Source organism: Parasteatoda tepidariorum, chromosome 10, assembly GCF_982258835.1.
Source record: "Parasteatoda tepidariorum strain Cologne lab strain chromosome 10, Ptep-v5.0, whole genome shotgun sequence".
In the NCBI taxonomy this organism is placed as follows: Eukaryota; Metazoa; Arthropoda; class Arachnida; order Araneae; family Theridiidae; genus Parasteatoda; species Parasteatoda tepidariorum.
The window spans coordinates 25,617,946-25,762,124 of NC_141764.1; the positions used below are offsets into that span (position 1 = coordinate 25,617,946).

General features: G+C 29.4%; 5 protein-coding genes and 2 long non-coding RNA genes across 8 annotated transcripts; 3 read left to right on the forward strand and 4 right to left on the reverse strand.

Annotated features, from left to right (window-relative positions):
* Window positions 1–4,015: 4,015 nt before the first annotated feature.
* On the forward strand, window positions 4,016–32,097 carry LOC107449252 (protein Wnt-11). Of its 2 annotated transcripts, none has more exons than XM_043046640.3 (5): window positions 4,016–4,230; window positions 18,069–18,313; window positions 19,653–19,930; window positions 24,866–25,149; window positions 30,750–32,097. In XM_043046640.3, the coding sequence occupies exons 1-5, from the start codon at window positions 4,145–4,147 to the stop codon at window positions 30,922–30,924; spliced, it is 1,068 nt and encodes a 355-aa protein (XP_042902574.2). In that variant the 5' UTR covers window positions 4,016–4,144; the 3' UTR covers window positions 30,925–32,097. The 2 variants fall into 2 exon arrangements, with proteins under 2 accessions (XP_042902574.2, XP_087009626.1); XM_087153500.1 differs by having other exon boundaries at window positions 4,099–4,230; window positions 18,047–18,313.
* A 5,415-nt stretch (window positions 32,098–37,512) lies between these two features.
* On the reverse strand, window positions 37,513–54,097 carry LOC107449260 (E3 ubiquitin ligase Rnf121). The gene is made up of 8 exons (XM_043046633.3): window positions 53,950–54,097; window positions 52,263–52,303; window positions 50,916–51,057; window positions 48,106–48,260; window positions 46,893–47,121; window positions 45,376–45,509; window positions 42,434–42,535; window positions 37,513–38,575 (listed from the first exon to the last, which is right to left on the reverse strand). Exons 1-8 carry the CDS (start codon window positions 53,989–53,991, stop codon window positions 38,455–38,457), a joined length of 966 nt encoding a protein of 321 aa, XP_042902567.1. The 5' UTR covers window positions 53,992–54,097; the 3' UTR covers window positions 37,513–38,454.
* Window positions 54,098–54,325: 228 nt separating this feature from the next.
* Window positions 54,326–80,654, forward strand: Ufsp2 (UFM1 specific peptidase 2). The gene is made up of 13 exons (XM_021148653.4): window positions 54,326–54,478; window positions 56,462–56,665; window positions 59,023–59,218; window positions 61,932–62,149; window positions 63,472–63,562; window positions 65,118–65,269; window positions 66,529–66,631; window positions 66,711–66,854; window positions 69,133–69,311; window positions 72,266–72,364; window positions 73,813–73,915; window positions 76,516–76,640; window positions 80,479–80,654. Exons 1-13 carry the CDS (start codon window positions 54,437–54,439, stop codon window positions 80,563–80,565), a joined length of 1,743 nt encoding a protein of 580 aa, XP_021004312.3. The 5' UTR covers window positions 54,326–54,436; the 3' UTR covers window positions 80,566–80,654.
* Ubc6 (ubiquitin conjugating enzyme 6) lies at window positions 80,651–104,823 on the reverse strand. Its single transcript, XM_043046634.3, has 5 exons — window positions 104,333–104,823; window positions 96,809–96,889; window positions 84,996–85,111; window positions 83,290–83,378; window positions 80,651–82,539 (listed from the first exon to the last, which is right to left on the reverse strand). The coding sequence occupies exons 1-5, from the start codon at window positions 104,374–104,376 to the stop codon at window positions 82,375–82,377; spliced, it is 495 nt and encodes a 164-aa protein (XP_042902568.1). The 5' UTR covers window positions 104,377–104,823; the 3' UTR covers window positions 80,651–82,374.
* A 2,886-nt stretch (window positions 104,824–107,709) lies between these two features.
* Window positions 107,710–117,012, reverse strand: LOC147802454 (uncharacterized). The gene is made up of 4 exons (XM_087152703.1): window positions 116,887–117,012; window positions 115,073–116,107; window positions 111,874–112,989; window positions 107,710–111,753 (listed from the first exon to the last, which is right to left on the reverse strand). Exons 1-4 carry the CDS (start codon window positions 117,010–117,012, stop codon window positions 107,710–107,712), a joined length of 6,321 nt encoding a protein of 2,106 aa, XP_087008829.1.
* Window positions 117,013–122,082: 5,070 nt separating this feature from the next.
* Window positions 122,083–123,241, reverse strand: LOC147802455 (uncharacterized). Its single transcript, XR_015429879.1, has 2 exons — window positions 122,998–123,241; window positions 122,083–122,206 (listed from the first exon to the last, which is right to left on the reverse strand). It is a non-coding gene; the product is annotated as an uncharacterized LOC147802455 (long non-coding RNA).
* A 13,981-nt stretch (window positions 123,242–137,222) lies between these two features.
* On the forward strand, window positions 137,223–138,429 carry LOC147802456 (uncharacterized). The gene is made up of 2 exons (XR_015429740.1): window positions 137,223–137,513; window positions 138,306–138,429. It is a non-coding gene; the product is annotated as an uncharacterized LOC147802456 (long non-coding RNA).
* The last annotated feature ends 5,750 nt before the right edge of the window (window positions 138,430–144,179 follow it).

The window sequence follows — 144,179 nt, forward strand, 5'->3', positions numbered from 1 at the left end:
ACAGCTGTAATCATGATTACAATTTTGATTACAGTAATCAATTACTTGTAATCATGATTCCAAGTAATTGCGATTACAAGTAATCACAACAAAAACGATTACGAGTAATTATGATTACAAGTAATCAAAATATATGATTACATGTAATCATGATTACATGTAATTTGATTACATGTAATTCTGATTACTTGTAATCAAACTATACGATTACAAGTTATTACGATTGTATACTATAGTCAAATTTTTTATGTAAGTATTCATGTGTTTACATATTTTTATGTACATAGAATGTACGCACGCATGAACGTACAATTTGCGATTCCTATAAATACAACGTATGCACAAACGTTGTTTGTGCGTACAATATGCATAATTATATTGTAATATACTTAATGCAATGCGCATATACTTAGCACATATAATTATGCATTTATGATACATGTACGAATGTATGTTAGTTTGTACAAAAAGGCAATGTTTTGTATCTTTGTATACATAGACAATGTATGTATGAACGTATATGAAAATAATGTTTATGCGTTTGCATGCTTTTATGTACTTAAGTACATATATTGTATAAATTTACGATAATAGCACGTACATACAATGTACGTATGTATATAAAATTGTACGTATGTACGTACAATATGTAAGAATGTTACTTAAAGGTGCAATATATGCACATAGTTGCGTAAATAAAATGCGTACATGTATACATGCATATTTATATGTACATCGATATATGTGCACGCAAAGTATGTACTTATGTACAACTTACGTATGTACTTGTATAACTACATACTTTGTTAATACTTAATGCGCATGTATTGCATGGATGTACAAAAAAAATAGTTATATGCACAATGTACGCATGTACATACAACGCATACATGTACATAATTACAAGTAATGTACAAATACATGCGCACATTTAAATATATGTAATTACAATATACACATACATTGTGCATACATTAAAAAAATTATATGAGTAAAGTTATTAAAATTTGTTTTAAAATTTATTCTAAGGCATATGAAACTCGACCTCATATTTTTTAGAAAGCAAACGATAATTTTATTTTGAATTTCTAAATATTAATTCCACACATAAAATTTACCGTTTTTCTTACCATTTAAAAATTTCTATGAATCATGCATTATTTTATGAAAAAAATAAATCTGTATTATCAAACATTTCATGAAAATACCTGAAAATAATTTTTTATTCAGAGAGTTTCAAAATGATATAGAACAATTAAAGCTGAAAACTAAATTTAAATATCGTTTGATTTCGTCATTTAACTTGCTTGAGTCATTAAAAGTTAACTTACATGCATTTTATTTATTGCATTGTACACATATTTAGACATAAATGTAATGTACATATGTATATGTGTAATGTATGTACGCATGTACAATGTATGTACATGTATTATATGTACAATGTATGTATGTACAATGTATGTACATATTCATGTATTGTACGTGCATTATGCATACATGGAACATACGTGTATTGTACATGTGTGGATACATTCATTGGACATATATACATTGCACCATATGCATAGATAGGGATAGCATGCATGTACACATGTAAAATTTGTACGAAAGAATTATGCCCAATATATTTATGCACATATGTACTGTATATGTACACACATATGTACATTATATGAACATTATATGTTCATTTCATCATATGTACATTATATGAATATACATCTGTACGCTATATGTATATACATCTGTACAATATATGCATCTCAAATGTGTGTATGTACGTACGTTATGCATGTCGAATGTATGTATGAATATATGTAAAATATAAATACGCCCAATGTACGTACAATCGTACACAAATGCATTATGCATATTTGGATACATACATTGAGCATAAAAATATTATGTATGTGTACATAAATACACTGGACATGCATATCATGTACATGTATACATACATATATTGTACATCCTACAGATATACCTATATTGTACATGCATACATATATTATACTGTTCATAAATAAATTGCACATGCATGCATGGGACATACATTGTGCAGACAATGTATGTATTTTCGTACAAACATAAGTACTTGTATATACATGCGTACATGAACATAGATATACATTTTACATACACAAATATTTGCATAAAATGCATATATTCATTGTGTATAAATGTACATGTCTATTGTTTGCACATACATACGTAATTATTATCTATATACATACGTACATATATTTTATACCTACAATATAAGTGTATGTACATGTGTGTGAAACTAAAATGTCTGAACATATGCACTAGATAAAATCATATGTACATACATTTTAGTTACATTCATTTGTACGTATACAAATACGTACAAAATGCAGTACATATTAATACGTGCAAAATGTATCATTATAAAATACATTCTACTATCTACTGTAAAATATAATCATTTATAAGAATACAATAGTCTTGTAATCGTGTATTTAGATTACATGTAATCATAATTACATGTAATCAAATTACATGTAATCATGATTACATATAATCATATATTTTGATTACTTGTAATCATAATTACTCGTAATCGTTTTTGTTGTGATTACTTGTAATCGCAATTACTTGGAATCATGATTACAAGTAATTGATTACTGTAATCAAAATTGTAATCATGATTACAGCTGTACTCAAAATTTCTGAAAATTGTAATCATGATTACAAGTAATTGATTACTGTAATCAAGAAATGTAATCGATTACATTTTTGGCCAACTCTGCTTTATTCTACTTGGCGTTTCTTGAAATTCAAAACACGCCAACATTGGTGTTTTCAAAAGTATAAATAATACTTGTAAGGTGTAAAAGCATGAGAGTTTGGTGTAAGATTATTCAATTATAAGTGTTTAGATTTGAATTACATCCTTCAAATCATATATGAATACTCGATTTGGTGTTAAACCGGAATGAAGTGCTCCTTCACATCATTTTTTTGGGTTGTTCAACATCAGATTCAGAGAGATATTACACCAGTCTTTACAGTGTACGCTGTTCTGTTACTATTATTTTTAATTTATTAATACTATATATTTAACTTAATAGATTTCTTAACGGACATCCTTTTATTGTAAGTAATTTTATATTTATTTTCGATGTATCTTTGTTATTAATTTTTAAGTTATGTTAACAATAAGCATAACTAAATAAATGTATTACTTAATTAGCCCAACCAAAAAATATTGCTTTTATTGATAAACATAAATTATTAAAGGAAAAGTTTATATTAAATAATGAATAAAATATGAACATTAATTAATAAATAAAATATAATCATTTGTTAATTAATGGAATATATGCATTAATTAATTAATAAAATATAAACATTGATTAATTAATAAAATATAAACACTAGTTAATAAATAAAATATAAACATTAATTAATAAATAAAATATAAACATTAATTAATAAATAAATTTTAAACACTTGCAAATAATTCATCTATGGTTATTTTTCTTCAATTTTAACAATAAATTTATGCCATATTTAAATAATAATAATAATTTTTTTTTTTTGCGTAACCCCATATCGTAAGTGCCCTCTATGACTCTATTTGTCGAATAATAAATATTTTATTAATAAAAAGAATAAAAAATCAAAATCATCACTGAAACATAATTCAAGTTGAAAGCGCAATAATGAAAATAATAAGTTAATCTTCATTTTTACAAATCTGTAATTAACGCGCATAAATCAAGAACTTCCGCACGCGATTATCAATAAATAATGAGGTCCATCATAACAAATTCTCCCACACGCTAAAAGAAAACGAATGCAAAATAAATACTCACAGCAGAAAAAAAGGAGAAAAAAAAAACCAACAAGGCATTCATTGGCGGGATTAATTTCTCATTCATGTTTATTTGATGCCGCTATCCATTAATCCGAAATCTTCCTCCACGCAATTCTTAAAAAACGCGCGTCAGCTCATCGGAGGCGCGGACCACTGACGAAATGATTTCGGCCCAGCAGGTGTTTAAAGCCTGCCTACGGAGGAACTGTCACGTATACCATTGGAATACTATAAAGAGCGCCGGCGCGCCTTTGGCAATCGTTTGGCTGATACCTGACGATCCGGAAGTGACGAGTCGGAATGCGAGGATTGTATCTTCATCTTCTGCTGTTCTTTTTCTCATGCAGCATGGCATCTAGAACGCCGGTATCTCCTCTTGGTTGGTTGTAAGTACTTCACATTTACTATTGTAGTATTATGCAATTATTATTTATGTATCTTCATATATTTTTTTTTATCTAGTGTTGAATTTCGTTTGCACTATTATTTGTGTTTTATCATATTTAATCATAATTTTTCTTAATCGGTTTCATTTTTACTATCGCTATTTATTTATTATCGCTTGCTTTTTTGATATTATCATTTATTTTCGATAAGTGATGTTCTTATTATCAGGTAATGCATTTAAATGTTATCAATGAATAATTAATTAAAAACTATTTGTACTTTAAAAAATTGCAAAATATTATTTCTCAAATTAATGTGCTTTTCTTAGGTATTTAAATACGAATTTGTATAAATTAAATTTTAATTAAAAAAAACTTCACAATTTAATTAAATTTTAGTCATTCAAAAAGAGAAAGTTATTCTTATTACATTTGAACTTAATGTTTGTTTTCATTTATACTTTTATAAATTCAACCTTATTTGTTATTATATTTTATTTAATTGAATTTGATTAGTTTAAAGAGTGGAATGGAAGTTAGTCAAACTTCAATGGTCAAATTAATATATATATATATATATATATATATATATATATATATATATATATATATATATATATATATATATATATATATATATATATATATATATATATATATATATATATTGAATTCTGGAATTTATATGCGTATTTTCTTAAGATGTATTCTTATAAATCAAATTTCATTGATTAAGCATAATTATACGTACTTTCAGTTAAATTAAATTCGAGCAATTCAAATAATTGAAGCTAGTTGAATTGAAATTATTATTTAGAATCATAATGTGGTTGTTTTGAAAGTATTCCAATTCCATTTTGGAAATTATGATTAAAATTAATATTTTTTAAAAAAAATTTATGTAAGATTCATAACTTAATCAGTTAATAAATTTTAGATAAAAATAAATCGTTACAATGCAGGTTAAGTAATTAATATCAGTTTAATCGATTTTAGGTTAAAGTTTAAACGCACTTTAATTTAAAAAAAAGAAAAAGAATTGTTAGGTGATTAGAACATAAGGAGATTCAGTTTTAATTTAATATTAGTTTGCCAATGCGTTAAAAATTGTGTTAAATAATAACTGCCATTAATCATTTTAAGTTCAAATATTTGTTTTAAAACTTTTTTTGCTGCGATATTTATTAAATTAATAAATTGCCTGTCAGAATAATTTTTGCAACCAACTTTTTACTTATACAAACATTGCGTTTAGGAGTTTTAATTAATATTACCTATGAAACTATTTTATCAAGTAAAATTTAATTAAAAGCAAAACATTATTTGCATTGGAAACATTAGTTTAATTATATTATTTGCACGTATAAGGGAAAAAAACTTTTTTAACTAGAAAAGTTTCATTCTTAAATAAACTAGTTTTAAATTATTTTTCAGTGAACATTTTTTAAATTATTTTTAAGTGAAAACTAGTTTTAATACCTTCCTTGTTCTTATTGACTTAATAAGTGATTGGTTACAGTTCAAAACGTTTTTTTTTCTTTAAATATTAAAAAGTGTTAAAGCAGTTGATTAGCAATTTGTGGCATTTTACGTATTGTTAATTTTTTTAAAATTTTTATGAAGACTCAGAAAGCACTGATTCAAAATATTATAATTAATTGAAAAATTATTCGAATTAAAAAAATCTCTTATTTCATTTGTTTGTTTTTTACTTACTTAAATTAATTTATAAGTTTAACTAGTCAAATTTATATATTTCACAGTATTTTTAAACTTAAAAAATAAAGAACAAATTAATTCTGAAAAATTTATTTCTGACGTAATTTATAAACGCAATTTGTATCTGGGAAAAAAAGCAAAAATATTAGAATAAAATTTTATGTGATCCAAAATATTATAATATCCAATTATGAATACTGAAAATAAATTATAAATGGCGAAAAAAAAGTTACTTAACATTTTATAGCATCGCCTTTATCATTGATCATGGCAAATAAGCGCTATTGGCGGTCTTTTTTGTCCGCATAAGCTCAAGAAGACTTAAATTCTCTCCACTTATCTCAGTTTTGTTTGCAAGAGTAACTTCTTTCAGTTCTTTCCTTACTATATCTCCATAAATTTTGAATGGGATTAAAAGCTGGTGAATTAGTTTGCCACATCTAGTATTGTAATTTTAATGCCACTCCAGTCAGATTTTAGTTAATTTTGATGCAATTAAGTGAATCTAAATTGTGTTGGAAGATAAAGTCATCCTTAAACGAGACTTCTAGCCATGGAATCATATAGTTCTTGAGAATATCTTCATAAATATCTGAATTAACTTTTTCTTTAAGAATGCATACCTTTCCAGGTCCGTGTGTGTTCCTGCAATTCCACATTATTACACTAACAGCAAATTTTACTAAACATTTCAGGCACTCTTTATTAAATGCTTTTTGTTTTATTCTCTAAACTTGAACTCGATTGCCAAACGAGACATAGAAAATACTTTCGTCTCTAAATATATAGTTTTCAAATCGCCCAAGTTCCATAGCAATCTTGATGTGTACCATATAATTCTTACAAGCTTTTGTTTTACAGTCATAAGTGGCTTTATTGCTTGGACATAAGATTAAAACTTACATTTATGAAAATGATTTAAAAATATTAATTCCTTCTTTCCATTTCCCATGCAAATATCATACACTCCTGAATCGATTATTTTTTTATTATAGTCTTCAGCTTTTTTGTCGCCTCTGACCGAATTCACCATTGCCACAATTATTTCTAAACTTTTCATTCTTCCAATACTGTTGTAAGATTCTGCATACGCTTGGAGTTTAGTTAAGTTAAAATGTATTGTTGATTTTTACCTTGTAAATCTAAGTTACTAACTTGTTTTATTTATTCTGTAATATCGCGTAAACATCCTATTTAAAAACAAATTTCAAGCATTAAACAAAGAAAAGAAGTCTTCTGCAAATTGTCGTCTGCACTAAATTTAAAATTCTCCTAATATACTCGTAAAATTATTAAAAACAAAGATTATTGTAAATATTTTAATAATTTAGACCAATTAAATAAAAAAATTTAATAATTTGAAGTTTATTTATTTATTTTATTTATTTTTGCTTGAAAATAGATTCCTCACAAAAATATCGCTTGCAAATATGCATAATGTGATATTTAAAAATAAAGTATTTTATTTTTATTGGATGAGAAAAGTGAATATTCTAATGCTTTGAATCAAAGTCGTATATATATTATTAGTATCGGAGTTCTCTGTATTTCGGTGGAAAATGGAGTCAAGCTATTTATATTCAAATGAAATTTTAATCAAAATTATTTGAATTCATGAACAAATCATTGCTTAATGTCCAAACTTTCAGAAATCAGGTAAGAAAAAGAAGAGTTTTTTTCTTCTTCGAAAACTAAAGACTGATATTATCTTAATATTCAGCATTTAAAGTAAAGTTTCTTTTATTACCAAAACCACTTTAGAATGTTGAAAGCTAATGCAATCGTGGTACTTTACTTCAGAAATAATAACATTCCTTACGCAATATGAGGTAAAGTAAGTTTGTAGATGTTTTGACGTAACAAAAAAAAAAAAAAATACTAGCTCCAATAAAGTTAAATTTAGATGAGAAGTAACATGAATTTACCTCTTTTGTCTATAAAGTATTATCTTTTTTATACTTAAACTATTATTAGTTATAGTTTTATACTTAAACTATTTACACTGAACTTGCGCAATAAAAATAGAACTTTAACCACTTCCTACAATAGTAAAATCTTAAATATATTCTCAATAAACAATGATAATAAAAAAGGAAATAAATCTTGTGTTCAAACTTCTTTGCTCGTTAGATTTGGTTAGTTTTAAGACGAGGACTGGTATTTGAATGTATGGGGCTTGCTCTACAATTCGCTGCCCCCTGAACGAAGAGTAAAGTGTCGAAAATATTTATTCTGCAGATTATCTAGCGAATGAGCAGATTCACTAAGATAATCCGTTAAAGTGCCAGAAATTGTTTTTTTTTTCTCAAATTACCTAAGTAGTCTGAAAACTTCAGATATAATTTGCTCATTAAAGTGAAAATAAGATATTTATTGAAAAAACAGAAATGTTTCGATATGTGAAGAATAATTATTTATTTTTTACTATCTAAAAAAGCAGGTTACTTCAATAAAATAATCAACACATTAGTTAATAGAATCAATCATTTTAAAACCTATAATTACAAGTATCATAAGGTTTGAAATATTATTATAATTAAGGAATTTTACATAATTCAAAATAATCAACAAATTAGTAGATAGAATTATAGAAACAAAATATAACTATACGAAAGTCGTTAATGTGCCAAAAATATTATTTCATTTCAAAAAATTACGTAAGCAGTCTGCAAACTACCTAGATAATCCGCACATAACCTACTCGTGAAAGTGAAAGTAAGGTCTTTGCTGAAACAACAGAAACATTTCAAAACGTTATTTATTTATTGAATGTTAGAAAAGTCGTGCAATTAAAATTTGATTTTGTTCAAATTTTGTATTTTGCCTTGTAAAATTAGATACTTTAAAATGATGTAAAAAATTGTACACCTTACAATTCGAATTTTTTTTTAATATTGTTAAAAATAAAACATAACAAATATTTATTGAAATTTATCTTTTGCGTTGCGTGGTATTATCTTTAGACAAACGAATTTTATAGTTGTTCGCAGAATTTTTTCAATTCACTTCAAAAGTTCTGGAATTACGGCAAAATACGCAAAATGTAAAATTTATATTAAGGGGACCAAAGTTTGGATCACTTTCCTAACCAAACTATGGGGACCATATTTTTGAGATTGGGACTACCCTCTATTGACTGTGACTACCTATTGGGGATTAGAAATCCGAATCCTTTGGAAAGAAGTATGTTTATCCAGAGAAATTGCATTTTTGTGTCCGATTTCTTACTTTAAAATATCGTCCACACTCATTAATTAGCATATTTGAGGTCACCCCCTCGAACCATTACGATTGAGCCCTAGAACGTGAAGATCCGATATCAGATCAAAAGTTATTCAGGGTGGTCCTTTTTTTTGCTCACTGTACATTTATGAAAATTTAAATCGGTATTTTACTCATGTAAATATATGTGAGAACTTTTTTATAGTAAAAAATGCATTATTTCCGTTGAAGTCTTTAACTCCTTTTTAAAAGTAAAGATCTTTACGCGATTAATTTTATTTTTATTTAAATTCTACGTAACCATAAATTATCAAAAAAATTTTTTTCATTACATTTTAATTAAATTAAATTTTAAAAATGGGACGAATTATGGTTTGCTTCAAAATAAAAACTTAACAGAATCTCTATAAAGGTTGAAAATGAATGTTAAGGAAACATTTCTTCATTAGAAAATTTAGCTATTTCTCTTTGATTTGAAAAGCACAATAAGAAATACTAATGCAATATTTTATAAATGCTTTTTCTTTTCATAATTTGTTCTAATATATTGTTGTTAGAAATATTGTATTTTCTTTTTAAAAAAAATAACATTTCTACTTCATTTGCATTTTACTTGAAATAATTTCTCAACGGCAACTGAAATATTAAATGAATCATGAATTATAGGTTGGATCTAAATAGAATTGGAGGTTTCAAAACTCGTTACTGGTTATAAAAAATATTAACTCGCGGAAGGCCTTTAACTCTTCATCAATACACCATTCTGGAACAGCTGACTTATTCTACCAGGCTCAAAACAAATTTAGTTCTAATCAAAATTAATCAGTTAACGAAGGTTATAGCCTGAAATTTGCTGTAATATTCACATATTATACTCATTTCACATTTTATAACCGTCGTTGAACAACCGATCCGACCTATTGAGTTTACAACTATTAATATTCAACTCTGTAGCCTTGTAATTTCGAACCCAATCCAGAAGACAAGAAAACTCCTGGGTCAAGTATTGGGAGAAATTTGCCTTCGTGGAGGCCTATTTGATGAATCTAACCCGCATTTGCGTTACATGGAGTGGAAAACCTCCGACGGTTATCCTGGTGGCAAAGGGACTCTAACCCATGATCCGTCTACCATTGCGGATAGTTTTTGTCAGCACTGTGGTCGGTGAAAGCCAGATGCGGAATTCGTGTTGACCAGTCATCGCTGGGACTAGAACTCGGCCACCTCATTGGAAAGCGGACGCTCTATCCCCTGTACCATCATAGCTCATATTAGACTTATTACCTTATTTTTTTCTAATAAATTTATATTTTATGTGAATTTTTAATAAAAAAGAGGTGCCGCTGTTACCATGTTTGGATAGAAATACCTTTACTACCATTCCTGGCTATCTTATCTAATGCGTGTATATTTTTATATATAAGTAAAAAAATAACAACAATCAGGCAACGAAGACAAATATAGCCTTAGAAAAAAAACGAATACAATAACGCAGAAATTGTATAAGATGAGATAGGACAACGCCTTCTAATGTAAAAAAACCCTTTATATTGGTCGTTTACTCGTTGGGAGGTAAGGCTCCCGTTTCGGAAACAAACGTGTCCTTTTTTTACAAAAAGATAAAGACTGGTAACACGATTGTTTAATTCGTAAAATTTATTTTGAAGAAACTAGAAATTTGTATCCACTATGATATATCATGATAGATTATTCTTCGCAAAATTCTTTTAAATGTAATTTTTAAAAAAAAATTAGCTGTGTGTGTAAAAGTCAGGGGAGCAAATCTCAATAGCATGAAGAGCTTTAGATCGATGGGTACGAGCTTACTTGTCTATGAAGTAAAGGCGGCTTTTACGCAATGATGATCACATTACAACAATCAATATCAATACCATTGGTCTCGAAATTGTAGAGTCTTCACCTCAAACCCCCCTACTTTTGATCTACAGCGGGCCCATGCTAAAGGTTTTATAAGTGGTAGCTAACACTAAATATATCTAATTATACTAAGCGTATCTGACCACTTTTTTCATTGAGCTATTTTTCCGACCAGTACAAAATAGTGCCTCGATAGGTAACTGAACCTTCTTTAGAAAATCTTTTGTTTTTATTCATTAATTTCTTAAATTTAGGTGGAAACATTTTTTCTGATGGTACATTTTTTCCCGCTAGGTAAAGTTTTTTCTTGCTAAAATTATCCTAGCAGCAAAATTACTTGGGCTCTCATTGGATCAATATTCACTAATCTTAATTCAATAAGGGTTCGTTATTTTCCGATATTGGCTCTATATAGATCCGATATTGGCCCGATTCACCCGATATTTCACAGCCACTTTACAACCTATATTGGCCTTATATAGAGTCGTCTGATTTACCCGATATTTTACAATTTTACAACCTATATTTTCCCTATATAGAATTGTCAGATTCACCCGATATTTTATATTTATTATTCAGCCAATATAAGCCTTATACTGGCCCTATATAAGCTATTCTGTTGTTGTTGTCTCTAATGCAACTTGCCCATGTCAACAAGCATACTTGGTGAAAGCAAGCGAATTTAAGGTAGAGGGTGCGTTTCTTGTTTTTCAGTGGCGCCATCTATGGCCAAGAATACGACTTCAACTACACACACGTCACAGTCTGTTTATAGTGCGAACCCATTCATACATTTATTCATTCATTCATATACAGATCGTAGTTTCGAACCGAACCAGAGAACGGTCGATATCCAATTCAGTGAGGTATGATTTATTGTGAGAACATGGAGGACTTTGTGATCCGACAAATTTAATGTGCACCAGTCACCATTTACTACACGGGGAGTGCTTAGCCGGTGGAGATTGAACATAGGCTACTCTGGGACCTATATTGAAAAATCCAGACATCCCAATATTGGTCCCTTGGTGCATGTTCCGGGAAAAAAGCCTGATAGAAAAAGGTCTAAAATACTTCGTAAAAAAGCACCTCACTAAGAATTTTATATACATATATAACGTCCGATTCGATTCGGAATGTTGTTTAATTTTTTCTAGTGTTTTTATCCTCTTGTTTTAGCGCACTTTTCTCTGTCCACCTATAATCATTAAAAGAAGGAGCCATGTTGGCTCAAAGGATAGAGCACTTGCCTCCCATTGAAGTGACCCGGATTCGAATATTAAGGACGAATTCCGCACCCAGCCCGTACCTACCACAGCGCTGGTGTGAAGTATCTGCAGTGGTAGTCGGAACATGTATTACAGTCTCCTTGCCGTTAGGTTAAGTGTGGGAGGTTTTCGGGATTTTTTTCTCTCCGTGCAACGCAAATGCATCTTAGTTCCATCAAAAAGTTCTCCAAGAAGGCAAATTTCTCCTAATACTTGATCCAGGAGTTCCTTTGTCTTCTGGATAGTGTTCAAAATTACAAGGCTACGGAACACCAGTAGTCGCAAGCTCTAAATTGGGTCGGTTGTTCAACGAAGGTTATAAAATAAAATAAAATAAAACCGCTAAAAGGTATTACAGTCGAACCTCTATTTAACGAAGTCGCTAAATCCCGATAAGTTCGTTATATGGAAAATTCGTTATATGGAAAATTCGTTAAATAGAAAATCACCTTTTGAAATATTTAAACAATACAAAACAGGTTTTAAGTTCATAAACATAATTAAAATAGCAATTGATACACCTTTATCTTGTAAACTAATATCTACTATTTATTTTATAAATCTTAACCATCAAAGACATCTGCTTGGAAAGCATGAATAGAGCAAAGCATTATCCAGTGTTACACTATCATGCTACATACATTTTCAACTAAAAAAGAGCTAAATTTATGCATAAAATTGTAGCTGCATTTATTATAAAAATAATTTTAAGCATACATTACCACATGCGTTCTTAAGTTTAATTTCTACTGATAAAATCCGTTAATTTTGTCAAAGTTTTTCGTTTGAAAGACAAACAAAAAGGGAAAGGGATTTTAATGCTTTCCCTAAAAGTTAAGTAGCTTCGAAAATCAATTTAAAGTCATTTCCCCCATAAAATGCATTAACAAGTTTACACCCTTGTGCAAATTAATTGAAACAAACTCAATAAATTCAGAAAACTAAGAGAAAATGCTATTTTATTTAAATTTATACAAACTCAAAAATTTTTAGTACATAATATGATCTCCACGACATTTTATTAACATTTGGACACGATTCGGCATGGATTCCACTAATTTTTTACAGTCATTTATAATATTTGTGTCCTTGTACCACACATGAATTAACGCCGTGATTAGCTTCTCCATAGTTGTACAGTCCATATTTAATAGGCGATTCTTGCATATGGCCCAGAGATTCTCAATTGGGTTGATATCCGGAGAGTTCCCTGGCCATTCCAATGTCTCAATTTGATTCTCAGACATGAATATGTTGACAATTTTGGACGTCTGGCAAGGAGCTAAATCCTGTTGGTATCCTGTTGATCCTGGAGGTATCGTTTCTTCAACTCTGGAACAACTTTTTTTACCCAGAATAGTAATGTACTGCTCAGAACGCATCATACCGTCAATAGGCTGCAAAGGTCCAACCAAAAGTTTGTTTCAATTAATTTGCACAAGGGTGTAAAATATTCAGAAATAATTTGGGAAATAAGGAAAGTGGATCTCAAAGAAAAGTTCGTTAAATCGAAAATTCACTCACTATTTGAAGGTTGTTTTACGAAGAAATTTCCAAGATGTTCTTGGTTCCTCGAAAAAATTCGCAAAATAGAGAAATTCGCAAAATGGAAGTTCGTTAAATAGAAGTCCGACTGTATTTAATGAGACAAATGAAACAGTCCTAAGCATACATTAGAACTTGAGTGAATGTCCCATTACCGGGAAAAAATCTATTAAGTTAGGGCTTTACTTCAATTCAAAAGAAATATATTTAAAAAGAAAAATTTCAGATTACAATTTACAATTATTTTAGTTACAACGTCAATTTTTGTTTACACATAAATCAAAATTCAAAATGATTCCATGTAATAATTTTTTGTTTTTAAATCGTGCATTACTACAACCAGTCAATGAATGATGAAATATTTTATATAAATTTCAATGCTGTTTACTTTTTGATTACGTTCCTATTCCACAGTTGAGTAAACAGTTAGTAGTAAATGTACGTAAATATGTAGTAAATTTATTTACGTAACTACAGTTTACTTTTAGTTTTTGTCATTTTGTCTATTGATTTAAGATGTCGCTCGCTCAATGCAATACTTAACTAATATTCAATTTCTGAGGAACTATAGAACCAATGTCACTCAAATTTTGTATTTTGCCTCACAAAATTATATTCTGTAGAATGACGTACAAATTTGTATACCTTGAAATTCAAGATTTTTTTCGATTATTATTAAATAAAATAATAAAAAATAATAAATAATTATTAAAAAGTATTCTTTTTTTAATTATCCTTGGATAAACGAATTTTATAATTGTGTGCAACAATTTTTCGATTCACTTAAAAAATTCTTGAGAAATAGCGAAATTAACAAAAATTTAAATAAACATTAAAGGATGTAAACTTTGGACGGCTCTCCTGACCTACTATAGGGACCATATTTTCCAGATTGTTGATACCTCCATATTTTAAGGGTCATAAATCCAAATCAGTCAGGAAAAAAAGGTATGTTTATTCAGAGAAAGTAAATTTTTGTGTCTGATTTCGTAACTTAAAATATCATTTCCACAAATTAATTAGAATGTTTAAGGTCCCACCCTTGATCCATTACGATTGAGTACGTGGAAATCCAATCATTAAATCATAAATTATTCAGGATGTTTATTTTTTGTTTGTGTTTATTTTTATAACTGTTGTTGAACAGACAACCCAATTTTGAGTTTACAGCAACCAATGTGCAACTCCGTAGCCTTGTAATTTCGAACCCGATCCAGAAGACAAGAGAACTTCTGGATCAAGCATTGAGACAAACTTTGACCTTTGTGGAGAACTTTTTGATGCGATTAAACCGCACTTGCGTTACATGGAGAGGAAAACCACGTAAACCTCTCACGATTAGCCTGATGGCAAGGGGATTCTAATTCATGATCCGTCTACTGTTCTAGTTATTTTCTGTGTGGAATTCTCTTTGGATAAACCAATCTTAAAATTGTATGTAAAAATTTTTCAACTTGTTTAAAAATTCTCGAGACATGGCGAAATACGCAAAAAGTAAAATAAACATTAATGGGTCCAAACTCTGTTGACCAAACTATTAGGACCATAGTTCCCAGATTACGGTTACCGCTTATACTTTGGAGGTCAGAAATTTGAATTCATCGAAAAAAAGATGTGTTTATTCAGAGAAAGTACGTTTTTGTAATATCTTAAAATATCGTCTGCACTGTCTAATTAGAATATTTGATGTCAGCCCCTCGAACTAAACGTGAGGAACTGATCATTAGATCAAAAGTGATTCAGGGTAGTCCGTTCTTTATTATTTATTTATTTTTTGGAGCACTCTACATTTATATAAAAACTTATAAAAATGAAGATTCATGTCAAAATACTACCAAACTAAATGGCTCTTACAAACCAGTCTTGACGTGATAGCCTTAAAGAAACAGTTTTGCTTAGTGGTCATCAGACTTGACAGGATGGGAGAATACAGCCGGGTAGCGTTTTTCCAATCCAGCTGCTTTTAACAACCCGCTCTTCAAAAACCTTCAAATCAGCTATGAGGAGAGTAAAATCTCAAAAAGAGAACGAGTCGTTAAAAGTAGCTGGATTATAAATTAGCCTATCACATAAAGTGGGGCCCTCTCAACTTTTTGAAATCTAATGGAATATCGTTTTAACTAGAAAGTAGTTTTGATGCCTCTTACACTCGGGGGTCCCGGGCCACTACCCTGTTTTCTCCAGTTGTGGCTACACCCCTGCTCGTCTAAATTTAAAGCCTATAATCACCTTCTAATTTGCTGAAACTGAGCCCGTTAAAGGTGTTGGATTGTAAATTAGCCTATCACATAAAGTGGAGCCCTCTCAAACTTTTGAAATCTTATACTTTCGAAATGTAATGAAATATCGTTTGAACTAGAAAGTATTTTTGATGCCTCTTACACTCGGGGGTCCCGGAACACTGCCTTGTTTGCTCCAGTTGTAGCTACACCCCTGTTCGTCTATATTTAAAGCTTATAGTCACCTTCGAATTTGCAGAGAAAATGAGCTCAGATTGAAAGGAAAAAAAATAGAAAAGTTGTAACAACTGTTAATATGTCAATACCCAGTGCCGGGAACACAAAAAACAATTTTTCTTCTCCAGATTGAACATGACCTTTTAATTAACTGATGATGTGCTGATGGATCGATGTCAGCACATCTCTCTCACTTTTTTTTCTTCTCACATCACACATCCAATCACACCCAATTGAAGACGTGAGCATCCTTCCATTCCATTTTTCATTAACACTGTGTCAGTTTACTCTCGGATCGAACGTTTCGAGGACGTTGACTTTCCCTATATTTGACACGTATACACAGCCATTGTGCCGCAGCTGTCAACAGGATGATTTGATCTAAGACGAATTTCATACATTTTAATACATTTGCTTAGAACAGTTGGTTACTGAGTGTATTTATCTATGATTTAAGAACTCCCTTATGTATTACATTCGATAATAATAACGCGTTAGCGCTATTTTTTCATTAAATAATATTAAACCTTGAAAATGTTTGATCAAAGTGATTTCATCAACCTAATCGCGCCATTTACTCGTTAGTTAGAATTTTTTCATACTTGTTAGTAATATTTATACTCGGAACTCTTTATATACGCTAAGTTTTAATGAATTAAATAAAAAATCCAATGCTTTACAAATGTCTTCAGTATTTTCTATGCAGTCTGGTATTTTTTAAGGCTTATTACAATTTGCTCGTAGGTTAATTGATTAATGCACAAAGCGAACTGGGGAAGGAGCCTTTTAACTGTTTTAGTTTGATGTTTTTGTTTGCCTCACATCGACGATCTCTGATGCAAAGAAAGAGGCTCAACCTCAACCGGTTCTATTGTGTAACGAGTTTTGTTTTCTGTATTTATGAGGAAGGCAAAACCTCTTTGCACGTTTCAGAATCGGTTTTTATTTAAATTCGGAGAAAGGAAGTGGATTTTATGAGGCAAATATTTACGTTTTGGTTTTAAGATCGATTAGCAGCTAACTGCGTAACAAAATGAAAATTTGACTAGTTGTCTAAGCAAAAATTGCTCAATCAGCCTGACACGGCCTTAGGTTTATTGCAATGAGTCTTGTAGGTTCATAGCAGCAACAACTTGAAGTGAATCAGGAAAATTGAGTAATTTTTCGCATATTTTATGATTATCCTAAAGTTAATGGAATCATTGTAATAAGCTTGATTTAGGGTAATTAGATAATACTGGAGATTTTTTCACCCATACTTGGCTCACATATCGAAATATCGTTGAAGAAGTTGGATTTATCAATTAGCCTACGAAATATTTATAACTTTAAAATGTAAATATGGGTAAGTAATAATATCAAGCACTTTTACATTGCATCATGCTTGTTCACGCAGGCATCTATGGAAAAAGGAGAATGCTCTGAAGTTACTGTACTTTGCACAACATGAGTACAGGATGCAATGTTAAAGAATTAAATTTACATTGATAAACTTAAAATGTAACTATGTGACCGTATTCATCAGGGATACGTAGAAATGCTAATATTCTCTAGCAATGAGATCAAGCACTTTTATGTTGCATCATGCTTCTTCACGCATATGGAGAATGGCGAATGCTCTTTTTTCAGAACATGCATGCAGGATGCAACATGAAAGTTCTAAATCCCTTTAATATGTTGTGCATGCATCAAACTTCTGTATTTTAAAGTTCATAAAATTATTTACAGAATTGTGGATTGTAAATTTTAGGGGACTTCATCGGCATAACAAAGTCTATTCTTGGCTAACTCCATCGGTCTGTGTGAAAGCTTATAAACAGCAACTTATAGCCCCAGTACAGAAAGCAGCTTGCAAAAGGAACTTGGCCCTTATGCCTGTTATGGTGACCGCATCTCGACACGTTTCTGAAACCTGTCAGGAAACTTTTCGCCATAACAGATGGAACTGTTCGACTGTTGATCTGGCTCCTCGATTTGAACAAGATATTCTCAGAGGTAGGCTTTGGTATGAACTTATAGTTATAAAACATATTTAAAATCTGAATTTTAGAAAAGTATTTCGATTATGACTGTTTTCGATTGAAGGTTTAGTAATCAGCAGCAATCGTCTTAAGAAGCTGCTCTGCTTATCGAAGTTTCGTGCATACTTTAGCTGAGAGATGGCTATTCCTTGCTGTGACGACATGCTGCTCAACTTTCCAACGTTATCACTACACATTTATTTCGACCTCATTTAGTGAATGCGGTGTGGACTATACGAACGTGCAACTTTCCCAAATAAGGGAATTTCCCTCTCAATTTTAGAAATAGAATTCGCTAACTTTATGAGACAAGAAAATGAAACAATTAAGTTTTTCAAGTTGCAATACAAAGTTATTATTAAATTCGCAAACTTTTGGAAATATTTAAAAATTATGAAACAAGAGATTGTTAAACAGGAGTATTTGTACAAATACTCTAATTTTAACGAATCCAAAAGTAATTTAATCTCATTGCAGCAGATTGTTTTGTGAATCGCTGTTTACTTAACCTCCTTATTGTTTCAGTAAATTTTTTAAAAAAAATAAGAACTTTTTTTGTAGGTTTGTAACAAAATTTGACAATAAAATACACATCATTTCCTGACTTTAATTTTTCCAAAAAAATCAAGTTTCTTGACAATCCCGGTGTCCTTGATCTCGAAAAAGTCCTTACAAAATGGATGATTTCACCACGCAGCTCATTACGTAATTCATTGCTAATCAAGCAGCAAACACGTAAAGCCAAATAGCTTATCGGAACCAGGTGAATATATTAGTCGAGATGGCTAGGTCGTCGCTGCATATTTTATCACTTCTCAAACATTTTCATGTATTTGAGAAAATGAATATTAGGTAGTTAAGAAACGATAGGAATATTATCATATATTATTGCATATTGAATATAAGAGTTAGAGGAAGAGTGGAAAATTTTTTAAATTCAAAAATTGCAATTCAAAATGTCTATAAACATCAAGAAGTTGTTTACAAAATATATCTTTCAATTAAAAATATCTATTTTAAAAGATGGAAGTTATTGATGGGCTATTATTGATTCAGCTTTTCTAAACTAATAAGCTGGTGGTCCTCCAATTGCTCCAACTAATGAGTTTAGCCTGTAACGTTGAATTGGCAGACATTTTTCATGCAAGTTTTTAAATTGTTGGAGATCATCTACAACATATCCATTTTACTGAGACATCCAATTCTTTATATGCTTTTAAAGTCCTCAGAATCATTTTTAACATGTGCTTCTACTGAAACATTTGCAATTAGTTTCTTGACCACTGAGTTAATATTCCACCTTTTATTTTTAGGAACTCGTGAACAGGCATTTGTAAGTAGTTTGGCAGCAGCAGGAATAGCCATTTACGTAGCAAGATCTTGTGCAGAAGGTAGGATAAAAACTTGCGGTTGCGGAAAGCAATCCAGAGAACCACCTTCATCGGACTTCAATTGGGGAGGATGTGCTGATAATGTGGGATATGGTGTCAAAGCTGCAAAGGCCTTCTCGTCTGAACCATTTGACAGGCGGAAGTTCAAAGCTAACGTCGACATTCGTTTGCATCGACATAACAGCAGGGTCGGATGGCGAGTAAGTTAATTTCTTTCTCTTTAAACTTCTTAACCTGCATTAAGGTATTGCAGAAGCTTACTCTGGCTAAATCTATGGAGTCAGCAAAAGTTACTTCTCTGGGATTACCTTGGCATTTTTTGCAATTGTAATTGTAGTCTTGTACAATTGTGAATACTTTTCTACAGCAAACAACAATACCAGCACATGACCCCGCACCTATGTTCCCGAACCAATGTAAACAAATCAGTCGCTCAGACGCCTGTTTGGCTTACTCGAAGCCTGTTTGAAGTTCCTGTTTGACTTACTCGAATTTCTTTCATAACAGCTTGAGTAAAAGCATAGCATGATCTCGGAAAAGCCCTGTTCGCATAACATGGCACAATCCCCGATCGACTAATTCGGCCGACGATTGTTACCGAAGTGAACTGGACATCTTTTATGCGTGTGTTTTAAAACAAATCAGTATAAGTATCAAAACAAGGATAAACGAGCAAGATTTTTTTTCCGAGCAATTCATTTGATTAGGTTATCATGATTACCCATATTTACAATTTCAAAAGAAGCGCCAAGATGGCTCAGGCAGGATAAATAGCGTTCGCATCTGATTCAGGTTTAATCCTAATCATGGTTGATTGAGTCATATACTGTTCCCAGACATGGGCTAGAATTTGACTCGCCATCGGACTCTCGACGATAGGTTTTTCTCTTAATATGGTTATAGTTTTAGTGAATAATCCCTTGTCAGTGCGACCTTGGCTATATCAGGCAAACAAAACGCGCTTTGAAATTCAGACGTAAGGAACACAATGGATATGTCCGTTATCAAGAACACGAGAAATCAATTGCTTCACATTGTTGGAATCTTGGGTATAAATTCAATTTCGACAATGTTTGAATATTTCCACCCCAGCTATGTTGGCTCCTCTTGATACGCTGGAATTTTATTTAATTCATTTGAATGCTGATTCCCTTTTTAACGACATTAGTTCCACCCCACCTCTCCATAACGTGTGGAAACGCATTTTTACCCAGAATTGCCTCTCGGTCACTGTAGTGGTTATTTTCATTCAAAACGTCATTTATTGAAGTTAGTTATTTCTATTTTTAACACATAAGGTTATTTCATTAATCGCGGTTGGCGCTTTTTTTAAATTTTTTTAAAATTTTTTTTTTCACGCATAATATGTTGCTTTCATAACTATTGTGCGTTTGCAACAGTTCCTCATTACTGTTAAGTTTAACTTATCTTTAGTCAACGTCCCTTATGCTAATTCTGAAAATGAGGAAAAACATCAACATGGAAAAAAACCACAGTTTTATGAAAATGAAAAACGTTTTTTGTGATTTAATTTATTAATATTTAAAAAGTCGCTGCATTATCCGAGCTCATAAAAGTTTGCAAAATGGAGACTTATTCATCGATTTTAATAATTTTCATTGAAGTGGAAAAATATCGCCTAATTGTGGATTTTTAAAAAAGCTTAATGAATTTTAAAATATTTAAGCTACTCATCCGCTCTAAAGCCCAGCAAATTCTTTACAGCAAAATCAATGTTTAAAATTATAGCTTTGCCTCAGGTGTAAGGCTCATAAAATGTAGTGGCTTTCTTTTATTTACCCTAGCTAAAAAATTCTGACAGTGCTGAAACTTGCTATTTATCGAACCTGTTATTATTATCTTGGCAACTATTCACTCGGTATCCTTTTAACTTTTGAGTTTTTACTTAGCCATCTCATTTCCTAATATAAGAATGTTTATATGTTTGATTTTAATGAAACTATAATCTTCATAAAATCAATCTAAATAAAAATTTCCTTTAGTCGATATCTGAAAATTCTTCATTAAATGATATTAATCGTAGTATGAAATCATTCTTCATTAAAATTTATTTTTATATCTGAATTCATTTGTCATTACAACTGATTTCAAGCCAGGTATGAAATCATTCTTATTAAAATTCATTTCAATCGATTTAAAAAATTATTCTTCGTTAAAATCGATTTCAATATCGATTTATTAAATCATTTTTCATTAAAGTCGATTTTAATCTATTTATAAAATCATTCTTCGTTAAAATTGATTCTAATAGATTCATAATATAATGATTCTGTATTAAAATTGATTTCAATCCCTTTATAAAATCCTTTTTCCTTAAAATTAATTTTAATGGATTTATAGAACCCTTCTTCATTAAAATTGATTTTAATCGATTTATAAAATCATTCTTCATTAAAATTAATTTTAATGGATTTATAAAATCATTCATTGAAATTGATTTCAATCGATTTATAAAACCTTTCTTCGTTGAAATTGATTTAAATCGATTTGTAAAATCTTACTTCGTTAAAATTGGTTTTCATCGATTTTTAAAATCATTCTTCATTAAAATTGATTTTAATCGAATTATAAAATCATTTTTCCTTAAAATTAATTTTAATGAATTTATAAAACCATTCTTCATTAAAATTAATTTTAATGGATTTATAAAACTATTCATTAAAATTAATGTCAATCCATTTATAAAATCATTCTTCATTAAAATTGATTTTAATCGATATGTAAAATCCTTCTTCATTCAAATTTATTTCAGTCGATTTATAAAGTTTTTATGCGTAAAAATTGGTTTCCATCGATTTATAGAATCATTCTTCATTAAAATTGATTTTAATGGATTTATGAAACTATTCATTAAAATTTATTTCAATGGATTCGAAATATATAAAGAATTATTATAATATATGAAGAAGGATTATAATGATTATAATATTTGAAGAATGATTATAAAATCATTCTTCATTGAAAGTGATTTCAACCGATTTCTAAAATCCTTCTTCATTCAAATTGATTTCAATCGGTTTATAAAATCATTCTTCATTACAATTGACTTTAATAGATTTATTAAATGATTCTTCATTAAAATTTCATTTTAATCGAGGTATAGAATCATGCATAATTGTTTATCTTTACTGAAGATTTATTCACTCTGGAAAAAAAATACACTTTTTCTTTCAATACAAAAATATAAACTAATATTTTACATATTTCAAAAGATAATGATATAAAAAGAAAGAAAAAATAGTTGATAGAATTTTTTTCTGATTTAGATCTCTACCAATAAAAAAAAATCAAACAGCGAAAACATTATACCATCTTCAACACCGCGGAAAAAAGACAATGACAAAAAAAATAATAATAATTTCCCAGATGATTGTTTTTCTTGCGCGGTGTTAAGTTTCCTAATCAAAAACCGATAACCGATAGTCCGATGAAATATGTATTGACCACAAGAGCGAGGTTCGGAGAAAAAGTGTGGACAGCACAAGCTGTCGACGGCCCAGATAGTCTTCCAACTTCACAAACGTTGTTCTGTGAGTCAGTGTTCCCTGTTCACACTGATAATATCGCTGATTTAAAGGCCACCGACACTTATGATCTGTTACTCTGGCAAATCATCATTATCTTGTACTGATTGGTGAAAACAAGATCATGATTTGTTTGGGGAAAACTGCGAGAAAGATGAGGGAAAAAGGTCTCCATTAATCTAGATTCGAAAGAAAAAAAATTGCTTGAATTGTTGTTTATAGTCGGTTTGCAAACCATGATCTTTTAAGCTATTCGACTGGTTTCGACACAATTTTTCTTTCTAAAAAAGGCTTAATTAAAATTTTAATTTTACGTTTGATCAGCAGGAGCGGTAAATTTATAATTCTAAAGTGAAATTTAAAAATTTATAGAATATTTTTTTAAAATAAACTAATTAAAAACTCAAATTTAAGTCACGCTAACAGCTCTACAACAAATTGTGATGTATGCATTTTAAAATAATTGTTTTCCTGGATTAATAATGTGATTACCTTTGCTTTGAATAAAATCCTAAAAACATTTCAAAAATACGATGAAATAGAACTAAATGTATTGTTTAATATTGAATTTTTAAAGAAAAACTCGAAATATTCTTCTTGCTTAAAGCTTGAAAAAATAACAAGTTCGTACATAGACTTCAGCTTTTACTTAAAAACATAGCTAACATTATACAAAATTTACATAAAAAATTTCAAAGTAAAAAAAAATTTTTTTTTGTAATGTGCGCTAGCTTTAAGAAATTTTCTGTTCTTCAGAATATGCATTGAAAATAATGCAAGAAAATTCAGAAACGTAAGAAAATTTTGAGAAAAAAAATTATTAATTCGAAAATTAATAATTTTTAAAAAAGTCTTAAAAAAGAATTCATTTTGGTAATAAATTTTGGTTAAACCACTCAAAGCTATAGCATTTTTGAGTAGGAACTATAACAGAAACTATAACTAGGAACTATAACATTTTTAAATACCGATTCTTTTGAGACTGGATATACTCTGCTCGGTGAACTCTTAGACGCAGAATTTTTCATTCCTTTTTCACTATTTTGCATTAATTTAGGTCGAAAGCCTGGTTGCCACGTAGCTGGACTCACCTCAGTGAGAACGGGAGTTCGAATCCATCCAGCTGTCCGAAAACTTCTCGTGAAGTAAATGGTGACTGGTGCAGGTTAAATCTGTCGGGTCACAAAGCCATCCATGTCCCCATAACAAATCAATACCTCTGGGGTACTAATTTGGAGATTGATCATTCTCTGGTTCAGGTTAAAATTACGATCTGTGGATGAATGAATGTATATATGAATGGGTCCGCCCTATAAACGGGTGTGACGAATGCGTGTGGCACAAGTCGAATTCTTAGCCATAGATGGCGCCACCGTAAAACAAGAGCAATCGCACCCCCTCCGCCTTATTGACCACGACAACAAAAATACCAGAACATATTTTTACTTGTAATTAGAGGGTCAGAAAAAAATCAAAATCTTGCGTCAAAGGGCTAAAAACATTGCTCGCAATCATGATACTCGTTTATACAAAGATTATACAAAGTTTATACTACGCAGCCAGTTTTCTTTATGATTATTTATATTCTAGGCTGTACGATCATCTGGGCGCCTTCAGTGTAAGTGTCATGGTGTATCTGGGTCCTGTGAGCTGAAGACCTGCTGGAAGGCGGCTCCCACTCTCATGGAGGTCTCTCAAAAGCTCAAACTGAAACACAGGGATGCTGAAGAGGTTCATTCGGTGCCTGTGGGGAGGAGAAACAAGCTCCTGCCCATCACAGCCAGATTCAACAAAGACGATCTCGTTTACACAGTTCAGTCACCAGATTATTGTGTTTATGACCCGAAAACAGGATCAAGGGGAACAAAAGGAAGGTAAGAATATTCGTGATACCTACTTTCAAATGTGCATTCATTCAGGGTGTTCCATAATCACCACCCTTAGCACATACGCTTAGAATTCTTGTCGAAACGGATTCCACACTTAGAGGCTGAACATTGTATTCAATTAAGGGAGAAACAAAAATACTGTCGAAATCAATCAATTGCGAGGCAAGGGGAATTGAAAACAAAACATTGAAACCAGTTTGAATGAAACTTGGTAAATTTCTATTTTTTTTTTCGACAATCAAACAGGTTTCGATGTTTTCAGTTCCCGACTTTCTCTGTAATGGTTCGGCAGAATCTGATAATGTTATATTGTTCTTGTGTTGTTTTGTCTTTCCTTTTTTATACATTAATTTGTGACTCCTTGCGCGCATACTTTTGACTTATTTATGACAAGGATTATAAAAGCATAGAGTGAGGGCGGTCATACCTGAACACCCTGTATATACTGGTTCTATCCAAATTAAAAAGTCTGGGATAGCCTGGTCAGTAGGGCGCTGGGCCCATGTCCGACAGTTCGTGGGTTCGAACCCCGCCTGCCGAAGACTCCCCCTGTAGTAAAGTGACTGATGCACGTTAAATCTGTCGAGTCGCAAAAGTCCTCCATGTTCCTATAACAAATCAATACCTCTGCGGGTACTGGATTGGAGATCGATCGTTCTCTGATTCAGGTCAAAATTACGATCTGTGGATGAATGAATGGGTCCGCCCTATAAACGGGTGTGACGTATAGTGTGGTAGAAGTCGAATTCTTGGCCATAGATGGCGCCACTGGAAAACAAGAACAATCGCACCTCCTCTGCCTAAACAGGCATACGTCAACAACAACATCCAAATTAAAAAATGGTTCGGTAAAAACCTATTTTCTGAACATTTTAGCCTTCCAATGAGGTGAACCGAGTTCGAATCCCAGCGATTGCTGGTCGATACGTATTCTGCATCCGGCTTGCACCGACCACATTGCTGACGAGAAATATGCTCAGTGGTAGACGGATCATGGGCTAGAGTCGCCTGTCCGTCGGACTTAGTAGTATCAAAAAGTCTTACACAAAGGCAAATTTCTTCAACTACTTGATCCAGGAGTTTCCTTTGTCTTCTGGGTTTGGTTCGAAATTACAAGGCTACGGAGTTGAACATAAGTAGTCGTGAACCCGAAAATTGGGTCGACTGTTATAAAAAGTAAATACTTAATAGAGCAATGGTTTAGGGAATAGAACATTTGCCTTCCAATAAGTTGACCCAAGTTCGAATCTCAGCGATGGCTGACTGATACGAATTTTACTTCCAGCTTTTCCTGATCGCAGTGCTGACATAAAATGTACCCAGTAGTAGACGCATTGTGGCCTAATCGGGGGAAGTTTTTCTAGCCATGTAACGCAAAACTTAACTTCTTCAATCCAGTTTGCGTGATTCAGGAATTTTCTTGTTTTCGGGTCTAGGCTTAAAACTAAAAGGTTACGGAGTTGAACATCGATAGCCACAAAACCTAAAATGAGTCGGCTGCTCAACGTTGGTCATAAAAAATGAAGTATGATTAACAGTTTTCAAATAGGCTCGAGTACCCTGTTCTCTTACTGTTTGAAACACTTTTTAAAGTTTTCTGAAATTTCCTTTAAGGATTCGCTTAAATATCAATAACGGATATAAAACATTGACTTTTCAAAGCTAAAAGGATTCCAGTGGTGGCAGATTAAAGCTGTATGGCAGTTATGCATATTTTTCTTTCCTCTCTATCTTAAATAGCGACGCGACACAGAAACTATCCCTAGTTCCTGCTCCAGTTCTATTCCTTTTCGGATTAACATCTAATATATATAATTCTCTTACGTGGCTCCCAAATTTTGGCTGTATTTCTTTTCCGCCGGTGGCAACGTTTGCTTTGTTTTGCTTACGTTAATATTTCTCTTACACGGTGAATCGACCAATGATTGCAGCTAAAAATGTCACATGCCAAATCTAGCTGAGGTGGCTCGACATATAGCGCTTTTAAAAACGGAAACTGAAATAACCAGAGAGCATCAGCTGCGGCAATCTCAAACTATTAAGCTAGGCAGAAGTGAGTAGTCTTTGTCGATAGATCTCTATTTTAGTATTTTGTCGAAAGCGCTTTTTTTTCACGAATTTATATATTACGAATATATTTGACGATTTTTGATTTAGATCACGAATTATACTATAGCACATTTCTAATAGGTTTAACGAATTACATGTCATTTATTTGAATTCAAATTCATTTTAATGACTTAGTATTTACTAAAAAGATGTAATTTTTTTATATGGATTTGAATGATTGTTTTGAATTCTTAGAATTTTGTGCATTTGCAATGTACCTAAGTGAGTAGCGAGTGAAGCGAGCTTGGTTTGCGAAGCAAACCATATAAGATTGCGTAGCAATTTTCGGGGGTAGGCGAGCGTCAGCGAGCAGGGGGCGCAGCCCACTAGTTAGCTTGAAAATCTATGACATAATTTTAATTGTTATTTTTTTTATATTTCCCAACAATCAAACCGTGGGATGTTTTCTTGGAAGTTGTTGTAAACGTTTCTCCAAATCCTCAACAAGAATTGTTGTCGATTTGCTGACACACAATTTTTTTTAACATTAATTTTTTTGTGACATATTGTAGAAAAAGTATAGATATTTCTGAAGAAAAAAAACTTTTAATAATTTTTTGGATCTTTCTTTTAAAAATAATTATGTGCATAGCTCTTTTTCAACTGGTTTTGCAATAATGAATCCCAGTGCAAATATGATTTTATGAAGAAAAAAAAGACACTAGGGAAGAAGTCATTTTTTCCTTGTGAACAACGTGCACGCTTCTATCTTAAAAAAGTTTTATAAGAAATTATAACCTTTAAGGAATATTAAAAACAAATCAACAATTAAAAAAAAAAACTTGGTTAGTAAAATGAGTATAAATAAATAAAATATATTTGAATCATGTCATAAAATTATTTTGACCCCAAGACATTTCTGTATACCTTAATCGGTCACTTATATCATGAATCCTAAAAGGTTCAACTTTATATTTTTTATTACCGGAAGGTTAGGACTTATTTTTAGAAAATGTTTATTTAGAAATTTTATGTGAGACGCGAGGCTATAAATCATTTCTTTATTAGTTTTGATGCCAAGTCAATTTATTTGTATAGAGTATCATTTAAAATCTAGTAAGTTTCTAAACATTAGTCCTTTATCGAAGTCGTATTTTTAAATGGATAAATTGTATACATTAGTTTGCAGCAAAACATATTATAAATCACAAAACATGTGATTTAAGATAACGCGGAAGTTTTGTGAGTTATAAATAAATTACAAAACTTCTTGCAAAATGTATGCACTGAAATTTGTCCCCTGCTATTTTAGGATTTTATCGTGCCGACAATAAATTTATACCAAAACAGCTATCCATAGTCCATACATGCACAAAGAATCTCTATTTTATTTTATTTTATAACCGTCGTTGAACAGTCGACCTAATTTCATGGGTTTACGACTACTAATATTCAACTCCGTAGCCTTGTAATTTTGAACCAATCTAGAAGACAAGGAAACTCCTGGATCAGTACCCCCAGAGGTATTGATTTGTTATGAGAACATGTAAGTCTTTGAAACTCGACAGATTTAACGTGTATCAGTCATGAGGAGTCTTTTGCCGGCGAGGATCGAACCCACGACCTATTGGACATGGGCCCAGAGCCCTACCGAGCAGGCTATCCCTGCCCTTGAAGAATCTCTATGAATAGAATATTTTTGTCTACGATTTTTTGCTCTCATTTATTATATATATATTTTTTAAATGCATTTAGTCACTCAGATGGTATGCCATGTAGAGTGGTCGCCAACCACGTTGTGTTTCGGCCAATAAGGAAAGGAGTGCGATTGCTCTTGTTTTCCAGTGGCGCCATCTTTGGCCAAGAATTCGACTCCTGTCACACCCGTTTATAGGGCGAGCCAGTCCATACATTCATACACAGATCGTAATTTTGACCTGAACCAGAGAACGATCAATCTTTAATTCAGTACCTCCAGAGGTTTCGATTTATTATGGGAACGTGGAGGACTTGGTGACCCGACAGATTTAATGGGCACCAGTCACCATTAACTATCGGGGAATCTTCGGCTGGCGAGGATCAAACCCTAGACTTGGCCCCAATACCCTACCAATCAGGCTATCCCGGCCATAAGCTACACTAATGGGGGTTTATTTCAAACATAATATTGACGCACACAGTGGCAGATGGTAGTAGCAATTAGCCGACCTCCACACCAGACTCCCCAACCATTTGTGACTTTTCCGGCTATGAAACCGCCGGGAAATTATATTAAAGTGGATTACGAGCCTCTGAAACACGATGAATGAAAGAGCAATTCGATCAGACACCAAGCCTTAAGAATAATACATTGAACCCCGGTCGAAGCCGTGGCAGGTGAAGACTAAATAGACCACCCTGACTGTGTCACCTCATTTGAATAAAAACACTTTTTTTATATGTAAAACATATTATATATTTTTATATATCTTCTATTGCGAAATGTATCCACTAATTATTTAGCTTGTACATCTTCAAAGTTGGTCTCCCCCTTCATCTTTAAGAATTTACATAACTGGTATTAACTTCACAGCCATGATAGATGTGAAAAAGCTATTTTCCTTTAATTAAATAGAAAATATCCACGAAATAAGAAAATATTCAGCAGATACCTGCTATCATCAGAATATTTCTAAATATTACATGAAATGGTTTAGGTTATATTTTAATTATTATTAATATTATAATGACTGATAATTTCGTCTTTTATTTATATAGCTAGAGGGTAGAGAGCACATAACAATAGAGAATCGTAAAGCAACCCATGACCGAAAATGTTTTTGTACGACACCAGGGGTGAGCCCATCCTTGCGCATTTGAACAGGCACTAATATTTGTCGAAATTATTTTAATTTAATGTCTTCTAATGATTATTGGCAGAAATTCCATTCAAATAGACTATTTAATGATGTGGCGACCTATTTTCCGAATCTCCTCAAGTCATTATATTTCCGAGCCTATTTAAATGCAAGTTTCGAATGTAACTATTAGAAAAAATAAAATTGAGATAATTTAAATAAATAAAAGCACCGGTTCAAAAGCGTAAAGACACAGTTCCCAGTAGAGCACCGAAGTCAGGCATTATTGACTGCGGCCAGTAAGCGGGTGGGTGATTTTGATCAGCCTGCGTAGGGACCGAAGGTGCGCGGTATCTGTCCTTGTTAAACTGTTCGACCGTAAAGTGCTTGACTTCGCGCAGGTAGTCGGGCTACCAAAGCAGGGGAGCCATCCTCTCTGCAGAGGATCAAAATTGCGATGGCATGTCTTCGGATCATCCGCAGGGATGTTTCCCAGACCGTCGTCAATAGCCCATTGTGCAGCTCTAGTTAAGACGCAAATTAAATACCTACCTGAAACGCTAACAGACAGCCAGTCAAAGAAAGGAAACCGGCGTACGATAACATTTTCGGTCATGGGTTACTATACACCCTCAAAGTTTATAAGCGTCGTACTAAATTATCTTTCATTGGATTACCATAATTCTTTTTGTTTTGTAGGGAATGCAATGCGACCGGAGAGGATTCATTTGGATGCAAGGAGATGTGCTGTTCAAGGGGTTACCTCACATCGTGGGATGAGGTCGAAGAACGATGCGGTTGCAAGTTCCAACGATGCTGTTACGTCACTTGCAATACATGCAAAAAGAGAACACACGTCAACCTCTGTCTGTGAAGACGTTAATGGAATGCGTTACAATTTAAATTAAACCACGCATCAACCGAATATTGATGCGAGCAAATATTCTCGAGCTTGTTATCCCAGGAGCTGGGATGAAGTAAGCTTGGAAAGCTTATTGAAGTGCATCATGGCTGCAATGTTGAACACTTCTTGTTGAAATATTAAACTTGTTGAAATATCAACCGAGGTTTAATGATGCTCTCGAGCTTTCTGTTTCAAACGAAGAAATGGTGTAAACTTGGAAAGCTTTTGTTGAAGTAAGCATCACCTTATCTGTTGACGCAGATTTTCTCAAGTTTTCAGTTTCAAACGAAGGAATGAAATAAGCTGGAAAAACTTTTGTTGAAGTATGCATCAACTTAGTATTGATGCAAATGTTCGCAAGCTTTCCCAAATTTATTAGGAGATACTTGAACAAGCAAAGGAATGAAGTTAACTTGGAAAGCTTTTCTTGAAGCATTTATCAACTTAGTATTGATGCAAAATGTTCTCAAGTTTTGTTTCAGAAGAAATGATAAGAAAACTTCTTTTGTTCCACGTCTATGGTTGAACTGTTGAAAAAAATCTTCGTGCTAGTGATAAATTTCTGGTTGAATTATGAATCCTGAAAAATATGCTTATTATGTACAGATAGACCTCCGGCATTATTTTTAAGAAAACAGCTACTGATTCAGTTTCCGCTAGTTATGGAACGACATTCACTAGTAAGAAACAATTATCAGAACAGTTGTTGTTTGCCAATTTTTACAGTTCAGAAAAAACTAGGAAGAGTTATGTTTCGTAACTTGTTTTCGTTTAAAAAAAAATGCTTGTTTATGAAAATTATTTTTTATCTATTGGAAAATATTTCATGAAAGGTGTGGCTCAAATAAAAAGAGGAAAATTATATTCAATCGTGAGCACTGGTGCAAAATTGAATACAAAAAGGACGAAAATTTTTTTTTTATGCTGATTCAATTTGACTACCAGTGTTTTTTTTCACCATATGATTTGAAATGATATATTTCCTTATAAGTCCTCATATTCGCTAGTTGGAGATATTTAGGAGATTTGCATGAAACAAGATCAATAAGTACTAAGTGCTTACAATTGTGATAAGTTTGGAAGAGATTGAATACTATTTTCTTCAAAAATGTATTGCTTACAATAAATTATTTTTTGACTTAACTCATTTTTTTAAAAACTTTCACAATGGTTAATGTATTTGTACTTTAAATCATAAAAAAAACTTGAGTTATAAATTTGGCATAAATAATAAATAGCTTTAGCACATGGAAATTTAACTTGAATAGTTTGCACACATAATCTGATAATTTAGGGCAACATGTGTTCTGAGCCTTCCTCAGCATTTCTTTGCTGGGTGCGTATAACATTCTTATACAATGAAAGTCTTGGATCATTATTTTGTAACTGTACCACAAAATAATCATTGGCCACAATGCGACACAGACGCACACACATACATACTGTCCGGCCATCACGAGAACTCTTTCAGACACTCGTGCTAATTCACTTTGAATAGGGGTGTGGGATGAGTCGTATCGTATTTTTGTAGGTTGGGAGAGTCATGTCATTTTTCAAGCCTTCAACACCAGAATTTTTTTTAACTCATGGCAGCAGACAACTTCATACTTTTATTCGAGTGTTCTCGAAATCGCTGAATAGTACATAAATATTCTTTACTACAGAATCGTCCAGAGTTTTATCCAAGTGCTTTCGCAGCAGTTTTTTCCCAGATTTTCTGTGATTTTAAACCAATTTTAATTTTCCTAAAGCGTAAAAACTTAATGAGCTATCCACACCACCTGAGGTTTTAGGCAAAATTTTTTTTTAAATTTTCGTTATTTTTTCTCTCAATAAACTTTTGGTGATTCGGAAGCGCTATATTTTTCAAAAATGATCGAAAACAAAAGTGTCGCTTTATCAGATAAGGAGAAATAACGCTTGACAATTTTTAAATCTTTGATTTTTCACAAAAATGGAAAGCAATTAAATTATGTTGTAAGTCACTTAGAAAAGATAATTTCCCACAGTACAATTGCGTGAATTTTAAGATTTCCTAAACGTACTATTATTATTGTTGAAGCTGATGGAAATTGTTTTGGATAATGTTGAAAAATTGTCTTAATAAAAATTACACTAAAATAAAGATAATGACAAAATCTCTATAAGCAAATATTCTACAATCAATAATTTTTTTAAAAAGGTAGCAAAATACTACGCAACTTTTAAAAAATGTTGATTGTTAGAATAATTTTGTTAGCAAAAAATTAATAGAAAAATACTGCACGCTATTTTTCACAAAATCAGATAGGGGAAAGCCCCCCCCCCTCTTTTTTTACATAATTTGATAGGCACTATGGAATAAAGTACAAATTCAGCATCTGTTTATTTATGAAAATGAAATAAAGATTATTAAAAGCATAGTTAAAATTTCTCAAACAGTATTTTTTCCCCCAAAAATATCACACACACGTTGATATCAGCAAAATATCATTTCTGGACTTTATAACATCCTAATCAAAATACTCTAACAATTTCAATAAAAAACAGCTGCTAAAATTAAATAAATTTTTTATTAACAATGAAAGTTTGAACAGTCGAACGAAAAATTACACATGCAAAACAATACAAACAATATTTGCATAAAAAGAGCTTTGGTTCCATCACGATAAACTAGTAAGAAATTAAAACAAGTTACAAATTTCAGACTACAGATGAAATTTAAATGTTTACAGTTTCAGTCTTTTTTAAAAATTATAACATTGCACACAGTGTTCCACATTAAACACTCTTAATATATATTTTTAGAATACAAATTAAAAAAATGAATACAAAATACAATTTATTCATTAGGATTGTAAATGCTTATGAATAATTAAAAAATTACCATAAATAATTAAGTGGGGGAAAAAAACAGAACGTTTCTCAAACTAACCAATCATCATTTAGTCCAACAAGAGCAAGGGAGGGATTAAACAATCAAAAACCAGTTTATTTGATGATGATACTTATAGGCAGTAGCTAAAAAAAGCCAACATATTACACTTCCCAACCTGTTAAAGCACAAAAACTTTTAAACTCTATTCGTAATTAAATATCAGTTTCTACAATGTATAGTTTTTTTATTTAATTTTTACAAAGATTCTAAAAATACATATTACAAGCAGTTATTACAGAACACCCTATATATTCCAGTACAAAAATAATCCTGCATTTATATTACAGTATCAAATTAGTGTAATCCTTGAATAACAAGTGGACTATAACTAACTGAACTAAAAAAAAGTCAACATTTAGTTAAAACTCGAAATAAGCCGTTAATTCTCACACAGTGAGCTAATAATTTTTTTTATAAATAAAAGTAAATAAATATTCACAAGTTATGAATTAAGATAATATATAGTAATTCATGCATATAACTATATGTAAATATATATTCTTTATATGATAAAAAATTGGAAAACATACATAGTATAGGAAATAGGTGAGCTTTATGAACAATTAATTGGAAGATGAGGATATTGAAATATTCCCTGTAAGTATTGAAAATGCAACACCCAAAGGGGTAATCGGAAGTGTCAAAACAGTTTAAAATAAAAGTGAAAACAATCAATCAACGCACCCTAACATTAATACATAGTTCATGAATTCATTAAATTAAAGACCAAAACTATTTAAAATTAAGAAGGTGTTTTAAAATGGCACAGCAGAAAAGAAAGTACACATAAAAATTAAATTATGACAAAGAATTATTTGTTAACATCTTTGATATCTTGTATATCCATGTAATATGTTCTTTAATGCTTTTGCATGTAATACATTTCAGTTCTATATTTATCTGAAGTCAAATATTCTTCATTATATAAATGCTATGTAACAATGATAATCTTTAATGTTTTTGCACATTTTGAGTTTTAGTTTGAAAACAAATAATGCTTAAAATTTTTTTCCTCGTTAAACACCATGTAACAATTAGTACTCCTTTAATGTTCTTGCATACAAGAAATTTGAGTTCTAAATGAAATATTTTTTCTTATTAAATGCAATGTAACAATCAGCACATCTTTTAATGTCCCTGCATACTAGAAATGTGAGTACTAAATCAAAAATTTTCATTTTATTTTATTAAACACAATGTAACAATCAGCACATCTTTAAATGTTCTTACGTACTAGAAATTTGAGCTCTATTACTAGAAATATTTTTCTCTCTCATTAAATACCATAAAAGAGTGAGCATGTCATGTACATAAGAATTTTGAGTTCTAAACTAGCGTAAAACCAAATATTTTTGTTATGTTATTAAACTGGAAAACAGCATCCCTCATAATAAATATTTTCTTCCAAGAACTGGCATGGTATTTTATAGTTATGCTATTGACACTTGTTTGGCAATTTTAAAAAAATAATAAAACTTGTGATTGAACCTATCTGATTTACTGATAGTGCAGGAATTTTGAATTAAAAAAAAAACAACATATTTTAGTAAATTTCCGAACTATTTTTATTGCACACAAATATTTTAGCAGACTTACTTGCAATTAAAATGTTAACAAAATTCTTTATCAGTGGCATTTCCTTGCTTAGCGTTAACAAGCAAACAGTCATAGATGTGAGTAACTTATGTCTTGATTTTGAAACTGATTGAAGAATTTTTAGTTTGGGAACTAGATGAAATTCAAAATAAAACATTCTGCCAAAAGTAAGCAATGCAGAAATTTTAAAACATATTTTAAATAATCCAAAAGTATGAAGTATTTGTGAAAATAACATAATGTATTCACATAAAACTAATTAACAGAAGAGCTTTCTGCTAAGAAACAGTGTTCTCTCCAGATGGTATACTTAAGAATTGCAACCATGAACAACTTTTGTTCTTGCTTACAGCGATATGTAGTGAAAATTTTTCATCAGGATTCAGTTGTAAACAATTACAACTTTGGAAGCATTGGAACAAAATTATTTAATAAATTAATATATCAGTTTTACTTTTATATGACCACTAACAAATTTTAACACATATAAATTTTCTGATGTTTGTTTACAGAAAAATATCTAAAAAGTATTATGTTGAGATGGAATAGCAGAGTTTTCAATTTAAAAGCTTCATTCGCTGTAGAAGTAAAGATGCATTTCCGTACAGCAATTATGAAAAACAAAAAGAAATGTTTTTGCATACTCCAGTCTAAGTTAAATGCTGATAATGTTTAGATTTTTAATCATGAAAAAAAATGGAAAATATTTTTGAGGATGTAAAACAAATAGATGGTACAAAAGTTAAGAAAGCTTACATACAAAGTTGAAGTCTAATGATGTTTAAAATATCCACTATGCAGATTTAAACAAATTATGTATAAAAAAGTAAACAAAGCTCACAAAATAAACTGGTAAACAAACATTGCTGCCCAAGAAAACTGGTAGGGTGGATTAAAAAGTCAGCAAGTATAATAAACAAAGCAATCCACATTAACATTACATATATCTTAACCTGAAAATAAACTGAAAATAAAGCAAAGATATTTTTCATTTCATTTTAGGCTCACCTTTCATAAATGAAGTACTTTTAAAAATATGACAATGAATTAAAAAAATATAAATATAAAAAGGCAGTGTCAAAAGATGACTAGAGCTCTTTTTATTCTTTAACAAAAGAAAAAGAAACACAAATAATGGCAAGAAATTTTTTATTTTATAAATTCTTAAAATGTTTAAATTTAGAAATCATACATTGTTTAAGAAATCTTAGGTCGACTGTCGAATGTTAGAATTACCCTGTCATGAAACAGAAAATGTTGGGAAAAAATTAAATTAAGAAAAAGAGAAAGGCATATTTTTCTCTGTCTGGTTTTACTATTTGCATCATTTAATAACATGAATTATAAACTTTAGTTTCTCAACAAAATCCAAAATAAATTCCTTAATATCATTAAATAAATTAATAAAAAGTGAAAAAATATATAAATGAGACATTTGGTTTTAAATATATATGTATGACCTAGACACTTGCATTTTGGTAAATTAAATTTAAAAAAAAATATATTTGAAACTGGTTTGATTCAAAATATAATACAAATTCATATAAAAAATACATATAACAATACATTTTGTACCAAAATGAATTTCATTGAACTTACTTTGGTTTCTTAAATTTAGTGGGGGGAAAACATTGACACCTATTTTAATTTATTGTTGAGCTACATATCTTTAAATGGTAAATAAGTTAGTCTAATTCTTCTTAGGTAATATTTAATTAGAATCTTAGCTTGTAAATTAAATATTACTTAGTTTAATAATTAATAAAATTAAAAAAAGTACATACATATATTATTTCAAAATATAAAACTTTATTTCAGAAAACAAATCCATATTTTTAGGGTGTCCCTGAATTTATGGACCACACTTTAAGAGGAGTTAGGGCACATCATAAGGATTGAGAATAGCATAGCAACTTATGGGAGGAAATGTCATCATGAGCAACTACACTCTCCTTTTCATTATGGACTGGCTGTTCATGCACATTTGAATTGTTACTTTAATTTATCTAAATAATCCTATGCAAATGTCCTATAATCCTATGCTCCGCAGCAAATTGGTTAAAAATCACTAAATACTAATAAAACCACAATTTATGCATTGATTTAAATGAAAAAAAATTTGAACAATTTTAAAAATTTAATTAACGGAAATTATCAGAAAACATAAAATTTAGATAAATAAAAGTACCAGTACAAATGAAAGGGAAAAACATGCCAAGTCGCATATATTTCTGATCATAGGCTATTATGTAATTCTCAATACTTATTGTGTATCCCCTTAAAGTTTAGCCCATGGATCCAGGGGCATATTGTACGCAGAAAATATTTAACAAAAAAAAGAAAACACCTACATAGTGTAAAAAGATTGTATTGATTGGGGGAGGGGAGAACAAAGCAGCTTTTGTTTCAAATTATTCTAGAAATTTAACTTCAGATAAGAAACTTGAAAGCAAAAATAAACACTTAAAATAATTATAATTAATTAATAAAAAAGTGCAATGAAGCTAGTCAAGTTAGTTTTAGAACCAAATGCCCCAAGTTCATACGAACATTAACACTCATTCTTTTTAACTAAAATGAAACAACACTTTTTCAGATAAATTTAAAATAATTAATAAATTACTAAGTTCAGCTAAATAATTTAATAAAATTCTCTATTCTGTAAAAAAGTACAACTTCTCAAATATAAAATATCTGCTTACAGCATATAAAATAGCTCTTTGTAATATATTACACTTTATTAATTTTTTTTAAATGGAAAAAGACAACTACATAGCATTTGAAAGACTTAGAATGAAATAAATAGAAACAAAATGAAATAATATCAATACATTTTTTTCTTCTTCTTCAGGTTGATGGCAGATTTTAAACAAACCTGAATGAATGCTTTAACTTTCAGTATAATGAATAAATACAGCATATACATAATGATTAATAATTACAAAAAACAAAAATGTTTCCTTCCTTAATTTACTATTAAATAGTAATTATTCTAAACCTAGTATATAGTTAATGAACTGTACAAGAATGAAGATGAGTGGTTGCCAGGCAACTAGATACCTTATAAAATCTAATAAGCTTCCATAAAAAACATGAGGTTTTTCCCATCTAGAAAAAGTCAGTTAAGAAAAAACTTTTGAAAAATAGAAATTCATTGAAATTTTATTTTATGGTAAAACAGTGATTCAAATATGGAACTATTATTTTATTTTTTGTTATATAACTGTCGTTGAACAGTCGACCCAACTTTTGAGTTTATGACTACTAATGTTCAACTCTATAGCCTTGTAATTTTGAACTCAATCCAGAAGACAAAAAAAAAAGAAAAACTCCTGGATCAAGTATTGGGTGAAATTTGCCTTAATGGAGGACTTTGTGATGGAACTAACCCGCATTTGCGTTACATGGAGAGGAAAACCACAAAATCCTCCTGCGGTTAGTCTGATGGCAAGAGGACTTTAACCCATGATCCGTCTACCAAGGATATTTTACATCAGCACTGTGGTCGGGGCAAGCTGGATGAGGAATTCGTATCGACCAGCCATTGCTGGGATTCCTACCCGGTTCACCCCATTCATTGGAAGGCGACTGCTTTATCCCCTGAGCCACCAAGGCTCTGGTACTCATTAGAGATGAAATCAGCCTTACTTTTGGGGAACTGTACCAAGTAGTATCCAGAAGGGATAAATTTACAAGAGGAAAATTAACGTTCACCGTCGATCACAGGGTAACTAGATGAAACAAATAGCAATTAAAACATTGTCTGAAGATCAAAATTTTTTTTAAATCAAAAATGTATCCTTCGTTTACTTATCATTATTTTCTTTAATAAATAGGGAATTGATTTGAACATTTTATAATATTCAGAAAATTACTTTATTTCACATTTGTTTTTTAAAAGTTTTCCTCTTTTTAGAAATTAAACTGGTAATGTTTATCATATTTTGAGAAATTGCTTACGTTATTCATATAAAAATTTTCAACCAATTAAATTTTCGAATTATAGAAAAAGTGGTTACATGTTAAAAAATACTTCAACTGAACTCTAACAAAATTTCCTAATTTTGCCCAGAAGGGTAGTAAGTTTCCTAAAGGGTCCTAAGTTTCCCAGTTCGGAAGAATAGCTTCAGCCAAAAAAGTCATGCAGAGGAATATGGGAACAATGGCCTCAAGCATCCAGCTAAAAGGAGGATCAAATCTAAGACTAAAGACACTATAACTTTGAATGCATAATAATTTTTAGAGAAGAGCAAGGAAGATATTTTTTGGCAGTTGATTGGGATTGAATCAAGGACTTTTGGGCCCATATTCTAACCAACATGGAAAAGTGTACACACGTCTGAACCAAGGTTTTTGTGGTTTTCCCTGTACATTTCCTTTCTAGTGAACAAGAAAACTTGACTTATTGTCAGCTGCAACTGCTTTTTGCAATTATAGGGCATAGCGTACTGTCCCTGTGAGAAGTCATCATTTTCAGGGCTTAATCCAGGGCGATTTTGGTACCGTTTTTCGGTACCTTCACAAAATTAAAAAAAAAAAAAAAAAATCGGTACCTTCACAAAATTGAAAAAAAAAAAAATCGGTACCTTCACAAAAAAAATCAGTACTTCAACAAACTTTGAGAAAAAAAAACGCATCTTCACGAAAATAATAAAGAAAGTTAGAAGGAATTAAAGTGCTGAATAGTTTTCCGAGCGGTTCACGGAAAAGTGGATTCACAGTGAACGCCGTATGGTACGCCATCGGACGGCGTTCCGCGCAACCGCACTAGCTCGAAAACAGGCTTGATATGCTGATGTCACTTCTAAATACACCATTCAATCGGAGTGAGTGGTGAAGTTTTTATACTAGGCAACCGGCTAAATTGAGCCAGCGCGTAAACAACTCAACTCATTTTCCCAGACAAGTGTTTTTGTTATGATTTAGCGTAAAATGTGTTCTATTCGTATTTTTTAACAAGATATATGAAAAGTTTTTATAATGAAGCGAGAAAGAAATTTAAGGGGAGCGGGTGGCTCACGGAATAGCGATTATTATATGAAGCGTTTACACACGATCGATAGTATAGGAACGAAATCAATTAAAACATTTTTTCAGTCTGAAAAAACTGAGGAGAAACCGTCACAACAGTCACAGTTGATAACGAGGCACAGTGTATTAAAAATGCTACGGAACCAATGATTGAAGAGCAAAACAATTCAAGTTTTGTTACAGAAAAAAAATAGTTTTTTTTTTTTTAATCAATATTTAATTTTCACAAAAATAAAAAAAAATTTCACAAAAATAATTTTTTTCACAAAAATAGGTACTAGGATTGAAAACCTGGATTAAGCCCTGATTTTAGTGCAGTTGGGGCCTTAATTTTGATTGAGACTTAGGCCACAGTTACATATGTTTGTTGGCTGCTGCCTAGAATCGAACCAGGTACCTTTCAGTCTACAGCTAGACATTCTATTTACCATAGAAAAGATTGTAAGTTGGGAATGTATGATTGTCAATGCATATTTTTATACGGAATATATTTTACTTAGAATATAATATGATTTTCAAATAAATTTAATAATGAATATCTAAGAGCAATTTAACAATGAAGAAAAATATCATTAATTAAAATTTTATTATTCTCTTCACTTCAAAAAAAAAATTAAGAATACTGAGCGAGAAGAATTTTAATTATTCATATAAAATTTTATAAATACACACTTTTTTTAAAAAAAATATATAGTTTTTTTTTTTTTTATCGCATCCCTGTCATTATACTTCACTTTTCAGGGTAGTATCATTGAGCTTGAAAACAGATAATCTCAATTTGAAATTTACTGTAAATGAAATTTTTTATTTTTTTTTTTGGAACTCTGATTCAAAATCATTAACATTTCCAACTTTAGCCAGTTTTGAAAAGTCGAGATGCTATCATAACAATTAAATATCATCAATTATGGCAAAGGTTAACTTGCATTACTTATCTATATTTTAATTAAAAGTTAGGTAAAAGCATTTCTCTGTTTGACATGAATAGAGGAAATAAAAAAATAAGCAAGTTTTAATTAAGAGAAATCGAGTGAAACAATAAGCTTACATTATTAAAAATTATTGAATATTTTCAACTTTTTTCTTTTTCAAATTAATAATTGTACAGGGTACGTAGCCAAGTCTTTCAACAAAAATAAGCACATTTTAAGTACTTTTTAAGCACTCAAAAAATATTTTTAAGCACGATATACATTAAAAAATGCAAAATAATTTTCAAAGACTTTACATGATCTTGATAAAATAATGTAAAACATATAAAATGATTGGCGCTTTCATACGCTATGGACAGATGGTACACCGAACTGGATTGTGGTTGGATGAATTGTAAAACCGTTGAATAGAACAATGTGAGAAGCACGTTTTTGCATAATACATGGGGAAAATGGACATGGTAAAGAATTAAAACATCATTTTCGAAAAGGGAAAATTAAGCACTTTTTAAAAACACCTAGTGAAAAAAGCACCTTTAAGGGCTTTTAAAAAACGAAAATAAGCACATTTAAGCACTTTTTGAAAACGCTACGCACCATGTTGTACAATAGAAATAACTTAATAATGAATACTTAATGTTGCAAATTACATGTAATTAATGCATAATTAATGTTATGAATACGTAAAGTAAATATTAAGAAATTTATAATTAAGTAAACTGAATTTTCAAAAAATTTCTCATTAAAATTTTCTTTACCCACTTTTCCTTTTCAAAACTTTTTTCTTTAAATTTCAATTTTATTCTTTGTTTTGAGGAAAGGTTGGCTACTTTTTTACACATCTAATAGATTTATCTCTATGTTTTTTAAAAAGAGAAACCCTGCTTCATAATTTAAATTATAACAATTATTTAAAATACAAAAATAATTATTTAAAATACATGATTAATTAAAATACACTTCAAGAATAAATAAGAGTATCAAAATCAAGAAAAAAGGATACGGATTACGAAACATTCTTTTCAAATCTACCTTTTCTTTACAGTAAGGACACGTCTGCTTCTTACCCACAATGCACCATCCTCTTATACAAAACTCGTGAAATCTTAACAAAAAATTAAGGAAAAAGAAAAACATATCATGCCTTTTCTTAACACAAAATAGAAAAATATTAAGCCTTATTTTTTTAACAATGCAATACAGTTAAATCCTAAATTATATAGATGTGAACTACACTGGCGAAATTTTTTTTTTTCTCCTGTTGCATGAGATCTTTTACTATATCCTAAATACTTTCATATCACTGATTTCAAATCTGCAATCGTTTCTTTCTCCAAGCTACAATTTTGTTAAATGATATCTTCAGTATTTTCTTTTTTCTTGTTTAAAAACTTTATATATAACAGGGAGTTGCATAAATGTTGCAAAAAAACTTCTAAGGAAGTTAGGGCCACATCATTAGGTTTAAAACTGCTTTGAAACTTATACCCGGAAATGTTGTCATATGCGGTTGGGAGCGCTTCTTTATTATGAACTGTTTTTTTCATTTGCTTCTGAACAGGTCACAATAGGGAAATGCCCCAGTCACATACGACAACATTTCTGAGCATGGGTTCCTATGCGGTTTTAATTCTAATTATGTACCATAACTTCCTAAAAAGTTTCCCCAACATTTATGTGACCCCCTGTTACATATAACGTTTTTAAACTTGAACATTTAAACAAAAATAGACTAAAATGGTCAATTTTAAAAATACCTGTAACTTTCGGAGCAAAACTAGCTTTAGAATTGAAATCCCCACATCCGAATTAGGTAAGATCAAGTATTTGTATAAATGCATCAAAAAATTTGTTCCTTAGTGTTACAATCGCAATATTTTTGCTGAGAACTAGCAAATTAATAACACATTTCTCAGAAACAAATAATTAAAATACAAAATATCTCATGAACAAAATCATAAAATACAAAATATCATATGCTTATATTTTGAGAAATAAGTATTTTGTATTCTTTAATGAGTATTTTGTCCATATTAGATTCTGTGTAAAAGAATTTTTTTATGTCATCCATATAATTCTAATTTAATAACAAACAAATTTTCTTAATCAATACTTTTTAGCATGAATTTTTGTTTTGCAAAAACAAAAAAAACTAAACAACTTTAATTACAAATTAGGAAAATGTGTTTTACAGCTATAAAACAAATGGGTGCATTTTTTTTTAATTTTTATCATTTTACTTATTAAAGCTGTTTGTTGAAGATTCTGTTGTCATATGAAAAAATGCCTCTTAGCAAATAATATGTTATTTTAATAATTGTTGTGAGTCAGTTAAGCAGAATTGTTAAGTTATGTGCAATTTATAGCTATGCAGTGCTTTTTATGTTGATTGTAAATGTCAAAAAACTTCAGTTTTTTTAAAATAAAAAATGCTTGATCCAAATTTTTATTATGTAAAAATTAAAAAAATTGCTTCAACACTGAATTTTTTAGGTACATAAAAATAATCAAAAATTTAGAGTTATTTATTTATTTTAATCAATGCGTAAAATCTCCCCAGATAGGGATTTTTCTTTTCTTTAAAAAAAATTAATACCATATATCCCGGTGTATAAGTAGCCCTTATTTTTGATTACGCGACAGCAAACTTTTTGTAAGTCGGGTGTATAAGTTGACCGCTGAAAGAACTCGATATGAAAATTTCTAAAATTGTAAGAAAAAATAATTAAGTCTGCAAAATTTTCGCAAATGAAAAATAATTCAAATTGTTCTTTTTGGATATATCTGTCCTTAAATAAAGACACATAACATTATTGAATGCAATACCGATGTTCTGGAATCTTTAAATTTGTAGCTTTATGGTATATTTATAGTTTTCATTGTTATATTTTTTGAATTACTCTTGAATAAATTATCTTATCTTCTCTTATTCTTTTTTTTTCTGAATGTAATTTAAAGTATAGTTTAAAAAAAACAAACTTATATAAAGAAAATGTGATGAAAGAAAATGCAAAATAAATAGTATATAACATATTAAAAATAGTTTTTGAAAGGGGTAAATCAATACAGAATCATTCATATCAATCTCATTGAATATAATGCATGCATATTTCACAATCAATGAATATCAGACTTATTAGCGAGCAATGCATAAATCAACCCCTTTATTCTACCAAAATTTTGGGGTTTGGAAAATATATACGGTAATAATTTTGAATATTTGTCATTAAGTGCAATAAATTCTTCTCAGTAAGGCAATACAAAGAAGATAAAATTAAAACTTTAATCTGTGTTTAAGGGCCCTTATCAGACAGAAAAAGTATCCACTTCTTTTATGTTACAGTATAAAGAATCAAACAACTCAGTTCCAACATTTATAAAGTAACTAATTAATGTTTTTTAATGTCTTTTGTTAATTTTAATACTATAGGTTTTTTTAAAACTTAAATTATAAAAATACCCTTCAACCTTAAAATTAAAACTTATCCACAATATTCAATAAAACATATTTTAATTAATAAAATAAATTAAAGAGTTCTTAAATAAAGATAGTTACTTTTGTCCAATTATCTACAGGCTAACATGGAAAAAGTATACCCTTTTCTATTAAGGCATTGAAAACTGTGGTTTCTTTATGCTTTGGTGAAAAATGAAATAATTTATTTGTTTTTGATTTAGTTGATTTACATGCCTTCTAAACTTTCACAATTTAATGGTAACACTACACAAATATCAAACTATATAAGAAAATAATAAGTAAATAAGAAATAAATAAAATGATAAAATGCATTCAAACTAAAATATCAAGTTTTTGGATTTTTTCTAAATAAGTGGTAATATTAAATGCATCAAAAAATGAATTGTGAGTTGCATTTGAAGTTAGTTCTACAACAAAAAATAAATGTAAAATAATTCATGCTTCAGAGACATTATGAAAAAGGATACGTATGACCACATGTGAGGGTGAATGTTTTCTCAACAATGGCATTGGAATTATCTTGGACTAGAATGATATTGGCGCAGACTGCACAAATATTTGACTCCAATTGCCTATCAGGTATTCCAGAAGTGGTATAATACTAAAAAGTAATGGAATGCATTATAACACACAAATAAATGAATTAAACATACATAACTCAAATTTTCATAAATCAATACAGAACCACGCTAGTCCAAAATGATTTGAACTGCTTTTAATTCAGAGTATTGAAAATTAAGATTATACAAAATTTCAGTTGCAACTGATGTTTCATGCAATTTTTTCTGAAATAATTAAATGCAAGGTTGTGTCACCAAATCATATTATATCACAATCCATTTGGCTATCTACTTTTTATTGCTTCAAAGAGATTTATGTACACAAACACTTTAGTTTTTGGGGCAAAATCCTTTTAAAGAAGGTAGCAAATCCTATTAGGTTATCACTTATAGATAGTATATTTATATTAGTTAGCTTTATTACCATGATAAGCAAATTACAACAGACACATTCAATTGCAGCACAAATATGTTTATTTTATAATTGTATTTTCCTTGGTTCAAATCTTAATCAAATCTTCTAAGTGGTTGTTTTTATATAGCTAGTTTATAAACATTTCTACAGATTCTAGTTATTCATAATTTTTGAGAAGCAATATCAGTTCGTATTAGCAAGCATTTTGGATTACCAAAATTCTACTCTAACTTTAAAATCCTGGCAAATTAACTTTCAAAACAAATATATTTTTTTATTACTTAAAAGTTCAATATGTTGTTTTTCTGTTTACATTTTACAAAAAAACTTTAGTTACAAGAGAATCAAATCTTATATATAAATTGATTTATATATATATTTACCAAAATGTTTTGAGCAGTATAAAAATGCCTTGATGATGATGAGATAAAAATACCTACTTTTAATAGAAACTCGACTGAATTCTCAAAATTTTTCTGATACTAATATGATCCTTTTGCTTAGAATACGAAAAATTTCTTGAATTTTGGGTAGAGGATATAAATTGATTATTCATGTAATTAAATCTTAATCTCCTTAATTAATGTGTGTTATCAGAAAGGGCAGAATTCAAGCTTAAGTATGCTTCACTGATGTGGACTCAGATGCAAGAGAAGTTAAGAGAGAAGAGTGTTCAAAAAATTTCTGCAGATTATAACATTTTGTTATATTTTATAGTTTTTTTTCTTCCTACATTCTTTCATGGTTTTAGCTACTAAATTTTTTTTTAAAACTACATCTGTTAAAATTTTATAAAGTATTCACATTTCTCATTAAATTGTGAAATTTTTTTAGTTTCGCTAATACTAAAATTTCTGTTTACATTTGACTTATTGTTAAGAATTGGTTTTAAATTAATCATTAAACATTTAAAATGTATAATTAATATCAAATACATTAAACATTAATTGAGTAAATTTAAAACTAAGTCAAATGACATAAGAACTTATTATTTATAAAAACATAATACCCCAATGCTAGCAGCCATCTTATCTGTTATTATCTCTGATATATCTCGACCAAGGACTCCATAATATAGGCCATAGAAAATACAGATAAGCCCACAGTCCATCCATACTTGTGGTAATGTATTAAACAAAAGATTAACTCCAAGAAGTGTTAAAAATACAACTATGTAACCGAAGACGCCAAGAGCATAACTAATCATGTAGATAAGATAAAACCATTTGTAAACTAACCTGAAATAAATAAACAGAATCAGAATATGTATTTTTATGAAAATGAAGACATCAATTAAAAAAAAAAAAAATGAATTAGAATTATCTGATTAAATTTGGCAATCAATATTGCACTAGAAAGAATAATTGAGTTACATGCAAAGATTAATGGCACAAGAGTCAGGTGTGGCTATACTGCTTCAAACTCAAGAAAAACTTATTATATTATAATAGAAAAACTATCACTGATTTATTTATTTCCAGATTCATTTTTGTAAAAAATGTTTTAGTTTCTCAATTTTTCTTTTTCGTGTGCTCTTTGATGTATTCCTACAGAAATGAGACTTTACAATTTTCTGGGACAACAATAAATAACATTAATTTATATCTTTAAGATAGGGGCTCACATATAAAGTTAGAGAGGCTGATAATAAGACTTAACTTATGTCTTAAAACATATGAGAGACATAAACTGATATCCATTTAAAAGTCAATCCTCTATGTCTATTAATATCATCAATTCCCATGCTAAAAAAGGAGTTAGCAAACAATTGAAACAGGTTTTGCTATTGAAATTAACTCAATTGTAAATCAACTAAGCTTTTAATAAATTAAATTAAAATCCTTTGCAAATCGAGTTTAACGTTTTATAATTAAATCTGCAAATATAAAAGGTTCAACTTGATTTGAAATGAAAAAGTATATACACAGTAAAAAGAGTTTTATAAAATGACAAATCAGAATATAGAAAGATTTTAACTACAATAGGATGGTGAAAGAAAAATCGATAAATTGAAAGAAAAAATGTCATAAAAAATCAGCAATTGCAAAATCCTAAAACAAAATATATTATTATTTTAAATTATACATCCAATATCATTTAAAATAATAATAAATTTGACTATCAAAATGTAGAAAAAAGATTTTACTAAAATTAGGCACAATGAACACAAAACACATGATATGGAATAAAAAATATTCAAATAAAATAATGCCAGATTTTACCTAGGTGTCATATTATTAATGGGTTTTCTAAGTCCTCTACTGATAATAAAACAAGTTAGAATAGTAAAAATAACCCATATATAGATAAAGCGCATCCAGGCATGATTCACAGATATTGCAAAGGGAATAATCCACATGGCTACCAAAGATATTCTCTGAAAGAACAATTAAAAAAGTCAGAAAAACAACAGTCTAAGAATAACTCCATATATTTTAACAACAGTGTAAATTCTAGGACCAGTAAAATTAGACTAATTTCTTGGGAATAATTAATACCCAAGAGATTTTTGGCAAAAAAAAAAAACTTTGTTGTGTTATTGTAAATGATGCATAAAAACGGTGCTTCTCTCCTTTACACACTTGTCCCTCGTTAGAGATACATGGGAGTGATTTGAGGGAATAAAATAAATTTCTTCTAGACAAGCAAGCGAAACATACATTCATATTAATTTTTTTTACGCTGAATTGAATGAGATCAATCTCAAGATGATCATATTTATACTTTAAAAGTTATAAGTGTTACATGTACAAAAAGTAGAAATTTGTACTTGTACCTACTTACTCATCAGGTATTGCTACCTAAACAAGTAAGACATTGCTTCTATAAATTTTTTTAATGTTGAATCGATTGAGACTATACATAACAGTTGGGCTGAAAAGTTCGTAGGCAAACATTGAATAAATTTTTTTTTTATAAGATTTTATTTTATTAATCAATATAGTTGCCTTCAAGGGCAGTTTTAGCAGTCATATAATTTTTCGATACCATTTTTATAGTATGATTTGTCTTTCGCCTCAAAATAGGCCTTAGTTTCGGCAATTACTTCTTCATTGCTCCAATAACGCTATGTAATAGTCGCTGTTGATGGTTTTTCCCTTTTCAAGATAGTCGATGAATATTATACCACGCGCATCCCAAAATACTGATGCCATAACTTTGCCAGCTGACTGCTGCGTCTTTCCACGCTTTGGAGTTGGTTCATCTTGTGCAGTCCACTTGGCTGACTGTCGATTGGACTCTGTTGTGAAATGATGGAGCCATGTTTCATCCATTGTCACATATCGATACATAAATTTGGGTTTATTACGATTAAACAGTTTCAAACACAGCTCAGAATCATCAATTCGTTGCTTTTTTTTTGGTCGATTGTGAGCTTGCGTGGCACCCACTTTGCATGGAGCTTTCGCATACCCAAATATTCATTCACAATATGTCCAACACGTTCCTTTGATAACTTTAGAGTTTCAGATATCCCTATCAACATCACTTTACGGTTATCTAAAATTATTTTGTGTACTTTTTTTATGTTTTCAACGGTAACAGCCTCTTTGGGGCGTACAGAGCGTGCATCGTTGTCGGTGCTCATTTCGCCTCGTTTAAACTTAGCAAACCACTTCTCAACTGTTGATTTTCCTGGGGCAGAGTCCAAATAATGTTTATCAAGCCAAGTCTTGTCTTCAGCAATATTTTTTTGTTGCTAAAAAAGCAATGCTTTATTAACACACGAAATTCCTTTTTATCCATTGTTTTTAAACTAACAGAAGTTGCTTCACATACTATATCTCACAAACTAATAGTCCGACAGCTGTCAAATTTATACACGTGTCTTTCGAAAGTTAAAACTAACTAAAAAATCTATGGATTTAAAAATAGTAGCGCCATCTACAATCTTTTCAGCCCACCTGTTAACTAAATAGAACAAATAGTCCATAAGTTGCAAGAGTTATTATAAAAAGTATTACTTTTGACACATTTTCATGCATAGGCTTTACATTTCTATTCAAGAACAATCTGAAAACATAAGGTAATTTTTACGATGAATGGGATAATTACTTCTCGCTATTAATGGAATTTTTCAAGTTGAATTGGATGAGACCAAACTTGGGGCAATCGTACTAATAATTTAGAAGTTAAACAGGGTTTTGTTCATAAAAGTGCAATTAAAAAAAAAAACACTTTTTATTACAATATTAGTTATTTTTCACATTTTGTTTTATTCGATTAAATGAACAAATTAAACAGGAAACAATACCTCAATTGTCTATATAACAATGTAAGATGCACAAATAAGTGCAAGTACAAAACTGTACTTTTGTATACAAAACATTCATAACTTCCGAGGTATTAGCTTGATTGTCTCGAGATAGGTCTCACTCAATTCTGTGTGAAAAAATACAATGGAAAATATGCCCTACTAGACTGTCTAGAAAAAATTCAATTCACCTTCTCAAATGATCCTAATTTTCTATTAAAAAAAGGGGGAGGGGAGCCGTGATGGCTCATGGGATAGAGCGCTCGCCCCCAATGAGGCAAACCGGGCTCGAATCCCAGCAATTGCTGGTCGATACAAATTCCGCATCCGGCTTACACCGACCACAGTGCTGATGCAAAATATCCTCAGTAATAGACGGATTATGGGTTACAGTCCCCTTGCCATCATGCTAATCGTGAGAGGTTTAGTTGGCTTTCCTCTCCATGCAATGTAAATGCAAGATTATTCCATCAAGAAGTCCACCACAACGTTTAAAGTTTGTCTCAATGCTTGATCCACAAGTTCCTTTGTCTTCTGGATTGGAGGGCAGTGGAAAAGGAAGCCTGCAGAGGAGAGTAGGTTAGATTTTATATATTATTTATAATAACAAAACAAAACCCTTTCTCAAAAAATATCTCTTATACTTCCATAAAAAGTCCTCTGAAATTTAAGAAGGTTAGCCATCCATAGATAAATTATAGCCTTATAAAATATTATAGAAGAAAAATACATAAAATAGTTGTTTGCGCATATTTATTGAAAATATTCAATGCTCACATTATATGATCGAGGAAATCTCTTTCGCCATTCCACCAGCAGTATCTGTGATAAAATCATGGCAAGAAGTAAGATGAGAACCATCCAGGCATGCATAGATTCATGGCCTCTGTGTTTTAAATGCAGCTGCTCGTGCAAATACCTTAAAATACATTTCAACTTAACATCCTTTTCACAAATCAGTTTATAAATAAAAAGTATTATTAAGTGATCATTAGACAATAATTCAGCTACAGATGAAGAAAATAAAAGGTTAGTTAAAACAAATAATTCAATCACAAATAAGGAAAATATTAAAGATCAATAGTCCTGAAAATGATTTAGTTACAAATTAAAAGTATAATTCAACTAAATAAAATTTATTTATATGTTAATTATAAAATAGAAATGAGTCATTATAGTACCATTCCCACTCTCTGAAAGAGATGCAAAACAAAAGTTATATTAACATAAGCATCAAGTAGATATATATACATGTTTAACAATAATGTAGTGAGGAAATTTATGCGATTTCTCGAAAAATATATAGATATATTTTGTGAGTTTATGTAAAGTGGTACAAAAAAACTATCATAACTGCAGACATAGTTAAAAAGAAGGATCATATGAAATAGGTTTTTTTTAAATTTTATTTTTTATAACAATATTTAATATTAAACTTAAGTATCATTAAGACAAAGGATTTAAACAACTTCAGAAGCTATTTATACTTATATAAAAAAAAACCTCTGCATAAAGATTTAAACATAAAAAATTCTTTGAATACCTAGTAAAATTGACATGCCTATTTTATGTACTGATTTTTAGATAAACATTTTATTTTTAAAACTAATGAAGAATCAGAAACATTGAGATAAAGTAAAATCACACATTATGCACAATTATAAACAATTTATGAGCTATCATTAAAACATATTTTGTTAACTATTATTTTTATAAAGGAGAAACTTTTATCACACACACACATATATATATACAAATAATTTTTTTTTTTTTTTTTGTTGAAATTTTTGGTAAAGATAGAGACATGCACAAGGTACATTTTTATGAAAATACATATAAAAAAACAAAAGGAAAAATTGGCATCAGTGATAAACGTTTTAGTTTAACACTGCATTTCAGAAATTTTTAAGGAAATTATAAAATTTTCTGACATTTGGAAAAAAATTAAGAACCCTTGCAATCAATAAATAAACCTTTACTTTCATTATATGATTTAAATTAATCAATAAATACTCAGAAATAACTTACAATAGAGCTCTAGAAACCAATGTAATAAATAGCTTGAAAACAATATTATCAAAATTTAAGATCAAATTAACATTTTAAAGTTCAATATATTATTACCTTGTTTTTTCTTCTGAGGTCATACTGCTGAGGTCAACAGTCTAAAAAAGAAATTTTATTATTATCTAATATACAAAAACTGTTTTTGAAAATTATTATTTTAAATGAAGAATAAGATTAGAAGCTAACAATCAATGAATAGAAATTTAAAATTGTTAAACAAAGACAATAAATAAAATTAACAAAATATGAAATCCAAGCCTTTCAGACACAGTAAGTTAGAAAAGGTTGTATTTTTAATCACAGCTGATTTTTATTTAATTAGTAAAGAAGTGTAGACAAATCTTTAACCAAAATTAGTATTAAATCTGGTTCTCGCAGTCAGTGCCCTACACAATTAATAATTAAGAAAATTTAGTTACTGTCCTTTGGCCTACATATTCAATCAAGAACTCTATAATGTTTACTTTACACCGTAAATATGTGTGTTATAACATAATCACAACTTCACTTTAAGTTTGACCTCTCAAAAATTTATTGAGTGAAATTACACTCTAAAAAAAAATAATTTTGGGGCAACACTGTTTTAAATGTTATATACTTCAGTCTGTTTTGCTTAAAAATTACTCAGTTAAAAGCATTGAAAATATCCCTTTTCTAATTACAAAAAAAAAAAAAAAAAAAAAAAAAAAAGACAGCAAACCTATGAATTATTAGTTTAATTATTTTTCTAATGATATTATTTTAACAACATTAAAATTTAATTTCAAAAATTTTTTTTTGCACAGTGTAAAAACATTTAAAAAGTTCAGGTATCAGAATCAAAGAACTTATTGAAAACAATTATGCCCATAAATGAAATGTTTCAAAGTATTTAATTAAAGGTGGATCATTTTCATAGATACACTTGTGAAATGAGAATGAAGATAAAATTCATTTTACTTGCAAAAAAAAAAAAAAAAAAAAAAAAGATAGAGGATATTTACTAATAAAATTAAAACAAATTAATATCATAGGCAAAAAGCAGTTAATTAAATATTGGTGACAATAAATAGTTAATTAAATATGTGTGGCCATAACTATTTAATTCAATATTGGTAACAACTATTATGTAAAATTAGATAAAAATTTACTAAATGAAAATTGGTATTTTTTTTTCAAAGTTTATCTGATAACCTAAAATTTTAAAATAATTATCCTTGTAAAAGAATAATTTGAACATTTTTTTTCCAAAATGGATCAGTTTTACAAACATACTCCACCTATATTTTAAATATTCACTCTTAAACGAGAAGGAACTAAAAATTTTGAAACCATCAGAAATTTCATTAAGTTCACCATTTTTTGTCATTAAATAAAATTTTTCACAAACCGAGTAACAAAATGCGAGATAAAAAAAATAAATAAAAAAAATCTATTTTACAAACTAAAATCAAATTATACAATCTAAGGAAAGTTAGTGCAATTGTTGGGACTTTCTCAACTTTTCCGCCATAATTCACATTATTATACATTTCATCATAGTAATCATGCATAAATAAGGATAGTTAGAAGCAGGTAAAAAGTGTTTTTAATTCGGGAAATCAGAGATAACATCAGATGAAAGAGAAACCAAGGAAGCTTAGATTAAGTTCTGTATGTATTTTAAATTGGGAGAAATTATGCACCAAACATTCACGTTATGATATTTTAAATAGACTTAATAAGTTATAATTGACATTTCATAACTATATATTAGAATTTTTACTTTATTTAGCCGACGAAGACTTTTTTCTATGTGCTCATCCATGTTTTCGAGCGAGCAAAAACAGTGCGAATCTTCACCGCGGATTCTTCTGCTTTAATTGAAGAAACCGGCTTATTTCCCATATGATACGCTCACAGGATAGTTTTCAGTTTATTCATTTATTCTATATAAAAAATTTCAACTGTTGGAACTGAGGCGTATTCAAAGACCTTTACACGTACTGAAACTCATTAAACTGATAAAATGCAATAAACTATATAATTGAAATTATATCTACTGGTGAGAATTAAAATTTCTCTTTCATGTAAATTAGTTTGATCTTATGAATGATTATTTTTGAATTATAATAAGGTGAGAATCTAAAAATTGAAAACAAACTTTTTTTTTCTAAAATAAAAAATAATCAAAATGGAAACAAACATGTGGCAATGCACGTTGCTGTGATGTGGTTTTCGTTCTTTAGCGGTCTGCTCCGAGTTTCTGAAAGATGGATGTAAACAAAGTATATCTGTCACAAAATATCAAAAAGGTAACAGAGCCATCATTGTGTAAATGAAAGCTTAATATTTCTCCTTTTCTACAAGACCAATTATTGGTTTAATAGAAACTAGTTTGCTGTATTGTAATCGGATATAAGAAAAACAAAGCTAAATCGTTAAATACATACATATTTATTATTTTATTAATTATTTTATTACATTTTATTAATTATTTTGCTATATATTGACAAACATTTGATTACGTTTATTTCTTACAATATTTTATAATGATATATTCACTGTCATTTTTACTTCCTTGTAATTAATAAAATATATTCGTTTTAAAATTAATTTTGGTTATTCATGTAGTGAATTACAAGATTACGTTTAAAGAATAATTAATTTTCATTCTCGTTATTGTTTACTTACATACTAACTTTGTCTTACTCCTAAAATAAATTTTAAAAATTGGAATATTGCCATTGAAATACTATTGATGTCAAATTTTTGTTATCGCTTGGGCAAAAACTAGGTACATTTAATTATAATAATCCCTCAGCAGTAACTTACTTTCCAATTGGGTGCCTCTCTACTTTTTAGTGATTTTTTTTATACTCTTAAATTGGCTCCAAAAAAGTAATATTTTTAGTTATAGTTTTTTTTATATCTTTTCAAACGAACTAAAACACATTAAAACATTTAACATTGATGTTAATTTATCAAACTAAATTGTAATTTTGCTTTCAAATTTCATAAACACAGTACGATTTTAGGATAGTTTAAAGAAATATGTTAACAATCCAAGGTGCTACACTTTAATTGATTGCAGTTTAAAATGCCATGTAAACTGATAGAAACCTATTTGAAAATCATATATATACATCAAAAATTCATGTAAATAATTTCTTGTTAAATTACTTTCTTTTGTAAGATGAAGGTGGCTGGAACCACAATTTAAAGCAAATACACTAAAAAAATAATAATAAAAGACTAGATATTAATCCTTATAAACAACCGAAAATGTAATCTTTAACTAAATTATTTCATTTTTATTTAGTAATCTGTTAGCAGTTAAGCATTTTACTGTAAAAATATGTTCACAATTAAATATTCAATGGAAATATTAGTATAACATGTTTTTTTACTATCATAATTTATTTATCATAGATAATAGATGTTTATTTTTTTTCTTTCTATTATTCATCTATAGTAGTTTTGCAGTTCATTTTTTACTTGACTTTACTTAAAAAAGTTCATTAGGTTTATGAGCTAAATTTAGTTTTAAAAAGATTTATTGATGAAAAAGGCTTTTATAGAAACATGTTACTTTTGGTAGACTTATTCTAATGTTTGTGTACCATAAGCCTAGTATTTTTAATGCTATTTACATATTTTTAAAGTTCTTTCTCCATATGTTATTGCTCATGTGAGAGTCATATAGTTAGCAAAAACAGGTAGATGTTATAATATGCTAAAAACTCAATGTAACAGGTAGGTACAACATGTTATAAGAATTTAGTGTTTATGACAAATTTTCAAGTCACCATTAATATTTTAAGGTAAAAGATACAAAAATTGTAACCTAATAATAAATTAAAAATTCCTTTCATTGTTGCCAATTATTTGGTAGGAAAAGCATTTTTCTGTTGTTAAAATCAGAAAGATTATACTTAAAAAAAAGTGAAATGGAAAACATTATAATTTTTACTAGTTATCAATACTGTAAAATTAATATTATTTTCCTCTTACATTCTTAAGTTTTTATATTTATAAAGCAAATATGTGGGGGTGACCACTGGCCAACATACCTTTCTCCGTACAAAAGGAAAAATCTTTCACTGTTTTTAAAAATCCTTCTTCAAAAAATTGTGCCATTATTTTTATCCCATCTTCCATTGAAAATTGTATTTAATATGGATATTTACTGCATTTAAATGTTTTCATAATATAATTCATAAAATTTTATACTTTGTCTATTGTATCAAATCTTAATTTTAAGAAATAACTGTAAGTTATAATTGTTGAATTTATAGGTTTTATCCAAAACTGAAGAAAAAGCTGGTTATGTAGCTGGTTGGAGTTTGGACTCGGCAAAGATTTGTGCTGCTGTAGCTGGGTGTAGAGAGTATTTTTTAACAGGTCTGGAAGTAAATGGCATTTTTTGCATCCTGCATAGTATCCTGCCATCAGAAAATGAATTAATTGATATATGTGAGAAGCAGTGTGAAAAACTTGAAGTAATTTACTACTATCATTGAAATATTAAAAAATTTATCTCACATTATTTTTATTAATGTTTATACTTTTATACTGTTTAATTTTGTTTTCATTCATAAATGTTTTCATTCGTATCTTCATACTGTTTAATATTTAAATTATGAACAGCAATTATGAATAATGATTATAAATTCTAAATGAACAGACAATGAGACATACTTAAATTTAGTATGTCTGCAATATCCATAATTTGGAATTAGTGGCTTTGTAAATTTTATTGTTTTGCGTATTTCAGGTCCTTTATTTATGTACATTTTTATGGTGCATTTATAAATTTATATTGAAATGCATTTTGGTGATTTTCCCAAAATATTTGCTTTTGCTTAAGCAATTTGGAAAAATTCATCTCTTTTTTAACTGAATGTTTATAATTTTTACTTTAAGACTTAAGTATACAAATCAATGATTAGCAATGAAAAAATTAAAACTAAAAATTTAGTGTCAGTGTTATATCATGGAAAAATTTAATTATTGGCCGTCACTAGACAGTTTAAAATAACACAAATTTTTTTTTCTATTAATCAATATTTATTCAGTAAATATAGGAAAGTAATTAAAATACTATTTAGTTGAAAATTTAATTAATTTTTTTAAAATACTCAAAGTTTTTTTAAATAAAAACTTACAAAAAAATTCAAAATTACAAAATTCAAATACTTATAATGTTAAAATTATAACTTGACACAAATGTGCCAACATTCTAAATTATTCTATTCTTGATAAGAGTAAAAAAAAAAAAAAAAAAAGAAACACAAAAAGCCATTAAAGTTTTGAAAAATAAATTAAATAAAAATACAGTTAAAATGTGATTTTTTTTCCTCCAGCAATTCAGTTTTATAATACTTTACAAAGTTAACATTTTGAGTTGTAAATAAAAACTATAGTTGGAACATAAATATATTTATAACTATCTGAACATTTGTCACTAGATTATTTTAACTTTTTTTTCAGCAATATTAATAATAGTTATAAATTTGTTCTTAAGTTTTGAAATTTAATATTCTTATGTTTACAAATAATATTTTTACTGTCATGTAATTAATTTCTTGTAAATTCTGACAACAAAAAAAAGAAACCAACTGCATAATAACATAGTTAAGTGAATCAAATAAGTTTTTCAAAACATAAAAAATTTGTAGGCCCTTTGGCAATAACTGTCCCCTTTAATTACATTTTGGATAGGTAATTATACAAAATAATAGCTTTGTCCAAATAGATTTAAAACTACTATTTCATTTCTTTAATTAACTATCTATATTTTACAAAAGTAAGTTATTAGATTTTATACAAATCAAAAATGTTTTGCTTGTTTGCAATTTCTTAGATGAAAATTAAGGGGATAGTGATTACAATCAATAAAGTCACCCAAGGATTTATTAAGCTTATTGACCCAAAAAGAAAAGGTGCTGCAATTAAACTTTACTGCTCTGTGTCTGTAGTGAAGAGTGTTCATTGTAATCTGGAAGTTCTATTTTATTCAACTGGAGTCATCTCTAGTGCTTTATTGTGACTTTTTGTACTTGCGACAGTAATTGCATGAATGTAGAGGATGCGTGTAAAGTGATGTGCAGAACAAAATTTACAAAATGTTCTGAGAATATTGATAATAAATATTTAAGTAGACAGCAATACTATACATAAATTTGGAAATTTCGTGATATTGGACTTTTCCAAATATTCCAGTATTGAATATTTTTTAAATTTATCATATTGTAATAAATTTATAAATTACTGTAATATTTAGTAACTTATAATGTTCATTAAACAAACAATGAGTTCTGTTTAAATTATAATAAGTTTGAAAAGAATTTTTGATAGTTTAGGGAAATTATGTTTTAGAAGAAAATATACTGAATGAAAAAAATACATGCAGTTAGGATATTATCTAATTAAAAATTTATGGATTTTTTGCATATTTTTATGTAGTTTTATTATTTTTTGGAAATTAATATAGAGGGAAACTAATTTATTATGCTAAGAAATCACTTTGTTTAAATTGAGAAAAGTCATTCATACGAAATGCTCAGGGGAGTGTAAAACCCATAACAGATAATTCTAAATATACAAGTTGCTGCAGTATTAGTTGAGTCATGCTATCATTTAAAGCTATTAAGTTTCTGTTTCAATAAAAAAAATTTTAACTCTACATCTTGAATAATATTTTTATTAATATAATTTTAGTATTATTGATAGATGTTGAGAAAGACATGTTATTTTCAATTTAATATACATTCACGAAATTTTTATTTTATGAGCGATCAAGTTTATTTTTATTTAAATAATTTTTTAAGCAGCTAATTTTTATTTATTTTTTTAGATTGGAATAGAAAATCTTATAGTTATTTTTGGTGTCAAAGATGAACAGAAAGAATTAGAAATTACTGTGAAATATTATTCTACTTACTGTAGTACTTTAAAGGATATAGATGTCGAAAGCTGTGATCCTACTAGTGCTTTGTTATTAAGAGCTCGTGGAATTATTCCTTGTTGCTTTGAAGTTTCATCTGATGCAGGTAATTTCAGCAAAATAAGTTTGGTTGTTATTAAGAAAATTTTATATCATTTAAATGGCATTTTCATATCTAATTATTCTATGGAATTCTATTTTATTTTAAAGTTTAATTTAATGAAGCTATAATTCAACAAAATTATCAAGTGTCTTGATTCATGGAGTAATGTTTAAATTTTTAAATCAATTTAAAGTCATGTTTTTTTTATAAATGTTATTATTTAATTTATTTACACGTGAAAATATTTCATAACATTTTTATATCCTGTTATATTTTTTCCTAACATTTAATTGATGTAATAATTTTTGCAGATATTAAGTATTTATGAGGAAATTTTGGTGATTGAAGTAGTTTAATGTAGGTAGTATTAATACAATATTTATCATAAAGATGATGATTATTTGTTGAAGAAAAATTGGTTGTTCTAGGGAAATAGTGCTTGAGGAAATTTTTTAATAAAGTTTAGCAATCGTTGAAGAAAATAAATATCATTCAATTGTCCAATTATTTTATTGCCCACAGTGATGGAGTTTACTAATATAGACAAGCATCGAGTTTGATAAATACTAAAAAAGTTTTATTTTTGGAAATATGGAGTTCAGAAGTAAAGGGGAATCAACATTTATTATTATTTTTTTTTTGTACATAGTAAATTTTGAAAATGGCCCAGAGGTTGTGGCTGCAGTGGCAAACTCCACGTGGTATCTCTGTTCATGCAGAAATCAAGAATGCGAGTGTCATGTTTGCATTAGAATAGTTTTTGCCTTGGAAAGTTAAGGATTTCGTGTATTGGCTCTTAATTGATTTATTTTATTGCCAAGGCTCCTTTTATTAGCCTCACATATTCAAATGTGTTGGCAGAAAAGAAAGTGTAAGTAATAATCACAAGTTTTAATGAATTTAAAACATTACCAACCATATAACGGTTTTTGAATTTTATGCTACTGTATTAGGCAGGTGTAGAGGGAATCTCTAAAAATAAATTTTAGCTTGCACTCAATTCAAGGTGTGATATTGAAAGATTACCAATTATATTAATGATTTTTATTATTTTGAGAATAGGATTAAATAAGATAATGATTTTGAATTTAAACATTTGGAAATATGTGATGCATATTTCAGCATGACAATTTATGTGTCTTATTATTTTTGGGAATAACTTTTGTTGGAATTTATGCCTGATTTCAGTTATTTCTTGAGTGATTACAAAGAGTTTTGAATTTAAAAAAATGGTAATAATTGAATGTAAAAAAAGAAGAAAAAAATTAATTCTTTTTGCCTTTGATGTTGCTCAAGAGCAGATAATTTTCAAAAATTTCAGTGAAACTATGTTCTTTTTTTTGTTATTTCTCTTCGTTTAATTTCTGAATCTGCTCTGCAACAAATTGCTGCTACTACCAATTTGAATGAATTAATTTCTTTTTAAAAGTTGTCAGTATCTATGTTATTGCAGCAATTTTTTTCCCATTTGAATTTCAATTCTGCTAAAATGAAATTATTGTTCTCAATAAAATATGTCAATATTGATACGTCCGAATTTATTATTTAAACTATTCTAGTCTAAGCAAAAATTCCTGTTCCAATTCCTTGACCGCTCAACTTGGTGGTGTAAACTGGGTATATGTTCAAAAACCATCACTTTTCTCCTTTTTCATTGTGATTAAAAAAATTTCATATTTTTACAGACATTTATTTGGTTTGCAGCAAGCATTTTTGTTTCTGTTTTTGAAACTGGTAAAAAATTCATTTTGTTTCAAACAACGTTATGAACAAGTTAATTTAAGCTCTTGATCAATTTTATTCTAACATCATTAAAAACTGACAAAAACTATTAATTTTAATTCAAACTGGTAGAGGGACATCTGGAGAACTGATCTGCATAAAAATTGAAGAATAAATTTCATTATTCTATTTATTATGAATAGTTTTCTGAGGTGGGGAAAGTGGGTATATGGTTAGGCTTAACTAAGTGTTGTATGATAGGGATATTTTTTTTAAAATTTATTTCTGTGTTAGTTTTAGTAAGTATCTAATGCTCTATATTTTATAATGAAATGGATAAAAAATAATTTATTTGTTTGATTACAGCCTAACATAGTAATTTTAACTCTGAAAACAAAATTAATTTTAATTTTTAAAGAAAATAATGATATGCTTTATATTTAATCTATAGGACCCAATATATATAAAATGAATCAAAATTTTCCGTAAAATAAATTTAATGGTTTGATTTTAGGGATATTTTTTTTTAATTTATTTTTTTGTTAATAGTAAGTATCTAATGCTGTTATATTTTAAAATGAAATGGCTAAAGAATAATTTATTTGTTTGATTACAGCATAACATAGTAATTTCAACTCTGAAAACAAAATTTCTTTTAAATTTTATTTTTTAAAGAAAAGAATGATATGCTTTGTATTTAATCTATATGAGTCCAATGCATAAAAATTTCCAGGAAAATAAATTTAATGGTTTGATTTTAGAGCCTTCTTTTAAAAAAACTTGATTTTATACCCACTTATCCCACCTGACCATATGCTTTTAAGATTTGATTCTGCAATTTAGGAAATTTGTTGTATTAGAAATTTTGTGTAATTTTTTGTGTGTACACTAAATGTAATTTTGGCATCAAAACATTTCAATAACTGTATTAAATTAAATATTCTACGTCAAACTGAGTTAATTGTTCTAGACTTAATCAACTTCACTATTCTAGATCTGCTGAGAGAGAGTATTGATCAAGCCCTAGAAAGAGTGAAATCAGTTTTCCAAAAGGAGGTTGCAGCTTTTTTCTTACAGAATGGAGAAATTATTCGATCTAGTTCAACAGATCAAACTTCAGATGATGGCCTAACCATAAAAAAACTATTGAAATCAGTTCAGGAGGATGATACTTCCGGAAAATCAAAAATCAAGAAAGCCTCGAAAAAAAAGGTTGAGTTTTGTTTTGTGAAATTTCTGTTATTTTTTTTTATATGACTAATTTGTATTAGAAATGAAAATCGAACTTCAGATAATGGTCTAACCGTAAAAAAGAATATTGAAATCAGTTCAGGTGGATGATACTTTTAGAAAATCACAAATTTAGATAGCTGCGAAAAAGAAAAGTTGAGTTTTATTGTGTAAAATTTCTATATTTTTTAAAATATATATGAATATATATGACTGACTTATTTTTTTTATTATTTATTTCCACTTCAGTAAGCAAAGAAATTTCTAAAAATGAAATTTACTCAAATTTTTTAAAAGTTTGCATTTTTTGATCTTTATTGTATTGAATATCTTTCCTACGCGACTCAGGTTTTTTTAATTCTTCATAAAAAAAATTTTTAAAATAATATCTAAGAAAATACTGTTTAAGTCAATGCTTGCATCAGTCAATGCAACATTAAGTCAATACTTGCAATTTCTATAATATACTGCTAAATCAGAATATCCACATGGCGTGTCGCAAAATATATAAAAGCCTTGTCGGTCAATATAATTAATGAATCCTTTCATGCCTTGGTTATAAAGATAAATTTTTTTACTTGATATATATAATTAACAATATTAAAATGTGGAACATACAAAAATGCAAAAGATAAATGCTATGGCTTAAAAAAGAAAAGTTAAAACTAGAAAGGTAGACCTGCTAGAATATAGTAATTTGTTCTAAGAAAAATATGTCAATAAAATGTAGACAAAACACATTTATTATTTTTTGTTAAACAATTTAATTAAATGCTTTCAAATATTTACAGTAGTTGTTGTATTGAAAAAAAAAAAAAAAAAAACAAAGAAAAAACTTATATCCATCCATTTTGAGTTACTCAAGAAATTTTTTATTTATTTTTACATCCCATTTTGACTTAGAATTTTAAAAAGAAGCTGACTGTATCACTTTAAACAGTTGTAGTTATTTGTATTCATATGTAAGTTGTACAAAAAGTAAATTTTAAACTTGTTTTAATTGAGAAAAATTAAAAAACATTACTTTTGTTCAGAAAATAGTAACTTATTAAAACGGTTTTTCAGTATTTATAAAAAAATTTTTTAATAAAATATAAGTAATAAAAAATGGATTTAATTGATTCTTCATTAAAATTATGTATCACACAAAAAAATAAGAAACGAGTCTAAATTTCTCTAAAGTTGGATGTGGAACTTGCATTTAGTATTGTGAATGAAGTAAATTTTGTATTTTTTACTAAAAATATGATTATATTTGCTTTTATTATTTTTTTTAATAAATTTGTTGATGATTTTTTCTTTAGCTTCCAACTGAGTTTAATATCTTAATTCAAGCTGGTGGAGATGGTATAGCGAATACTTTTAATCACTCTGTTGTCATTCATTGTCAACAGCGTAAGTTGAAAAGTTTTATTATTTTGTATCTACATAGTAATTTTAAAGTCATTTAGCAGTGTTTATATTTAATTAATTATTTATCAAATGGTAAATTTAATAAAAGTATTATATCTACATCCAAAAAAAAGGGAAATTGACTTCATTATATACAATTATTTATCTTAATATTATTGTTTTGATTTAAAAATTGAAAAATGTCATGAAATATGTAATGAACAGAATAATTAATTAATATTGCACCTTGAATTCTTCGAAATGAGTAATTTGTAAGTTTTGAATCACTTAGTATCAAAGGTTACTTTAAATAAATAGTAAGCATTATTAAAACTTTTTAGTGCTTTTTTTTAAATTTTTTTTATTTTACAGTGAAAGTGAAATGTGTAATTATTTTCCTTTTCCAGTATTTAGTAAAGTTTAGAGATATTTTAAGCTATATTTCTCTATATGAGATAAAATTTGTAATACAATATTAGAAACAACTATGGATCCAAAATGTTCTGCAATTGTTTTTAAAGTAACACTGGTCTGTCTGAATATTGCTTGAAATTGAATTGTCTGAAAGTTTGATACTGCACAGATCATGACTTATTACCTTTTTTAATGTTATAGATATTTATATTTAAATTAATTTGTTTGGAAATAAGAAAATTGAAAATAAATTAAAGAAATATATTGTTGATTTCTGCAAAGAATCATTTATTTAAGCAGTTAATAGACTAAGTGCAAGAAATATATTTTTACTTGTTGAAAAAAATTATGACATCAGCTTTTGAAAAATAATAAAAGTGTCTGATTTTCACAACAGATTTCTTGTGCATGTTCAGTCCCTGTAGTTTTGCTTTAGTGCAAATTTTGACTGTTGTTGATCAAAATATTTAATTTCTCAAGTCAGTTAATATTTTTATTTTTGTCTCAGACTTAATCACATTATAGACTAGGGTTTGAATAGTTACACACATTCTCTGATTGTTATTATAGGAGTGAAGGTTTGAAAAAATCTGTAAAAGTTCTCCTATGATTGAACAAAAAATTCAATTATACAAATTATATCTTTCCTAAATCCATGTATCACATATGATTGCATTAAAATATGTATGTACTATTAAAATATGCATGTATTAAAATATGTTTCCGATTAATAAAAATTAAGAGTCTATTTTCATTAAAGATTGAAATAAATGATGAATGTCAAAATAATAAAAACTAAAGAAGAGAGGGAAAATGTATGTTAATTTTAATGTATTTCAAAATTTCAATTTTGAAAAATTACCAGGAAACTGATAAAAAATTCTTTTTTGGTGTTTTAAAATGGAAAATAGTGTCTTTTGCCCAATTGTAAAGAATAAAAAAATGAAAAGAGAAAAAAAAACCCTCCTAAATTTCAAAAGAAAAAGTTAGAGACTCTAAATAAAAGAAAAAAATTGCTAGGAAAGGAAAATTTAAATTTTTGCAAACATTGTGAATTGCCATCAGCTTTTCCTCCGACACTAAGTGACAAGCTATGCTTGTAACTCCTTTTCAAACTAAATTCTTTACTTATTGTTATTTTTAGGTGAATTTCAGTGTGCTTCTGTACAGCTTCCCATTGATGTGCTTATAGTATGTCAAGAATCTAGTTCCACACAAGATGCTTATAAGCTTTTTCTGGAAGCCATTGGAAATCAACTGTCTGATATGAACAATTGTTTGGTCAAGTATACTAAAGTGAATATAATTTTGTTTTAAAACAATATCTTTCATCCTACATATGCATCTATTAGTCTCTAAGTGTCAGATAAATATTCAGGATTTTCTGATTGTCTAAGTATATTTCGAAATGTATTAGAAGTATGCATATAAGTTATTAAATGTCTTTTATATTTAACAAATATGTATTTAAAGGTGTTGTTTTTACGTTCCTCTACATTGAATCAAATACAGTTAAATTCATTTATAAAAATAGCATGAGAATTGAGCCAATCCCTTTGTTAAATCAGGGCACTCATAAAACTCTAGTTGGCCATAATTTTCAAAAATGAAATCTATAATACATGAAACTGAGTCTGAAAACTTTAAAAAATTGTTTATTCTTCAATTGATAAAAAAAAGAGAGAAAGTAAAAACTGAGTTTAGTTTGTTTTTTAACTTTATGCTTTTCTTCAGCAATTGTCCTAGGTACAATTTTCTCACTAATAAAGATGTGTGTTGATAAGAAGAATATAACACTGATTTAAAAAGGAAGAAAAGATTGTATTTCATATTTACCCAATTGAAAACATACATGCTGGCTGACTCATAAGCAATAGGAGGTAGAATTTATTCAATGGTTTGCATAGCAACTTATCCGACCATTGCAATGACTAGAGTTTATTATTGATGCATTGCATTGTCTAGCTATAGCCATGTGGCTTCATTTATTAAATAATTCATTGCGAAACAGATGATAGACTCACATTCTTACTCTTTATTATTTATCTACATGGAATTTTCGAACAAATTGAACTAAAATTGTTTGTAAATTATTTTATAGGTAACAGGATGTTTTTTAACTGGCAGAAAGTAATTTTCGAGGTAAATGAGAAACTCATTGTTAAATCCAAGTTATGCTCCAATAACAATAGAGTTTTAGATAAGTTTTTAATACTAAGCCAAACAATTATTAACCTTACTTATTTCTTCATTACATCTAGGATTTAGTTAAATCAAGACTCAAAATAAACGAATTTGAGTGTGATATTTTTTTGTGTATTTGTTAATGCATTATTATGTGCATGCAGTTGTTCAGAGAATACCATGAAGATCTTACTATGCATAGTTGTACAGAAAAGAAAAAGATGGCATTTACTTTGAGGATTGTAGGGGAATACCCACCAAAGGAGCTATCAATCATGACAATTATTTATTATATTTTAATTGAAATATTAATTTTGAATGTTTTATCTTCACTGCTGAAAATAAGTTATGTTTATTTCATTTTTCTTTAGATTAGTGATATTGAGGCTCCCAAACCATACCACTTTTATCTAGATATGTGGGATTTTCCTATTACAATAGTTTATCCTGCTAAGAAAAGTGATGAGGAACTAGGTATTTTTTTTAAAGTTTGCTTAAGAATTAACTCTATTAGCTGATTTTTTAACAGTGTTAATTGTATTTTACTTTCTAGAGACATATCGTAAAGAACTTCACAGGAAATTGTTGCTTCCCATGGACCGTCCTTTTCTGAAAAAGTTGAATGCTTGCGACTTTTCTCTAGCCAGTAGTTCTGGACATTTGTATAATCCCCATGAAGGAATTGTATCTTCTGGAGGTATTATTAAACATTTGCTTTGTCCCATACTTATGCATACTCAATCTTCCCACAATTCTATTTCAATGTTTTTTTTTTAATAAATTTGATAATGTTCAAAGGACATGTAATCAACATCATTTGCAGAATATCTTTATTATCTATATATATATTTCTCTTACACGGCGACAAAAAAAAGCCTCATTACAACTCCCCGAATGGCAACGCTAGAAAATCGAACAATGATTGCCGCTAAAAATGTCACATGCCAAATCTAGCTGAGATGGCTAAACATATAGCGCTTTTAAAAACTGAAATAACCAGAGAGAGCATAAGCTAGGCAGAAGTGAGTAGTCTTTGTCGATAGATCTCTATTTTAGTATTTTGTCGAAAGCGCTTTTTATCACGAATTTATTTGATGATTTTTGATTTATATCACGAATTTATTTGTTTTACTAGAATTTATTTGTTTATGCAGGTTTTTCCATTGCAATTCACTTATTTCAATTTTTAATAGACTTAATTATAGCCAAAATTTTAACCTTTTTAAAGAGATATCAGTTTTAGAAATTTTATCTTAAGATTTTAAACTATAGCACATTTCTAATAGGTTTAACGAATTACATGTCATTTATTTGAATTCAAATTTATTTTAATGACTTAGTATTTTCTAAAAAGATGTAATTTTTTTTTAAAAAAAAAGTTGTTATATGGATTTGAATGATTGTTTTGAATTCTTCGAATTTTGTGCATTTGCAATGCAACTAAGTTAGTAGTGAGCGAAACGAGCTTGGTTTGCGAAGTAAACCATATAAGATTGCGTAGCAATTTTGGGAGGTTGGCGAGCAGGGGGCGCAGCCCACTAGTTTATTTAAATATTTTATAGCTACTAATTATAGAATATACCTAGCTATACCCCATTTGCTATACTGTATGCATATAATTTTACTCATTTGCTTTATAGGCATAACTTCTATCTAAGTATTACATTCTTAGTAAATTGGTGTCTTTACTTTTTCTGTTATTCAATGAGTGTGTAATTATTATTCGGAATATATACACGCTCTTCCTTTCATATTCTTTAAATAGCATTTTGATTGTAAAAATAAAAGGACAAAAGTTTCATAAATAAATGTAGGTGTAAAAAAATTTAAAAATTAGACAAAATCTATTAACTCTTTAATTTAAAAGCCAAAATAACAAAATCAAAATGCATGCAGCTGTATAAATGAAAAATATTTTTAAGAGAAAGAATCGTGTAAAAAAGGACATTGTTTGAGTAAATTGCACTTATGCATGCAACAACGAGAGTGGTGCAGGATAAAAATAAAATAATTACATGTAAGTATGATATAATGAGATTATCAAAGTGCTATTTAAAATAAGTAAATTATTTCCTAATCAGAGCATAGCAAACTGCATATTTTTATTTTCTTGCATTTATCTTTAGTAGATTCTTCATATTGTTGGTCTTTTTTTTAACATAAATATTTTTATGAATTACAATCGGACCTCTATTTAACAAAGTCGCTAAATCCTGATAATAAGTTCGTTACATGGAAAATTCGTTACATAGAAAATCACCTTTTGAAATTCTTAAACAACACATAACGAATTTCAAATTCATATGCACTAGACATAATTAAAATAGCAATTGATACACCTTTATCTTGTAAACTAGTATCTATTATTTATTTTATAAACCTTAGCCATAAAAGAAATCTGCATGGAAAGCATGGAATAGCAAGAATAATCCTGTATTACACTATCATGATACATACATTTTCAACGAAAAAAAGTTAAATTTATGTATAAAATTATAGTTGCATTTATTGTAAAAGTAATTTTAAACCTACATTACCACATGTGTTCTTAAGTTTAATTGTTACTGATAAAATCCGTTTTGTCTGAGTTTTGCGTTTGAAATACAAACAAAAAAGAAAAGGGATTTTACTGCTTTCATTCAAGGTACATTCTAAAAGTTAAGTGGCTGCAAAAATCAATTCAAAGTCATTTCCCCTTTTAAACACGTTAACAAGTTTGAAATCTCCTGAAATATTTTAAGAAACAGGGTAAGTGGATATCAAAGAAAAGTTCGTTAAATAGAAAATTCACTTTGCTATTTGGAAGTTATTTTACGAAGAAATTTCTAAAATGTTCTTGGTTCCTCAAGAAAAATTGCGAAGTTGAGAAACTCACAAAATGGAAGTTCGTTAAATAGAAGTCCGATTATATAAATTTTTCCAAGTTGATCATAATTAATGTTCTCTTTTATAATTTTAAAAAAAAATTATTTTAGTGTCGGGTGGTAAATCTTCGATTGTCCAAGGTACATATAGTTACCATCATTATATGCAAGACCACATGGATGATAATGGATGGGGATGTGCCTATAGGTCTCTCCAAACTATAATATCATGGTTTAGGCATCAAGGTTATACAGACAGAAATGTACCTACCCATACAGAAATACAAAAGGTAAAATTTACTTATAAAATATTTACTCTACATAATATCTTTATCCATGTTCATTACATTTATTTAGTTTTAATCTATGATTTTAAAGGTATTTACTATATTTTTTTGTGTACAAATTTATTTTAATTTATTAAAAACAGAAATAGAATATGAAGCCATTGTTTGACACTGTTTAGTAAAACTCATGAGGGCTTAAAAAAATCATGTATTTTATTTTAAATAAGATTTGTTTTTTCTAAACTTACATACTGTTTAAAAATCATCAAGCATTGTAAGTTTTAAAATTTATGAAATCCTTAAAAATTTTTTTAGGGAGCTATGTTTTTATTTGTATGTTTATGTAATTAATAATTGTTGTAATTATATAATTAATAATTGTTATAATAAATAAAAATGCCTCAATTTGTTAAAGATAATGTAATTTATACACAAAAAATATTATTTAATATAAGGAAAAATTTTTTTCCATACAAATGAAGTCTGATATTAAATATGTACTAATATACAAATTCTATGAAAGGTTTCTTATTTCTACCATCTGCAAATTTTTATCGCTTCATGTTTAATAGGCTTCATTAGTTTGAATTATTCTAATACTTTTTATTCTATTGTAAAATATTTTTAACTTATTCATTTTGAATTTTAAGGTTTTATTAGTAAGAGTAATGTCTTTTATTAATATTTACATTTCTAAATAGTTTCATATTTGATAATAATGCAGTTTTTTTTCAAGTTGATATATTTTTTAAAGAATAAAATTTTACCTGTTATTTAAATGTTGAAAAAAAGGAAAAGAAAGACTGATAACAATGTTTGACATTTAATACTATTCAATGTTTGACAGTTATTAACTTATTATAGTTATTTACGATAACATTTAATAAAATCAACCTCCAACTAATGCAATTATAATGATGTTCATTAAGGAAATGTGTTACAAGTTTTTATGTCATAGTATAAAATAAATTTTAAACCACGAAAAGAAAAAGTGCTGTACATTCAACTCTTAGCAACTCTGATCACTTTTATATTATTATAATTTAAATGGATTTTCTTTTTTTAAAAAAAAGTGTTACTATAAATTTAATTATCAGTCAGTTGTTGCATGCAAAGCACATGTAAGATATCACTTTTAGTTCAATATTGCTTCAGAATAAGTTCAGTGACTTCCTAAAAATAAACTTACATTTATATTTGGATTATCAGTTGCATTATCATTAAATATTATCAAAACTGATAACACCATATCAAGATTTTTCTGGTTTAAGGTGTGAGAAAAGATTGGAATCCTTTTTTTCTTCTCTAATATCTGAATTTTGCTGTTATCATATATTGAGTTTCATACAAAAATCTTACAGTAAACCTGCTATTGCCAAGTGATAATAAAAGTTAAAACCCTTTTTTTTTAAAGAAAAAATTTAATTTCTGGATATTGTTTCTTTATTAGATTTTTTTTTTTTTTTTTTAATTTTAATTGGAAATTTTGTAGTTTATCTTGGCTAGTTTTATTAAGTTTTGTTGATTTGTTTTAAAGCTTAATAATGTTTTATATAATTATATTTTATTTAAAAAATTCCATATTTAGACTATATTTAAAAAAAAAACTGTTATTACTGAAAATTTAGCAGTATCTGATTTACAGAAACTATATTTTATTAATTAAAATAGCAATGAAATGAATACATTTATGTATTAAATACATCAAATATTGAGATTTTTGAGATTTTTAAATCTTGACAATCTGAGACAAGGTTAAAAAAAATTTGCAATTGAGATTTTTAAACATGCATTTTTTTAAAATTTTACCATTTAATTAATTTTCAATGCTTTAAAGATATAATGGTACTTTAAAGAAAGATTATTTCTTAAAGCAACTTGGTATGAAATGCAGATTCTTCCTAAGAACTACCCTTAATATTTATTTTTAGAATCCTTATTAAAAATTAAGTGAAAAAAATGCATATTAGTGATTGCCAATTTAACATTTAAGTGAGCAATAAATAATGTTTTTAAATTCTGTACAGGTCATTATTGAGGAGCATATAGGTAGAAGAGAGATTAAAATCAAAAAAGATTTTCCTTGCTCAATTGGATTATAAAACATTTGCCTTCAGCTAAAAACTGTCAATAATCTTCATCTTTAAAAGAAAAAATTGGTTTTAGATTATGTTAATTCGTTTTTTTCTATTGCTGATTTTAAATCGGTTTTAATTTAAAGAATGTTTATCTTCTTTTTCACTCAAATAATTATTTGTGACCCTTAATAAGTTAACCTAGACTACTGATAGTTCTAATTTCTCATAAGAAATTCACATTAATCATGTTGCTGCCATCTGTGACTGCACTTTTTTATTCTGTTATGATAATAAAAAATTTTACAGCTGAAAAAAGAAACATTGCTTATTTTAATAATTAAATAAAATTTTTTTAAATTTGATTATTTAATAATAAAAATTTTGTGTAGTTGCAACTCATTCAAGCTAGGGAGAAAAAGAAAGAAAAAATATACAATGAAAATAATGATTTCTTAATGCATTTTTTAAAATTCAAATAACTATTTAATATGGTTTCAACAATTCAATAAAAAAATTTTCAAAAACAAATAATAATTTTTGGTCAAAAGGAAATGTATTTAACATAATTCAGTTTGTTTCTTAACTATATGTCTGCATAGCTGAGGAAGTTTTCAAACCTAAGATTCCTCTCCCTTAAAAAAAAAAAAAAAAAAAAAAAAAACTTTATACACAATAAAAAATTTTTTTTTTGCTTGTGCAAAAATCTTTTTCTTGCTCTATGTAAATTTTATTATTTGTTCCACTATCTTTTTAATAAAAGTTTCATTAGTTGGTCTAGTTTTATTAATTTTAAATGTTTATATGCATAAAGTATACATTTAAAAATTAAACGTACTAATATCTTTCCATTTTTAATATATTTTATAAACTTTCTGAAAGGCTCTTGTAGAGGTTGGTGATAAACCAGAATCATTTATTGGATCCAAGAAATGGATCGGTTCTCAAGAAGTTAGTTTTTGTCTGGACCATTTAATAAATGTGAGTACTTTCTGGTAAATTTTTACTGTAAATTGTACTTTATTTACTCTGTTATATTTAGCTATGCATAATATTTTCACTTTTTGTTATGGATATTGTTTTCTATTATCATCTCTCAGCTTTTATACCTTTGTATTTCTGTTTCATGTGCAATCATATATGGTTTTATGTGCTGTTTGTTTTTATTTAGCAGTGTTTTTATAGTTAAAAAATAAAAATCAACTAATAGTGTTCAAGCATACTTAAAACTTAACGAAAATCAGTTATAAAATCCAGCTCACAATAGTCAATCAATGTTATAGCAATTTTTATCTAAATAAACCTGATATATTCTCCCCCCCCCCAAAAAAAAAAAAATTTGAAGTACAGTAGATGCCATTCAGTGTCACTTTGAGGCAGGTGTTATTTGATAACAATGGCCAATTGATAACAATGAATAAAAAGTACCAGGAAACACAAAATTTTGATTTTACTAACATATGTACAATTCTAACTATTATTTTTTTCTGTTACAAATTTTAAAGACAATGAATCATAAAAACGCTATTTTGAACGAATTGTTAAAATAAATTCATTTTAAAATTTGGTGTTAACAAAAAATATTCTAAACTAATGTTTTTTTTTAATTAAATTAAAATTTTTGAGAAAAGATGTAAAAGAGTAGGAACAAGCTAAAAATAATTAAATTTAATTGCAGATTTCTTTCTGTAGTAAAATATGTTTTTTCCTGCTACTATTACAATTTTATAAGATAATCTCTTTTATAAACAGATTAATTTTTGCATCAGTTTACTCTTAGAGTAAACTGAAATCAAAGTCTAGGATGTTAAAATTAATTTTGATTTATAAATACAAATTTTTATGACTTTTTTCAAAATTTCTTAAACTAAACTAAATATATATATAACCATAATTGCTTAACCAAAACTATGAAATAGTTTCTGTAATTACCTATATATTTATGCATCTGATTAATGCTTAAGAAATATTTATGGTCATAAGGAAACTATAAAAAAAACTTTCTAAAATAGACATAATGAATATAAATATTTTCTTCAAAGTAAATATTTTTATATTGAATTAAATGTTAGTTTCTAATTATAAATATTAAGCTATTTCCTTAACTACTTGGTTTGAAGCAGCACAGCTAAGATACTACTAAACTTGGAATAATTTAATTTCAATTCTGATTTGTACATAACGGAACATGAAGTCTGGTATATTTTAGGTTTTACCGGTAAAATCTATCTTTTACCATAGCGGCTTTGTAAAAGTCCAAAGTATGCTTCAATATGATTTCATTTCAGCTTTTTACCAATCCTTTGAGGTAAAGCCTAGGAGTTACCATGCCACTTTAGTAAATCCTAAATTGGGGGCTTTTACTGTAACGTACAAATAATAAAAAGAATATAAGCGAATTTGTGAAAACGTTTATTCTCTTCAAACAGGTTCAATCAAAAATCATGTTCGTTAGCTCTGGGGCAGATATGGCTAACAAAGGCCGAGAACTCTACAATCATTTCCAAGACCAAGGAACTCCAGTCATGATTGGCAAGTATCTTTAACCATATTTTGCTAAACTTAGCCATTTAACTCTTTACCCCAAATCCAGTTTGGTTTCAGTTCGTATTCCAACATGACTATGAAATTTAAGTAACTTTTTTTTAAACGAAATATTCTTTCACACCTTTATTAAAATAGTATGTTAAAAAATTTTTTCTTTATATACTAATATACATTTTAATTAATTATTGAAACTTATTTTCAGTTTATTAATGACTTATTGCTAAAAGGTATATTTTAAAACAGTCTTTCACCACTGTTATATTTTGCTGCTTCATTTAGCCAATCAATATGGCTTTCAATAGGATTTTACTAGAATCTTATAATTTATGAAAGGCACAGTGGATATGGCTTCGAGCTGTTATTGTAAAGCACTGTGGGTTTGATCGTTGGTGGTGGCTTTAAACACACTCAATGAGGCTTTAAACACACTGAATGAAAAAGTGTTTGGGAAGTGAAGATGCCAGTGATCTGCTCATTACCGACACTATACTGTTGATCGGGGAAATTGTGGAGCCTTAACTTCTATGACCCTTTGATTGAGAATGCTTTACTTTTATAGATTTAAAAAAAATTATCTCAGCATCTGCAGATCATTTTTTTTATATATCAGATTTAAAAATAAAAAAAAAGCCAACAAAATTTCTGAAAGGCGAAATAGAAAAATAATTTTAATTCCTGAATTTACTCAATTGCTATTTGTTTTGGTTCCTTAACAAAATTGTTTGCCAATTCGCAGATATATGTGAAGAAGAAAAGAGATTATTTTGAAAAATTCCAAATAATATTCTTTAATTCATTGGAATTTAATAAAATAAAAATTTTAAATACAAGAAAAATTTAACTTATTTAAGAAAATTTTTATTAATTTGTAATTTTGTAAACATTTAATTATAACAAAATAAATTTAATTACATTTGGGAATTCTTAAATTTTTAAAAACTCTAGTTGTTTGTAGACTGTGCAGGGAATTTTCCATTTTTTAAATCTAAATTATTCCATTCCATTCAATTAAACGTGTATAAAAATGTCAATTAAAATAACAAATTCTTAAAATTTTTTTTGTTTATAATTTTTATTTACCATATGCATGCTAATTTTAATACATATATACATATTATATTAAGCCTAATTTTTCAATAAAAGCTTGTCTGTGTTAGGGCAGACAGCTTTAAGTTTAGGAAGATACTGCTACCGTGATAATTTCTTTCTCGATTTTTGTAATGAATATTTTTTAAACTGCTGTTACTAAAAAAAAAGTATCTAACATTTAACTTACTAACTTTGCATACTAATTTATCTGATTTTTTATACATAGAAGGGGAAAGTTGAACAAGACAAAAGCTGTTTCATATACAAAATGGCCTAACTCTTTTATTTGAATGATAAATTAGCACCTCAGTTTTAAAAATAAATATTATTTAATAAAATAAAAAAAAAACTATATTTTAGAGGATAAATGAGTCATTTTTTGTTAGAATGCTTGTACTTGGTTTTATCTAATATAAGTATGAAAATTTAACTAAACAAAAATGAATACCAGAATTTAAATAAAATAAGTCAAAATAGAAAAGCGCTATAACCAGCGAAAACCAAAGTTATCTTAAGTAAGCAATTTAAATAAACATGTGAGAAATTAAAAAAAAATTTTTTTTAAAGATACACATGTTAGCATAAACAGTACTTCATCAGGGGACACACTGCCATGCTAACATGCCTTTCTGTAGTCAGTGGTTAAACCAAAAACTGACTGTGCCCCCCCCCCCAGATAAGAAAACAAAATAAGAATATAATACTATACCTGGTTTTATCTAATCTTATTTGGATAGAACTGGGTATGATTAAAAATTATGACAATAAATTATTTTTTGCTATTGTAATATTAATTTATAGCAACAAATTAATACTATTACCCATTCACACTAAAATAATTACAGGACTTTTTAATAAGAACAAAAGGAATAAAATTAGCAACATATCGTGAACTAAGTTGGTTGATCAGATTTAAGATCGGAAATCACAAATACAATTTATGTTCTGTAGTATTACAGGCTTTGTGTGCCCATCTTTTACAGGTGAGACGATTTATCTAACCTTCCGAGGGCTTTGATTGGGAGTATTAAGAAACATAGCTACTCGGTCATGTACGACTGACAACGTCTTGGTTTTATTTGATGCCATTTAACTGAAAAGCAAGCTTTGCATATTTTAAACTGGATGCAAAACTTTTTTCTAATAACATAAAACATAATATAAATAATTTTTTTAATAACTAAATCAAGCATTGTCAAAAGTTGAAATTAAGAAAAGTAAATCTTCAAGCAATTAGAAACTTAAGAGCAAAAATCAAACCTTTCTAAACAAATTGTTCTATCAAAACACTAGCAACAGCAAATAATTATAATGGCCTAGAGGTTTTTTTTATTTATCTCCAAACATGACATGTAACTAGTTTCATGTGGTTTCTCATAGATAGTGGCATTTATCTATAATTAATAACATTTATCTATAAAGTGTGGGGTCCCTGTTTTATCCAACTTTCTTCTATAATATATAACATAAAAAATAATTAATTTTCAACATTTTAGGTGGTGGAGTATTAGCTCATACAATTCTTGGAGTGGATTTTAATCAAGACACAGGCGAGCTCAAATTTCTTATTTTAGATCCACATTATACAGGGAAGGAAGACCTTAACATCATTCTGAGCAAGGTAAATTATACATTACTCGAATCTGAATTACATTATTTGATTGGAAATTTTTTTTTCTTTCCTTTTGACGGTTTTCATTATTTTTTTTTTTTGAGATTACTAATTAATTATCATCTATGTATTAAAGATAAATTTTGTTAACAAAAAGAAATACAGGAGTTGGACAAAATAATGGAAACACTTCTATACTAATAAATTTCTTCTTATTTCTCAAGAAATACTTAAAGAATTATTATATAACTTCAAATGTGTTTAGATCTGGCGATTTCTCACACTTATTAATAAAGTTTTAAGCCTTTAGAGGCTTCAGGGACCGACAATAAATTACAAACAGAAAATAGTGTTTTTCAACACCCTATCCTAAAAGAAGTAGTAATAAATTTGTAACTTAAAACAATTATTTTAGTTAAAAGCAAAATTTCGTAAGCCTTTTTTTAAAAAAAATTTTTTTTCATGAAATTAAGCATTTATTACAAAATTTTTGTTTTAAAATTTGAAAAAAAAAAATTGTGGAAAACTGCGTGATAAAAAGGAATTAAAGTAGTTCTTTTATACTGCACATACATGGAAAAAGGTTAAATTTTTATCTTCATAATTTTGTAGTGCATATTTTAAAACTTTAAAAAGTTTCAAGCAATTTTCTAAGTAGTTTTTAAAAGAAACTCAAAATGATGAAGGGGTTTTCTACAAATATTTTGTATCATTAGACAAAAATAATAAATGATAACTACAATAAACGTCCATACACCAAAATATGATTGTATAAAGAAAGAAAACATGCGAAAAGATAGTTTTATGGGGGATGATCCTAAACAATGCCAGCGTCATTTTAATTAAACCTTGTTTAATTTTACAAAATGAAATTTGCGGAAAATCCCTCAGTTTTAAGCTTTGTTTAGTCTAAAAAATCACAAAAACTACTTAGAAAATTGAATGAAACTATTTAAATGAGACTTTTTTCATCGGTTGTCAAATACGATTTGCCACAAAATAAAGAAAATTTTTTCTGTGCATGCATAGTATAAAAAAATATGCATATTTTGCGCAGTTTTAAACAAATTTTTCTCAAATTTTAAAACAACAATTTTGTAATTAGTTTTATGGAATATTTTTTAAGTTATAGCATGAAAATGTTTGACAAAAAAATTACTTTTTTATAAAAATGTCCATAAATATATAAGCTACGTTCCCAAAATTTTGTGCAACTATTGCATATAATAACCAAAATAATTGCAGAAGTTACAAATGTATTGCTACATTTTTTGACATATGGTGTTCCAAAACTTTATTTTTCATTTGGAATTTATTGTCGGTCCTTCAAACCTCTTAAAGCTTTCAACTTCATTGATAAGTATGAGAAAATCTCACAACAACAACACTTTTAAATTAGTAAAATGATTATCGAAGTATTTTTTTTGAGAAAGATCAAAAAATCTGTTAGCATATAAGTGTTGCCGTTATTTTGTCAAAACTGTGCAGAATAGATAAATTTCATGTTGGAAATTCTGAATTAAGAGTCAAAAATAATATGCTGGTAGAGAAAGCAAATTTTGTTTCACTCAGTTTGCTAAAAGTAGTTCACTTAGATATATTTAAATGGCAATTTTTGAAGGGTATTTCATAAGTTATGGAATTTTTAAATATGCAATAAATCAGCCAAGTTTAGGTGCCTCCATAATTTAGGAAAAATATTTAATTTCAGTTTTCTCATCTTATGTTCTTTATAATTACGTGATATATTATTCTACAGCTCATATTTTTATAGATTTTCAGAGAGAAAATGTCTAGCTTTATCAGGTTTAGGGAAATAGTGAGCAAAAACTAATTTAAACTCTCAATTTTTAAAGTATACTTATTCTTGATTTAATCCACAAACAATAGATTAAATAAAATTCAATGATAGTGATTCGCAAAATAAAGATATTTCTTAAAATTTAAATTATTTGTCTGAAAATGTTATTTGTATAAAGAAATTGCTTCAAAATTATAAGAAAAATATCTTAAAGTACTAGGGACTTTTCTGTACACCACATCCAGAAAAGAGGGAGCATTGGGACATTTCTGTCGATTGACTTTTTACTATCTTGACTGCTTAAAAAAAAAGAGTAAAAGTTAATTATTTTTTTCATTTTAATTGTTGGTTGGGAGCAATTATAGAAATTGCCCATTTATGTTATCTTTTAGCACATTAAAAACATTGTCTTTATTTCTGGTTTTCGTTTAAACTTTGAAATACAACCAATAACTCAGAATATTTAAGTTGAGTTATGACTCAGAGTATTTAAATTGCAATTCTTGGTGAGGTTCAAAATATACCGAATTCAAAATAAAACATCAATTTATTTGCACATGAGGCCATTTAACAGCCATACGTTTTAAAATTACTAATCGAAGCAAAACTATTTACTCATGTTACCCAATTATATACTTACTTATGTGCTAGGACTTATGAAACCTACAACTATGATAGGATTATTATGTACAGTGTGCAAAATAAAAAACGGACTACCTTGAATAACTTTCAATCTAATGATCAGATCTTGGCGTCTTAATAGTTTAAAGGGTAGTGACCTCAAATATGCTAATTATTTTGTGCAGACAATATTTTAAGTTACAAAATCAGACACAAAAATTTACTTCCTCTAATTAAACATACCTTTTTTTTTTTGGACTTGGATTTCTGACATCCAAAATACTAACCCCAATCTGGAAAACATAGTCCCAAAAGTTTGAGCCCCCATTGTAAATTTTGCTTTTTGCATATTTCGATATATCTTGAAAACTTTTTAGACGAATTGAAAATTTTTTGCACACATTTACAAAATTTGTTTTTCCAAAAATACAGATTTATCCCATACAAAAAATAGCTTTTAGTAAATGTTTATTATTTTATTCAATAATAGTCAAAAATTTTTTGCATCATTTTGAAGAAGTTTACTTTACATGGCAAAATAAAAATTTTGAACAAAATTGGTCGAATAGTTCCTGAGAAATCTGATTTTTAAAAAAAATTATTATATTTAAAATTCAATTTCTCAGGAACTATTCGACTGATTTTAATCAAATTTTGTATTTTGTCATGTGAAATTACATTTTTTAAAATAATCAAATTTTTTTTTACTTAAAGTACTAATACTACTTGTACTATTAAAATTCAAAATTTTTTAGACTGTTATTAAATAAAATAACTAATATTTACTAAAAGCTATTTTCTGAATGGGATTATTATGGATAAACAAATTTTTTCAATTCTCTTAAAAGGTTCTAGAGATATGCAAAAAGTAAAATGAATATTAAGAGGTCCAAACTATTGGGACCATATTTCCAAGATTGTGGCTATCCTCTCTATTTAGGGGGTAAAAAATCCATGTTCTTGTAACTTAAAACATTGTCTACACTAATTAAGTAGCATAATTGAAGTCATCCCTTTGAACTATTAAGATTCATTTTTAAAACATGAAGATTTAATCATTAGATCAAAAGTAATTTAGGAATGTCTTTTTTATTTTGCGCACTGTACTTAAGGAATTAGAAGTGTTCTAGTCTAATCTGGATACCATGTTTTCAACAGATTCATGAGCAATATAGAGGTGGCTACAATTAAGAAAATATCTGCAGTAAGTCTATCAAAAAAAAAAAATCTATAATTTTGCTTTTTGAGAATTCAATATACATCACTGGAATTATTAGCATAACTTATTTATCCAAAATAATTTTCTAAGAAAGAATACAAAAAACTTCCAATTTAAAATTGTTAACCACTTTTTTAATCAGCATAATATTAATGAGTATCCTTAAATACCTACATGATTAAAGTATAGTTCCTTTTTTCTCACAGGGTTGGTGTGGATGGAAAAATACTGCATTTTGGGACCAAACAGCTTTTTACAATCTATGTTTACCACAGAGGCCAAAACAGATATAAAATATTGATTGTTCACTGTTAAAACAACAAAATTATTTATGGTTGTAAATATTTAAATTTTTATAATAAAAAATATGAACATCAATTGATTTACAAAGTGCTTTATTTATGCAGTTATGACATTTGGAAATTATGAAACGGACATATTATACAATCAAAAATCTCTCAATTTTTAAAATTACTGCATTAAATTTGATAGACATTAATGTGAGATAATATAATACAATCACAGTATTAGGAGAATAATTGAAATAAATTCTGATAAATTTCAATTTTTTAATACAATTTAATGACTTAGTCCATTGCAAATCACATTATTGGAACTATTAGCCTTCCTGCATCAGCTGTTGACCTTGGTGAAAATAAAGTGTGGAATAAAAATGTTACATTAAATAGATTAATACTGAAATAGTTATTCTATACATTCAGTTCTTTGAAAAAGGGAGATATAATCTACATATACTTTATAATCATTGTACAATTAACACAGCTTTCAATGTTGCATAAGATGGATACTTTTTTTAATGCAAATCAATGTCTAGAATTCAAATCTAAATTCAATTTTGGTGCCGAGAATTATGAAATCCTATGTAAGAACAAAATTATGAGGTTTTGAGTTTCCAAACCAGCTCAATTCATTTTCAGGTATTTTAAAGGAGAGGAATTTTTTTAAAATATTTTTTATGGAGGTTGACTTTAAACTATGATCAACAATTAGAATTTCTCATCAGACATTTTTGAATATAAAGAAAAAAGGTTGTTGTTCATTAGTTTTAATAGAAAACCTAAATGGTATCTGCAAAATTTAGAATATAGGTTGAAAAAACTGGAATATTAAATAAAATTGGTTTTATCGCTATATTTTTCAGAAATAAAGCTCTGTTCACTAAAAAAAATAGAGGGAACACCTCCCTTTTTTTAAACATAACCCACGAATAAATCAATAGCTGAACAAAAAAATTTTTCGTGGATAAATAATCTAAAATTTTAAATTTGAAAGGGATAAACTTTTTAGACAGCTAGAAAAAGTATTTTCAAGCAAACCAAAATGGATTGAGCTTGTTTGTAACCTAACATTCCATATATAGAAAGCATTTTATTCTTTCAAATTTTAAATAAGCAGGAAACTGATCACACATATACGTTCCTAAAATAAGCGCACCAAGATATTAAATTGCAGTCCTGTTATATTAGTCCACAAAACTTATGAGATACCTAATTCTATGAATATAAATGTACACTAGACTAATTTGTCAGTCGGAACAGAAGCACATTCACCTAAGAAGTAAAACTCGAAAAAGAAAAAAAAAATTCAATGAGGGAAAAAAAATAACTCGCTACACACAGTTCTCCAAGAAAGTATGCACATGAAAGAACAAATAAGTTTTATCTTTACACACACAAAAATGTACAATGGTTTTTTGCATAGAGAACTTTCTTTTTTAAATAAAATTAATTTATCAAGCTTAATATTGAAAAATACAACATAATATACAAAACGATGAGTATTTAAAAGTTTCAGGATAAAAGGGTACTGCAACATACCTTAATATATATATATAAAAAAATAAGCTGGTTTTTGTTTTTTCCACATTGCAAACGAAATACATATACAATAAACACAATCACGACCTTGCAGACACCTGCAACGCGGTCACATACGGCATAAAATGTCGATTACAGTTTATGGTTTCGGACCAGTTCATTGCAAAGCACACAAGGCCACACCCATACAAAAGAGCACTAAGTGCGGAACCACAGGACATCTTGCTCGGTTGGTTGGAGAGAGAGCTAAAAAATGGGTTATTTCTAAGAATCTTTTTTGGGTTCCTTTTCTTCACCTTCACTAAAATTTAACCAGCTTTGTTCCACAATGGTGGCGACCCTCTTCTCATATTCCCTACGATTTTCTTGATAAAGCTGAGCAGCTAGACTATTTGCAGGACTATTTGGATTTGGCTCATCAAGTAAAGACTGAAAAAGATAAAAGAATCTTGTCAATTACATAGATTGACTGAAAATGATTTCAAATAACAAAAATTTTGTAAAGCTGTAATGATTGAATACATGACTAGCATATACTGATTCCATATTTAGAGAGGCTTTCAAATTTGATGTGGAAACCGGGACCTTGTTTAATACAATGTTACTAATGTATTAGAATATAATATTTTTTTTCTTGATAAAAAAAAATCACTCTTTTGGTATTCAATTCCTTTATAAAAAAATTTTTCCGCTGGTTTAACAAAGGAAATTTTTTTGGAAACATGAAATAATAAAAAACAATTTTAAAATCAATGAATGCATGCTACACTATCAAGGATTCAAAATTATTAAAGGTCTTACAGTACGCAATTGTTTGAAGCAATAACCTAAATAATTAAACATAACTTAAAACACAGACATCTAGCAAACACTAGTGATGTAACATACTACAAAATCTTTAAACTTTAATGTGTTGTTAAAAATGTAAACCAGTGTTTTAGAATTTAAAATCAGAGTTTCAAATATAAGAACAAAACATTTAGGAGAATTTTTTTTTTTAAAAAACATTATTTAAAGTTTAAAATCTAAACCAAACTTTTAATAAATAAATTATGCTTTAAGTAGAATAAAATTAAACTTTTTAATCAATGCCTAAAACAAATACAATATACATGAATAATTTTTGAAATATCAAATTTTAATTTACAAAGTAAAAAAAAAATGGACAAAAAAAAATACCTGTATAGAGGTTAATATAGCAGATACATCATAAGTTGGACTCCATCGATTTTGAAGAATATCCAAACAGATACTACCATCGGCATACACTAAAACAAATGAAAAAAATTTTGAAATAATGCATCATTATGTATGATAACACTTATTTTGCTTATTGAATTAACACAAATAGAAACAAAGTATTAGATATATTATAGCCCAATTAATTTAACTAGTCTAATCAAAACAATTTTTTCAAAACTCAATTTATTTAAAAATTCAACATTCGTTAACTACCTAAACTTATTTTTAATTAATTCATTGTAATACACATTTTATATTAAAAGTTTTTCCTGAGTTGAAAGATTTATTTTAATAGAATGATATTCGAAAGACCAAATCTAGCATCAACATTAAACAGCATGATATTCTAGAATTAAAAAAAAAAAAAAAAAATCAAAATAGTGAACTTAAAATTTAAGTCGAAAAGTTGCTTACGAATGTGGAATAGGAATTATTATTATGGAATGAAGATTAATCTTGAATGTAATATCTTATCTTTTTCAAAAAATATGACAAGATTTGATCAACCTCATGTTAGAATGAAAAACTATTTTTTTTATCATAAATGATTAGTAAAAAACTTTTTTTTAAACAATGCAAATATAAATAGTAATAAAAAAACCTTCAGTGAAAACACCATTAAAAATTACTGTCAGCAAATTCTATTGCTTTGCATATAAATTTAAAATGTGCTGTATCATTAAAATTGCTTTAAGTTATAATATTTAAAACCTTTTTTAAAGTAACACACAGATCAAAAGTGGGCAAATTGAAAAAATTTTTAGTCACATTCCTCCTCAACCTTAGGTAACTAAAATTTTTTTAAATGGATTCTAGACCAGGATTTCTTTAACTTTTTGGTTTGAGGACCCCATAAACATTGTGCATATCCAACAAAAGTATGAGTAAGTGTGAACTGTCAGTTTCTTCCCTTGTACTGTAATATACTATTAGAGTTTTAGGTCATTAACTTTAAATTTTAAGACATAGAACACTGAAAATTTTAAAAGATAACTTAAAAATATAATATAAAAAAATTCATTTACATGGAAAAATCTAAACATTAACTCTAGTCTGTCCTTTAATAATATCCACTTGAAAAGTCACAACTGAAAATATCCACTCAAATCTAACAGTATGGTATGTGAGGATTTGATTGACAGTTTGGTTTCGTGGTGATTAAAGATGAAAATGAGGATGTCTTACACAAATATGTCTTGCAAAAGATAAACACTTATAGTAGGGATGCACAACCTGCTAGAGGTGTGAGCATTTTATGAACACAAGTAAAAAAAAATATTACTAAAAAAAAATATATTGAACAATTGCCTATTTGAGTATCTCTTCTTGAACTCAATTTGCACAAATTCTATGTTGTTTCTAGTGGAGCGCTTTTACAGTGGTTGCTGCAACAAAATTTTACACGCTTTTAAAAAACCAAATATTTTAATGTGATATTAATAAGTTTAAAAGCTATATTTAACATTTTTCTGTTAATATAAATAAACACATGGAGAGAAAGATAGAAGTTATAGTAACAACTTTGCTAGAAATGTGTTGTAAATTATGCACTGCCATTTAATGTAAATAATTATGAAATATTGTTAAATCTAACAATCTTTCATAAAAATACAATAGTTCATTGAAAAAAAAGTTATTTTTACCATTAGGGTGAAACATCTTCGACACGAATCTAACTGTTGGTGGTTTATTAGGATATTCTTCCGTAAACTCTAACGTCAATTTAAAAGTTCCATCTTCAAATGGGGTATCATGAGGGCTAGTCAAAGTAAACATTTATATTAGAATTTATCAATCTTTAACTACATAACAATAAATACTTCATCAGAAATAATAATATAAAGAATGCGAAATGAATGGAATTTGTGACAAACACTTATTAACCAACTAATTTTTTTAAGATCTTAAATCAAAGAATACTCAGAAATGCTGCTCGATAATAAATTAACAATAAAAGTGTTGTAATCCTTTAGCCGTTCCGCTACTTTGGCAAATTATTTGCAGAGCAGTTTTTCATTTTATAACCATAAAAAGAAAACTGGTTGTTTGTGTAGGAAAGCAATCAGGAGTGTATTAAAAGAGATAAACTGTTTAGTAGGTTTCGATTGTTTTACATAGAAGTATACAAAAGAAATTTTTCTCAAAATACTACAACATTTTACAGGTTTGGGGTTTTGGATGTCCTAAACTGGTTTTTGAACACTTTGGTTTTATTGTCTTAAACTTGCCCTAAAGTGTCCAAAACCTTAAACATCGGTAAAAAGTAAAAATTTTACATGCGTAACCATTGCACACATAATAATTACATCTTCTTACTTGCTTTAACTTATTCAAGGAAAATAATATAATATGATAGGAAAAGATTTATAGCTTTTGAAGCTCCACAGTTCATTGAACAACAAAAGTTAATACCTTATACTTCAACTAAAAAATAATAAACTAATAAAACTAAAACTTGTCTTCATTTTGTTTCTTGTTCAAAAATTAAAATTTAATTTTTCACAATATTTTTTGAAAATAGTGACATAATTTGAGTAAATAGGTTTTGGACAGGACGGTTTAAACCATGGATTAATCCATTCTGTCCTAAACCTTGTCAACTCTGACTATTTATATATCAGAGTTGGCATGATTAGGTCTGATGATTAAATCATTTGATTTTTTTTTTTTAAATTGATTTAATTCAACTATAATTTTTTTTAAAAAGAAAGTTCTTTTTTTTTTATAGAGTTCTGCTCATGTTAGTCACATATTTCTAAAAACCAATCAAAATAAATATATGTAATGAAATATTTACATGTTATTTTAAGCTCATACATTTTAAGAAACAAAACTGACTACTATGACGAATTACAATTTATTTTATACCTTTAATAAACTGATTAGTTTTTTTAAAATAAAAAAAAAGCCTTTAATTGTTGCTGTATTTTACCTCATGAGTGAAATTTTAAAGCCTAACATAATGGCAAATTGAGAGCCAAACTCAAGAATCCTGAAAATTTCTTGAGTAAAATTATTAACGACACATTTCAAAAAATTAATGTCTTTATAAATTTAAGTCATCGATATTTTCAAAACAAGAAATTCTAATTAAATTATAAGCAGCATAATTTAAATAAATAATTATGTATAAGTTTATTTCTATCTCTAATCACATTTATTATTCTACCAGAAAAAATATTTTTTATAAATGAAAAATTTGACTATAAATTCTATTTCTAATATTTCTAATTAAAATATACAAGAATATTTATACATAAATGTAATCTATTATTTCATGAAACTTCTGGACCTTGGATTTCCGGAAACTTCCGGATCGCAATTAGCAAAAAATCCGTAATTTTTCCGGAGCACCATCATCTCAGGACAAAGAAAGTTTTCCAAGAATTTTTTCCCCTGGTCAACTTACATGCATATAGATATATAAACAAGTGGTCAAGTTACAAGGTTTCCCCATCCCCACATATGATAAAGGTATATTGAATTGTTGATAATAAAGGTCAATTTAGAGTGGTAAATTTGACAGGTTTGATTGTATTGGGTTGAAAGAAAACTCAACTATATAGACCTAAATATAGAGCATAATAAATAAGCTCTAAGCTAAAGTTCATTGATTCAAAATAACAATCACTTTCATTAATTGAATTAAATTATTTTAACTTAAATATGAACTATTAAAAATAAATCATTTTATAACAAAAACTAGATTTAATGCAAATAATCACCGTTTTATAAATATTAAATCTTTCAACTATTTAAATTTTTTTGAATTATTCGCGAAATTCATTAAACAATTGCACAGATCGATATTTTGGCATGCAAGATAAAATTTTAAAACAAAAATATCAGCACTGAAATTAGATTTTACAAAAAACGATCAATAAAAATCTTAGTTGATGTTTAGCGTTTATTGTATTCATTAGATGCAATATCTATTTTAACCAAAATTATGTAACTTTTTTTTTCTTCCTTCAATTCAAATCATTTTATTAAGCAGACATGAACATAAGTTACATCATACGGGAGAGAAAAGAAGGTCTAAGAAGGGGGAGAAAAGATTCGAAATGCCACTATCAACGACCTTTAGAGGTTTGATTTAAATCGTAAAGTAGATTTTTAGTAAAGAGAGAAAGGAAAGGGCATGATGCCAAAAACGCAACCTAGCAAGGTTAAGATCAGAATCTTTATCATTCAACAAGAAAAAGACTAAACACTGACGCAACCTCGCACGCAAACTTGGAGTGAAAATATTGTGCGAAGGGATTTGAAACAAAACAAAGGCAAGTGGAACTAAATTTCTTTTTTTTTCAAAGAACCCAAATGAGGGGAAGGACACATTACGTAATGACATCGGGTGTAACGAAGGACTTAGAACAACTACGTAATACGAGTCATAAATTAGCGAGCTGTATTGATTTAAACTTGAAAAAAACATATCATACACCAACGCATGTTTCGTTAAAAAAAAAAAAAAAATTCAGCAACCAATAAGGCAAGACAAATAATTATTTTTCGTAAAAAGAATCATCAAACAGAAAACAAATATTTTAAATGTAAAATAAAACGATGTAAACAACCTTTTTTTTTTGTCTACATAAATTTTTTTCTCCTTCTTAAAATTACTAGCGAGCACCGTCATGTTAAAATTCTTTTTTTTTTAATTTTATAACCGTCTACTAATACTTACCGTAGCCTTGTAATTTTGAACTCAATTCAGAAGACAGGGGAACTCCTGGATCAAGTATAAGGAGATATTTGCCTGCATGGAGGACTTTTTGATGGAACTAACCCGCATTTGCGTTACATGGAGAGGAAAACCTCACACGGTTAGCCCAACTGCAAGAGGACTCTAACCCACGATTCGTCTACCACTGAGGATATTTTATGTTAGCGCTGCGGTCGGTGCAAGCCGAGTGCGGAATTAGTATCAATAAGCCTTCGCTAGGATTCGAACCCCGTTCACCTCATTGAAAGGCGAGCACTCTATCCCCTGAGCCACTACGGCTCATGTTAAAAGATTATCTACTCTATGATGTAATTTGACATCTTTTTCAAAAAACTAAAATATAAAATAACACTTTTAAATTAATTATTTTTATCCGCCATCATTAGAATCACGAAGCAGGTGTTGTACATATTTCTAATAAAGAAATAAAAAAAAGGGGGAATATTCCATACTTTAAAAATAGAGAAAGCTTTAATAATAACCCAAAAATCTCACTTAAATGCTAAATTATTACTTTTGAAGCGATTTTCAAAAAAATAAAACAATTCCGCTTATATAGTGATTAAAAGTGAAAGTCTAAATTTACACACAAGATTGAGAAAGGTTAAAAAATAAAGGGGTCCTCCAAGTATCCTTAATTTTTATTTAACATAAAAATGTTAGATAGAAGCTGGATTTAAAACTTTTAAATAACAATACCTATTATATATCATAAATTTAAACTTAAGTTCTTGTTTCATAAAAATTTGTAAAACGTTAATTCTGTAACCAAAATTCATAGCAATTCGCATTCAAACAGCCATTAGTTAAATATAAAAGAGATTTGGAATTATGATATTTATAATTATTTGCTACATTATTATATAAATAATATATTTGTCCTACGTTGAAACTTGTGAGATGAACCCTAAATGAAGTTATAATGTCTTCGATGCGATTTAACAAAATTTAAAGATATACAGAAAAATCATCTTGGGCGAAAATCAACCCGATCGAAATCTCATAGATTCGTGAGCTTGGCAAATACAGATGATTTATGAGCGTCGCAAAAACGGTATTTGTAAAAAATATTCTAAAAATAATTCGCGAATACTGTGTTTTACGATAAACATTGAACAGACAACAATTATAGACAATGATAATACCGAGATCATTATTAGCAACGATAAATATCGAATACGATGCTATCGTGTAATAAAGTATTATATTCTATGTTGCATAACGATTATGCACATAAATGTAAAAATAATGTAAATTGATTAAATTTTGCAAAACATTCTGATATATCGCGAGTTAGATATCTTCCTACCGATATATCGCGATATTAAAATTCTGATAAATCACCTAGACTTAACTTTGACGCAAACGATTGACTATAGATACCAGTCGTCTCCATAAGAAGTAAGGGCATTAAACAAATCACCATTTTCACCAACCTTTGGCTTATTTAGATTTCAAAAAATGAATTTTTTTTTTCGGAAATAATTTTTTCCCCACTAATTGTATCAAATGAAAAATTGAAAAGGAAAAAAAATGCATAAAAATTTCGCTGACAACGACCTAGTTTCGTGTTTTCAAGCATTACATAACTGAATAAATATAGCTTACATATCGGGATACCAAGACCTAATTCCCTTCTCTTAGTTTAATAGAACACTGTCATAAATATGAAGCAAAGCAATAAAACTTCGCACAATGATAAAAACAGCGAATTAAATGTCAATGAAACATCGAATAAAACGCAGTGTCATTCGAAGAAGAGGTGATGAGAAAAAATAACATTGCACAAGGCAATTTCGACGACCCTTACTATTTTTATCTTCATAAATTGCAAAATAAAGCGCCGCGAGGAGAAACTGCTGCTTAAAAATACCCCAAGATAAAAAAGGGGGACAGTTTATCCAAGAAATGAAAATATTTTTCACTTTAGAAACCACTTATGAAGAAAAGGCTATACTATTAAGGCTGTTTAAACTGCAGGAAAAAATGGAATGCCTACAATTTTTTTTTTATACGTTAAAGAAAATATATAATTTTCTCTATAATTAAAGCGTTACTTTGTTCCATTTATTCATTATTTTTTTTAAAAAAAAAAAGCTGATTTTCATTTAACTAGGGTATATAAATTCCAAAAACTTGTATATAAATATAATTCTAATAATCTTCACAAATTTTTAATTAACAAATAAAAATGGAACACCTTGATCTATTAATTGGATTTTCAGGTACTAGGACTCAAACTTAGTGATTCATGGGAGTGACTTCAAATATGCTAATTAATTAGTGCAGACGATATTTTAAGTTACAAATTCAGAGACAAGATCATAATGTCTCTGAATAAACATTCAACGGAATTGGATTACTAACCTCAAATTATGAGAGAGGAGAGCTGTCGAAAGTTAGAACATCTTAATGTTAATTGTACTTTTTGAGTAATTCATCATATCTCGAGGATTTTTTAAGCGAATTGAAAATTTTTTGCAAGCAATTATAAAATTATTTTAAATAAAGATAATTCCACCAAAAGTTTTTTATAATAATTATTTATTATTTTATTTAATAACAGTAGAAAAATGTTTAAATTGTAATGCATACAAATTTTTACATAATTTTAAAGAAAGCAATTTAAAATGCGGGGCTGCCAACTTTCTAAGTTTTTTGTGAAATTTTTTTCTAGTGGTAGCTAAATCTGTGTTTTAAGTAAGGGTGCACAACCTGTGGCCCACGAGAGCTTTTGAAATCAATGATTATTATTATTTATTTATTTATTTGAAAAATAAAAAAATGTCGAAAATTTTGGAATCGCACATCTGAGTCATCACTTTTTGATGACAATTTGAACAAATTCTATTGTAAATCTGTTGTTTCTCGATCGCTTTTTCAACGGTTATTGCTATGAAATTCCACAAGATTTTAAAAAATCGAATAATTTTAGTAAGACATTACGTGGCACGAATTTTGAATTTGAGTAATCACTTTTCAACTTGCTTTATTTTTGTCGATTAAATCCGAAATTTTAACTGATGCTTCAATAGCTTTTTCCTCTTTTTTTCTTCCCATTTATAACTACCAATTTCCACGTGGTTTTTAAAATCCTGATGCATTTTTTTTTTTTTTAATGAAATAACTACTCGTTTGTTATATATCGCACATTTAATTGATCACTTTTTGACGTGCTTTAATTCGTGCCAATTTCATCGTAAATCTGAATGATTTTTTTTAAATGGTAGTTATTGCGACGCTTTTTCACGTGTTTTTGAATTTCCCGTATTTTTACGACGATATAATGACGACACGTGAGTTTCAAATCGCACATTTAAATTATCAATTTTTGCCGATTGCATTGCAAATCCAAGTTATATTTCAATAATTTATTCAGCAGTTTTTGCGATGCATTCGCTTGTGGTTTTACAAATCCCGATTTTCGTTATGACATGCGAATTTTATATCACGCATTTAAATAATTACTTTTTTTTTTGTTGCTATTATCGCAATGTTTTTCCACGTGATTTTGACGATTATGTTGCTTTAACTACGCTGTTATTACGACACGCGAATTTCTAATAGCGCTTTTAAAAAATCACTTTTTGATACTTTTTATTTCCACATGTTGTATCGTAAACATGTTATCTTTCCCTCGTCTTGTGGCAATTAGCGCCATACATTTCTACGTCGTATTTAAGAATCCAGATATTTTAATGCAATATTATTACAACCCGAAAAATTTGAAAGCTGAAGGAAAAATTGAATTTTTAAACTGCTCACTGTTTGTAATTTAAACTTTTTGTAGCTTAGGTAAATAAATAAATAAATAAAAAAGCGAAAAAGTTTCCTATTCAAAATTTATAAAACTTTTAATAATTCCAGGAATAGATATAATATCTGAAGTATAATACCAAATAAATATTGAATATTATTTTATATTAAAATGGTTTTGTTTAAAACCTTATAAATTTTTTTAAAAAGGATTAAGCACTTTTTTTTACAATTTCATTCTGTGAGTTTTTTTTCCTTTTTGATATGTCAATTATTGATAAAAATAGAAATTTTTTTAGAAAAAGTATTAGTTTTTTCATTTTTAAATAAATCCGAACAATTAAAAGAATTCCTTTTTCTGAAAAAATGTTACTCATTTTTTTTTATAAAAAAAAAATAATTAGTGCTTCACTTATGTTTATATAAAAATTATATTTGCCACTCACATGACTAAATATGTGTGCGGCCCTTCAATAGTCGACCTGCTGTGCAAGTGGCTCCTCACTCAAAAAGGTTGTACACTCCTACTTTAATGTATGCTACTTTGTTTTGTTAATTTGACTTAAAGTTATGTTCCACACCACAACATGTAATGATTCAAAAGTTCATACGAAATATTTTTAGGTGAAGGTTTTAAAATGTATCAAGATTACCAAAAATTCTAAAAGGCTTAGTTTTTTGTTGTCCATCAATCACTATGAAATATTTTGCAAAAAGCATAGTAGTTGGCAGCCTTGTAAATGGCAAAATATTAAATTTGAAAGGGGGAAAAAAAAAAAAAAAAAAAAAAAGACCTGATAGTTTCTAAGAAATCAAATTTTAAATATCCAACTATACAATAATTCAATCAAAAAAATTTTTTTTCCAAGTCAGAGAGAAAAAGAAAAACTATGTGCTATATCAGGGCATGAAATTTCAGCTATCAAAATACACGAACTAAAATTTTTGCTCGCCATTATTTAACAATCCTGAAAAATATGAACAATTTTTAAAATATGAACAGATGTAGTATGTGAAGAACCTTTTGGTTAAATCTAAATCACATCGTTATTAAATGTTTAAAATAAAATAGAATTTTACTAGCATCATATTTTCACAGTTTAAAAATTTTTTTAAACTTTGTAATTATTGAATGATTTCAAGTTCTTTAATTATTCAAATAAAAATTGAAACCAAATTAATAGTGCTAAAAATTTATACTTCAACAAGGAGTACGAATACTTCAGTAAATTATTAAAAAGGAATTTCATGTTTTAAAAAGGAAGATAGCATATTTCATTCAAAAATAAAATAAATGGTTCTAAAACAGATTAAGAGCAGACTCTCAATTAAAACTAAAATATAGCTAATGATATAAAAATATAGCTAATAAACTAAACGAAGCTAATGATCAATTTTTCCAAATGAAATCATACAACGAAAAAAGAACTTACAATAAGATATAAAAAATTGTCTTCCTTCCATTAATTTTTTTTTTCAATACATATTATTGTTCTTTATAATTATTTTAATTTGTTATTATTGGTGTGATTTTCCCTTTTGTAATTTAAATAATTCTAAAAAAATATAGATTGATCACAAGTAAGTTAACATAAAATATTTTATATTATTTAAAACTATAAAAACAAAAATGTGATGATTTAAACTAAAATAATTTAAATCAACTACTATGTTATTTTACGACACTTAAAAATCATTAAATTTAACATTTTAATTACCACTATCATAATGATAAAACCTATTTATTTATTCTCCCATAACACTACATACGGACAAAGTTGGTTTCACAGACTCGGTTGATTATTCCAGTGGGATAAAATTTATTTATTTATTCTCTCATAACACTACATACGGACAAAGTTGGTTTCACAGACTCGGTTGATTATTCCAGTGGGATAAAATTTATTTATTTATTCTCTCATAACACTACATACGGACAAAGTTGGTTTCACAGACTCGGTTGATTATTCCAGTGGGATAAAATTTATTTATTTATTCTCTCATAACACTACATACGGACAAAGTTGGTTTCACAGACTCGGTTGATTATTCCAGTGGGATAAAATTTATTTATTTATTCTCTCATAACACTACATACGGACAAAGTTGGTTTCACAGACTCGGTTGATTATTCCAGTGGGATAAAATTTATTTATTTACTCTCTCATAACACTACATACGGACAAAGTTGGTTTCACAGACTCGGTTGATTATTCCAGTGGGATAAAATTTATTTATTTATTCTCTCATAACACTACATACGGACAAAGTTGGTTTCACAGACTCGGTTGATTATTCCATTGGGATAAAATTTATTTATTTACTCTCTCATAACACTACATACGGACAAAGTTGGTTTCACAGACTCGGTTGATTATTCCAGTGGGATAAAATTTATTTATTTATTCTCTCATAACACTACATACGGACAAAGTTGGTTTCACAGACTCGGTTGATGATGGGATAAAATTTATATCTTATCAATTTGCTCAATTACTCAATATCTGGGATGCACAACCTATGGCCAACATGAAATTGTGCAGTAAGGTGGTATCAAGAGATTACTTTATGATAGATGTATATATCGTTTTTAACTATGCTTTAACTTAGAAATAATAAAAGTCAAAAGTGTAACAATGGCAGGGGATATTACTAAGAAAAAGTAATAAATAAACATAGTAGTTAAAGGAGCTGCTTTGTATGTAAAGGACTGCTTTGTCTGTAAAGGACATTGTAGTTAAAGGTACTCTACGTTAATTTTTGACGAATTTTTTCTGCTAGCTAAAAATGGCAATAAAGCTGCCAATGTGGAGTTAAGGTTGAATTTTGTGTTTTCGCAGATAATAAATGTTAACACAAAGATCAAGGGTGAAAACTGAATCGGGAGGAAAACAAATTTCAAGGTTTCAAAATACTCAAGGAGCAAGCTCTGGATTGAAAAAATAATAATGAAATATACAACGTCACAAGCATTTATTTAAATACCCAAAAAATTCCAGAACAAAATGTAAAATTTTTGATGTTGAAAAATTTTTGTTAATGTTGATATAACTAATTATTTTCCAAGTATAGCAAGCGACTAAATTAGCAAATAAAACTGTGTAAAAATAATTGGCGATGAAAAATAAAAAATAATTTACAATGAAAAAGAAATGACCAAAAAATAACAGCAGCGCATAAAGCTAAAGAAACATTTTACAAGTATAAAATTTTATGCAAACTAAAGAAATTTCTCTTCTTTGTTAATTAAGGAGTAAATTCAAATGGTTTCAGGCCAATCCATATGATTGTCAGGTCAACAAGAATGTGCTTATTATAAGAAATGAAAAATGGTTTAGAAAAGTTATCTTTTTATGTTATATGTATAACGATATAAATAAAAACAAATTAGTCTGCTTTCATTCATTTTGGAAAAATACAAAAAATTCTTAATATCAGCAAAGAAAATATATAATCAGGGGTTTGTCTTAAGTTTTTTTTTTTTTTTTTTGTATCTATTTTGTGAAAATTTAGGCATAATTTGTGATAATTAAAAATTATACTAAAAAATCAACACAAAAATATGGTTAAGTAAGAAAATATTTTCAAAAATAGTCATTATAAATAAAAATTATTTATGACAGGTAAATTTCTGTATACTTTTCCCCTCATATTCAAAAATAATTTTGCTATTGTAAAACCTTGGTCTTAAAATTGTACCAAAATTTAAAAACCCATAAAATCATTGTCGATAGTTAAATTTCAACCTGAATATTTTTAAAAAAACATGCATCTAACAGTACTAGCACTAAAAGTTATTTTCATTATGAGAACATTTTCGACTAGGTCATACAAAAAAAATTTCGCAGAAAAAAAATATTTTCTTAAAAAATAAAGGTCTGATAGAATAAATTTACAATAGTTTTTAAGATAACGTTCAAATGTTTAGAATAATGTTCGAATTTAGACTTCCTATAAAGTCAGGGTGCATAGCCAAACTTTTCAACCAAAAATAAGCACCTTTTTAGCACTCAAAAAATATTTGTAAGCACTTTGAAAACCATCATAATTAGACAGGGTTAGCAAGTTTTTGATAATTGATGGTTTTATTTACAGTGACGAAGACGATGGCGTGTTACAAATGATGAAATTAACAAGAGAAATGAAATTTTCTATTGAAATCTAAATTGACAAGACTCTATTGAAGACTAAATTGACTAGGTTTAGTTGGTCCCCGTAATCAGCAAAAATTCAAGATATTTTTTTATTCTATTACAGAGCGTGGAAAATGAAGTCTGAAATTGAGAATCTCCTGCAAATGTAGCAGTCAAAAATCCTTACCACTTAATCCAGCTCAGTATACGCAAGCACGGATCCGCAAGTATTTCATCAAACATGTAAAACAAACGGTGTTTCACACACTAAAGACCGGCGGTAAACCGAAATAGATTGGGGTTAAATTGTGAAAATGTTAAATAGGACAATGTCTTTTTGCATAATTTGTGTCGAAAATCAACATGGTGAAGAAAAATATCACATTTCGGAAAAGGGAAAATTAAGCACTTTTTAAAAACACCCACGGAAAAAAGCACCTTTAAGGGCTTTTAAAAAACGAAAATGAGCACCTTTAAGCACTTTTTAAAAAACTCTACACACCCTGAAAGTTAATAAAGGGATCATCGTTTCATTATTAAAAACTCAGTGGAAAAAAAAGAAGCTTGCCTTGATATGGCGTAAGCGACCAGTTAGGCTTACCACAATGCACTATCTGACCTTTTTGTAAAAGACAGCTGGCAGAAAAGCTCTTTTCCATAGATTGCAACTAGCACGAGAACTTGCTGTTTTTAAAAGTATTTCGTGAAAATACCGTATTTCCTAAAGTTGTATTTGTGAAGGTATCACTAAACGGTAGTAAATTTACACTGAACAGACCCCTGATAATAGTAAGTTTTGATTAAATAATTATAAAGTAAAAAATAAATCAATTATAAATACCCAAATATAACAGCATTCCATATCATAATATTATTATCAGTAGGAGCTCCACTGACACCTGCAGGTGGATCTTCTTGAAGTCTGCAAAAAAGATATTTTGTTTCATATATTGAAATTTTTGAAAGCGATTAAAATAAGTCAATTCATTACAAAACTTAGCTTTCAGCAAATTTTGCTGAAATGGTTAGATTTATTACAGAAAGAAATGCATAACACTCAATACATAAGCAAATTTCATGCTTAACAATGATTTTAAAAAAATTAATTACATGTAATAGCAACCTATATACTTTTATCATTAATATAACAGAACTAGTAAAAAAATGAAGTTATATAAACGTACAGTAGGGAACCGATTATCCGGAACGATCGGGACCATCGCTGTTCCGGATAACTGATTTTTCCGGTTTTCTGAATCGCTGTAAAAAGCCGTTTTTTTTATTGTTAAACCCAACTAAAAAAATTTTTTTTTGGAAATAATCTTAAAAAGAAGAAAAAACGATGAAGTAATACACTAATGATTATTTCCGAAATGATGGTAAGGTAAACATCTTTCAAAAAAGAAAGAAAAATACTAAAATCTAATGAGCAAAAAAAATTTCTTGAAAAAAATGGCAGGAAAATTTATAGAATTTCATTCCGGTTTTTTGGTTTTCCGATTTCCGGATAACGGGTTTTGTACTGTATTAAGAATTTTTAAAGAATCAAGAAATCCAACAATAATTATTTTAATTGTTTTAGGTTTCCACTTTTAGAGTTGTTTTGAGAAAGTATTAAGTTTAGTTTTTTTAGAAACAGCCTTAACTAAATGAAACTTATGATACTGACTCACTTAATTCAAAATATGCAAATTTTATCTTGTTCATGGTTATTTATTACTTTAAGAGAAGTACATTATAGCCATAAAAAAAAGAAATTTTATTGCTATTCATGCCAAAATAAATGCTGAGTTATGATGTCAGGGGTCTGTCTAGGTTTTTCTGAAAGGTACCTATTTTGTGAAAATTTTGACATAATTTGTGAAAAATTAAAAATTATATTAAAAAGTCAACACAAAAACATGGTAAAAATATAGATTTATCGTTTCTAAGGGATACAAAAATAAAATTTTAAGAAAAAGTATTTTGTGAAACTACCGTTTTTCCAAAGTTGAATTTGTGAAACTACCGTTTTACCTAAAATTGAATTTGTGAAGGTACCGGTAAACGGTAGTAAATTCGGCCTGGACAGATCCCTGGATGTCTACCACATAGTCAATCACAAGAAAGTAGAAGGGGTACAACGAGAAAGATATAATTCGATGCCACCCCCAGACCAACCTTAACATATTTTTTTTAAAAAATCATTGTCGTCATTGTAATCACATATTAATATTAGTTACAATTTTTTTTATATAAATTGAAAACTTTTTCCCTTTTGTCAATGCAAGTAAATTCAACTATTAAAGCAATCACCTAAAAAAATTAGTCATTGTTACAGTAAAATATAACTGTCACCTAAAGAAATAAGAACCAGCTGAATCTACCTGCATCTGGTGACTTTGCTGTGATGACTATGTCTTAAGCAGCAAAATGGAAAAGTACCAAGAACCCCATGGGAGAATCGTGGCGGCATAGTCGCAGAACGTTATAGACTTCTTGCAGAAAGATTTTTTTCCTTTGAGAAGTAAAAACTTCTGCTTTTATTTTCTACAGATTTTTTTTATCTTTTATTCAGAATTATATTAAAAAGATGCTTTTCTCGCGTATCGGAGAGGGAGAAAAAACGCATAGTCACATTTCAAAGTTTAGAAATGTTAACAGTAAAAATAATTACAATGAATAATTCAGGTCCCCCAAAATCTCGAGGAAAATAAGATTTATAGCATATTTTTAATTTCCAACCGAAACTTATATGAAGTGTTTTTATCCCCAATTGCTAGAAAAAATTTTAAATTTACATTTTAGACCTAAGAATAAGAAATTTTGGACATATTCTCTTGTAACTACTAGATGTAATCCTTTCCTCGTCATCTCATATTGGCGAAATTTGTTTTTAAAACTAGATTCTTAAAAAAAATGTTTTACTTTTATAGAACTCTATATTGATTCACTCCATTTTTTTATTACATTTGATTTTCTAATTACATGAACACAAACGTTGATGCTTAATTTTAAAATCGCATAAACATGTATTTCAATGTATAATTTTTAAGTCACTTGAACACTAATCATAAGAGTAGTTTTTAATTTCCGTGAAAATAGGTAACACAATGCAAGATCTTAAATTGTGTAAATAGGAATTGCAATATGCGATTTTAAATAAGGTGAATGATTTTAATTCAATTTTAAATAGCATTTGCATTCATTGGAAAAAAGTTTAAAAATAAATTTTTCTTTTCCTAGGGAATTCGAAAAAAAAATCAACTTTCTTTAAACAAGCTTATTTTTGGATATTATACAGGACTGATGAAATGAAATTTAAAAGCAGGCATTCAAATACAAATATTTAAAATTATTATTAAATATTTTTATCAGCTCTGCGCAAATACAGAAGGAAATTTTTTACATCTGGATCTGTTGCACCAACTCCAATCGCCAAGACATGGAAAGTATTTTGAACTTTCAAATTTTATATATATATATAAATATATATAAGACATGCAAGGGTTTGCCTGAGGGTGGCTACAATTTAGACTTTTTGAGTTGGTCCCTTTCGGTGATGTTACTTCAGTTTCTCGCGGGCCAAAGCGGAAAGTCACCAAGACTTAGCGACAGGGTTAGCAAGATTTTGCCGCAGATGAAAAAAACCATGGTAAAAACCGTCATAGCAAAAATAGGTTTTTGCCAAGTAAAGTGGCAAAAAACTATATTTTCCAACATGAGAGGACAAAAACACATTTTTGATACAAAATTATTCCTAAAATTGAAATATATACTACAAATAAATATAATTAAAAAAATTAACAAAATTGTTATTCCATAAATAAATCATAATGTATTAGTATATCATTTTAGTACAGGGTTGCCACTCAAATATAGAAAAAAAATTCCCTGTGTTTTCCCTGTACATATTATGCACAATATATTAAGAGAAAACAACAATTACTCGGCTCTTGTGTGAGTTATTGTTCAGCTAATTATATTTATTAGTTTTAATTGCTGGAAAAACAGCTGATCATACTTAAATAATGCTATAGTAAATGAAATAGTTTAGTATAGCTGAAATATCATGGTTAAACATCCCATAGATTACGCTTTGAGTGGTCACCATTTTTTAAAAGACAAAAATTAGAAAAAAAATTCCCTGTATTTTCCCTGTTATTTTTGGTGATTTTTAAATTCCCTGTATTTTCCAGGTTTTCCCTGTTCTCCCTGTGGAGTGGCAACCCTGTAGTAGCTTAAAACATTATTGATCGGAAAATTAGTGACTATTCTCTTTTTTCCAGTGAAATGAACTTATATTAAATTAATATAACTATAATTTAAAGCATAAAATATCTATCAACATGTGTAGTTAATTAAAATATGCAAGTATCAATGCAATTTTTTAAATTTGAGCAAATTCAGTACTTTATTCATCATCACAATACAATTTGTGCTGTCTGAACATAGCATAACAGAACATTAGTTACAGTCAACCTATTTCGAATTTTAGAATGTACAAATGAAAAATTTGAAAACACTCTTTCAGACTACTAGAACGACATGAGTGTAAATGAGACGTTAATTCACAAAATTCTCTGGAAATTTCACAAGAATTTTGCACACTACGCCACCATTTACTAGCATCATTGAGGTCAAAAACTTTCAATCGTTTAAAAATTATTACCCTTATATTAATTATTAATATTTTAAAAATAATTTTCTCATGTAATGTATCAAAATTATTATTCCTTATGATTGAATTAAATTTGATTCAAGTATTTTGTAGTAATATTTAACCAACAATTCAGAAAATTTGTTTTTTTGCCGGTTTTAACCATTAAGTCGGTTTTTACCAGTTTAAGTCGGTTTTTACCAGTTTAAGTCGGTTTTTGCCAGTTTAAGTCGGTTTTTACCAGTTTAAGTCGGTTTTTACCAGCTTAAGTCAGCTTTTACCAGTTAAAGTTGGTTTTTACCAGCTTAAGTCAGCTTTTATCAGTTAAAGTTGGTTTTTACTACTTTCATGACAAAAAACCCTTTTTGCTGGCAAAAACTCCAACCCAGCTTAGCGATAATTTAGGAGTAGATTACAATACAGAAATATTCAAAGCGTTATAAACCCAGAATCATTATAATGGCTGCCACAAGCATGCAGTTAAAAATGTGCAATCACACTTAATCTTGTGTATTGAAAACAGATTATATGAAACGCTAATACGTATGTATCAATAAAACCGATGATATTTCTTTTTTCGTGTTGGCACCAGTTTTCATTTTTAATTGATAGGCTTCGGAGAGCAAGAGCACGTATTGAGCATCATGTGGGTTATCTATATTATATAAAACGCTAATACGTTTTAATTGATAGGCTTCGGCTCGCAAGAGCACGTGGTGAGCATCATATGTCTAATCGGGTGAATTCTCACCAAATTATCAAAAAAATTCTCACAAAATTATCTTCATCGAAGCCGATGCTTTACATCCGGCGTTCAGTACTATTTCATATTGTTTTACAACACATGGTTTTAGCCCTCTGGTGGGAAAGACTTTAAAACAAAACTTACAACAGTTACTTTTCTCAACAACTGAAATTTAGAATAGTGTGATTAAGAAAAATATGTGAACTGTTTGCAATTTCAAATTAATATTGAAATGCACAGGTTTAGAATTTTCTACAGTGAAAAGTTTTCGGAACTTCAGTGTTCAAAAAAGTATACAAAAGCTAGGCGTTAAGAACGTATCCAATGAGCAAGCAAAGCGAGCATCGGATTGCAGAGCAATCCGAAATGAACTGCGAAGGTTCTAGCGGGGTTGGCGAGCTCCAATGAGCTCGGGGCGAAGCCTTGTAGATTGATTTATTCCAATCCCCCTTTAATAACTACACATTTAGAAGTAATGGAAATTAAAAAACAATGTGCACTATCATTATCAAAGCTTTTTTATCAACCCCGTGGCAGAATTTTTTGGGGCTTTCTGCGACATACCTCTCTAATACTAATATCTATCTGCAAGATACTTTAAAAAAAACAAAACAAATATACATATTAGTAACAAAAGCATCTACTTCATATAAAAAAAAAAAACTTTTCAGATGAAATAAAATAATTTTTTAATTAAATATTTAATATTTTTGTTCTAATATTACGGGCTATATTCTCGCCTTTTGTAGGTACAAAACACACCAATTATTTCTTTTTTCGCATTTAGTAAATCACCATCTCATTAAAAAAAAATTAAATCATTAAATCCGTAGCAGTAAATAGGACTTTTCAAAAAAGGGGTACTAAATGCGCGTTTTCAGTTTGAGATTCAGTTGTAATAAATAATATCATGTTAAAAGTATCTGATTTTAAAGCTATGTGGAAATCGATAGTAATAACTGTATTAAAAAAATTTGAACAAACTTTTCTGCATAAAAGGAAACCAAATTTTTTACTTCGTTAATCTTTATTTTTCGTTGTTTTCAAATGAGAATAGAAAAAGCATTTTTTTCCCCACTCAGATTTGCGAGAAAGGTATCTTTTGAATATAATTCTGAAGAAAAGATAAAATCTTTCGAAAATTTCTGCAGGGAAAAAAAATTCTTTACTTCCCAAAAGAAAAATCTTTCTTCAAGAACTCAGTAACTTTCTGCGACAACGTCGCCGTGATTCTGCCACGGGGTTCATCAATACAAATAATCCCATTTACTCTGATAAGTATAATTTAGGCAGACTGATCAAACAGGTTAGACGGACCAGTTATTAAGTTACCAGTCAAACTTTTTTCAAGTATTGTTGAATTAGTATTTTTTGAAATTTATATCAACAGAACTGGGTTTTTTTTCCTTACAAAATTGTAAAAGACGATCTCTGTACTAGTACCAGCATTAAATCATTGGGGAGATTTCTGCATCATTATCAACAGCAGAAAAATTTGACAAAAGTAGGCAACTTCTGGACAGCAACATGCATGAAATTTATTAAAAAAACATCACAAATGGGGACAAATTTGTAACCCCCTCTGGACAAAACAAACCTGTACAGGTTTTATTTTTAAAAAGATACCTAACAAGTTTAAAATTCATTTGGCGCCTTTGTCACTGTAGTTGGTGAGAAAGATCAAGATACAGAAATAGTCCCAAAATAATCAATAGTAAGCTTTAGCGATTGTAGTTGATATCAGCAGGCATCAAAAAAAAGTCCTGGTACTTTTCAATTAGCTAAGTGGAGAGAAATTCTATCATTAAAAATTTCTTTTACTTTAATAAATTTTTTGTGAACATCAATTAGGTTCAGTCAAAAGTCATTGGAAGACAATTTTTTGGCAACTTCTCTCTTGTGCCTGTTTTTCATTATGAGTAACAATATCCTCAATTTTAGTGCGATCAGAAATGATACAATGTAGGGGTGATCCAAATCAAAGTTCAAATAATTGCACATTTGGCTAACAGAAGTCTGATACCCAGCTTTGAACTGAAAAAATTTTAAATTTAAAAGACTACTTAAAAAATTATAAATAAACTTTAATTTTTCTTCTGTTTACAGTTTTAGTTGATTACATAAAACTTTCCTCAACAGTTTTCACTGTAAATAGAAATAAAAACTCAATGAGAGCCTTTTACTATACCAATAAAAAAAATTGGAATTGGTTAAAGCGCATAAGATTGATTGACATGCTACAGGAGAAAAAATGTAATTAAGTTTAAAAACAAACAAAGGTAAGTTAAATAATGTTTAACAGATCAGGAAATGAATTAAAATTTATTATTATACCTATCAACAAACACATCAATGCCAAAATTGACTACGAACATGAAATAAGAAATTTATTAGTACAATAATTAAAACTAGTGAATAAGGGTTTAGAAGGATATTGGCATATCTACCAACTACAACTGTTGTTTTAATACTAACTTACCCCTTTTTACAATCCATAAATAATAACTGCCAATAACATGAGATAAATTATAGTAATTTACTTTGGATAATTTCAAAACTGAATATTTATTATTCAGGAAAATCAATTAGTAACAAAATAACGCTTTATAATTAAATAAATGGCAAGATATTCAGACCCCATAATTTTAAGGGCAATCAAGCACATCACAAAATAATATTTGCAAAACAAATTAATAAATATTATATAATTTACGTTTCACAAAGTAAAATGTTAATAGAAAAACAGTAGGGATAAAATCTCTGCCAATTCTCATAAGAACAACATAAATGTTGCTTAGTAAACAGAACGAAATTTGCACTGCTTATAGTAGACGTTAACAATAGAATTTTCACAAAAATTTCGGTCTATTGTTATGAAGTTAATCTCAAATTTCACTAGATTCTAATATTTCATTTTGATGTAAGCAATCAAATAAAGCTAGTATAATTATTTAGCAATTAAGTCGAGTTCAAATACTTACCTTTTAAAATCTCGCATAAGTCGTCTCCGAGCAGGAGTAGACATTATTCCGTAACTTTAGTGTTTGTCCAACAATTTGAATAGAAATATAAATAGTCCACAATTTTTTAAAGTAATATAAATGTATTTTTACACAAAAAAGTTGCTAATTTAATCAAAAAAATAATATAAATAGTAGCTTGAGCAACCCTGTCACCTTTCTAGTGTTCACTCGATAGTTCTTCTTCATGTGACGTCATAATCCGGGAATCGAAATACGTCAACACAAAATGAATGACTCAATCAATTTTCGTTACTTTTTTTAATGAAATAATTATAATAAACTAATGGAAACAATACATTTAAAAGTAACAATTTTAAAGCATCAAATTATTTAATTGTATAATTTTCAAGATTTTAAGCAAATGCTAGATTCCTTAAACAATATTTTTACTACTACTTTAACTTCTTTCAAACTCAAGGTCGAAAAAAGCTAATAGATGGCGCATCGTTAAATACTTTTCCTATGGCAGCAACAGGATTTTCATTCTCCCTCAACGGTCATCGGAAGTGCGTCAACAGCATAAAATGAGAATGGCCCTTATAAACAAGTGAGTAAATAAGACAAGCTTATGATTTAATTTTGAAACATTGCAAATAAAACACTTTTAGAACTTTCAGTAAAAATCTCGGCATTTTTAAATTAAATGAAAAACAATCAAAAAGAGCTTGTAATATTTAAATAGTAGTAAAACTATATTTACGTCACACTCCAGCTGCACAATGGACTATAACGCCATTATCATTGCTTGCTATTCACGTATACTTCCGATCACCGTTGAGAGAAAAGGAGAGTCTGATTAGTGAATTATATTCTTTCCCAAGAAATGCATCAGATTCTCCTTTTCTCACGACGATAATCGGAGGTAAGTGAATCGCAACCAGTGTGAACGACCCTTATTAGTGACGGTTTGGAAAACATCCGTGGGAATGATTCGAAGGTATCATCCCGATTTTCATCCTCTGCAGGGAGTGGCTCCCCCGTTTTGGAATTCTAACACCTGTACACGAAGTCAAGCACTTCACACTCGCATAGTTCAAAGAGGACCGATAACACACACCATCTGTTTCTCTGCAGGCTGCTCAAAATGGTCCAAACTCCATCTATGACAGAACTTCTCTTGTTAGCACCATTAGCGTGTATGTAGTCAAAGGGAAAGGAAGTACGTTAGTTTCTGTCTGGATTTTCTAGCGGATTCGAAATTGTTAAAGGAAACTATGCGAAACACAAAGCTACATTAAACATAGTTCTTAAGGAAAGCTTCGTAAGAAGATTTAAAAAAAATATTTTTGACAGTTAAGTAAGAAAAAATAATGGAAGGAGAAAATATCTTAGTATACTATTTTACAACTGAGTAGAGGTAGAGAAGGAAGGGGGAGAATAAAGACATGGAACCGGTTTTTCTCCAGATGGCATATTAGATCGTTGTGATGCGTATGCGTATTCAAAAAAATTAAACGTGAATCCATAATAAAAGTTTCTGCTATTACATACAATATTTTAGAATGATTGCCTTAATTGGCAGAGGAGAAATTTTTTTTTTAACGGTAGGTAGGTACTTTATTTGCGTCGCACTAGAGCTGCACATTGGGTTATATGCGACGGTCTGGAAAACATCCCTGAGGATAATCGAAGATATGTCATTGTAATTTTTATTCTCTATTATTTTAATGCAGAGTGGAACTTCTAAAATGGTGTATTATTAGTTTGTCTTCTCTTACAAAATAAAAACTTTCAGTTTTTTCGTATAGACACCCCTATCACAAAAAATAATGAAGTAGTTTATCTCATTTTTTTAACAGGTGCTCAATTTTCGTTTCAATTCATTACCATTAATCTTGCACACTCTTATTTAATCATCAAGATTCGTATAGCAATTATCAGGTCATTATAAATGGCATTATTATTCCCTTAACAAATAGTTTATACTTTTTGTTATTGATGTTGGTAATACAATATAATTGGCAATATAAATCATGAATTTAACAGCTCTGAACTAAAAATTATTATTTCATTTCACTGAGCCAGAAATATATATAACAGAACCAAGATTTTACGTTCTTTTTCGGACTAGCGTTACAAAATGTACCAAACGATAATACTTGAAATCGGTAAAAAAGAATGTAAAACTATTTTTCAAAAATTGACGCTTACGAGATAAACTATTAAAAAAATTAATGTAATCATGACTTGCTTTTCGACACAAATTTCAGCAATAATTCTCTCAGTACTTACTATTATTTACAAACTTGCTTTTTCTTTTACATTCGCAAATAAATATTCTTTCAGAGTTTTTACGATTTAAAAATCTTGACCAGGTGTGGGTATATCATCCGAAACATCAGCAATACGACTCAAACGATGTCTTGAAGATTTTTATAGTAATGGAGAATGGCCTTATGCCGTCTCCTGCAATTAGGGTCATCTGGGTCGTAGTTAGAGGAGGACCATATAAGGGGGTTGGAGTGTCCAGTGCTCTTAAGGAAATACTTAAGAGATCTATTTTTGTATAAGTCAAGGAAGCTAGGCGTACAGGTGTCATTATGGGTATTTTTGTTTCTGAAATACCAGGGTGAATTTGTGATATTGCGGAGGGTTTGGTTATAAGCACTTTGTAAGAGATTAAGATTTGTCTTTGCAGCCCCCCCCCCTCGAAGGTGGGTGCTGCATATGTTAATAGGGAAGTGCGAAGCATTTTAAAAATTAAAATTCCGTTATTAGTGCTGAGGGAGTTCTTTTTTAGAATAGGATAAAGTGCACATTTTGCTGCTGTGAATTTGTTTTTAACATTTCTAAAATGATATTTGAATGTCAGGGTTTTATCCACAATGACACCTAAGTACGTGGCCTTCGTTTCCCATTTGAGAGAGAAGTTGTTATCAATGATAACATCCTTCTTGTAGCTCCTTTTTCTGGTGAATAGCACCGCCTGAGTTTTGTTATAACGAATACTAAACAAAGACTTCTAATGATTCAATATATATCAACAAGGAATCTTACCTTGTTTCGGCTTCTTGTTGCCTTCACCTAGTATTCTCTTCCAAAGGTCTTGGGCTGTAGATAACTAATACACTTAGGCTGAAAAATACTTCGCACAAAACGTTTAAGAATTAAATTTAATAGTTAAGCATGATAAAAAAGGGAAAGCTATATACAGATGAAAAGAGTTGTACGTTGCATGACAAATTCTAAGCTATACCACGCTCGTGGAGAAAAAGTTCGTAATTGAATGTTTCTGTATTTGTCCGCTAGAGGGGATCGAGGCATTCTCAACACTCCCCTCCTTGAGTTCAGTAGAGTGACTAACTGAACTCAAAAAAAAAGGAAAAGTCACAGCATCAGGGTTCAAATCGATCAGGAACACGCACTTGCCTTCCAGCACGAGTTTGCAGAGGCGCACAATGAGGTGGAGCTTGCTTCTTTAGTTGTTCCGTCAATTTTTCTTCAGTTGTTCTGTTGACTTCAAGAGGACAAAGTTTTTTCAAAGGACGGATTATGATTCCGGATTTGGTTTGCAACTTAGCAGTTCGGGCATGTCCATCTTTACTTGGCAAAATCTTTAAAATACGCCCGAGAGGCCACTGAATTCTGCTTACATTGTCATTCCAAATTATCACAATGTCCCCAACTTGCAGAGCTTCTGAAGTTTTGGTCTTTGAAGAAGTTTCTCGAAGTTGACCAAGATATTCCGTTCTGAATCTCTTTCGAAGATTTTGACAGATTTCATTTCTGTATGCAAGTCGTTTTTTGAATTTTTCTTGATCTAAAATATCGAAATCTGCAACACCCACCTGTCTTATTTCTTGAAGGAACATCATTGGTGTTATTGGTGATAGCTCCTCCGCATCATCGGACACATAAGTCAGGGGGCGTGAATTCATTACACTTTCACAGTCACAGAGAACTGTTACCATTTCCTCGTAATTCAATGATGTTCTACCCAGAACCTTTCTTAGGATTTTCTTCATCATGCCAATTAAACGTTCCCAAAATCCCCCATACCAAGGGGCAGACGGGGGAATGAAATTCCAGGTAATTGATGACAGATTGGATTCAGTCTTTAGCTTTTCCCAATCAATGCTTTTTAGAAGGTTCTGTGTTCCAACAAAATTAGTTCCATTATCTGTGTAGACAACTGACGGTCTTCCCCTTCGTGAGATAAATCTTCGAAGTCCCAAAATTAAGTTTTCAGTAGAGAGGGATGATAAGAGTTCTAAGTGAACAGCCCGAAATATAGCACAAGTCACCATCAAGATCCAAGTTTTTTGACCATCTTTCAGAATGAGGGGACCAGCCAGGTCAGCACCTACAATTTCAAAGATAGCTGCATCCTTCACTCTATCTGCTGGCAAAAGACCATCTGGTACATTGGGAGGTTTAGAATGAAAACGTTTGCAGATGACACAAGATTTTATGGCATTTCTTATAGTTTTTCGACTTTTCAAGATCCAAAAATCCTCACGTAATGTGGACATCAGTAATTGAATTCCACAATGTCCTAATATCTTATGTTTCCAATAAATCAGGTTTTTAACCACAGGATAATCTGAGGGAAGAACTATTGGAAGACGGAAATTAAAATCATCTTCTCTCATAAATACCTTAGTTTTAATTCTGATCAGTCCTTCATCATCAATAATTGTTTTCCAAGAATTCAGTCTCTTATTTCCATCGATGGCAAAAGCATCCTTTTGGACACATTTCAGAATTATTTTCTCAGCATTTTTCAATTCTTTATTGTTGAGTTCTCCAGTGGTTCTGTCATTTTCTCTTTTCTTTGAATTTTCAGTGAATCGAAAAATCCATCCGGTTACTCTCAACAATTTCAAATAAGATGAGTACTTGTTGTAAAATTTTTCACTCTCCTTTACGTTAGTAGCAGTAACTATAGTCTTTCTTTTTTCTGCATTGATTGTATCGATATTTGGAAATATTTCGCTCTTCGGCCACTTTTCTTCAGGTTCTTTTAGAAAATCAGGACCATTCCACCATTCAGACTGCAGAAGAGTTTTTGCTGAGCAACCACGTGATGGTAAGTCAGCGATGTTTTTATTTCCAGGAACAAATTTCCATGAATTCGGGCAAGATAATCTTCGGATTTCTCTGACTCTATTTTCCACAAATGTACCCCATGGTACGTCAGTTCTAATCCAATATAAGGTATCCATGGAGTCGGTCCAGTAGTGAGTTTCTACATCTTCGAGTTTCAGATCCTTTTTGATGGATTCTGCTAACCTTGCTCCAATGCAACATGCCAAAAGCTCTAGACGAGGGATAGTTATGTTCTTTAACGGAGCTACTCGGGATCGAGCCTGGACTAACTGGCAGGTTACATCGCTCTCAACTTTAACTCTAAGGAAAACACAGGTGGCATAGGATTTTTTGCAAGCATCGCAGAAAACATGCAAAGATAAACTTCCTGAATGGAGTATGAACTCACTCAATCTTCGAGGTATTTTCACGTTTTGCAGTTCAAAAAGTTGATTTTTCCACTTATGAAACTCTTTAACAATATTATCAGGCAACTTACAGTCCCATGAAACTTTGATTTTCCAGCACTCTTGTAAAATTATCTTCGGAATCAAGGTTAATGGTGCAGTAAATCCAATTGGATCAAAAAGCTTGTGAGCTAATGAGAGAATACTTCTTTTCGTTACAGGTTCATCCCTAAATTCCAATTTTCTTAAATCACAAGTTAAAGTATCTTCTTCTGTATTCCATAGCAATCCTAGCACAGGTACTTTTTTTATATTCAAAGTTTCAAATGGAAATTCGTCTTTTTCAGCAATGCTAGTGGAATAGCTGTTGTTACACCAACCTCTAAGATCAAATTTGGCTGATGCGAGTAGTTTACAAGATTCATTTCGAAAATAGTCCAGTTCTTGAGGAGAATCGACACTGGTGACGCAGTTGTCCACATACATCGAGTTCTTAAGTTTGGTGGCTAGATCTTTAAGATGCGCAGGGGCTTGTTCTAAGTGATGGTCTAGAGTTGCAGCTAAAAGAAACGGGCTACAGTTTATCCCAAAAACAACCCTGCAATGACGATAAATGATCTCTTTTCTATGATCTCCTTCTTTCCACCATATGAAACGCAAATAGTCTCTGTCCCGCTCATCTAATGAAATTTGCAAAAATGCTTTCCGAATATCAGCGATGACTCCTATTTTTCCAACCCTAAAGCGATTCAAAACTGAGGGAATTAATTCAATTAAATTAGGGCCTTTTTCAATACAGTCATTAATGGAAACAGAGTTTCGAGTGCGAGCTGAGCCGTCAAAAACGGGTCTACATTTCGTAGTAGATTGTTCTTTAAATACAGCCCTATGTGGTAAATAACTAACATTCAATGTTGAAGAGGCTTCAGGTTCGCCAACTCTCTCAATAATCCCTTCAGATTCCCATTCATCAAAAACCCTTTCATAATCTTTAAGTTTGTCAATTGATTTTAAAGATCTTATCGTGTTCTTTAATCTTTTTTCTGTCAAGGATTTATTATCGGCAAGAGGTATGTGTCCATCTAACCATGGAAGGCAAACTTTATACCTCCCGTCATGATCCATCGTTACAGTTTCTTTAAAGTGTTTTAGGGCAAGATCCTGTAATTCTTCTCTAGATCGTTTTTCACAAGGATCAACAATTCCCAATGTATCTAAATCCCATAAATCTGTGATTTTTGCATCATTAACATGAAGGGATAGAACCAAAAGCGAACTATCAAATTTATCATGATTGGTTGACTTTCCCATTACAGTCCACCCTAGATTGGTCTTTACTGCCACTAATCCACAAGAGAGATGTTCTATACGATCTGTTATAAGCTTTCTTGCAACGTCGGCCCCCAATAGTAAATGTATTTCGTTCAAATTCCTTTCATGTAAACATTCCTTACTTTTTGGGGAAATATCACTCAAAAATATACCCTTTGACTCTAGATCTTTTAGCAACTCAAAATTATTAGCCCTGGGAATATTCGTACAGATTTTCTTTTGATCCATAGCAACTAACTCACAACTATATTTTCTATCGATACTACTTAACTGCAAAGCGAATCGATTATGCAATTCTGTTGATTGAGATCCTCCAAAAAGTCCATGAGTAATTTCTTCCACACCCAATTTTTCTAATCCCATTCTTTCAGCTACAAATTTACTAATGTAACTTTTTTGACTGCCTGAATCATAAATTCCCCGGATAAAGTGTACTTTACCTTTATTGTGTATACGAACAATCAATGTTTGCAAATATACAGTTTCAGATGATGTTTGATTCGTTAGTACATTATCTTCAGAATTAGGACTATTTTTATCTTTAATATCATGGTCAAATTTAGAAAAGCTCAAGACAGTTTGATGTTTACCTTGGCATCTACTGCACACAACCTTAAAACGGCAAAAGCGTGCAATATGGCCTTTATTTTCTAAACATTTAAAACAAATCCCCTTCTTTAACAAAATATCTTTTTTCTCTTCAACGGATAAATTATTAGCATATTCACATACGGAACTCTCATGCTTTGAGGAGTCGCAAAAACCGCATAATTTTTTATTCATGTTTTCATTTATTTCAGAAGAGATTAATTCTGAAGCGGAAATGAATTTATTTTTATTTTCTGATTTATTATATTTGAATCGAGTATCGGGAATATTTTGCTTACGGCTGGTAGAAAATGATTCAGAGAAACGGCGGGGTCGAAGGTCATCCGCATGATTCATTATTGCAGATCGTTCTCTAGAATTTAACTCCTTGGAGAGAAAGCTCAAAAGTTCTTTTATATCTGATTCAGTTTCACTTTCACGTCTGTTAAATTCTAAGACTAAATCAGGCGGTAAAATTTTAATGAGAATGGGGCATAAAACATTTCCGTAATTTTTACAGACTAATCCTAAGGATTCTAAACTTCTTATTTGGGTATTTATGTTATCATAAAATTTTCGGAAAGAAATTACATCTCGTGAGTTCTTTAATGGTTGCATATTTATGATATGATTCATGTGGGCGTTAATAAGAATATCTGTTCGGGCAAATCTTTCTTTTAATAATTTGACTGCCGTGTCATATGTTTCTTCAGAAATAGAAAAACCTTCTATTGTATTCAGGGCAGTTCCACCCAAATGAGCTTTTAAGTAATTAAACTTATCAATTTTATCGAGAGTGTCATTGTTATGAATGGCCGACTCAAAACTGTTCCAAAATGTCAGCCATTGTTTAAACTCGCCGTAAAATTTGGGAATGCTTAATTTGGGGAGTTTAATTCGAATACTTTCTTTTTGTTCACTTTTATAATTTGCAGACTCATCAAGTCCTAAGGATTTCTTATTTTTAGATTTTTCATTCGACATGTTTTCGTTTAATTCCTGAATTTTCTTGGTAGCGCGGAATTTACAACGAACAACTTTTTCACTGTACTCTTCTGATTTCGAAAATTCGTCTTCAAACTCATCTGGTGTAAACAAAACTTCTAATTCTTTGTTAATCGATTCAAGTGATTCATTTTTGTCTAGAAGAAAATGCAAACACTCTTCTAAAACACTGATATCTGACACTTCTGTTTTAAGTTCATTTTCTAATACATTCAGTGCTTTAGTAACAGACGATCTAAGCAAACCTCTTTTTTTCTTTAAAATTGTTATTCGTTCCTCCATTGTTTATTTTTTCAATTTAGTGCTAATTTATATTTTTCAGTTAAATTGAATAAGTGTTCAAATTAAAAAAGTTAACTACGTCCCAGCAGGGGATGCCATATAACGATTACTAAACAAAGACTTCTAATGATTCAATATATATCAACAAGGAATCTTACCTTGTTTCGGCTTCTTGTTGCCTTCACCTAGTATTCTCTTCCAAAGGTCTTGGGCTGTAGATAACTAATACACTTAGGCTGAAAAATACTTCGCACAAAACGTTTAAGAATTAAATTTAATAGTTAAGCATGATAAAAAAGGGAAAGCTATATACAGATGAAAAGAGTTGTACGTTGCATGACAAATTCTAAGCTATACCACGCTCGTGGAGAAAAAGTTCGTAATTGAATGTTTCTGTATTTGTCCGCTAGAGGGGATCGAGGCATTCTCAACATTTGTCGATATTAAGGGCAAGTTTCCAATTTTGGAAGTAGTCAATGACGGCGAGGAGATAAATAATATTCCTATTGATATCGCTGATATACTTGCTTTGTGTGACAATGGCTGTATCGTCAGCGTAAAGTGCAGTCAGAATACTCGGGTCTCTGGGGATATCATTAATAAAAATTAAAGCTACATACTCGAGAAACAGCCTCAGTATTTTCTGCCATCATTTTAAGCTCAGTTCTCAGGGGCGGTCAAAAGTAACGCCTACTCTTATCTATAAAACGAAATCCACGTCATCCGAAATAAACTGTTGTATCTCTCAGTAGCTGTAATGCGTAGCCGAATTACATTTAGGCCCGTTGCATACTCCGAAGTACGCTTATCATAAAAAGGATAGTTCGAAGCAGTTTTGCCTACCTCTAGCGTGATGTATATCAAGCAACTAGACTTTAACACGTTCACGCCGGGAAAAGTGAAAATACTGGTAGAAGAACTATTTCAATATTAGATAATATTCGGGAGGAGTAAGAATGGTAGAAATCATATAAATCTCGGTGCGGTGCCGCGAAGCGGCATTAACCGATTCATCTGTAGTAATAAATCGATGATGAGGAGTGGTGAGGTGGAATGGAGATAGGGGGAAGAGGGGGTGCTTAGCACCAAAAATCGAGAGTGTATTTCGTGTGCTAGGGCAACATCATATCCCTAAGGAAAAAGGCAGTGATTGGGCTAAATTTAGTGTTGTCGTCAATTAATTCAATATCTAGGAGTGAGTTAAAATTGCTGGTGGTACAGGTTTTTGCTTCATCGTAGAAATTTTTCTTTAAATTTTTTATATAGACGTTGATGTCATCAATTTTAAGATCCCTTTTTATACTATTATTGATAATGCATTTAGGGGCGCCGACGAGTCTTCTTATAATCTTCCCTTCTGCCATAGAGAGTTTATTTTTTAAATGATCACTTAGAGTGTTAATGGCGGGGCAGGCATAAGTTAGAATTGGCCTAATTGCCATTAGATAGACAGTGCGCTTGCATTTTGAGTCTAAAGATGACTTCGAGTTTAATATGGAGTTGAGGGCCCAATAGGCACCATTCGCTTTTTTAATAATTTTATTTATGTGTTGTTTCCAACTTAAATTAGAGGTGATGGTGACTCCTAGATATTTTTCACTCCTTGTGGGTTTAATGATCTGCTTGTATAGGACTATATCAGGAATAGTTCTACCTTTCTTTTTACTATTGAAAATAATCATTTGGCACTTATCCGGGTGTAGTTTTATCTTCCATTGTGAGCACCATTTTTCGATATTGTAGATCTTCTTTTGCATGTATTTGAAGGCTTGTAAATGACTCATAAATTTCGTGATAATTGCTGTATCGTCGGCATATAGGGCTGTGAATTCGTTTGGATTATCGTTATTAATAGGGAACTCAGCTGTGTATAAGATATATAGTAGTGGCCCGAGGATACTACCTTGGGGCACACCGGCATTAATGTTTTTATAAGCTGAGAACGAGCTATCGATTTTAATTCTGAACTTTCTATCAGTAAGGAAAGAGTTAAAGTAATAAGGTCTAATGAAATATTCATTTTATGTAATTTTACGATAAGTCCCTTATGCCATACTCGGTCGAAGGCCTTGGCAACGTCGAGCATAAGCATAAGGGCGGTTTCGTGTTTAAATTTAGCATTACTGATGTATTCGAGGATGTTTATAAGCTGCTTGGTAGTTGATAGGTGCTTCCTAAAGCCATATTGTTGGTTTGGGAGTAGGTGAATATAATCATTGAGTCTTCGTTGAATAATTTTTTCAAAGATTTTTGATAACATAGGGAGTAGACTAATAGGCCTGTAGTTTTCAGGATTAAAGGCTGTTTTACCGGGCTTGGCGAATAGAATGATGTCTGATTTCTTCCATTCCTCGGGAAAATATAGGTTTTTAATGGAGGCATTATAAATATTAACAATTTGGAATATTTTATTTCGAGGGAGATTTTTTATCATGATGTTCGTAATATTATCGTGCCCAGGAGCTTTCTTATTTGCGAGGGTTTTAATGATGCAGGTGACCTCGTCTTCTGATGTCTGTTCGATGTTGTTCTCAATATGGTTGTCTTGATTTATAATATTATTGTAGTAGTCATTTATAATTTTATCGTTTATGGGGCAGGTATTTTCAGTATTGTTGCTGAATTGGGTCTCCATGTTGGCGAAAATGCTAACTTTATCATCAGAGGTATATACTGGGCCGTTTGACCCTTTTAAAGGCATTTTGTTCAGAGGTGATCTCTTAAGAGACTTGGTCATTTTCCAAATTGAATTATCACTATTGTTCAGACTTTCGAGTTTCTCATTCCATAGGCTGTTTCTATGTTGATTACATTTTTCTTTTATAATTTTGTTTAATTTATTAAGTTGACGTTTAAGTTGCGGATTGAAGTTTCTCTGGAATCTTTTTCTCAGTTCATTTTTATCCTTAATAAGTTTTTTGATGTTATGAGGTAGTTTATAGTTGTTGAGGTTGATGGGTTTGAGTTCCGTAGCTTCAATATAAGCATAGGTAATGGCGTTAGAGATATTATTAATGGAGGAGTTTATATCATCATTGAAAATGGGGGCTGAATCTTCGTTAGAATCGGTAAGATGACGGGAGGAGTTAACCTATTCTCAACACTAACAATTCACTGTAAGGAAATTTATCACGGCGAAGAAGCAATTCAATATAAAAATTGCATCCGTTAAAAACAATTGGTAGTTATAAATTTTTATTATTCCCTGAAAAAAACTAAAAAATGAAATTTATTGTTACCAGTTTTTACTCCGGTTCGCTGCCAAGATGAGACAATCTAGCATGGCCCACCGGTGGGTCACCCCGGCGTGAACGTGTTAAAAGTATTAAGTATAAAAATTATTTTTTCATTTTCTTCGTACCTACCACCATTGAAAATGGTTAGCAAATACTTTAATAAAAGTCAAAAGTTATGCCCATAAGCAAAGTGAAAAAGTTGATTTGAAAATAAATATATTACATATAATTTTTAATTTAAGGTGGTAGATACTTAATCACATAAATATACATATATCCATTGCGTATAACATGAGACAGAGTTAGGCAAAAATGCAATCGATAAAATTTTTCGATTACAGTAATCAATTACTTGCAGTCATGCTTACAAGATAACATAATTTTGATTACAACTGTAATCTTGATTACAGCAAATAATTACAGTAATAAATTACTTCCAATCGGATTACAACTTTGAATACAGCTGTAATCTAGATTATACAGCTTTGACTACAGCTGTAATCGTAATTACAATAATCGATTACAGTAATAAATTACTTGTAATCATGATTACAACTTTCAAAAATTTTGATTACTACTGTAATCATGATTCCAAGTAATTGCGATTACAAGTAATCATAACAAAAACGATTACCGGCAATCCAAGTCTGCTTTCCATTGGATTAATTTTCTTCTTTATGACCTCGTCCGTGGTATTTTCGCTTCTAGGTCTCACGGCAAGAGCATACTTTCTTGCAAAATTAAGCTCTCCAAGATGCATGGTCTTTTTCACCACCTCCACATGTGACTTTCATTCCTAATCATTTCGTTCAGATCCGTGGTAGCTCAAGGCATAGAGTGTTCGCCCTCCAATGAGGTGAACTGTGTTTGAATCCCAGCGATGGTTGGTCTGTACTAGTTCCGCACCAGACTCGCACCTATCACAGTGCTGACATAAAATATTCTCAGAGTAGACTGATCCTGGGTTAGAGTCCCTTTGCCGTGAGCCTAACCTTGGGAGGTTTTCAACGTTTTTTTCTCCATGTAACTCTGATTAGTTTTGTGGCATAACTATAGCTCGTTCACCAGGAGTTGGCACTTGGCTCCGCCTTCATCACGTGGTATACGACGATACCATTTCGCTATTTTTGGGAGAAGGTTATGAGCAATCCTGAACAATGTTGCTATTTGGCGATCGTTTGGCAAAAATATTTATTTCGCAAACTTTATGTGCATTTTTTTAACAATAAATATTTCATAAATTTGATGATATTTTGCACCATTTTTTATGATATTTCTTTCCTTTGAGTGAATAGTTTGTCCTTTATGAGACATTTCGCTGGGAGAACAGCAGTTTTTAACTTTAAACTATATTTAATTAGCAAGTGTAATAAAAGGTATAATAACAGATGATAAAGCAAAGTAAGTGACTGAAAAAGAATTCACTTTTTGTGTTTGACGCAAATTAAGGGTTGTCTCAATTTCAACAACGGAGATGTTTCTCTTCTAACTCCCGCGCTGAAATGAACTCTGCGTCCCAGCAGGTGGAGCCAAGTCTCAACTTCTGGTGAACGAACTATACCAACCTTTTCATAGATGAAGGTTGACATAGTCGATAACAACTCACTCCCCACATTGGTGACCCAGACGTGATATGACCATGCCTATCTTAACAGTAACGCCCCCTTCGATCTGGTAACGCCTACTTCGAGGGATGATCCACATTGAACAGTTGACTTGCTACTTGTGACTGCAACATTATCCACCTCCTCACGCTGTTGCTGCTCAGTCTCGACTCGATCATACACAACGTCAGCCTGCATACACTCGACTGCTAAAGGCAACACAGGAGTGACTACGACCGTGAAGTTAATACACCTCTCACATTCAGCACTCAAAAACCCGGTGACCTTAATCCAGCTCTCCCGGTCTTTCACAAATACAGCAACTAGTACTCAGAGATGCCAACTTGCTCCGGACAGCAAATATATATTTTAAAGTGGTAGTTTATCAACTGTGATTCTTGGTTTAATAAATTCAATTTAGTAGATTTTTATCCACCACTATTTCTAAATAATTAGTAAACTTATACAATTCACCACTTTATGTTAATTGTGTCATGCAATACCCATTAAAAAGAAAGCAAATATAGTCAAATATTTGCAAAATTTACTTCGCAGCTATTTACCGTTTTATTAATTATTTTGGCGTGTCCGGAGCAGTTGGCATCTCTGAGTACTATCCGTTCATCGAATTCTATCTCTGGTAAAATTCTGGTGGGGGAGTATTGTGGCGTAACTACCACTACGTGTATTAAACATCAATTCACTGGTGTATATAAGACATGCTAACTTGATTCAATCACGAGGTACCTTTTGATAGATGAAGGTTGGCATTGTCGATAACTGATAACTCCTCTCCCCACAGTTTCATTAAAAAAAGTGCTCCTCAACGGCAAATTTTTCTCAATACTTGATCCATGATTTCCCTTGTCTTCTGGATTGGGTTCAAAATTACAAGTCTACAGAGTTAAACATTGGAGGACGTAAACCCAAAATTGAGTCGTCAGTTCAGCGACAGTTTTAAAATAGAATAAAATCATTTCGTTTAGGGTTCGTTCAGCCTTATTCTGCAGATATTTGGCATAGAGAGGAAAACCTTCCACGGTTAGCCCGACAGTAAGAACATTTTAACTCATGATCTGTCTACAAAGGAGAATATTTTAAGTCAAAACTGTGTTCAGTGCGAGTCGGGGGTAGACCACCGCTGGGATTTGAACCTGATAAACTTCACTAGGGGGTGAACTGTCATGGCATGTTAAATTTTTCTTCTTAAAACTTAAAAGTTCAAGATTAGCTATGTCGAAACACTAATGTCGCTACTACTAAAAAACTATTTCTCAAAGTCCGTAAAAGCTAGCAGCTACGGATTCTACAAAATATTTTAAGAGACGGTCAATTAACCCTTTTGAACGCCGTGGTAAGTATACTTACCACCACGTTTTACCACTTTTAATTTAGGTTTCCATTTTTCAATTACTTCAGCTTTCTTGAAGTGAGTTTGAATAAGATTGGTAACCATTTGTCACTTTTAAAAACGTATAAAAGTTATAAAATACTTGAAGTTTGTAGCATTTAAGGAATTTATTTTATAAATAAAGAAAAATAAAATTCAGTAAGTTCCTAATAGGTCATGTTAAATATATTGACCACCAAAAAAATGGCATTTTTATGAACTAAATGAGTTTTTCTTTTTTAATATCAATTACTGTTCTTAAAACAATTTCAATTCCAAAAATCATTCATATTCAAAGACTATCGCTAAAAAATATTTATTCGTAGTACGAAGCAAATTGGAAACTCTGTCTAGTCTTGTCTTGCTTTTGGATCTGGCGATGTATACCAAGCAAGCAGACTTTAAAAGTATCAAGTATAAATATATATTTTTTATTTTCGTTGTACCTACCACCATTTTAAACGGTTAGCAAATACTATAATAAAAAAGCTATTGTGATGATTGTAGTGATTTGCATACGAGCCAACTATTACGCATCTGGCTTAAAATTTAATTTTTATATTTATAGTAGTAGTAAATATATACTGTTTTTTTCCTTTATAAAAATAGTATTTAATTTTTTTTCTTTTAACCCATTCATCATTAAATTACATACAGTAAGGAAAAATACATTGATTTGGCAAACGTTGTGGCAGCCATAAAAAAATCAAGCCTTTTGTTTGTGAAATAATAAAACAATGAAAAAATTCAATATGAGAAATTGGCGTTTTTACATAACATTAGAAATATTGATTGTAGACTGAAATTAAAAATAAAGATAAAACATGATTTGATATGTACAATAATTTTTTTTTGAAAAATGAAAGACATAATTGATGAATATAGATAAATCATACCTTGATACATGATAAAATAACATATTTGGAGAAAATGCAGTAAATATATTTTATCGGAGAGATAATGTTCATTAAATACAATAGAATTTGCAAAAGAATTTAGCGTGCATAAGTTGATAAATATATATGCATAAATTGGCTATATTACCAGAAAATAAATTTTAATGTAATTTAATTTAACTTAAGTAAAAGTCTGCTTTGAAAAGTTTAGTGAATTTAACTTGAGAGTCTTGAAAATAAAAACAGAACTCACTGGGATTGAAGTTGGCAACTCTGCTACAAGGAAAGAGACAGACGTTTGTTTTTCGATAAAAGAATAGCTAAAACTTGGTGAATGTTTGAAATAAAATAGATTTACTATTCTAATGGCTTCCCTTATGAAAAAATCGAGGTATAAATGAGGTATAAACAAGGTATATTTTAAAGGTATAAAGGAGGTTGTTATTTAAAGACGTCGTTGAGGTTGAAAAGGGTGCAAATGAATACCTCAAAACCAACCTCAAATATACCTTAATATATACCTCCAGAGGTATATATGTTTCAACTTGAGGTGTTAAACTTTACATCTGGGGAGAGGTAGATATTTACTACTTTAAAGTGTTTCATTTTCAACCTTAGGTTATTAATTATCAGCTTGAAGTATATTTATTTACACTTGTGGAAGTACTTATTCAACAACCTAAAGTGTGTCATTTTACACTTCAGGTTATTATAAATCAACCTCAGGTGTATTTTGTTCCACTTCAGGTAATTATTTTTCAACCTCAGGTATCTAATTTTATGCTTGTAGAGATATATATTTTTCAACGTATGGTGTGTCATTTTACACTTCAGGTTATTTCAAATCAACCTCAGGTGTATTTTGTTCGACCTTAGGTTATTACTTATCAACTTGAAATATATTTTTTTACACTTGTGGAAGTATTTATTCAACAACCTAAGGTGTGTCATTTTACACTTCAGGTTATTATAAATCAACCTCAGGTGTATGTTGTTCGACCTCAGGTAATTATTTTTCAACCTCAGGTATCTAATTTTATAATTGTAGAGGTATATATTTTTCAACCTGAGGCATGTCATTTTACTCTTCAGGTTATTTCAAATCTACCTCAGGTGTAATTTTTGATAGTTGGAAAGGTGATTTTTTACTAACGTAAGGTGTATTATTTTTCACCTCAAATATAGGTTTTTATGCTTGTAAAGGAAATTTTTTTAATCAAACTAAAATATGCCATTTTTCCCTTCAGGTTATATTTTTTTATGCTAATGCTGGTAATTAAATATAATTAAAATGTTTCTCGTTAGACTGCTAATTTTTAACCTAAAATATATATCTTTTCACTTGTAGAGGTATTTATCACTCTGATGGAGTTTTTAATGTTACACATTAGGTGGTAATTACTTATTAACTTTTTACGGTCTGTCTTAATTTTCACTGCTAATCCTGATGCTAAGAAACTATTTTCTAAACACATAGGCGGAATACGGATGAATCTTTTTTTCGAAAGAATTTTCGACTGATTTCCATGTATTGTGTGAAGAAAAGTAAAATGCAATGCAAAGAATATATCTTCCTTTAATTTTGAAATACAACCCATTGGAATGTATTCTTCCTCACACAATTCAAAATAGGAATTTTCACTTAACGCCTTTAATTTATAGTTTGTGAACCTTGTGCTAATTTGCAATTAAATAGTTCATAAAATTTATTAATCTTGAATTAACATGTAGAGTTGAATAATGTTAAGTATGCTGACTCATAAACCTTAAAAGAACATTTCAAATGTTTCTGTAATTTTAATAATTTCAATTAAACTATCGTGAAAAGAGGATACATTTGTTTCAGAAAAATGTGGGAACTCATTTATATAGAACAGATGTTAAAGGCGCTAATTTTTTGTAAAAGCGAAATAACAGCAAATTTAAATAATTTAGCCAGCTTACAAATAAAAACTTTTATTAACAAAAAAAAATTAATTTTTCGTTCAAGAAATCAAAATTCTTGACAATTACTCTGCTTCTTCTGCAAGTTTGCTGTGCTTACGTTATTTGGAGCATTGGAACCTATAAATAAAAAATTTGAATTAGCGAGAGTCATATTTACATTGATAATGACAAATTTTAAAAGATTAGAATAATATTTTAAAGCTTATTTCGTTGCATAAATCACCTTTTATTATTATTTCTATTCAATTTTGAATAAATAAATGGTTTCTTTAGTAACAGCAGATGAATAAGAATAATAATAATGACCTGCAAAACTCTCCTCCCAGTATATTTCAATTCTTTATTTTGACTGTTTAAACATATCACTTAAAAAAGCTAATTTTTCTATAAGATGCATATAAAAACTGCTGTAGAAATAACACGCTTATTGAAATTCTTAATTTTCCAATAATTCAACCGACCATTTTTAATTATGGATTGTTATGTTGATATTTAAATTTTTTTCTCAGCAAATTTTGAATAAATTCAATTACACTGGCCTGCTTGTTTAAATTTTTAGTCCAATTTCGCAAAAGAAATTGTACTAAAACCAATTCTCAATGCTGCTGATTCCGAAAATAATTGTCTATCACGTAAGGTTTTTAAAAACAAAAGGTCATTTTCAACCTTTTATTTAATGTGATCAAGAATCAATCATCTTTTAATAAAAGAATGTAGAACATCAATGTTTTGTGTTTTTCATGCCCCATCGAAATAAAAGCAACATTAAGTTTATATGTTTACTTGCTTGAGAGAATAATTTAAGATAATGCCATAAAATAATGTTTTCAAAAATCAAAGATCATGCAAACTTTATCAGTAATTTTTTAGGTGAAAAGATTTCATTGAATCAAGGGAGAATAATTTACTTGTCTTTTTTCTTTTTGGTGTATATTTAGAGTTACTCCCAGGGGAAGGCTCTCCAGTTATTAGTCTCCACTTCCTCCTAGCTGCAGAGCACGTATTATTGACAGCCTTATTCAAACCTTGAAATTCTGGATGCCATTTACGGAGCAGCTCTGTAAAAGTTGCATGTTCAAGTTGAGTAAAATCAAGTTACATAAAAGTTGCATAGCAAGTTTCATTTGGAAATTTTCAGATGAGATTTTTTTTTAAGAAATTGAAGGAAATTGAAAAATATATTTTTATAACTTTGATAAGTTACTAATGTTGACAACAAAAATCCAGAGTCAATAATACTTTTAAACTTTTTTAACTACAATATAAGGAGATTAAGTATAGGTTCACCAAAATGATTTTAATATTTAATTGAAATAATAAAATTATTTTTTTGGAATAGCTGTCTCGGTAAATTTGTTTTATACAATATTCTTTGTGGATTAAAGATAAAAACTATTTTATTAGAGCACACTATTTATACGAAAAGTTTTCATGTTCTTTTAGTCTCTTTACGAGTCTTCACGAGTCTTATTAAAAATAAATTGAAAATCATTCCAAAATATTAAACTGCATCATGTTGATCTAGAATAATATTCAAGATTTTGCCTTATCGGACTAAAAACTAAAATAAAACTAAACACAGTGGCGCGACAGCCCATAGAGGGCCACGGTCTACTGTGCCCATTTCAGTTTTCTTGACCTTGGGCTCTGGGATGCAGGAGCAGATGTTCCGGTTAGGTGGTCAGCCGAACGCGGAACCCCCAGTGTTTAGTTCCCAAGCATGCTCGGTACTCATTTATCGATCCACTGAAGGGATGAAAGGCTGAGTCAACCTTGCCCGGCCCAAGGATCGAACCCAGGACCTGTGGCACGGAAGAGCGGGGCGTTGCCTTAGTGGACTAAACGGACAAAAAGTTTGAATTTTGCATGAGAATTTTTTAAATGGATGCCAGTTTTCCTTCACCTATAGTTGCCTTTTTGCTAACTAACTTCAGATATTATTTAATAGGTGATACACATACAAATACTTTTAAGATACTCAACTAAACCAAGCTTATGTATAAAAGGGCAAGTAAACTTAAACTAGGCTGCATTAATTTCTTCGTAAAAATTTTAGTAACTTGTACTTGTCAGAATTCAATATGCTGTTGCTGGAATTATTATGGTGTTATTGAAGAAATGATTTCTGGTGAAAAGATGCGTTCTCTTAATCTTAATTTTAATGTTGAACTAAGCCATATTACACAAGTAACTAATTCTGGCAACTTTAACTTAATACCTGTGACAAATATATCTTCTGTTTGTATTTCCATCCAGTGCGATGACACTGGAAAAATTTATTTTGCTAATGTGGTGAACAATCTAGAATTAGAATAACTTTTTCTCTCTAGAGGCAATGTATATGTAAGTTCAGTAATCCCCGCTTATATATAATGTAATCGCTGTTAATATCAATCACTTATTATTACCGAAATTATTCGGTTCTGATTTTTTTTCATTGATATTATAGTTTTTTGTGATCCTTACATAATTTAATGTTATTAGAATTTAATTTTCAAAATTCTTTATTTATTAGCGTTATATTTTTATTTACTCTGCACATTTAAAAATAAAAAAAATTCTTTTCTTTCTCTGCGATAATGTTAGAATTTCCAATTTCTCATCATTTCTGGAGTTTAAAAACAAAATATGTTTCAGATTATGAAAATTTATGAAGTTTGCTTTATTAATTTGTGAGGGGGGTTAAAAAATTAGTTCACTAAAATTAGCTTGAATCTTATCTCATATTACATATATTTTTATTAAAAAAAATTTCAGATTTTATTAGGAATTCTCATATATTTTTTTATGAAATTTGTTGATTTGATATGGTAAACTTGTTTCCTACCTTAGAATCACCTGTTAATAGTAAACATTAATTTAAAAAAATGAATATTTACTTCGAAAAACAGGATTGTTTTTTTTCTTCATGTTTGTAAATATATATTTTTATGAAAATGCAACTTTTGAAGAAATATTAAAATTTTTGTGTGATGTATTTACCCTGATTGCAATTTTTATTGTATATGTTTATTTTATTAGCTAAATATGTATGTTAGATTTTTGTTGAAGGCAACAAATATGCATTTCGTTCCTTACAATAGTATTGTTTATTTGTTTTATTACCTGCAATATATAAAAACTGTTAACTTTCAATTTTCAGTGATTTATTTATAAGAGAAATTATGAACCTTTTACTCAATCAGCTTGCATACTGCTACGTTAAAACATATACATTTAAGCAAAACAAAGAGAATAGTTATATTTGAATAAATTACAAACAATAAAATATACTGTGCGTAACCTGCTGTAACGATTCTCCAGTAACGTTACCCTAAACAGCGACGAGAAATATTTAGATTGATCTGTCTTATTGCTAAGCCTACAACAATAGCCTCAAAGAATATCCTCCGACTTAAATAATGTAAGATCAGGACGCGTCTTTAAAACAAAAATAATGAAATTTAAGTTTGAAAATTGAGGCATATTTGATTAAAAGTGACAAAGCTAAATTAATAAATGTCAAGCACACTTACCGAATTTTAAAGAAACTTTGGATTGCAAACACACACGCCATTTGCCGGCTAGCACGGAACTCTGGGAAGTGAGCTAGTTGATATGAAGTGCACTTTAAACAACCTTAAAACAACCTTAGGTATAAATAAAATGACTTCATACATCTCAATAAAGACCTCACTCTCTTTAGTTGAAAAAAATTATATTTTTTATACCTCGTAAATACCTCTTTTGTTACAAGTGTAAAAAAAACAACCTGGTGAACCTTAAAAACTGCCTCATGATTCTGGTTGATATGAAGTGAATTTTAAACAACCTCAAAATAAGCTTAGGTATAAATAAAAGGACTTCATATACCTCAATAAATATCTCACTCTCGTTAGTTGAAATAAGGTCAATTTTTTTATACCTCAAAAATACCTCTTTTATTACAAGTATCAGAAAATCAACTTGATATACCTTAAAAATCACTTTATCAGTCTGGTTGATTTGAAGTGAATTTAAAACAACCTCAAAATAAGCTTAGGTATAAATAAAATGACTTCATATACCTCAATAAATATCTCACTCTTTTTAGTTGAAATAAGGTAAAAAATTTTACACCTCAAAAATACCTCTTTTGTTACAAATGTAAGAAAATAAACCTGGTATACCTTAAAAATCACCTTATCAGTCTGGATGATTTGAAGTGAATTTTAAACAACCTCAAAACAAGCTGAAGTATATATAAATCAACCTCGTACACCTTAATTACAACCTTTACGAGGTATAATTTTTATTTCTGTTTTCTCTGCAACCTTAAATATACCTCAAAACAACCTTAATACCTCAAAAATACCTCAAATCAACCTTAAATATACCTTAAATTTTCATAAGGGTTGTAATTATTTCAGATTAAGCGTTTCCTGAACTGGAAATTAAAAGTGTGGATCTCCGTATACTTTTGATTTAACTATTCGTGTGTGATGTAGGTATATCAAGCAAGTTTCAAAGATAAATATCTATTATATATAATTCTCTTACGTGGCTCCCAAATTTTGGCTGTATTTCTTTTCCACCGGTGGCAACGTTTGCTTTGTTTTGAAAACACCAAAGCATTCTGCCTTTTAATGATGTGTTTCTGATCTAATATATATAATTCTTTTACGTGGCTCCCAAATTTTGGCTGAAGTACTTTGTACAACTAAATAAGATTCTTTTCACAACAGTTAAATATTTACTTTATTTTCTTCATTCATAGAGAAAGCAGTCGGCAAAGAATTCTGTTGGGTTAAAAAACATTTCGCTAAAAAAATAACGAATTCTAAAAGAAATAAAAATAAACAACTTAAAAAATAAAAATGCTGTTGCCAGCCATAGAATTTTTTGAAAGTTAACTTAGCAACATAAATCAAGATGACATAGAAGAGCAACTAGATCAAAGTTATGATACCTGAGCGCTTGACGTAACAAATCCTTCAATTCTAAAAGTGTTGTATCGCCAAATGCCCAAATTAACAATTGCGTTCTTAAAGAAATTCCATAAAAAGTTTTAAATAAACAACCTACTTCTACAACTGCTTCTTGAAGAACTTGGCTCATTGATTAAAAATATTGTTTTAATTTTACAGTACTAACTTTACTTCTACTTTCATTATTGCTATAACCCTCTTTCATTACATTTTACAATTTCATGCTAAATTTGAGGACTTTAAGTTGTTTTGTGGTTGAATACTGACATTTAGAAATGTGTACATAAAAAAAATAATATTTAGAGGTTAAGAGTTGCCTCAGAAAAATTTGAATTGTTGACATTGAACTTAACAATGGAAACAATCGCTTTTGTGAAAAATTGAATTGTATTGTTGACATCAAAACTAAAAATATTGTGTTTCAACTTAACAATATTACCTTAATTTATACTTTAGAATTGCCTCGGAGAAATTTGAATTGTTAGTTTTAGCAATGACTTAAACAAATTGATTGTTAGTTTTCTTTGTTTTTCATACATTTTATTTTTTTTGTGACAAAATAAAAAACTTATAGTTGTTCTGCTTCTGAATACTGATGAAAACACAAAATGATGGGCTTCATCAACAATCAAAAATATATACATTTATTTCACATATTCCATATTATTAAGGTGGCACCCTTCAGAGAATTAAAAATACAAAATTATCTTCATCAAAGCCGATGCTTTACATCCGGCGTTCAGTGGCAGACTACTATTTCATATTGTTTTACAACACATGGCTTTAGCCCTCTGGTGGGAAAGACTTTAAAACAAAACTTACAACAGTTACTTTTCTCAACAACTGAAATTTAGAATAGTATGATTAAGAAAAATATGTGAACTGTTTGCAATTTCAAATTAATATTGAAATGTACAGGTTTAGAATTTTCTACATCGAAAAGTTTTCGGAACTTCAGTATTCAAAAAAGTATACAAAAACTAGACGTTAAGAACGTATCCAATGAGCGAGCAAAGCGAGCATTGGATTGCGAAGCAATCCGAAATGAACTGTGAAAGCAGTTCCGGGGGTTGGTGAGCGCCAGCGAGCAGGGGGCGAAGCCTCCTAGTCTTTTATATTTTCATTGTACCTACCACCATTGAACATGGTTAGCAAATACTTCAGTATGGGGAAGGAGTATTTCACATTTTTAACATGAAAAAATGTTTTGAAAATAAATACATTACATATATTTTTTAATTTAAGGTGGTAGATACTTAATCACATAAATACGCATATATCCATTGCGTATACCATGAGAGGATACGTTTAAATTTGATAGCGATAAAAGAATGCCGTATGAGTTGAAGTATCTATAACTGCTACTTTTGAAAAATTAATTTTTTGTATAGTGTTACGACTTTATTGCATTGTGTATATAGAAATGGTGCAGGAAAACATTAAGTAATTTATTTAAATAGAAATTTACTATATTAAATATGTTTGGATTCACTTAACTTACTGTAACATTAATCTTCATTTTTTTTAATAAACATCTATTCTATTCTACACCCGGTGGCTGAGCGGTAGCGCTTCGCGCTGTCGTGCCACAGGTCCTTGGTTCGATCCTTGGGCCGGGCAAGGCCGACTCAGCCTTTCATCCCTTCAGTGGGTCGATAAAATGAGTACCAAGCATGCTTGGGAACTAACACTGGGGGTTCCGCGTTCGGCTGACCACCTGACCGGAACATATGCTCCTGCACCCCAGAGCCCAAGGTCAAGAAAACTGAGATGGGCACAGTCGGCCTTGGCCCTCTTAATGGGCTGTCGAGCCACTGAGTTAGTTAGTTCTATTCTATTCTAACAACTACGCAGGACTGATTGTGCTCCGGAAAAAATCCGGACTTCCGGAATTTTCGCTAACAGTGATCCGGAAGTTTCCGGAGATCGAAGGTCCAGATGTTTGAAGAAATCACTGATCACAGAAATTTCCGGAAATCAAATTTTCAAAGGTGGAACTTAAAAACACAGTTTATTTTATTTATTTGTAAGGGAGAGGCCAAAGGGATACTTTATAAGCTTATATTCATGATTAATATTCATTTTTTATCAGTATATAATTGTAATAATCATAAACTCAAGAAAGAAAGACATATTTGTAAATTTTAATTACTTCTCCAGGTCATCATAGGTATGTGTAAAATTTTAAATATATTTCAAGTAAACTAAGAAATATTGAGAAAAAGGAAAAAAACCTTGTTTAAATTTTTTTCTAATTTTTCAATTTAAACTTATTTTTTTTTTTTTTTTTTTTTTTTTAACTCAAGAAATTTTTTGAAATTTTGACTTGGGCTCACAATTACCCCTGATGTATTTAAATACTGTTTCAAATAAAAGTAATAAAAAAGAAGTATTTTTCAATAAATAAGTCTTACAGATATTCATAATCTAAATTGAAATATTTATGCTCTTTATGAGTTAAATAGTATTTATTTGTATTCGGTTTTTTCCAAAGTATTTATTTGTATTTGCTTTTTTTTTCAATTGTATTGTACGATTAACACACGATTTAATCTTTCACCAGAAAAAAATAATCCAACTACGACCTTACATTAGCACGTTCACGCCGGGTGTTGCGCCTGAAAGTAGGACGGAAAAGAGAAAATACTGGTAGAAGAACTATTTCAATATTAGATAATATTCGGGAGGAGTTAATCTATTCTCAACAATAACAATTCATTGTAAGGAAATTTATCATAGCGAAGCAGAAATTCAATATAAAAATTGCATCCGTTAAAAACAATTGGTAGTAATGGATTTTTATTATTTCCGGAAAAAAACTAAAAAAGGAAATTTATTTGTTGCCAGTTTTTACTCCGGTGAGCCGCCCGATGAGACAATCTAGCGTGACCCACCGGTGGGTCACCCCGGCGTGAACGTGTTAAATTTTCTGTTTTATTAATATAACTTTCTTCTCTGTCGATTAGACATAATGGAGAAAAATTAATATCAAAGGAAAAACGGTAATTGGATTTTCATACAGCTGTAACCTATACAGGCCTGTCAACTAATACGGTGTTCATAAAATATTTTATAGAGTGGTAGACACTTAAAAAGGTTGTTAAAGTAGAATATATTAAATCTTTTGGTGGTAATATTGAAAAATTGTCGATTGGTGCTTAATTTTAAAATATTCGCTCAATTAGACAACCTTCAAGCGGCCCTCATGGATTCTGAATTTCTGGTTTTTTTGCAAAGTCATTTAGAAAAAGAAAACACTTTAGTTAAATTTTTCTGGCAGGTTGGCACTGTTGAGAACATTTACCCTTATTAGAAGTTGCATTCTGCTAAAACTTTGCATTTAATCAAATTAGAATGTCTTTTTAGTACCTATCAGCAACGATCACAACAACAGCAGATTCTATTGGCACTTTATGGATGGTGTTTTCAGTAGAAATATAAACAATAACAATCTCGAGCTGCATGCCTGCTCTAGTTCCGGTTAGAAAGTTTGCTGCTGCTCACTACATGTTATTCTGGGAGGCGATATTTTCAAACGGATAATTTTGTTTTCAATAAAAGAAATAAATTAGATAATTTCTGAGCTCAAATCTGCCGTATTTCATAAGATATTAATGTTATTATGTAATTCTGGTGAGTTTGAAGTGAAAATTTGTTTTAGTTATTTAGAGATATATTGTTAAAAAATGTGACACGGTTGCTAGATTTTGAATAACTTGCTTTTTTGGCCGTCTTGATTTGGCCTCTTTCCATAAGTTTATTAATGTTTGTTCTTGTTGCAAGCTGTCCACCATCTTACGTTAGTGTTAACACTTTTAGCATTGTAAACACAAGTAATATGTTATCAAATACATTGTTTGCAAGAATCTCAAAATACAATGATGCCAAATGGCTTTAAAATACAACGGAAACAGTAACCCGGAAATTTAGGCGGTACCGAGCGCGATATTCCACTTTGACTAACTCTGGGGCACTCCAATTGGCACTGTTTGGCGTGCGAATTCTTAACACGCCAAATCAATGAATCTCACGCTTTCTCGAATCGTACGAGATTAAACTTCAACCGCTATTATATATTTTTTTTATACGAGTGCAAGTAGTGTTTGTTTATTTAATGATCGGTGGAACTCGTATGTTCAAAAAATTGTTAATTTAAATGAACAATAAAATTACTTGAGATATATAAATTGTATTTTTCGTATGTTTTAGTTTCACGTTAATTGTTTCATATAACGCAACTTCTTTTTTAATTCAAGTAACGTAAAAATTGAGCAGTAATTAATTATACAACTATATGTTTGTATTTGTGTGGCGCAACGCAATTTCATTATATTGATAAATAAACGTTTCTACCATTTATGATTTTATCTATAGAATCATATTTCCGCTTAAAACTAAATGTTGAAATTTTTTTTTATAAATTTGCTACAAAAATAATTAATATCAAGAAGTTCAGCACTAAACCTAAACAATTACCATACCTTTTATAAAAAATTACGGTTAATATATCCATATTTCAATCAGTTGTTGAAAATTATTCTTGATTTCTTCTTTGCAATTTAAAAAATAACTCATCAATTTCAAAAATAAGACCTGAATTAATACGAACAATTTTATCTATGCCAATTATTTAAATACTTACTTAGTCATATTAATAATAAAAAGTAATTAAAATCTAAATAAAAAATGTCTTCAAAATGAGTTAAATGCAATCCAATTTACTGTAATGGTGAATAAGGATAAACTAATACATTTAGTAATAATTTTTATTTTAATTTAATTCAAAACTCAATGCAGAAAAATAACGAATCATTTCGCTATGGTTGCGTTCAGTGTCTTAAATTTTGCCTAGTTTTTATTTTCATTTCGTCCAACGTTTTTTACCAGCAAGAAACAATGGTTGTCCTCGAAAAGAAAACCCAACGATTCTTAGTATAGTCTCACCGTTTTAATATGAAATTATCAACATTTCATTCCAGTTAATATCCTGTAACAGTCACTATATAAACATTTCTTCCTAAGTGAATTTGCTTAATAACTGATATTTTCTGTTTTGGGCAGTATGGTTCTCATATGTTCAAACTTGGTCAGTCACATTTATTAAATCTTTATGTGAAATATTGTAATTATACACTAACTAGGGTGCGATCACGTTTAATTTTGTTTAAAGAGTAAAAAATTTTAAACAGAACTTGATTCACAAATAAATATGCTTAGTTATATGGTGTAGTATTTAGACAACCACAAAATGTTGAGAGAAATACTAAATATGCTGCAATTCAATGAGTACATTTTATTTTAATGATTATGAACTAAAATTTAAATGAAATGGCAATTCTTTTCTTTCATGCACATGCATTTCTTTTAAAAGTGCTTTTTTTTTTTAATTTTTTTCATTAATTTAAATTATCTTGAATTTTTAATTATAAAACATTTTTGAAATCATTTATCTTTGATTATGTTCAGTTCAGAGAAACTACAATTTTTTTAAATTTATGAAGTGAAAAAGATATGGTAAATTAGAAATAATAGTAATAATGCAAAAATTATTTTGTATCTTGCTTATTTGCCTCAAAAACCAAATATATTCGATTTGGTCGAACATAAATACATTTCGATATCAATTGATGTATTTTGAGCAACAAAATCCATGGGTTGCAGTAAAACTTGCAGGTTCTTTTCCAATTTTCATAATGTGAAATAATTTTCACACTAAACCTTTCTTGGTATAAAACAAATTTATTTAAACACCTAATTATGCTACATTACAAACAAAAAATTAAGTATATAAAAATAATTGTAAATGACATCGTCAAAAACGCTTCTCTTCTTCCCACCACATTCTAATCCTCTCTACACCACACTAAAACGAGAGAGATTCTTTTTTAATTAATTCTTAAGTTTTGTTCATATCTCGTAGCGCCATCTAGTGGTGGGTAATCTTACAGTTGTATTTATGCATAATAAATTTTAAGTGTTTATTAATTTTTAAATATAAAAGCATATTAAATTAATTAAATTTTAAATATAGTTATGAATTTGATAACCATCTAATTTCTTTTTCCGAATGTAAAAATAAATATTTATTTATTGTGGGAAAAAATGTGCAAGAATGGAAAAAGAATTAGCATGGTAAAAAGTTGTTTCTAAGAGGTATATTCTCTTACGTTTTTAAAATTTAAACATTTATAATAAAGTGGTAATTATACTTAATATCCTTTGGAAAACTTGCAAATAGAATACTTTAATTTAAAAAGCTGTTTAAACTATAATCAATGTATATTATTTTGGCCGAAATAAAATTTACCGAGTCGCAATTGGTTACCAATTATTTGTCTGCATCTTTTCTGCATGTATCAGGTATTCAACCAAACAATTATTATTTGCATCTTTTATCAACACTAAGCTCATATGGAAGGGGAAAATTAAATAAAAATAAATACGATAGTAAAAATAAAAACGATAATCAAGTTTAAAAAGACGATGTTCCTTGTTTACAGTGAAGGGTTGCCACAGACCCTTTCGTACATATGCGCGCATAACAATTAAGCAGTTATCGCGCAGTTTGGCGAAGAAGTGCCCCAGAGTTAGTCATAGTGGAATATCGCGTACCGAGCTTGCAGCGTTCCCTAGTGTAGAAAACACCATCCATTTCAAAATATTCGCTCAATTAGACAAACTAAAGGCGACCCTCATCGACTTTGAATTTTTGGTATTTTTACAAACTCCTTTAGAAAAGGAAGCATTCTAGTTAAGATTTTCTGGTAGGTTGGCACCGTTGAGGACTTTGACCCGTATTTAAAAAGTTGCATTCTACTGAAAGTTGGCCTTTACTCCTTATGGCGATCCTCATCGACTCTGAATTTTTGGTTCTTTTTCTCACCAAGTCCATTGGAAAAAGAATGCACTATAGTTTTGTTTTTCTGGCAGGTTTGCATTGTTGAGGACTTCCCTGCAAGAATTACGAGCAGTATTTTGCTTAAAGTTTATCTTTTTCTTCTGCGCCTGAAATTAGCAACTATCACCCCTTATGAAAATTTAAGGTATATTTAAGGTTGATTTGAGGTATTTTTGAGGTATTAAGGTTGTTTTGAGGTATATTTGAGGTATATTTAAGGTTGCAGAGAAAACAGAAATAAAAATTATACCTCGTAAAGGTTGTAATTAAGGTGTACGAGGTTGATTTATATATACTTCAGCTTGTTTTGAGGTTGTTTAAAATTCACTTCAAATCATCCAGACTGATAAGGTGATTTTTAAGGTATACCAGGTTTATTTTCTTACATTTGTAACAAAAGAGGTATTTTTGAGGTGTAAAATTTTTTACCTTATTTCAACTAAAAAGAGTGAGATATTTATTGAGGTATATGAAGTCATTTTATTTATACCTAAGCTTATTTTGAGGTTGTTTTAAATTCACTTCAAATCAACCAGACTGATAAGGTGATTTTTAAGGTATATCAAGTTGATTTTCTGATACTTGTAATAAAAGAGGTATTTTTGAGGTATAAAAAAATTGACCTTATTTCAACTAACGAGAGTGAGATATTTATTGAGGTATATGAAGTCCTTTTATTTATACCTAAGCTTATTTTGAGGTTGTTTAAAATTCACTTCATATCAACCAGAATCATGAGGCAGTTTTTAAGGTTCACCAGGTTGTTTTTTTTACACTTGTAACAAAAGACGTATTTACGAGGTATAAAAAATATAATTTTTTTCAACTAAAGAGAGTGAGGTCTTTATTGAGATGTATGAAGTCATTTTATTTATACCTAAGGTTGTTTAAAGTACACTTCATATCAACTAGCTCACTTCCCAGAGTTCCGTGCTAGCCGGCAAATGGCGTGTGTGTTTACAATCGAAAGTTTCTTTAAAATTCGGTAAGTGTGCTTGACATTTATTAATTTAGCTTTGTCACTTTTAATCAAATATGCCTCAACTTTCAAACTTAAATTTCATTATTTTTGTTTTAAAGACGCGTCCTGATCTTACATTATTTAAGTCGGAGGATATTCTTTGAGGCTATTGTTGTAGGCTTAGCAATAAGACAGATCAATCTAAATATTTCTCGTCGCTGTTTAGGGTAACGTTACTGGTGAATCGTTACAGCAGGTTACGCACAGTATATTTTATTGTTTGTAATTTATTCAAATATAACTATTCTTTTTGTTTTGCTTAAATGTATATGTTTTAACGTAGCAGTATGCAAGCTGATTGAGTAAAAGGTTCATAATTTCTCTTATAAATAAATCACTGAAAATTGAAAGTTAACAGTTTCTATATATTGCAGGTAATAAAACAAATAAACAATACTATTGTAAGGAACGAAATGCATATTTGTTGCCTTCAACAAAAATCTAACATACATATTTAACTAATAAAATAAACATATACAATAAAAATTGCAATCAGGGTAAATACATCACACAAAAATTTTAATATTTCTTCAAAAGTTGCATTTTCATAAAAATATATATTTACAAACATGAAGAAAAAAAACAATCCTGTTTTTCGAAGTAAATATTCATTTTTTTAAATTAATGTTTACTATTAACAAGTGATTCTAAGGTAGGAAACAAGTTTACCATATCAAATCAACAAATTTCATTAAAAAATATATGAGAATTCCTAATAAAATCTGAAATTTTTTTTTTAATAAAAATATATGTAATATGAGATAAGATTCAAGCTAATTTTAGTGAACTAATTTTTTAACCCCCCTCACAAATTAATAAAGCAAACTTCATAAATTTTCATAATCTGAAACATATTTTGTTTTTAAACTCCAGAAATGATGAGAAATTGGAAATTCTAACATTATCGCAGAGAAAGAAAAGAATTTTTTTTATTTTTAAATGTGCAGAGTAAATAAAAATATAACGCTAATAAATAAAGAATTTTGAAAATTAAATTCTAATAACATTAAATTATGTAAGGATCACAGAAAACTATAATATCAATGAAAAAAAATCAGAACCGAATAATTTCGGTAATAATAAGTGATTGATATTAGCAGCGATTACATTATATATAAGCGGGGATTACTGAACTTACATATACATTGCCTCTAGAGAGAAAAAAGTTATTCTAATTCTAGATTGTTCACCACATTAGCAAAATAAATTTTTCCAGTGTCATCGCACTGGATGGAAATACAAACAGAAGATATATTTGTCACAGGAATTAAGTTAAAGTTGCCAGAATTAGTTACTTGTGTAATATGGCTTAGTTCAACATTAAAATTAAGATTAAGAGAACGCATCTTTTCACCAGAAATCATTTCTTCAATAACACCATAATAATTCCAGCAACAGCATATTGAATTCTGACAAGTACAAGTTACTAAAATTTTTACGAAGAAATTAATGCAGCCTAGTTTAAGTTTACTTGCCCTTTTATACATAAGCTTGGTTTAGTTGAGTATCTTAAAAGTATTTGTATGTGTATCATTTATTAAATAATATCTGAAGTTAGTTAGCAAAAAGGCAACTATAGGTAAAGGAAAACTGGCATCCACTTAAAAAATTCTCATGCAAAATTCAAACTTTTTGTCCGTTTAGTCCACTAAGGCAACGCCCCGCTCTTCCGTGCCACAGGTCCTGGGTTCGATCCTTGGGCCGGGCAAGGTTGACTCAGCCTTTCATCCCTTCAGTGGGTCTATAAATGAGTACCAAGCATGCTTGGGAACTAAACACTGGGGGTGCCGCGTTCGGCTGACCACCTAACCGGAACATCTGCCCAAGGTCAAGAAAACTGAAATGGGCACAGTAGACCTTGGCTCTCTATGGGCTGTCGCGCCACTGTGTTTAGTTTTATTTTAGTTTTTAGTCCGCTAAGGCAAAATCTTGAATATTATTCTAGATCAACATGATGCAGTTTAATATTTTGGAATGATTTTCAATTTATTTTTAATAAGACTCGTGAAGACTCGTAAAGAGACTAAAAGAACATGAAAACTTTTCGTATAAATAGTGTGCTCTAATAAAATAGTTTTTATCTTTAATTCACAAAGAATATTGTATAAAACAAATTTACTGAGACAGCTATTCCAAAAAAATAATTTTATTATTTCAATTAAATATTAAAATCATTTTGGTGAACCTATACTTAATCTGCTTATATATTGTAGTTAAAAAAGTTTAAAAGTATTATTGACTCTGGATTTTTGTTGTCAACATTAGTAACTTATCAAAGTTATATAAATATATATTTCAATTTCCTTCAATTTCTTAAAAAAAATCTCATCTGAAAATTTCCAAATGAAACTTGCTATGCAACTTTTATATAACTTGATTTTACTCAACTTGAACATGCAACTTTTACAGAGCTGCTCCGTAAATGGCATCCAGAATTTCAAGGTTTGAATAAGGCTGTCAATAATACGTGCTCTGCAGCTAGGAGGAAGTGGAGACTAGTAACTGGAGAGCCTTCCCCTGGGAGTAACTCTAAATATACACCAAAAAGAAAAAAGAAAAGTAAATTATTCTCCTTTGATTCAATGAAATCTTTTCACCTAAAAAATTACTGATAAAGTTTGCATGATCTTTGATTTTTGAAAACATTATTTTATAGCATTATCTTAAATTATTCCCTCAGGCAAGTAAACATATAAACTTAATGTTGCTTTTATTTCGATCGGGCATGAAAAACACAAAACATTGATGTTCTACATTCTTTTATTAAAAGATGATTGATTCTTGATCACATTAAATAAAAGGTTGAAAATGACCTTTTGTTTTTAAAAACCTTACGTGATAGACAATTATTTTCGGAATCAGCAGCATTGAGAATTGGTTTTAGTACAATTTCTTTTGCGAAATTGGACTAAAAATTTAAACAAGCAGGCCCAGTGTAATTGAATTTATTCAAAATTTGCTGAGAAAAAAATTTAAATATCAGCATAACAATCCATAATTAAAAATGGTCGGTTGAATTATTGGAAAATTAAGAATTTCAATAAGCGTGTTATTTCTACAGCAGTTTTTATATGCATCTTATAGAAAAATTAGCTTTTTTAAGTGATATGTTTAAACAGTCAAAATAAAGAATTGAAATATACTGGGAGGAGAGTTTTGCAGGTCATTATTATTATTATTATTCATCTGCTGTTACTAAAGAAACCATTTATTTATTCAAAATTGAATAGAAATAATAATAAAAGGTGATTTATGCAACGAAATAAGCTTTAAAATATTATTCTAATCTTTTAAAATTTGTCATTATCAATGTAAATATGACTCTCGCTAATTCAAATTTTTTATTTATAGGTTCCAATGCTCCAAATAACGTAAGCACAGCAAACTTGCAGAAGAAGCAGAGTAATTGTCAAGAATTTTGATTTCTTGAACGAAAAATTAATTTTTTTTTGTTAATAAAAGTTTTTATTTGTAAGCTGGCTAAATTATTTAAATTTGCTGTTATTTCGCTTTTACAAAAAATTAGCGCCTTTAACATCTGTTCTATATAAATGAGTTCCCACATTTTTCTGAAACAAATGTATCCTCTTTTCACGATAGTTTAATTGAAATTATTAAAATTACAGAAACATTTGAAATGTTCTTTTAAGGTTTATGAGTCAGCATACTTAACATTATTCAACTCTACATGTTAATTCAAGAATAATAAATTTTATGAACTATTTAATTGCAAATTAGCACAAGGTTCACAAACTATAAATTAAAGGCGTTAAGTGAAAATTCCTATTTTGAATTGTGTGAGGAAGAATACATTCCAATGGGTTGTATTTCAAAATTAAAGGAAGATATATTCTTTGCATTGCATTTTACTTTTCTTCACACAATACATGGAAATCAGTCGAAAATTCTTTCGAAAGAAAGATTCATCCGTATTCCGCCTATGTGTTTAGAAAATAGTTTCTTAGCATCAGGATTAGCAGTGAAAATTAAGACAGACCGTAAAAAGTTAATAAGTAATTACCACCTAATGTGTAACATTAAAAACTCCATCAGAGTGATAAATACCTCTACAAGTGAAAAGATATATATTTTAGGTTAAAAATTAGCAGTCTAAGGAGAAACATTTTAATTATATTTAATTACCAACATTAGCATAAAAAAATATAACCTGAAGGGAAAAATGGCATATTTTAGTTTGATTAAAAAAATTTCCTTTACAAGCATAAAAACTTATATTTGAGGTGAAAAATAATACACCTTACGTTAGTAAAAAATCACCTTTCCAACTATCAAAAATTACACCTGAGGTAGATTTGAAATAACCTGAAGAGTAAAATGACATGCCTCAGGTTGAAAAATATCTACCTCTACAAGCATAAAATTAGATACCTGAGGTTGAAAAATAATTACCTGAGGTCGAACAACATACACCTGAGGTTGATTTATAATAACCTGAAGTGTAAAATGACACACCTTAGGTTGTTGAATAAATACTTCCACAAGTGTAAAAAATATATTTCAAGCTGATAAGTAATAACCTAAGGTCGAACAAAATACACCTGAGGTTGATTTGAAATAACCTGAAGTGTAAAATGACACACCATACGTTGAAAAATATATATCTCTACAAGCATAAAATTAGATACCTGAGGTTGAAAAATAATTACCTGAAGTGGAACAAAATACACCTGAGGTTGTTTTATAATAACCTGAAGTGTAAAATGACACACTTTAGGTTGTTGAATAAATACTTCCACAAGTGTAAATAAATATACTTCAAGCTGATAAGTAATAACCTAAGGTTGAAAATGAAACACTTTAAAGTAGTAAATATCTACCTCTCCCAAGATGTAAAATTAAACACCTCAAGTTGAAACATAAATACCTCTGGAGGTATATATTAAGGTATATTTGAGGTTGGTTTTGAGGTATTCATTTGCACCCTTTTCAACCTCAACGACGTCTTTAAATAACAACCTCCTTTATACCTTTAAAATATACCTTGTTTATACCTCATTTATACCTCGATTTTTTCATAAGGGACAGCACATTAAAATTCCAGAAATTGGAGTTTTATTGCTAGTAACTTTAATCTTTCATTCTTGATACTTAGAATCATATGATATATGTTTTGTACAGAAATGAATCAGTTGTTGCTTTTTTGTAATTTGTTCGCTGTAAGATGAGTGCAAGCAGTTGCGCTGTATCTATCACTAAAAAGTGTCAATCGATAAGGTCAATTTTTATTTTTATTTTAGCAAGCATTTCAGTTTTTGAAAAATTAATAATAAACTTATTTCAATAAATAATATGTTATTGTTGGGATAAAATATATAAGAAGGATGATAATATGGATCTTGCTACCAGTTGATCTGTTTTAACGACTCAAACTGGTAGGAGGAATTTCAGCTCGCAGCTAAAATGTTAAGAAAGTTACTAAGTAGAAGAAAATTTACATTTAATTTATATGCAAATCTGCTGACAGATTTTTTATAATGGCACCTTTTCCATAAGTGCGAAATACGAGTTCGGCATCTAAATATTAATGAGTTCATAATCACTGAGAAAAATGAGGTTTATATGTTCATGGCACTAGCATAAATATTTGAAGATCTTAGTGGATGAAACGCAAATTATATCCCTTCATTACTTAGTAAGTCACATGAAGTAATGAAGGGATATAATTTGGGTTTAATTGGTATGATATGTTTAATATAAAAGAATTGGTTCACTTTGGTTGATTTCACTTTAGTTTTAACATAACTGAAGTTTGCTTCAGTGTGTTGCGTATGATTTTGATTTCAAATGAGGTAGTGGTAACTAATAAAAGTCAAAGAATTATTAACTCCGCCCGCCTTGTAATAAATTTTTAAGAAAATAGTTCTATACTGCTATTTGTCTTCTTACCTCGAATGTGGTCAGTCTGAAAATGTCTCTTACCTGGTTTACGCAGTCAGTTAACACGTTGAGCGCCGCATCAGTCATCGGTGGCTGACACTGGACTTTCCATTAAGGCCGCGTCAGTCACCGGTGGCTCACACTGAAATTACATTTAATCCGCGTCAATCACCGGTGGCTGACACTGAAATTACATTTAGTCTGCTACCGCTTGCTGACACGGACCTTTCACATAGGCCGCGAAAAGCAGCTGGCTGACAGAGTATAGCATGATATAGAACTATAAAATTTACACTCTTTTATGGAATTGCAGAAAATGTATTTAAAATTTACTTAATTACTGTGATTCTTGGCTTAATAAATTCAATTTAGTAGATTTTTATCCACCACTATTTTTAAGCAATTCGTAGGCTTACATAATTCACCACTTTTGTTAGATATGTCAAGTGGTCCAGGTGCCCAATTTTTGTAAATAAAGTAAAGTAAAAAGATATGTCATGATAAACCATCTAAAAAAAATAGCAAAATCCGTCTTATATTTGCAAATTTAGTTTGCAGTTATTTACCGAGGCCAGATGAGCAAGTCATGTAAAATTAGCGTGGCTCTCAGCCTGTTAAGCCCTAATATCCTAGAATGAAATTGATCCTAGATTAAATCCTAATTGATCCTAGGTTAATGAAATTGAGCTCTTTTTCAACCCCTACAAAATAAATTGGAGAAGATAGATTAACCTTGAAATGCAGCACGAATTTGACGTAAACAACTGTGAAGTATTCGTGTCGCTCTGCTATGTTAAATAATGATGTGAGTCAAAATGATATGAACAATTCTATGGATGGTGTTTTCTTTACTAGGGAGCGCTGCGAGCTTGGGACTGCCTAAATTTCCGGGTTACTGTTTCAGTTGTATTTTAAAGCCATTTGGCATCATTGTGTTTTGAGATTCTTGCAAACAATGCATTTGATTACTTATTACTTATGTTTACAATGCTAACAATACTGTTTACAATACTAAAAGTGTTAACACTAACGTAAGATGGTGCACAGCTTGCAACACGAACAAACAGTAATAAACAAATGGAAAGAGGCCAAATCAAGACTGCCAAAAAAGCGAGTTATTCAAAATCTAGCAACCATGTCACCTTTTTTAATAATAAATAACAAAATAACTAAAACAAATTTTCACTCCAAACTCCCAGAATTATATAATAACATTAATATCTTTTGAAATACGGCAGATTTGAGCTCAGAAATTATCTAGTTTATATCTTTTATTGAAAACAAAATTATCCGTTTGAAAACATCGCTTATCAGAATAACATGTAGTAAGCAGCTGCAAACTTTTTAACCGGAACTAGAGTAGGTCCCGAGCTCGAGATTGTTATTGTTTACATTTCTATTGAAAACACCATCCATACTAAACTCTATGCAAATAATCTTTGGATGTTTGTATTTTACGCTCCAAAATTTTTGACACGATTTGGAAAGATCATGTTTTAAACGTTTAGAAATGTTGTCATTCTTACCTAGGGTAAAATTCACATCAGCCAAAATGAGCTTAAGAAGCTAGAAACCTTTTTTTCTGTTTTAACCTCTTCGAGATGGGCATTAAACGAAATCCACTCCATCCGAAATAAACTGCTGTATCCCTCAGTTTATAACAAAAAAATCGACCCACCAAGAAGGAGTTGTCCGATTGAAACGAAAGTTAGAGGATAGGAAGACAATGTACAGAATAGTAAATGATTAAAATTTCAGAACAATTGAATAATTTATTGCAGAGTTACAGTAACAAGTTCAATAAGGTGTTGAACCGCCTCTAGCCTGGATACAAGCTGCCACACGGCGTGGCATAGACCGATAAAGCTCCCGGATGGTCTCTTGCGGTATTTCCTGCTAGATTCGATCCAATTGTCGAACGAGGTCATCAACATTCCGTGCCAGATGCAATCCCCTTCCCATCATATCCCAGACATGCTCGATGGGAGAGAGATCTGGTGATCTGGCAGGCCAAGGAAGAGCTTGACAAGCTTGCAGACAGTTCATAGCAACACGTGAGCCCAGGACGCTGCAAAAGGAGCGGTAGCAAAACAGGTCTTAGGATGTCGTCGACGTAACGCTGTGCAGTAAGTGTACCTCTAATGACGACCAAAGGGGTGCGGCTGTCAAAGGAAATGGCACCCCAGACCATAATGCCTTGTTGAGGGCCGGTGTGGCGTGCAATAGTGAAGGCAGGATCCCCCCTTTGCGTCTCCAAACACGTCTTCGATGATCGTCAGGACACAGTTGGAAGCGGGATTCGTCGCTGAAGACTATACGTCCACAGTCGGCATCATTCCAGCCTGATCGAGCCATGCACCACTGTAATCTGGCACCAAGAAGCAATCGGATGATTGCTTTTTGGTGCGTCGATTTTTTTTTGTTATAGAGTGTACATTCAGGTCCATTGCACACAGGATAGTTTAACGTGTTTTTTTCTCTTGTGATCGTAGCTTCTCTCCTAGTTTTAGAAGAGAGAGCTTTAAACTAATGTTTTAATGTAATAACCAAGAAGATTTATATATATTTTATACGAAGCATATTAAAACAATTATATTTTAAAAAAAGTGGTAGTAAAATCATAATTTATATTAAATAATCGAAGATATTTTCTGAGAGGCTTCGTTACAGTAATTGCAAAATTGGACTCCACGAAATGATGCTAGATATCTTTTATTGCCATATATTATCTTCTACTCCCGCATTCTACTTAAGTTTTTAGGAGTTAAGTGGAAAGTAAGTATTACTACACAGCTTGGGGAGAATAATTTCATATTCTATGAAAAGTAACGCCCACTGCAACACAAATTTTACTTGGAAGTTATTCAGCTTTTCAATGTGATGTTTTAATTCGTTATTAATCTATTAAAACATCTTCAAAAAGCGGAGCAGTTGGCATCTCTGTATATATAAAATAAGCTATTATGTAGAAATTGAGAAATTTTGAAAATTAATCAACTCAAAAATCCCGAAAGTTCATCGAATTTGGAAATCACGAAAATTTTAGTGACATTCTGGCTTAAACGCATAAAATTTTCAAATTTTTTACTGGAAAAGCATTATTGCTAGTAACACATCAATATTATAAATTATTTTTAAAAGAAATTCTTTCCCTTATTGAGTATCTCTATAATTTTAGTTTATGTGAACCGTTGCGAACATTTTACGAACAATTCCCCTCCTCGGAGTAAATAGCAAAGGGCTAAATTTCTGGAACATGCTGACGGAAAACATACTGCTGCCATCTATTAGCTATTTCTGATTTTAAATTATTGATGTCTCTCTTTA

Coding starts and splice junctions, on each gene's coding strand:
- LOC107449252 (XM_043046640.3), top strand. CDS start 4,145: ATGCGAGGATTGTATCTTCATCTTCTGCTGTTCTTTTTCTCATGCAGC. Junction 4,231..18,068: donor GTATCTCCTCTTGGTTGGTT/GTAAGTACTTCA, acceptor TGTAAATTTTAG/GGGACTTCATCGGCATAACA. Junction 25,150..30,749: donor TCAAGGGGAACAAAAGGAAG/GTAAGAATATTC, acceptor TTTGTTTTGTAG/GGAATGCAATGCGACCGGAG.
- LOC107449260 (XM_043046633.3), bottom strand. CDS start 53,991: ATGGATGAGCACATAGAAAAAAGTCTTCGTCGGCTAAATAAA. Junction 47,122..48,105: donor ATTAATAATATGACACCTAG/GTAAAATCTGGC, acceptor TATTTATTTCAG/GTTAGTTTACAAATGGTTTT. Junction 45,510..46,892: donor AGATGGCTGCTAGCATTGGG/GTATTATGTTTT, acceptor ATTACTTTTTAG/TATTATACCACTTCTGGAAT.
- Ufsp2 (XM_021148653.4), top strand. CDS start 54,437: ATGGATGTAAACAAAGTATATCTGTCACAAAATATCAAAAAG. Junction 62,150..63,471: donor AGAAAGCCTCGAAAAAAAAG/GTTGAGTTTTGT, acceptor TTTTTTCTTTAG/CTTCCAACTGAGTTTAATAT. Junction 72,365..73,812: donor GTCTGGACCATTTAATAAAT/GTGAGTACTTTC, acceptor CTCTTCAAACAG/GTTCAATCAAAAATCATGTT.
- Ubc6 (XM_043046634.3), bottom strand. CDS start 104,376: ATGTCTACTCCTGCTCGGAGACGACTTATGCGAGATTTTAAAAG. Junction 85,112..96,808: donor TGGAATGCTGTTATATTTGG/GTATTTATAATT, acceptor TACTTTGACTAG/CCCTCATGATACCCCATTTG. Junction 82,540..83,289: donor CTATATTAACCTCTATACAG/GTATTTTTTTTT, acceptor TATCTTTTTCAG/TCTTTACTTGATGAGCCAAA.
- LOC147802454 (XM_087152703.1), bottom strand. CDS start 117,012: ATGCATCTTGGAGAGCTTAATTTTGCAAGAAAGTATGCTCTTGCCGTG. Junction 116,108..116,886: donor AAAGCAGACTTGGATTGCCG/GTAATCGTTTTT, acceptor TGTTGAGAATAG/GTTAACTCCTCCCGTCATCT. Junction 112,990..115,072: donor TTGCCAAGGCCTTCGACCGA/GTATGGCATAAG, acceptor ACAATTTTAAAG/AAAAAAAGAGGTTTGCTTAG.